Below are 143047 nucleotides of genomic sequence, written 5' to 3'. Positions count from 1 at the left end.
ATGAGAGGAAGCTGAAGGAGCGACCGGCAGACCAGGTGGCGTACGTAGACGCGGCGTGCGGACAGCACGGGGCGGCTGTATCCGCTGTGGTCGACGGGGCAGGAGTACCAACGGTAGCGGCTTCGAGCCGCACAAGAGATGCCAATGCGGCGGAAGAGTTGGCGATAGCGCTCGCTTGCGTCGGTACCAAGGCCACGACGATTTTAAGTGACAGCAAAACTGCAGTAAGAAACTTCGCGAAAGGAAGAATCTCGGAAGAGGCCAAACACGTCCTCGAGGCGAGGCCGATAGAACGTAACATAGAGATAATATGGATCCCAGCGCATGAGTCTATTGCAGGAAATGAGGCTGCACACGAGCTTGCCCGAGCTCTCTATCACCGGGCGGCCGCAGAGCAGCCCTCTCGCATAGACATGAAAGATGGCCTAATTTCATACCACGAGATCACTGAACATTATAAGCTGAGCAGGAGGGTCTATCCGCCGCCCGACCGTTCCCTCGGAACAGAGGAGGCAATTGCGTGGAGAAGATTGCAAGGGGGGAATCATATAAGCCCCTTCTGGGTATACATCACAATCTCCAAAGAGGAGAACGACCAATATTGTATAACGTGCGGGGAGAGGGGCACTCTCGACCATGTCATATGGGAATGTGCTGGAAGCCCGGGCGCCGAGCAAAAGATAGAAGATAGAGAAGCCTGGGAGACCTTGCTGCGGAGCGAGGACCCCGCTAAGCAGCGACAAGCCATCCGCCTGGCGGCTGAGGCCGTGAAGCGACAATGTGTCTTCACCAGACCTTAGTTTGCGAGGCTCCTAAGTAGGGCTCCCTTAGGCCTGCGTGCTGGGGGGTCCGAAAAGGAGTTTCATTTCGGTGGAAATAAACGTTTTGATGATGATGATGAAGCGACTGGTACACCAATGGCGGAAGTGCGCCACCGCTGGTGGTGGTTACATGAATATTTGGTGTGCATACTTCGAAAATATATTCTAATATGGCATGTTTGAATTTCATTACTTAGTAACAAAGTAACAGGCTTGGCGACAAACACCCCTCGTGTTTGCGGGGATAAACTTGAGGCCTTAATGCCACTGTTGCGTATATGTCGCTCTACTTGAGGCGCACACCTGGTCAATAAGTCGGACACCTAGCTACTCGTCGATGGCTATTCGGGCAATAGAACAACACATTCTGCACTGTTGCATCGAAAACTTTGTCAGTCATGATGTCCTGTAGTGGTTAGGAAGACCTATGTCAGGAATCAAGGAGCGCATCCACCGCAGAAGTGTAATATTTTAATGTCAGCGCTATCACCTCATACCTAACCGCTTTCGCAGTTTCGGGATTACCTGGCGTCAATGCTAGGCGATTAAACTATTTCCAAGGGTAGGAAGACGTTATTTAGAACTTTTTTGTTGGGCTCGATGGTGCGTCTAAATTGTGCTAGATGCCAGTCCTGCAAAAAGTGCCAGCCACGGTTTCATGAGAGAAATATTTTAGGTAAAAGCAAAGATACTAGGGCAAGGGAACTACTGGAGGCATTTCATATAAGAGAGGTGTTTATTGTGTTAGCGACGGTGAGTCTATAGAAATCGGAGATGGTATATCTTGAACGATTCTGTTGATAGTGGTGTGTGTGAACTGGTATCTGCACGTGCTCTGGTTTTTTCCTTATATTTGCTGCGCTGCCAGTGAATAAAGTTAGATTAAGTTTAGCGCTATTCCTGCGTGCCCCTTTCTTGTGTTCGTCTTGGTTGCGCTACAGTTCTTTGATCGCATGGCAGACGTTAGCATACGTGAATTTTTCCCTGTCTTAGCAAAGGTGACCGTGTGGTCATTGGCCTGTTAGCTCTATGGTATTAATATGACCGCATACTAAGCTTGCCAAGAGTTACAAAGCCGCCGTTGCAAAACTAGGGCCTTTAATTGAAAAGCCTTCCCGCCTTCGCAATGCATCTTATACTCGGTCAAACGCTCCATCCACAGTGTGGCTTTCATGGTTTGTCCTTCCACGATGTTTTTGTTTTTACTGTGGCAAGAATAAGCATTGTGCCAGGAATGAAGCTAGCGACTAAGTACAAAAAAATGCGCGTGCGGGGCTTTCCGTAATAACCAGCACAAGCTTGATTTCATTTTGTCCCGTTTATTTCAAACAATGGTCCTTGAGGCAAGAAAGGGCGTCTGCCTCCCGGAGATGGATAAGAAAACGCTCCTTTGTTCTCGCGGGGCCCCGCGACAAGGTCTACGCACCGAGGAGCTCGTTGCGAGGCGCTGTGCGTAGCGCGATCCACGGAGAAGACTTCGTTCGTCGCAGCCACTTCCACTGCACAAAAAATCACGGCCGGCTTTCTTGTCCTTTACTGCGCAGTCACGAGACATTGCGCACTGCTGCTGAAGCTAGCAGCAGGTTACCCAGACACGCTGCAAAAATAGTGTTTGGTCACATGTGTTTAGCGTAGAGGCAGAGAAAAGTGTGCTGTGGCTACCCGTTTTTACACCTGTTCCTGAGAGTAAACATCTTCGGACATGCACATTCCTCTCAGGGGGAACACATGAGCGGTGGCCGTGCTATTTCGGAGCTAGCCATGCGTTCGGCACGGTCGAAAATCAAGGAAGAGCTCGTGATTTTAAACGCATTGTAACTCTATGGTTAGGCTGCAGACGTATATACTCGTGAGGCGCTTTCCAATAAACTGTTGAAAGTCAGCGCTTGTGCCGTCATACTCTTTCTTTGTCCGTGTCTTTGCAGCGCTGTTCTTCAAAGATGTGTTACCAACAAGCCCGCTCTTCACAGGCTCGTGATAAAGCATCTCGTAAAGATTGGCTCAATCAGCACAACTCACAGTGTCATGAACGCTCATCATTTCTAAAATTAAAACGTAAGATGTGTTCTGCTGACTGGCATCAACTTTCCGGCAGCTCGTTCCCAACCCAAACTATAAAAAAACAAATAAAGGCTAGAAAAGAGTGGATGACAGGCGCGCTTTTGAAACAAATAAAGCAAAAGAATAAAATGTTCTCTCATTTTTTCAAACACGACGCCCGGATGATTTAATTAAGTTTAAGAAGTTTCGTAACAAATTAAATTCTGATTTAAAGAAGGCTAAATCTCTTTTCTATATTAATAAGTTCTCGTCTATTTTGCACAACCCTAAATTACTTTGGCAAGGTATTAACGCCATCATAGGGAGCAAGAAAAATGATCTTCCATGTGAGCTAAAAATCAATGGGGTGAATTATGCCGGTATGTCACTTGCAAATAAACTCAACGAACAATTTTTAGCTGCCGGAGCATACCAGCCTTCAGTTATCTGCCATTTAACTCGGACTGTAGACACTTATTTGCCCTCCTGCAGCACTGATTCTATATTTCTGTCCCCCACTTCAGCGGATGAAGTTGTTTCTATTATAAATGCCTTTAGAAACGCGTGCTCACCTGGAGACGATGAAGTAGCTGTTTTTCCTATCAAATGTGCGTTAATATTATCGCTGGTCCCCTTACGCATATTTGTAATAGAATGCTGCTCTCTGGTGTATTCCCTAGCAAATTAAAAGTCGCACGTGTTGCCGTGATATTCAAAGGTGGCAACAAAAATGTCCCGAACAATTATCGTCCCATTTCGGTATTGCCTCTTTTTTCAAAATTAGCTGAGCGTGTTCTCTTCAGGCGAATAAATAAGTTCTTACAAACTAAGCATCTAATCTGTCCCCAACAGTACGGTTTTCAGGCCGGTAAATCAACTCAATCAGCTCTGTTAGATATTAAAAACTCTATAATTAACAATTTTGAGAATAGGCTTTTTTCTGTTGGAATTTTTCTTGATTTGTGCAAAGCCTTCGATTCTGTGAAGCATTCAATACTACTTCATAAATTAGAGACTTATGGGATCCGTGGAGTTGCAAATGCACTTTTGGAGAGTTATTTAACTGCACGTATCCTGTACATTCAGATTCATGATGCAAAATCTACTTTTGGCACGATAGATGTCGGTGTCCCTCAGGGTTCAATTTTAGGACCACTTTTATTTATTTTATACATTAATGACATTGTCAACATTCCAATAACTCCTAATATTATTATATATGCCGATGATACTAATGTCTTTTTTTCTGGCTACAATCTTCAAGTACTTGTACGGCAATCTAATGCCTGGCTTAACGAGTTAGCGGTTTGGCTCTCTGTTAATCAACTTCACTTAAACGTCAGCAAAACAAAATTTATGCTCTTTCATCCTAAAAACAAACATTTAGATTATCGCGTCAAACTAGCTTTAATGACTTGAACATCGAGCAAGTTTATAGTTGCCGCTTTCTAGGTGTGTATTTTCGCAGTGATATGGGGTGGACAGATCATGTAAACTGCATTAGTCTAAAAATGGCCAGGTCTATTTGTGTTATCTATCGTATTAGGCATCTACTTCCACTACAGGTTAGAAGACAATTATACTTTGCCCTTGTTAATTCCCATCTTGTATACTGCAACCTGGTGAGGGGAACTGGCAACAAAACCGATTCGTATAAATTACTTTCTCTTCAGAAAAGAGCTCTACGCTCATTATGTTCAAGCCCAGTTGTCGATAATAATCTCTTCGAAACATTTAATGTTCGCAATTTCTTTCATTCCTACAATTTGAGTTTGGCTGTTCACATTTTTTATAAAGTAAAACATAATTTAAGGTCTTTCCAAAATGCTTATAATTCAAGAAATGTTACGTATGGTTTACGTGCGGTCGCCTTATCCACTGAAAGACCTAGAACAAACTATGGAAAACAAACTATAGATAACCAAATTGTAACATTGTGTAATGCTTATCAGTCTCTAATAAAAATCGCCGTAGAAAGTCATAGTGTATCTGCTTTTAAGAAAAAACTGAAGATTCTTTTTCCTGTTTAAATTCAGCTAACTTTGTATATTTTGTCTTTTGCGTTGCTTCCTTTACTGCCGAGTGTGCATATCGTGTTTTCTGCCAATTGCTGTTTATTATCTTTGCATCGTTTTCTCAGTGTTTGCTATTTCTATCGTATAACTTTTGTCGCTTGTTTTGAAAGTGTCTTTTTTTTTGTCATGCGGCCACTGTTCGATGTATTATTCGGGGTGTAGGGCTCGTCAGGAGGTTTGCCTCGTCTTCCTCCTTTTGCCTCACCTCGAGGGCGTATTCTATTATATGGCCAAATAAAAATACTACTACTACTACTACAAACCATTTGCGACAACATGAGAAGGTAATTTGCGTTCTCGCCTCAGGCGACATAATGACAATAAACACTGCGTTCATTTAGGAGTAAAGGGCAATTTTATCGCATTCTGCTATGCGGTGAAGCACTGTTGAGGATGCAGGTGAGGTGATTTATTTCCATAACCCTTGCTATTCCAATTCACAATAGAAAATTGCAACGGATTCAGTGCTGACAAAATTTTCTTATCCGGCAGTCCTAACTTCGTACGCTTTGAAAAGTATTCAGTTTATCCCTGCTTAAGGTAACACGATGGAGTCATCATCCTTTTTATTCAAATAAAATTTAAATTATAGTGCTTGTCTGGACTTGCCTAGAATATCATCTAAAAGCATCCTAAGCCTAAACGTATGTTAGGTGGAAAAGAAATGCAGTTGTTGAAAATAAATTGAGTTCATCTTACTTTGAAGAGTCCCGGCTTCATTGCAATCCGGAAGTGGGTTTCGCAGCACTGCTATAGAAAACAAGCTTTTCATCGATGCTACTAAAGGTAGCTTTGCCACACTCACCGCCACAAACTTGGACAGCTGGAAAAACCGGACTTGCCCAGGACCGCAGTGGTACTCTGAATCGCTTCTGATGAAGGACCTTAGTGTTGAACTTGACGCTGGTTAGAGCGTACGAGCTTTGAGTCGAACTCTTCACTTGGGAGTGAAACACGTACCACTTTTGCAGGCTGAGTGTTCGAAACTGGGTTTGCCCCCGAAAGGGCCCAGCGGGGTTTGCGGAGCCTCCTCCAAGCACACAGCCCTGAAGAAGCCGGGCGCCGGGCCGAGGGAAGTCTCGTACCCATCTGAAAACCGGTGGGTACCAGGCGGCACTGGGGATCGAACCCGGTACCTCCCGAAGGCCGCGCTTGCAGCTTTCTTTGTGATCTACCCGTAGCGCCGTATGACACAGGTGCATAGGTCGTTCCTTCCTCGAGCAAGTCAAGGAAGAGCCACGAGGAGGCAGAAAGAACCTCAAACCGATGACAGAAATGGAGGACACACATAAGCGCGCTTGCCCAGGACGCGCGCATGAACGGCGATCAGGTTATTTGGAGCAGGGGGAAGAATTATGCAGAGTGCGTAACTAGACGACGCGCCCTTTACTTCAGCCATCATTTAACCCAACGATGCCCGACGCCACAAACCGGCCAGAAGGAACTACGTCACTTATCGACATTCGGTCTTCGCCACACACGTTTCGCGTTTAAATTTCGTCCAGTCGTCCTGTACCCTCACTGTATTCTAGGTACCCGCACGAGTTCCCTAACGTCACACTTCGCCTTGAAATGGCCAGCTGGCTGTACTGCTTCTTTCCAAACATCAAATAAAAAAATACACATAAGCTCCGCCTTAAGGGTATGACGCCATAGCGTAGTGGGTTAGGTTTCCCATTATGAGCAGTTTGACTCCTCTGAACGCATTTTTTTTCACCTGTTTCAATTAATTGATCAGTTACACATTCCTCATTTTCTTAATTAGCATCATCAAGCATTGGCTTTTCATTCTGTGCATTGGACACCTTGAATCACCTCTTTCTAAGTTTTTCATTTTTTTTCATTTAATTAATTACAATGATTTCATTAACTCGCCATCGCCTATCACACACCAATCAATCACCAATAACTAGAGCACCAAATTTTCATTATACGATTTTTTTTTACGCAGCCTTCGATTATTTCCGACACGCGGTGCCGACTACTACTACGCCGACGGATTTTCGACCGAACGCGCAAAAACTTAGCTGCCTAATATCCTCAGCAGCGTTGTTAAATGAATTATGCGTTTTGCGAGCGACCGCTAACAGTTTCTTTTAAAGATAAAATCATTTCACCTTTAGCTCAACTATAATCTCTGTCTCAAGGCTTCTAGCATAAAACACTTGTCCACACAAAAATTATATTTCGTTAATCTAGAGCCCTCATCAAACGTATATGTAATCAATACATTCAAATCCCTTCAATACAAAGCTATAGGATTTAACAAAGCCTTTTCGAAATTCCGAGATTAGTTGAATAAAAAGTGCTATCAGTTTTCCCTGTCTGAAAAAAAAAAATGGGTCGCTTTCATTCACCTCGCCGTTCATATTTTCAGTTTTGTCGCAATTTATGATCACTCTCTGCCTCTGAAGATTGCATTTTTACGCACTTGGATCAAGACCTAAAAGTTCCGCCCATATTCACTCAATATAGCTTACTTCGTCATTAAGATTTTTTTCCTTGCCTATCTGTGTTTATTTATTTATTTATTGATACTGTCAGCCGTAAGGCCGTTACAGGGTGGATGCATATAACTCAAGGAGTACACACAGCCACAAGTACCAATTTTATACCAACTTATATGAAATCATCTTGCCAGCAGATAAAGCCACAAGTGCGTCAGATAGGTAAGTGTTCATAATAATACGCTCGGTTTCAGAGCACCGAGGATCGGACCCTCGGGTAAAGAACATAATGAATGACAGCAATGGCAAATGGTTTCTATAGGCTTAAATAACGGGACAGATAAGTTTCAAACTGGTGTAGATTGTCCGCTTGTAAAATGTCCTGAGGCAAGGAATTTCATTCAGCTATGGTTCTGGGAAGAAGGAGTACACAAAGGAATTGATTCGGGCCGTCAAGGGTGTAACCTCATCTTTGTGAGAAAATATGCGTTTGGCTGCTACGTCCTTATTTAGGCTAGACAATACTTTCCTCGCAGCATATTACGCAGCTTGTACTTTTCATTTCATCATTGTCACCTGAGTTATTGCAGCGAATCATGGGGGCACACATACTCAACTCATCTCATACCTCTGCTACGCTTACAGAAACGAGCACTAAGGATTATAACATTTTATTCATTGCATCATCCAAGCAACAATCTGAAGAAATTCGAGTACTAAAATTTTCCGCTCTACGCGACTACAAAATCTTTCTTCTGGTAAATTGCATGTTAACAACTCACTCTCCACTCCCGATTAGCTTATTCCCTTTGCCTGTTCGCAACACAAGACACGCTGCCAACGGTAATTTTAATCTTCCGATCCATCACAACACATACGGTGAGAGATTGAGTTAATTGGGACGAAAGTCTGGAATACATTGCCACTGGAAATAAAGCTTGCCAGAAATTTTAAACTGTCTTCGAAATTATATTTCTTGCATAATCAAGTAATGACGTGATTTCTCTTTTGTGTTTCTGTGTTTGCATTTTGTCTGAATTCACCCGTATAGTTTGCTGAAATGCTGGTTTGCAGCTTCCTTATACCTTTGCCCAAATGCCTTGTTTTGCGTCCGATCGGACACTGGATGCTTTTGCTGTCTTATTTCTCTGTTTTAATTTTTCTTTTTTTACTTTACATATTTATGCGGTTGCCTAAATGTCTTGTTTTGTATTGGACCGGACACAAGCCATGTAGGCTATCGGTCCAAGTATTTTGTACAGATTTTCCTTGAATTATGAAATACAGCTTCTTTTGATCTGATTTGATCTCACAGCTCTAGAAGAACGCTGTTTCAAGTAGACGCTTGTGCTCAAATTGAAGTGGTTATTATATAACAGATAAAACATTTTTAGCTGGCAACCTTCCTTCGCTTTGAAAGTTGAGGCAAGTTTAGTTCACGAAGCATGTCAGTCACTGAATCTGTAAATCTGTATTTTGACAAAATGAACCTAGCCGCCCTTCTCTGAACTTTTTCGAGCCTTTCAATTTGGTTTTTCTGATGCGGATCCCATATGACGCTCGCATATTCCAGTGTCGGTCGTACCAGTCCGAGATAGGCTGTTAGTTTTGCTTTTGTGGAAGCAAGGTTCAGTTTTCTTCTTATTAACCACAGTTTTGTTTCGGGCGAGCATCATTGTTCGAACGAGCTGCCCCATCCCACTACATCGGTTCGAAACCCAAATGAGCCTGTTCACGAATTGACGTCCTTTTTTATTATAAATATCACAGCCTTGCAGCATTAGCTTCCTGTTATGGTTAGTAAACAATTTGTACGATGTGAATTGTTCAAAGTGCTGTAGTCTGCGCTCTAAAATTTGAACTATAGTGATTCACCTTTACTATGTTGATAATAACAGTTTACGGTGACTGTTGGTATATGATACATTTCCTGGATCTTCGACGTTGGCGCTGGCGTGACACAGCGCCAGGCTGGTTGGTCAACATGCAGTCACGTCACACATGACGTCACAGCAACGCGCAACGCCAAGTGGTCCGAATGCAATGATGTGACGAGTGACAGCACAGTGACGTAACGCGCGCGCAAACCGAGAAGAAAATGAATAATAATCAATAAACAATATTGTATTCCCCACCGCAAACAGCTGCTGTTGAATCTCGTGTTACACAGTGGCAGCCGTACTGCAGGTTTTATTACTCAACTGTTCTTCACCACTATAACTCCTGATAAGGGCGTTGAGGGGATGTTAATAAAGGAATAAAGAATTAACAAAATAAGCAAGCACTAATGATACCTGCAGACAAATTTGCACTGGACACTAGCATTTATCATTGCTCCCCAAAACAGCTGTGCTATAGTTTAGAACACATTATTCAGTTTCTTCACGAACTGCACATCAATGCGTCGAAAGAGGCCATCTTTCTGACTTGACAGAGTAATTTGCATGCAGGACGCCTTAGCACCCCATTTCAATTACTATAGCGCAGAAATGCAGGGCGGTCGAATGCGGCGGCACAATTTCTTGGGCGGCAATCTCTTCTACGAGCGGTGGAATAGCGCTGTGCAAGCTATCAGTTAAATGTGACGACTGTAGCCGGCAGCCGTGCTTTCTTAGCCATTACTGCGCGCCTCTTGGGGTTTGTTCGAAAATGTGCCCGTGACCACACAACGCGTAAGGATTACGCACGGGCCGTGGCCGTGCGTATAACGCAGAACGCTTCCATCCATCTTCGTTTGAGAGTTTAATTTTCTGCCCTGCCGCAGGACACGATCCGGAGACAAACAGTCACGACCCTCGGACAGCCGGGCCTATCGACCACGCGTTTGTTATAATAAGGGCTAATGGATCGCCCATAACCGCAACAAGGCGCGATCACCAAACGCCTGGTTTTTGACGACAAAGACCCTGCGCGATAAGCTGCTCGCGATGTTGTATGCAGCGCATGCCGCGGCTGCGCAAGTAGGCCGGCGTTCGGTGCGAACAATTAATTAGGGGCGGTGCGTTTTGCGCGTCTGGCTGTTAATCAGGACGGGTTTGTTGCGTGCAGCCAACAGAAGAGGCCCGCGTAGGCGAGACTCGTAGTCACCGTGTGAAGGTGTCGTTCGCTCAGGCGGCCGTCCCGTGGTTCGCCGGCCGTTTAAAAGCCGCGGAACTAAAAATGCCACAACTGGCGAATTCTGCGACACGCCACCGAAAGAAAGCACACAAACAGGAAATAAGAAAACAAGAAACGAGCGGGAGCTCTGAAAGAAGAAATAAGAACTCACAGGGCAGTTACAATATCCGGTAATGCGTTGTGCAGCTGTCGTGGGCAAAAGGCAATCACTGCTCGAGATAGTGACTAGGTCACAATTTCTAAGTTGCTTGTGATGCTAGTGATAAAGTTCTTGTTCTCTCGGATATCAACGTTGAAATCCCCAACTAGTAGTATGGGGGAACTATACCCTTGGAGATGACGACCCGAATTCTGAGAACCAAATGGAGGCGTCAAAGAAGTCATATGAGCTATGACTAATCACCAATTAGACGTGCTGTACGAGTCACGTGAGCGGTTCGTGGTCATGTGATCTACGAATGGTCGCGATATGTATTACCCAACGACGCCGCTCACGCCTAGAGTCAAGCAAAGTCAAAGCTAAAGCATTCTTTATTTTCGAAAGTACAAGGCGTTAGATATAGAAATAAACTTTATGCAGAGTATATTAAAACTCTGCATATTAATTCTGTATATTACACAATATACAGAGTTTGATGAGTTCTGAGGAATTTGATCCCGAACGGTGTAACATGATGTGTCTTGAAGATGCAGTTGTAAAACTGCATTCAGTGCATATGAAATCAATGGCAATAACCGTTAATTTAACCAAGGCGAAAATGTCTGATTGTCTAACGTTGCATGTGCGACGTCACAAAGCGCTATCACTCGGGGTCATTTGGAGCACACTCGGAGGTACTCGTAGCCCTTCGGAACCAACGAGCACACAGAGCACGCACTCTTGTCAGTCTCTCTCTGACATTCGGTGCGTCCGACGAGAGTCAACTACGTCGCGGGATCTGACACCAGCGGCGAAGAAGCGTGCCGCGACGTTCTCGTCCGAATCCTACGGCTCGTGAACGTGACGTAGCAGCAAAGCGCCAAGCTCGACAGAGTGATACCACTGCGAACGCGAAGGACGCTGAGCGTACGCGACGGAAGCGTCAGGTAGACCCCGAGCTGCGACAGCGCAAGGCTGAAGCCAAACGCACGAATCGCGAGGCCGCAGCGGAGGCGAGACGAGCGAATGTTTTCGCAATGTTCCTTACGCTACCGCTAAATGCACACACAGGTGTTGCCTGAGCGCTGCTGTGAGTATACAGGTGAGGTGCCCTTCCGCGGACGGACTGAAAAAGTGTACGGGCACGGGAAACCAATCATGGGAAAGTGAACATGTAGACGAACAAAGCATTCCAAGCACTGTCTCGTGTACGAAACGCCGTCTATGCTGCGATTTTGTATAACATCCGCGGCTTGATTTACACGAATAGATGCCGTCGACGTGCGATGCCATAACGGGATTTTTTTCTCTCTTCTACCAGCTGGCCACGCAGAGCATCCAAAGCGACTTGCCCGCATCGGTCGCTTACTGCTCATAACTTTCGGCAGCCACGCCCAAGGGCGTGCGATCGAATCCCGGCCGCAGCGGCTGCAATTCGATAGATGAGAAATGCAGAGACTCCTGTGCGATGGCAGTGTCCGTTAGAGAACTCCAGGCGGTGGAAATTAATCCGGAGCTTTCCACTACGCGCCGGCTTTCACAGTCTGTGTGCAGTCAGCAATGAGCTTTGGACAATGACTCAAATAATTGGGCATAAATGTGCTTATTTGAATAATATGGCTGCAATTCCATGAGCGCTAAAGTGCACAGTGCGAGTGAATTTCTAACGTTTTTGAGCCACTCAAGTTATTTTAGCTATACGAGTATAGGACGCTAAGACCCACATATCACACGATGTCATGCCATACCGTACTCCATACAATAAATTCGCGTAAGCAGTTAGAAACTCGCGATGGAGGAAAGCGGGAACACTAGTATAGTCCCCAGTTATCGCTCTCTGTGTGTTAACTGTTTCGCTTCTTCGCCAATAGCGAAGAACTTTTCCATCTATAGGTAACTATCTGGTTTCATTTATTTGGTAAGTACTACCGGCCTGTATTACAGCCCTCAGGCAGGAGTGGGGTACGGAGAATAGTCAAGTACAGAAAAAAAATACATTCCAGCCGAAAAAGTGAGCAAACAGAGTAAAAAAAGAGTTCCCCAGTGCAAAACCGAGTACAAAAGCAACAAAATCGTGAAAATAGCGAAAAGCTTCGCGTGGAATAAGCTGCACATGAGCGCTATGCTTTGCTCAGTGCTTGTAGAAACAAGTTCACTGTCTTACAGTTCACAACGTTTGCAGGCAGACTCCATTCAGCACTCCATTCAGCGATGGTGAGATGCGAAAAGGAGGACATGAAAACATTCGCTTTACACGAAAATCTTGCAACTTTTTTTTTACTGATAGGAACGCCTAGGCTGACGAGTAATGGGCTCAACTAAAATACATGTAGAGCCCTTAAAAAACTGTCAAGATGACGTAGCACACCTTGCTTTTCGAGTTTTGCAGTTTGCAAAAACTGGGGATATGTTCGAGCTGTAATTTTAAAAAACATTTTCTAGTTTCAGTTTGTTATTTTTGGTCCATAGATCCCATACAGCCGCAGAAGATTCCAATATCGGCCGCAAAAAGGTTTTATAACCTAAAATCTTTTCTTCTTGTGTAGGCTGCACTAGAGGCTAAGTAACGCGGTTGTCTTACGGTTTTTTTTTTAGTATACTAGATATGCTTGTTTAACCGAAGAGCACTCACGAGGCGTGCACGCCACACCTGCCAGACGAGAATCACGGTAACAACGCATGATTCAGCATGCGCAAATGCCGGTTCACAAGACCGCGTGGGTTTCGTCTTCTAGCTGGAAGCTCCATGTCGGCTTAATAGGCTGCAAACAGGGTGTTTGTGGTGCTACAAAATTTATTAGAGCGCACTTTTTTGGCGCCCGTTCCTGCATTCCGCCTCGTCGGTGTATTTGGTGATACCGGTCTAACACGTCACGTGACAACCATGGCAGGCAAACCAAAACGCCACCTGCTTCGGCGAAGGCGTAAGGTGGCTGTCACGGGAAGATCCCTTTACCTCGGGATATCGCAAAACTAGAATACGCGCAGAGCTGCGCTCAAATTTCGCATTAGCGACTATCGCATCCGTCTGGAAGTTTTATTGAAACCATGTGAAATCCTTTTGTTTTCTATTGTCCGAGTTTCAGCGCAGGCAGCCTCTCATGTGCAAAGAATCGCCCACTTCCATGTGTGAGGGATGATGTGCACAATAATGTTCCAACTGCACATTCGCACACATCCAGAGAGCGCTTCACTCTGACAAGCGTAAATAAGAAAACCATTTTATCGCCACTAAGATAGTACCAAACTTCCAGTCTATACCACTTTATATGTCGATAAGTGACTCGAGCTGAGGGTTTACTTAGGAATTTGAATGAGAAGGTTCGAGAGCAAGTACACGTCTGTTTATTTTTATTAATTACTCGGCCATCGTCTTGCCACAGGTTTCACTCTTTAAGAGCGTTCGCTTTTACTACTTACGTTTTTCAAGGAAGCACCTGTCTGCAATGAAAGTCAAATTGACCAAAGAAGTCACCACTATATCACATAGCAAGAGTGGGCGCATAGCGCCTCAATTGATACCTTCGATCTGTTTTATATGTGCCAGTATAGCGACCATCGAAATAGGACCCCCCCCCCCGCCCCCGCTTCCCCCGGGACCACCATTTGCATAAAATTTGGGACCACCCGTTTGACGCAGAATGTTCGAAGTGGTGTAAATGACTTGGCATGTTCCTGAGGATAAGATTACTAGCTGAGATGAAGCAAAAAATATGTGGGATTCGCACCTACGACCTTTCCTCCCCCAAACCGTGCATTCCGAGCACCTTCAGACGGCCATTACGGCCGAACCTTTTGTCACAGGGGGTTCCTGATGGTGTCAAACGATTCGTCTTGTCGTGATACACACGTTTATAAAATTTATTAACTGATATATAGAGGAAATATACCGGATATAGCGAAAGCGGTTGTAAATTGCAATAGTAGCGTAAAGTCCATGGGGTAGATGGCGCTGTTTGTGGCTTAGACGGGATGTTTCCGGATAAAAAACATCCGCGGATGTTTGGATTTGGTCTTCTCCACGTTTGTTGATCACACCGACGTAAACACTTCAAGCTCCCGTAGCTAACGCACTGAGGCAGTGTTGGCTGAGATTTTTTCTTCTTTACTACGCGCCCCTTGTTGGATGGTTAAGCACTAAAACACCACAGGGAGACTGCTTACAAAACACGCACGTTTAGTACACTAACGGAGAAGTTCCTTTTGCAGCCTTGCCTGTCACCGCCCATACACAATCAGAAGCAAAGAACCGGACAGACTGTCGGACAACTGAAGCGGAGTGAAGCAGATAGGTGACCACTGCGCTTAGGGTTTCCGCCAGGAAATGCTTATAAAGATGCAATGGAGCCTCAGCCCGTGTTCCGACGATTATCATTCTGCTGTGACAGAGGCATGACCAGAAGCCCACAAGGAAAAAGTAGATACGCTGCTGCTGGCTCGGGCCGTGCCGAACAGCCTTATAAACCACGCCCTTCAAGAGCGAAATTATTTCCTCCGTGGAATGTTTTTCAAAACGCGAAGCTGTTATGTGAGCGCCCGCAGGGGTGAGAGAGAGGGAGAAAACACAAAATGGAACGTTCTCGTTTCGGGCTTGGAACTGAGTAGTCAGATTGGGGCTGTAGTTTGGGGCTGTAGGGTGACCTCCCAACAATTAAGTAGTCCACTTCTGGTTTCCCACTGTTTATTTCTTTCTGAGTGTTTATGGTTCAAAGTAGGTCTTTTATTACGTAAGTATTGTTGGCACTTGTGTATTCATAACTACTGTGTTCCGTACATTTTTGTTTGCTTTTATTCCATACTGCGTACATTGTTTACCCTCCTTAGGGGGTGGTATACTTCTCTATATATGAGGCTTTGACGTCAAAAGTACTACTGTAAATCGATTGTATATATATTGAAGCTGTAGTTAGGGATTTCAGCACAGGTGAACATTTTAGAACGGTGTATTCGTGTGAAAAAAAAAAGAAATCGACTTTGAATTAAACCAAATTGAAGTTCCAAACCGCGACATGTGGAGCGGCGAAGTTCTCCTCGGTGTGGTGTGTGAGGAGGTTGTGACGGAGGCAGGGCGCTGACAAGTAGGTAGCATCAAATCGACATATCAAGCGACACATTAATCTGCTAGCGGGGATAGTCTGGGCGGTTGAGTGTATGCTAGTCGGCTATAGGCTATAATTGACCGATCAGGCTAGTCGGACAATTCACTGCAACTCTCAGTCGGCTTCTGTCAAGATGTGGTTATGCGAAGCGCTGTTGCCCACGCCGCCGATGTTTTTGTAATGATCGGACGAGAGCAGTAATGATAGAACCACTTCCTATTTATACACATATGCTTGCATTAATTAACAGCCTTTCCCTGAGATTGTTGTTAATTATCCGCTTGGAAGCGCTTCCTTTCAAAACTGCTTTGCGGCGAGTGAATTTCCGATGCCGGTCGCAACACCTGATGGAGCTAGTATCGTCAATTTAGGCTTCAGCGGAAAATTATCGGTGCGCTTCGACTGCCCGAATCGGGAAGACGGTCACTGCCCGAATTGGGAAGACACGACAGTCAGCTTCAGCGGTCAAGCTTCAGGCCTTCAGCCTGTCCTGTCGTCTCTCTTGTTTCTTCCTGTGTTGGTCATTTCAGCGCGCGTTATTTATTCGAAGATCGTGTATCAACTAAGCAGTGATTAAGTTTACATCAGCCCCAGCAGACGCGCTGGTAAGAAGGCAACATGCTGCTGACGGAGCCGTGGCGCCATCTTGTGATGCGCGAGAGAAAATAAAAGCCTAAATGCACGGCCTCCGAGATCACCGTATAGCGCAGGTTTATGAGGCTCGAGAAACAGAAGAAGGGTAAAAAGTGTAATGGCGCTACAATACGAACTCATACTGTTCTCGTCGGTTTTATCGCAAGAGGCAACGAGAAATTATTAAGAGATAATTACAAAAGGTAGTCAAGAACCGCGTGCTCTGAGCGACGGATTTACTCGTGGATAACGATGGAAAAAGGCAATCACGGCAGATGACGATGAGGACAGAGGCTAGCGGTATGGTAAGTCATGGTATGGTATGGTATGGTATGGTATGGTATGGTATGGTACGGTATGGTATGGTATGGTATGGTATGGTATGGTATGGTATGGTATGATATGTTCGCTTGTTACCAGACGCTTCGGTTTCACGAAGGCTTATAGCGACATGGTGTACGAGGGGTCTATCGTAATCTGAATTAAAAAAAAGAAACGCCGAGACTTTTCACCCTCTCCTGTCGAGAACTAGTGATTGGGTAGCTGCACCACATCTCTTTTAACTGCAAAACTGGCCATGCTGGATACGGGCCCCCATCTGTAATCAGAGCACTGGCTAACCATCATGCTGCGACAGAAGACCATGGAGTTTTTTCTGCTATTTTACACAGCCGAAGGTCTGGCAAGAATTCTGTTATCGCGACTATACATTTATGTGCGCCGTAAACTTTTCGAGCAGAGGATAAAAGCTTCAGAGTGTCGATGACACAAGTTATCAGTGCCTCCTCGGTAACGGAAAATGGACAATAACTATATTTGACAGTGGTGTCAGCGTAATAGTGGTCATCGCTAATGCCCGATGTTTTCATTTCTTATTTTATTTTAGTTCACAGAATAGCCAAATTATATGGAGTAGGTACGATGCATCTTCAACTTTAGATAGCGCATACCATTCGCAACAAACCAGAACAGACGATTGCAAGGACATCGTGCAGTGGGTCCATGAAGCAATCTGTCATTTTTAAAGTATGGACGTAACAGACTCTTATAGCTCAGCTTTCGTGAAAGTGCACCGAACACAGTATTACATCACTCGATGCTAAAGCTGGGACGTTTACGCTCTGCAGCGTGTGCGTAGGCCAAGGAAGGTCGGAATGCGCGAGAAATGAACACGCGAAGTGCTCCGTAACGACGGCGGTACTTGAAAAGTTTCAGGTTAGGTCAGCGGCTAGTCTCACTTTCTCTCTCTCTCTCGCTCAGAAACACGCACAAGCACACGCACATGCACACGCCCGCGCGTGTAAGGTTTTGTATGAGTATAGACTTTTAATGTTATGAACAGCGGGTGGAATGCGAGACCTATGAGGCCGCCTATTTCCGCGCGCTGTGTTCTCGGAGCACTCCACCACGCTTTCTAGCCTCAGGTTTTCTTTTTCAGTGGATGGAAACCATGCAATTAATGCAATGCCACTTTGATACCACTAATTTCATTCAATTGTATTCGATTCTTGTCATCCGCCCGTCTGTCAGGCTGATCCAAGCGACAGCGGATAGAATGCGCAATTAAGTGAAAAAGTGATCGCAATATACGTAAATGATGTGGAATCCGAATGTTATCATTACACCACTCCCCTCCGTGGATAAGGAAGCATGATGTCAACATGCAGGCATGCTGTAATAAGACCTGCAGTACACAGGCAGCCTGACATAAAACTCCTCGCGCTTAAAATGTGCCCGTTACTCGAGTGTGTTCGGCGACGTTTTTTTTTAATATATATGTAGCGCCTCGTATTTGCCTCACCCTTTCTAATCTTAACAAATAATCTTTTCGACTTCGTGCCTGATAACTGCTGTGCTGACATGGTCCTGCGAGCGTTTCACTGCAGCGAGGAAATCTCCTGTTCGCATGTATTTTCTGTATGGCTGGCACCAAAAAGTCACCCATTGACCTCAGCAGCTCTTCTACCTCGTTGGCTTGCGCACATCCATGTTACAGCGTTCCCAAGAAAGGTTTTTGCAGCAAAACCCTGGCCACGTCTGAATGTGCCAGCGAAGCACTCGGGCAACGTAGCAAAGCACGTGGTTCCGCGCGCCGACTGCTCTAAGAATAGTTAGCGGAGCCGCCGCAGCTTGGCGCCGATCAGTCGTCCATAGGGCCTAAAAAATCTCGTCTGTTAATCCGCTGGAATTACTGGTCGCGGTGAGCGATATCAGCGATGTGTGTGAAGGTCGGATTAGAACCCGGGAATTTCTCGTGGGAAGCGACTACGGAACCTCATAGCTACGACGAGTGCTTTTTTTTCTTTACTGCCTGTTGCGGCAAATACAGAAACACCCCAACTGTGTCGGTTGGTTTGACGTCAAAATTTATGAACTTTCATTTTTACAAGAATATTCATCTCTTCAATGACTTCATCACAGAAGCCTTGGTTCCTGAGGACGTCACACAGCTTGCATACATTTTCAACAAAACAACTGCACACCGGGCAGACGTCAGGGTCGCAATTTCCCACTGCCATTCGAGTACGCCAGAGCGCATGCAGGCCAAGAAGAAAAAAAATACACGTCATGAGGATTCAACTCCTTCTTGACTGCGAGAAACCGAATAAATCTGGGTGTGAGTGGGAGGCTTTTTTTTTCTTTTTAGGGTACGTTGCAAGACTTCCCAGATATAGCCCAACAGATTTATCCAGATTAATGACACAACCTGCCACATCACAACACCTATGGGCCAGTGTAATTGTATTTCTAACCCTGTCCTCATGGACACAAAAAACAGCCGTCATCAGCACAGCCTAAAATTTTGAATTCGCGCGACTTCAAGGCAAAACCTCATATGTTATCGCTCGCATTTTTTTTCGCACAGAACCGTTCCAACTACAGCGCAAAAAAAAAAAAAAATGGTGAGAGTGGGCCTCCCTGCCTCACTGACTGGGATGGACAGGTGTGAACGTAGTCATTGCTGCAAGACAGCAGCAGTGGCAGCGGAAAATTTCCATGAACCACACCTATAGGTGGCGCGAACAAACAGAAGGTGGATGATGTGACGATTCCGTGACGCTTCGCACGAGCCTTACGGTAGCTCGGGAAGACCAACTTGGGACTTACAAGCCCCCGGTGGATGTGTTTGAAACAGCTGTGTTTGAAACAGCCACCTGCCAGCGCAGTAGCAAGCACATCACTTAACCAATGCACCACTGCGCCAGTAGGGGTACAAGGACTTCCGTGATCTATGAATGCGATTGAGAGGGTCATGACGTCATCAGCACCACGTGACCTCCAGTGGACCAACTGATAATATGATGACCCCGAAAATTTGGAAGATGGCCAACTGCCAAGAATTCCCAAGGACCCCCAAAACTTTGGAAGAAGGCCCACTCGAGAAAATTGATGAATTAAGATGGATTAGTGGGTCGGATTAGTATAATATCATACAACATTATAATACCCATACTACCCAGTATAACGAGTACCCAGTATAATGCCCATACGTGCAGATATAGGTGCGGTGCCGTCTGTCTTTCCGGAGGCGCAGCAGACGACGCGCGAGACGTGTAGAACAGAAGCCTGAATTGCTGGGCGAGTTGGTACATGTTCAAGAGCAAAAAAAAAAAAACAGCGAAACAAGACGGAGGACCAGGAGAAGACACACACGCAGACTGTCGCCGGACACAATCTGTGTGTGTCTTCTCCTGGTCTTGATACATGTAGAAAAGCGCGACTGCAGAGCGGTTAGTTCCCTGCAGCGACGTCCACGGTAGCTGCGCTAGCTAGCGGCCGGGTATGGGCAGCAGCGAAACTGATTGGTCTAAGAACTTTGCCTATGAAATAAATGACCAACATGGCGGCGCGCTCCAAAGCGGAGCCTCTCGCTTCTGAGTGAACTTGTCGATGCTACTGCGTTTTTCTGCACGACAACTGGCTGTACACTGGGTGCAGGGCTTTCGCTTTGTCTTATCTTACCTATAACAAAATAGATGGATGATAAATGTTGCCTGGTTTTTGTGTCGTTGGCCGATTCTCCTACAGCTAACGAGAAGCACCGGTTTGTTGCAGAAATAGTTCACTTTATGAAAACCAGATGGCTCCCGTATCACCAGAGTTGTCGCGTCTGCGTACGTTGAACGACGTGAGAAAAAGAACATTTCCCCACAAAATGCTCCTGTTTACTGTGCGCAAATGTGCATTCGCTATTCTAGAACTCTCTATTAGCTCTCGGAGGGTCCCACATGATGATCGCGTGCAGTGTCTAGCAGCATGAACTCGCTCCTCATGTGCATGGTCAGTCGCCAGGGACGCGTAACTACACCGGCGCGTTTGGCATGCCAGGGGTGGTTTTTCGGAGTCACAGTTCTGAATAGCCGTGGTGCTGTGGCTATGCGCTGAGCGCGCGAGTAGGCTTGCAAGCTAGTTTTCAGGCACCAGTGGGCATAGTGTGCTTTGCGCCATGGTGAACCTCGGAAACTTCGTCTGCGAAGTCTCCCAACGCATGCGTGAAGCGAAACACAGAAGATTTTAGCTCATCCCTTTTATTTATTTAATGAAGAAAAAAAGCAATGCCTTACAGCGGCATATCGCGGTTTTTGCATTCAAGGAAGGAAAAACCAAAATTAGAGTCTGCACAGAGGTCCGATCACAGCAGCAACTTATGTTTAGCGATACTGTGAACGGCAATTCGTCACGCCGAATTACTGGTTCAGCCCGACAGCCAGCGTGCATTGTCTACTGAATGAGTGCAGGCCAGAAATTTTTCCTCTCCTTTTTTTCCTTCGAGATAAACGTAAAACGCCGAGTGGCGATCACCGGCTGCAGCGGCCGCCATCTCTCACTGAAAAATAAGTACACTTCCGGCCTTTACGTGCAGAAAAAAGTGCCTGAAATATTGTTCTTATTTATTGAAGCCCACTGAGTGAATGAAGCTGCTTTATCTTAAATGTTAACTGCGGCATTTGATGCACATTTAAAAATACGGCTGATTTTTTTTCTTTTCTCGCGTTCCGTTCGTCGACAGAGAGCAATAGTGCTGCTGGACGTTTTACTGCGGCACCTGGAGCCCAGTGACATTCTGTCGCCGTTCAAAGCGGAATCCGCAATCACATCCGCTTCTGGCGTTCAGGCCAGTCGGGTGGGGCTGAAAGCGACGAAACTGGGAATGCGCGTGGTTGTGAACTGAGCGGTCGGTAACAAGAAGAGCGTGTTTGGGCCCGTTTTATGGCCTGTATAAAGGCGCTTTGACGTATTATAAAGCGATAACTTCAGTTTGTTCACACCTGGGAGGTTACAGCTCATATTGAGCGGTATACTACACCCAGCAACCCATTTGACGACCTCCGCCGCACGTGTGTCGGATCGCATACCACATGCGCCGTAAGAACGTTTGCGCCCTTCATGCGTACACAGTGCGCCCGTACCCTTGCTAGCTCCGCTACTGTCGCTGGCGCCTATCTCTCCCCATCCTGTTTTTTTCGCGTTGTGAGGCCAACTATAAAGCGAAAGCATATTGCATGGCAGGCGGGCGTCCATGCCATTCGGAGCAGCTCAACCTCGTAGTGCTGGAGGTGACGTGCGCCGCAGGTCTGACTCGGAACCTCCGGAGACGTCAGGGTACAGCTCATCGACTTCGGCGCAGGTGAATCTCTTGTGACCTTGGAGAGGTTTGTTTGGCAGGGACTTCCCCTAAGGTGAACGGCGTCGCCGTCGGCGTAATATGTCGCACCCAGATACTCCAGGCTGGCAATATGTCTAAGCCCTTACAAAAAAAGCCTATATACAGTATATAGACTTCTCATGAACTCTATTGCCTCCCAATAGATATTTATTTTTGCCTATTCATAGTATATAGACTGTCTACAGACAAAAGTCTACTAAAAGTGTATGGCCATATATCGATAGATTGTCTACAGACTGTCTATTGAATTGTATTGCCTATATTTTTGTCTATTCATAGTCTATAGACTGCCTACAGACAAAAGTCTACTAAAAGTGTATGGCCATATATCAATAGATTGTCTATAGACTGTCTATTGAATTGTATTGCCATAGACTGTTCTCTACGGTTTGTCTATAGAGAGCATATAGACTTTACAGTATATAGACTATGGAAAGTCTATAGACTGCATAAAGAAACTGTTGTAAGAGAAGAATATGCCATCTCTAGTCCTCGTCATTAAAGTGGGTCCGGGAACCGGAGTTGCGGATACATTGTAGAAGTTTTGACATTTGTTTTTCAGTGTTGACTTAAGTTCGGCACAATGGCAAGGTGGGCAAGTTGCTGGCGCATTTTCACCAACGATATGTGGCCGGCTGTCATGTACTGAGCCTGTTCTTCGAAATTTAGTTGCGAGGCCCTCCGCCAGTCTCGAGGCCCTCCGCTCGGCCTACGTCGTCCCCTTTTGATTGGCATCAAATGACAGCAGTCGTGTGCTACATGCTCGCCACTGTGAACGTGCCTGCACTACCCGTACAGTAGCTTCGTAGGGAGCGAGCGGAGGAACAGGTGAGGGGCGAAACGACTGGTGTGACCGAGCGGGTCGGAGCTAACCGCTACGGGGCAAAAGGTTCCGAGTTCGATCCCTGACATCGGTGACCGCACTTCGCAAAAAATAAAATAAATCACAGGTTCCTAGCTCTCCTTCGGGACAAAGAAGTGACAGCGGCAGATGTACAGAACCCCCTCTGCATCGAAAGTGTGCCTCCTCCAAGGACCAGTTCAAGCGGTACAATTCCACTTCCATTCCCTTCTATTTCTTTTCTTGCTCTTCGTCATTGGCTCAAGTGACGCCACGCCCCAGACATCGCTGACCTTGAGCCAATGATGAAGAGGAACGGACAAAGTGTGGAATCGAAAGGAAATAATTATATTGCACCGGCCCTAGACTGCGTTCAGGCTTGGGCTCGCCTGGGCTGACCTGGGCAACCTGATGGTTGCGACATACGATGCCGGCGCCTTTTAATATCGCGGCAATCTTTAAATAAGCTATGCTGTGGGAAAACTCTCAAGCACCAAGGCGTCGGTAAACGTTAAAAATCCAAGGTAGTCCTAATCAGTCCCGACTACCCCTCGCCTCTGTGTCTGTGGCAAGCGGAAACAGTTAATTATAACATTGGGACGGCCGTCAAAGCAATTTTAAGTTCTTTCGCCCCGGTATGGGCGGTAAAATCCTCCTCATCCGGCGTTTCCCTCTAGTTCCGGGCACAGGAGGGCCTGCCCCGCTGGAAGCATGTTTACGGCTGTTCGTACAATTCAGCGCGTAAAAACTGGCGCATATGTTGTGCATAAGTCAATGCACGGGATGGTAGCAATGACCCGTTATATGATGCGCGGGCACAGAGGGAAGCGGCCAGCGGAGGCACCTATTTTGCGCACATGAAAACGAGTCCTCAGTGTCTGTTAAGTGACCGTGTAGTAGTAGTAGTAGTAGTAGTAGTAGTAGCAGCAGTAGTAGTAGTAGTAGTAGTAGTAGTAACAGTAGTAATAGCAGTAGTATTAGTGGTAGTGGTAGTAGTAAGTAGTATTAGTGGTAGTAGTAGTAGTAGTAATAGTAGCAGTGGTAGTAGTAACAGCAGCAGCAGCAGTAGTGGTAGTAGTAATAGTAGTAGTGGTAATAATAGTAGTAGTAGTAGTAGTAGTAGTAGTAGTAGTAGCAGTGGTAGTAGTAACAGCAGCAGCAGCAGTAGTGGTAGTAGTAATAGTAGTAGTGGTAATAGTAGTAGTAGTAATAGTAATAGTAAAAGTAATAGTAGCAGTAGTAGTAGTAGTAATACTAAAAGTAATAGTAGTAGTAGTAGTAGTAGTAGTAGTAGTAGTAGTAGTAGTAGTAGTAGTTGGTGTAACCAGTCATAGGAGCCACTCGACGAGTGGTTACCGTTGAAGGAGGGGGAGGTGTGTATGAGGAGAGTGGAGGAATGCGTAACCAGTGAGTGGTCACCGCTGGAAACTATCGGAGTATAGCTATCATCGAAGAAGGATGATATGGCGGGAGACAGAGAGGTATGACAACAGCGTAGGAATACATATACAGAAGTGCATGATTACCGCGGAAAGAGGAGGGTATGGCGAGAGCAATGAACGAGAAACCGGGGGTGGCTTAAATTAAACCGCCCTGCGGGTGGTAGCAGTGGTATGGCGAGAGCTCAAGATTGCGGAAACTGAGGGAAACTGCCATGGCAACCAGCCGGAGGATAGCCACAGTGGGAGGAGGAGGAAATGGCGAGATCGAGGGTGGCTGCCACGGAAACCACCCTAAGTACGGGTACCATGGAAGAAGGAGGCATAGTAGGGCGAGAACAGAGAAGTGGAGCAGTGTCCGGCGACTGCTGCGACACGTACCGCCCAAGGCACTGCGGCGGTGGCACCGCGCGCCTATAGCGGTGGGCAGAGAGCAGCGCTACTCGAAGAGGGCACATGTGTGGCAAACTAAAAATAGGCATGTGTAACTGCACACATATTAAGTCGATCTCATAATCTCTACATCAGTATACTGACGCGTGCTCATGGGCGAGTAGACGACAAGGGCAAAATGGGTGCGCGGCGAGTCGGTCATCTTGTCTAAGCGCAGTCTTATGTGCTGCTGTGCTGTCACAGTGTCACTGTGGCAAGTGTTCGTTGCACTTTCTGGTAGAGTGCTGTTGCTCCCCCCCGCCCGTAGAGGGCAGTGTATGAAAGCGGACTTGACTCCAGTCGCAGTGCGAGCCGCCAACTGCAAAGACAGTCACTCGAGTTTGGGCCCCTTGTCGCCTACGAACAGAGCTGCAGGCAGAGGGCGGATGCGGCAACTGCGGCCAGCGGCGGAAGCGAACACGCACACTTCGTGGTCCTCCAGCTGCAAACGCCACCGACCTTCCATGGCGAGGTGTTGGAGGATTGGCTTGAACAATTCGAACCCGTCGCAAGGTACAACTGCTGGGATGCGGAGCGGAAGCTCCTCAATGTTTACTTCACTCTCGACGACTCGGCGCGAACGTGGTATGAGAATGGCAAGGAAACGCTAGCTTCTTGGGACCAGTTTCGTAGCCAGCTTCTGGCGACCTGTGCCAACACCGAAGTCGCCCACACCTGGGGGCCACACCAAGCTCACCTGCCCTAAACCGCGACAGGCTATGGCAGAAAATTTGTTTCTCTCTCTCTCTTTCTCTCCGACCGACAGGAACGAGCAGAGTCTGCGCTGCATTCCAGGAACCAGCGACCCAAGGACAACGTCACAGTTTACTATGGTGACACGAACCGCCTGTTCAAAAGGGAGGACCCGAACTTGACCAAGGGCAAAGAAGTGCGCCAACTGATGCGTGGCGTCAGGCAAGAACTATTTGCTGGGCTTGTGCGTAACCCACCTGGCACCATTTCGGAATTTCTAGAGGAGGCCCCCACCGTCGAAAACACCCTGCATCAACGCTCTCGCTACTACAACCACGACGTAAACACCGTGTCGCCAGCCGTCTTTGCGTCAGGTTCTAGCGGCCCCGCCGACGCCTTGAGAGGGCTCGTCTGTTCTGCTGTGAAAAAAGCTGCGCAAAGTGCATCTCTCTGCACTGCCACCGTTGCCGCAGTTTCTGTTGTTAGCGGCAGTTATTCGAGATGCAGGCGGTACCTGAACCGGTTGCGGATGCTGTCCTGCCTCCGGCGCCCATCCGGCAGACGCAGACGCAAGCGAGTAAGCAAAGCTCCTGCGCTTACTCGGCACCACCGGAAGCAGCCATACTGTACCGGGGATCTACAACTTGTCATCGCACAACTTGGACCCTGCGGAACATGCCCTCCTGAGCCTTGGCCTCAGTTTCAACACCGGCGCCGCACCCAGGGTAGGCCAAATGACTTGTGCCGTTGAGCAGGCAGTTCGCCTAGTAGACCCGAAGTTTCAAGCAGAAGCACGCTCACGTGCCATTGGGGCGCTTGCAAAACGTTCAACTTTGTCCAGCATTTTACTTACCTGTGAGAAGCATGCCCTCAAGAGATTTAAGAACAATGAAAAGATAGCAATCCTACCGGCCGACAAAGGAAATGTAACCGTGATATTAGACCGCACTCAGTACATTTCAAAGATGTCCGACCTGCTGCAGGATATTCTAACGTACGCCAAGCTGAAGCGGGACCCCACGAAAAAAGTCGAATCAGAGCTTGAAAAACTGCTGACTGATGTGTTCAAGTTTGTGCCTCCTTCAAAGAAGTACCTTTATTACAAGTTGTTATGCCACAACGGCTCAGCACCTGCTATTTACGGCTTACCCAAGATTCATAAACCGGACGTGCCTCTAAGGCCAGTTGTTGATTTCACGCGTTCGCCATTGCATAACCTGTCCAAGTATCTGCATCAAGTCCTTGGTCCCCTCGTTGGACGAACACCGAATTACGTGAAAGATTTGGCTGATTTTGTTACTAAGCTGAAGGATGTGGCGGTTGACGAGGATGACATCATGGTCTCCTTCGATGTAAAACCCATGTTCACATGCGTTCCTGTTGAATTCGCTGTTGAATGCTGCGAGAGAGTACTGGAAGAAGACGCATCACTGCCTTTCCGAATGCCTTTTGAAACAGCTGATCTGTGCCGCCTTCTGAAATCCTGTCTGCAGAACACATATTTCATTTTCAAGAACGAATACTACAAACAAGTCTTTGGTACGGCTATGGGTGCGTCGATATCCGTGACCTGTGCCAACCTCGCGCTCGAACCTATTGAAAGTTTGGCCCTTCAATCGTTCCATACTCGTCCGAAGCTCTTCTTGCGTTATGTGGGCGATTGTTTCTCTGTGATTCATCGCAGGGACGCCAAACCATTTCTGGACCATCTAAATTCTTTTCAACCTACAGTTCAATTCACAATGGAAGAAGAAGTCTCCGGAAGGATTGCTTTTCTTGATGTCCTTGTTCTCCGCACTCCCGATGGTCTAGCCACTACCGTTTTCCGAAAACCTACACACACTGGGAAGTACTTAGATTTTCAATCTGCCCACCCCATTGGCCACAAACTTTCCGTCGCGTCCGTTCTATATAAACGTGCAGCTCGTCTTTGCTCCAGTCCCGGTCTGCGCTATTCGGAGCATACAAAAGTCCGCATCGACCTCGAGCAGAATGGTTATCCCCGACAACTGCTGCAAAACGAACCACGCCGCTCTCTGCAACCCGCCGAGCCCCGACTCATCGGACAACAGAATCGCGCGAGCATACCTTACGCCCGGCGGACAAGTGAGGCTCTGGCACGGATATTTGCAAAATACGATGTTCGCATTGCACACGTGCCATCCAGTAAGCTGAAACAACAGCTCTGTCATGTTAAAGATCGCCTGGAGCGCCCACGTTACCCCGGAGTTGTGTACAAAATCCCCTGCAAAAACTGTGATGCATCATACATTGCCGAGTCTGGCGATGTTAGAGAAGATTAAGAGACCACAAGAACGACGTCAGCAAATGTCGCACGTCATCGAACGCACTAGCAGAGCATGTTCAAGAAATGAAGTACACCACTGACTGGGAAAACGCCACAATCTTAGATACAATGAAAACTTTATCGTCCCGACTGCTTTTAGAATTATTTTATGTTCAGACTACGGATAACGTTATTAACCGGACGAAGGGTAATCTCCCGGAAAACTACGCCCATTCACTGCGCTGTCAAGTGTGCTTATAAGAAGCGGCCCATTTCGTCCATCTTCATTGTGAACAAGGGACCCGTAATGGTCCCGAAACGTCATATTTTAAAACCCAATTTTGGCGAGTGTTCGTTTTATTCATCCACTATGTTTCCCTTTCGCCAGACAGGATTCTGTCGAACCCTTGACTACATTGCTAAAGGAACGGTCATCGCATATGTCACCGATTTTGTTGAGCCCGCTGAAATATGTCCTCTGGAGTCGCCGTCGCCAGCAGGACGCGATTGAGATAACGTTCCGTCTACCGTGGACATCCATCCCGGCTTGTCGGCTGGTCAGAGGCAGCGCCTGTTAGAGCTCCTTCAGGATTTCGCCGGGTGCCTTGCCACGTCATCAAAGGTAGGACGAACGCCATTAGCCAAGCGCCGCATCATCGTCGACGAGGAGATCCCAGCACCCATACTGAGTGTCGCCGATGGAAAGAGAGGCTATTCGAAGTCAAGTGCAAGAAAGGCTTACCGACGACGTAGTCCAACCGACCACCAGCCCCTGGGCTTCGCCTGTAGTGCTGGTGAAGAAAAAAACAGCACTTTGTGATTCTGCGTCGATTATCAGAAATTAAACCGCGTGAAGAAAAGCGACGAAAGCCCACTTCCATGTATCGGTGACGCCTTGGATCGAATGCGTAATGCTTAATATTTCTCCGCATTCAATTTGACATAGAGAAGACAGCGATCGTGACCCCGGACTGCCTACATGAATACAAAGTGCTGCCTTTCGGATTCTGTTCAGCGCTAGCTAACTTCCAACGCATGATGGACACTGTCCCGTCTTCTGGACTGAAATGGCAGGCCATTTCATTTTTCCTGCTAGCTTCGAGGAACATCTAAACCGGCTGTGAATGGTGCCGCAGGCATTCCGTACCACACAGTTGACGATAAAATCCCAGAAATGCTAATTCGGTTTCCAGGAGCTCCGTTTTCTTCGTCACGTGATCAGAGCTGAGGGCGTTCGTCCAGACCCCGAGATGACTACTGCGGTGCAAAAGTGCTGCTGTGGTCACCGTTCCGACGGAGGCAAAATATTAAAAAAATGGCTGGTGGTATAGCATTGCTAAGCACAAAATATTGTGCGATAGCACGGTTTTTTTCTGGTGGACACCATCGCCACGTACCTAAAAGCGCGACTGAGGTGTCCACTGACCCAGGGAGGGAGTTATGCTGGAGTTCCCGGGTTCGAACTCGGCCGCGGCGGCCGTGTTTCGGTGGATGCGAAACGCAAAAGGAGCCTGTATGCTGTGCAATGTCAGTGAACGTTAAAGATACCCAGATGATCGAAATTATTCTGGAGTCCTTCACTACGCACCTCTTTCTCTAAGTTCGACAGCATTTTGCGGACCTTAAATTTCTTTGACAAGTCATAAAGCAGCTGTTGGGATCAATCATCTAGCTTGGATTTCAACTTAATCGGGCAAATGAGAGACCGCCGTTCGATACCCGGGGCATAGAGCACTGCAGAAGGCTTACAAAGTTTTGAGTTGAGGTGGCATGTGTTGCTATTTTCAAGGCGGAAATACAAACACTTCGGCCGGTCTCAAACGACCGGGAGCTCAGCTGAATCAAGCTAAGTTGATGACCCCACGGTCATGAGCTTCTTTAAAGAGCAGCAGACGCCCAAGGGGCAGAAAATACTTTTCCTGGCCCTGCATCAGTGAACGCAGTTCCCGGGTTCGAACCCGGCCACAGTGGCCGCGTTTTGATGGAGGCAAGCAATAAGGCGCCTGTGTGCTGTGCGATGTCGGTGTACGGTAAGGGTCCCCAAGTGGTCTAATATTCCGGAGTCCTCCACTACGGCACCTCTTTCTCTTATTCTTCTTTCACTCCTGCGTTCCTCCCTTCCATTAGGGCACGGTTCGGGTCTTCTTCTTCTGTTGTTGCAGGAAAAATGAAAAGGAAAGTGCACAGGCCTGCCCACTGGCTCAAGCCGAGCCACAATCGCTACCACGTGCAGAAAGTAGGAGAGTGTAAAGATAGGATAGGCTATAGAAAGGCAGGATAGAAAAGACGCGCGCTATAATGTCCCAGGCCGATCCCGGAGGCAGTGCAATACCGGGCCAACCGGTGGCGGAAGTGAAGCAACCTTCAAGCACTCCGCCACATTTCCAAAAATATGTTGGGTTCAAATGGGACTCGGTTCGGGTGTCCACCGAGATGTGAGATAGTTACTGCGCCATCAGTTCACGCTACGGGAACTAAACGAGTTCAATATTTATTTTTTCGCCTTTTTAGAAATTACGCCAGTAGCTTATCTAGGCAAAATTCTGTTCACTTGGGTTGTACTGTAAGCGTTTTAATTTATTACGCATGCAGTGTCTATGAGGGTGAACCAAAAGAAACACACGGAGTGAAAAATTGTCTCTTTTAGCATCTAAACACAAACCTGGCGCGGAAAAAAGTAAACGGAGCACCCTATTTCCATCTAGCATTTTCCACACGCTACCTAACTGAAATTGCAAGCCCTGGCGCGTGCATACTGGTAGGGGGCGCCAGTGCGCGTTCTCATGACCAAACAATGTCTCTTCATTTCCGATACGGAAGGCGTTATTGCACTTGGAACGAAATCGCGTGCTCCCTTTACATATGTCCACACTTGTACTAGTATAGCTTGCGACCGTGTGCGGTTGCCATTCCAAAGCTTTTACTGAGCCTTGCAATGCTTATGCTTTCAGGAATAAAAGCAGACGTCAGTTCAGCAGGCGCATCTTATCATGCACTTCCGAGGCTTGCTTTCGGGGAACTGCAAGCATGACGCTGCTGCCGTAATAAATGGCGGTGATAAGCCTTTGTGCCCCGAAAAGACTCAGGCGTGGGTGAATACAGTGACCATCTGTAGCAGGCTGATCGTTCTCAGAGCATGCTCTCCATCTCTTTAGAAGCCAAAGTTATCCATTCTTGAAAAGTTGTGCTATTCAGTGTCATTCAGCAAAATAGTGATTCAGTACAAGTTAGAAAAAAGCAGATTGCTTTGAACGATCTGCTCGGATAGTTGTTCTAATCACTGTCGTTGAAGAAAATATTGATTCAGCACGAATTATATAAAAAAGAAGTTTCTTTAAATAATTTACAGGGCTAGGCGAAATTTGCGGTCGGTATTACTTTAAAGCCGAGACGCATAGTGACTGCTTTGACATGCCTACCCCAGCCCCTTCAGTGCGCCGGATGCAGGCAAAAATCAGCATGCAGAATATCGCTGACAAAAAAAAAAAGAAAGAGACGCGCTGATGCAGCCGTTAACGGCATGCATACCTTAAAGAAGCGAAGTGACATCTAGAAGCACAGCCTATAGCAACACATTTGAATACAGCAAAATTGCTTGGCCTTATGTAAAGAGAACAAAGCTAAGAATCACTAGAGATCAGTATGTATCCTGAAACAAAAATGTTGCATGAAGGTTTTCGGGATGCGTACACAAGCATCAAGACTGAGGTAACTTAACAGAAGTGCTCTTAGTGCCTTCCAAGCAATTTTATTCGCTGCAACCAGTGAGAAACTCCCAGTCGGTGCAATCACGACTGCACAGTGAATAAACGTCTTACTTTACATATGCTACGAGTACCCAAGCTGCACTGTGTTAATCAAATTAAGGCTTGCACGGCAAAGCAACGAACAAATGAGCCGCAAGCGGATTTTCCGCCCTCACCCATGGCCTGAATTTAGCTCTGCAGACGCTCTTTTACGTGCAGTCACGGCGGAGACAAGCAGAAAACACTTCTGTCGTGGCTTTCTGTAATTTGGCGAGAGCAAGCGCCGCGGTATGCGGACAGTTTCGTCGTTTTTTCGGTCGCCCTTCTGCACTACCAGCCGCGGTAGCAAACTTCGCACACAGTAAGTGCGCCCTTTCTCAGCTTATGCCTCATGACACACTTATCGAATAAATAAAAAATTGGCAGTGACTTAACTTGGCTAACAATGGAATTCAGCCAAAAGCAAGCACGCTTGCTAAGCGTCTGAGGCTCGTCCGTGGCAGCTTCGCTACACGCTCGCGACAGCCGTTCTATATATACCCACACGACCACGTGGCTATGACGTGGTATGGTCTTACTACACCCCCATCGGATGTCATCACGTGGCTCCACATCACCCTATCGAATGTTCTTAATGTCAAAGGTCAACCCGAAGGTCACCCAATGCCAAAGGTCAACTAAGGATCGTGGGTCAAGATCATGGGTCAACGGTTCGACACCAAAACTGTACCACATATGGTCATACACGGCTAACGTGGTTGTGCTGAAGGTCGTTCCAGGTCATTCTCCGGCCTACGCGACGACTGCTTTACCTAGCGTAGCGAAGCTTTTCGCTTCATAAAAAGTGCGCCGATGGCCGCCAGGTGGCGCTAGCGGTCAGCGGGGGAAACTTAAGCACAGGTTTCCCGTAAAACTCCAATAAATTGTTCCGCAGTGAACATATGCTCCCTTCGTAGAATGAGAAGGCAAAACTTTGGAGTCACTTGCACCGATGTCCAAACAATGATGACGATAGCGACTGTATGTATAGCGCACGCCACTAATCAATTGTCAGCAATACCGGCCGGGTTATCAGAGGGACAGAAGCGATTTCTCGAAGATACACACACTGGAGTAGGAAACAACGTCACAACCAATTCTTGTTCTTTCTTTTCGGTCTCTGCCGATAAGGGTGCAGGTGCAGCAGTACACGTCGGAAGCATGCCTATTCTATTCCGACGAGAGCAAGCGTGCTGAGCTGAACCGGTTTCAGGGGCGGCAGGACGTGTTCTGCAGAAACGCCTCCATCGGTAAGCGTGGCCCGACAACGAATCAATGGCGCATTTAGATCGGCGATCCGGAGCAGCTCTCAGAATCCGCGAAAGAGCAAGATGCCTAGGGAGCTTCGGGACCATACCGTCGCGGTCCAATCAGATCTCAGCATATGAATCCGATTCGCCCTTTGAAACACGCTCTTCGGTTTCGTAGAGCAAGAAGACTGGCTCCGGATCGCCGATTGCAGTACACCGTAAGAACGGCGTGTAGTTGGGCTAGTCGATGCTCATTCGAGAACATGACAAGAGAGCAGTGCGTTAGAAATACGAGCCATGACGCAGTGTCTCCTGTTTTGTGGCTTCTTCCTGTGTCCGCGTAAGCACAACCCGCGGTTTCTTATCACGTTTTTGTATTACGAAACTACACTGCCGAACTTCGCTTGTTGTGTTCCTAGCTTCCACATGAGCCTAATAGTACTGGCACTGTATTAGAAGGCGGCGCAATCCCTTCTATGTTGCGATGCACTTTTCGGAACTAAGAATATGTGCTACTATTGTATAGTCCAGGGTTCGACAAAAGTTTGTCTGGTCAGGCATTGTGTTGAAGTTGAACGTCACTGATCATGTCGAGGTTATGATTGGCGTTTCGGAACACGTACGGCCATGTTCCGTGTTCACTGAGGTGGCCAAGATTCGGTCGTCCTTTAAGTATGTAGTATGTGACGTAATGAGCGTAAGTAAACTGCCGGAAGATTTCTATTGGTCCTATTCATAGTGTTGGTGGTTGCCTGAATGATCAATGATTCGAGTAGCAGCCTTGATGACACATTCTTCTCTTTAGCTATGGCGGTGGCATTGTCCCAGTCAATATTATGATGATGTGTTTCAGCGTGTTCAGCAACAGCGTTCGATGCTTGAGTGCCATTCGCCACGTCATATTAGTACTCTTGCAGGCGTCGTGTAAACTTGCCGGTTTCGCCGATGTAAACATCGTTGCACTCAGCGCATGGAATTCTGTACACCACTCCAGGATACATATCGTCACGCAAGCGAGCATTCACGTTAATCAACTTGTTTCAAAGTTTGCTTGAAGGAATATGTGCGACACGCAGATTCTGAGTGCGACTATTGTACCTCAGTTCCTCGACATGCGATTATAGCCGCAATGTTCAGCAGCATTTGCAAGCGGTTTTAAGTAATTCAGCCGTACAGTATCACACGAAACAACAGATGTCTGGCTAACTGGTGCCCTTTTTGAAAAGCTGTGAAAATTTGCGCCAACTGTACAACATACACAAACACGAGACGAGCTGCCGAAGGTGAGAGCACCCAAACAAACCGGAACGCTGCGTCGTGCTGTGTTGCGTTTGATGGCACATATGTGACTAAGGCCGTCATACGCAAAACACAAGGTTCAACTGGGATGCTGCGTTGCTCATATCCGCACCTGACATGCCGTTCTAAAATGAGCTGCCACTCCAGACCAGCAGCGTTGTTTGCCTTTCTAATCAAAATTTCGAAAACAGTACACACGTCACTTTATTGTACTACAGCGAACACTGTTGCCTGCCTCATTCATATAAATGGCATTGTGTAATACTCTGCCCATCGTCATTAAATATTTAAGTGCATCATGCCATTAAAAAAAAAGCTAAAACTTGACCGGGTCTACTCAAAATAACCACGTAGTTTTTTTTTCTTCTGCTGTTTACATGCACTCGGCAGGGTTCTGGCCTTGGTTGCTGTAGATGTTTGCTTTTGCATTGTTCTTTCGTTCTTAGTATTCCCGTAGTTATGTTCGAACACTGTTCGTTGGTCATAAATTTACGTACAAAAAGACTGTGCTAACAATGTAAGATGGACGGAATGCCTTCTAACGCACAGTCAGCAATTTGTTACTACTCAACGTTGAATCCTCGATGCATCCTGTAATTTCTCGCGTTCCCCAAGGCTCCGCCCTCGGGTAGGCCCTTGCTGTGGCCCAAAAAATCTTGGATATTTCGACAAGTCACGTGCACTGGAGGGGTTGCTCTGCCTCCAAGTTTTTCAAAGCGCATGCATTTTGGCGCGATGCAGGTAACATTTGTTGGACCAGAGCACCAAGGTAACTGCGTTTGCGAAATTCTGAAAACAGATATAGATATCACTTATGACCCGGAGTTTCCGGGTTCGAACCTGACCGTGGCGGCAGCGCTTCGTTGCAGGCGAAACGCAAAGGCATCCGTATATATATATACATATATATATATATAAAATTGGTTTTTGAGGAAAGTAAATGGCGCGGTATCTGTCTCAAATATCGTTGGACACTTGAACCGCGCCGTAAGGGAAGGGATAAAGGAGGGAGTGAAAGAAGGGAAAAAGAGGTGCCGTAGTGGAGGGCTCCGGAATAATTTCGACCACCTGGTGATCTTTAACGTGCACTGACATCGCACAGCACACGGGCGCCTTAGCGTTTTGCCTCCATAAAAACGCAGCCGGCGCGGTCGGGTTCGAACCCGGGAACTCCGGAGCAGTAGCCGAGCGCTCTAACCACTGAGCCACCGTGGCGGGTAAAAAGAAAGTAAAAAATGCACGCATGTGCTGTGCGATTTCAGTGCACGTTAAAGATCTCCAGGTGGTCGAAATTATTCCGGAGCCCTCCACTACAGCATCTTTTTTTTACTTTCAGTTCTCCTTTGCCCCTTCCCTTACGGCTCGGTTCAGGTGTCCGCCGATATGTGAGAGAGACGCTGCGCCATTTCCTTTCCCTAAAAATTAATTTTCATTCTATTTTCATATTATGGAGGCAAAACGCTAAGGCGTCCGTGTGCTTTGCGATGTCAGTGCACGTTAAAGATAATAATAATAATTGGTTTTGGGGGAAAGGAAATGGCGCAGTATCTGTCTCATATCGTTGGACACCCGAACCGCGCCGTAAGGGAAGGGATAAAGGAGGAGTGAAAGAAGAAAGGAAGAGGAGGTGCCGTAGTGGAGGGCTCCGTAATAATTTCGACCACCTGGGGATCTTTAACGTGCATTGACATCGCACAGCACACGGGCGCCTTAGCATTTTTCCTCCATAAAATCCCCAGGAGGTCGAAATTATTCCGGAGGCCTCCACTATACACCTCTCCCCTTCTTTCACGCCCTTCTTTATTCCTTCCCTTACGACGCGGTTCAGGTGTCCAACGATATATGAGACATATACTGCGCATTTCCTTTCCCCAAAAACCTATTATTATTATTATTACTGCCGACGGCCGCGGTGTTGGATTTTGGATTGGAATACGTTTATTATCGGCTTGGGTTATAAATGGGTTTGTTGATCTTGTTAGGTGGCCGTCAGTGGAGACTGGCGACGACCTCTTGGGCTCTCGTCGGTCTTCACGGCAGGCGCCGCATGGATCACACCTACCGTTCCGCTGAACGCATCAAAGTGCACTGGCGTGATAAAGGAGGGACTGATTGAAGAAAGGAAGATGTGCCGTAGTGGAGGGCTCCGGAATAATTTTGACCACCCGGGATCTTTAACGTGCACTGACATCGCACAGCGCATGGGTGCCTCAGCGTTTCGCCTCCTTCGAAACGCAGCCGCCGCGGTCGGGTTCGAACTTGGGTACTCCGGATCCTGGACTGCAAGCATTGACCTTGTGTATCTGAGAGAAAGCAACCAGTATAAATACTGTGTAGGTAGCATTGAGACAACTGCGTGTTACTTTACCGATCATCGGGCAGTGTTTACCTCTGTCAAAACAAGTGAATAAATAATGTGTCTCACCGAATACTTCTTCAATGCTTAACATTTTCGTCACGAGAGCCGTCGCGGTGGCTGAGTGGCTATGGCGCTCGGCTGCTGGCCCGAAAGACGCGGGTTCGAGGAAAAACGCTAAGGCGCCCGTGTGCTGCGCGATGTCAGTGCACGTTAAAGATCCCCAGGTGGTCGAAATTATTCCGCAGCCCTCCACTACGGCACCTCCTCTTCCTTTCTTCTTTCACTCCCTCCTTTATCCCTTCCCTTACGGCGCGGTTCAGGTGTCCAAAGATATATGAGACAGATACTGCGCCATTTCCTTTCCCCCCCCAAAAAAACCAATTATCGATCCCGGCCGCGGCGGTAGAATTTCGATGGAGGCGAAATTCTAGAGGCCCGTGTGCTGTGCGATGTCAGTGCACGTTAAAGAACTCCAGGTGGTCGAAATTTCCGGAGCCCTTCAGTACGGCGTCTGTCATAACCTGAGTCGCTTTGGGACGTTAAGCCCCCATAAACCATAAACCATTTTAGTCACAAAAACTCGACATGCTTAACCAGCGGGGAACTACAGCTCTCGCTACGTATATCCTCGCATAGCTGAGCTAAACACTGTCATTTTCTTCTCTCTTCTTTCACTCCTACCTTCACCATTCCTTACGGCGCGGTTGAGGTGTCCACGAAGAAGTGAGATAGTCACTGCGCCATTTCTTTTCCTCAAAAAACAATTTGAATTTCTAAAGCGACAGCTTTACTGGCCGCGAACTTGCGATTTCGCCGTGGCGGTGCTCCGAGGAGGCACATGACGTCGCAACGAGCGCCTCGCCGCGGAATTATTATTATTATTATTTCGCTCCCTGGTCATTACTGCGCATGCGCCACTAGTAGCACCAAGCCACAGGTGTTCCGCCGTAAAGCCCCTCCATGACGTTTTTTTCCGACCAGTTTAAGTACCGCCAACTTCCCCTCCCCCACGGCTCTTCCTTCTCACACAGCCTTCCGACTTCCGGTCTAGAACGGAAGCGCTGCCATTTTGTTTTTCGGTTCTCGGTGCGTGTTGTGCTTGGAGGCTGTGGCTGCGTTGCATCGCTGCTGTTTTCATCCATCGTCGTATTGCTGTTTTGGTGCTATTTTTTTAAACAGTGTCGGAAAAAGAGGCACATCGCGCTAGTGGTTTGTGTCCGCATACGATGATTACACTGTGGGAAGAGCGTCGAAATTTCTGAGCGTTCAAGCCACGAAGTTGACCGACGCTGAGGGACAGGGATCGGAGCCGCTGCTTGTTGATGCCGTGGGACGCTTTCGCACCTCGCAAACACCGGTGCTCTCGAATTATGTGCTTGCATCACAGATTTATATTCACTAGATCAACGTCTCGGAAAAACGATGTGCGCGATGTCCGAACGTTGAAGTACGAACCGCCATTTGTTTTTCCTCCGCGCGAGCAGATACAAAATGGACGCCAACTTCCGGCAAAAAAACGGAAACCGGAACCGGAAAAGCCTTATGCGGATACGGAAAAAAGGCGGCGGCACACTTCAAAGCTTGGCGGTACTTAAAAAAGCGGTAGCGTCATGGAGGGGCTTTATTCCGCCGCTGCGCAGCGCCGCGCCTTTCCTCAAAATCCAACATTCAATTTTCAGTTTTCCTCCTTCTTTCCCTCCCTCCTATATACCGTCCTTTACAGCAAGTTTCAGGGTCTACCGAGATATGCGAGACGGTTACTGTGTCATTTCCTTTCCTCAAAAACCAAACAAAACCAGTGAGCCGACAGCGTTCATAGAGTTAATAGGAGATGACAACTTTGCAAAGGCCGTTCATTTTCACGAAAGGAAAGGCGAACAACCGGGTCCGTGGGTCAGTGGATAGATGGATGGATAAATGGAAACAACTTTTATTAGAAAAAAAGGAAAGAAAAAATCTTCCAGGGTTGTCTTCTACTGGTTCAGGAGTCCACGGGCTTGTGCCTCACATAGGGCCCGATCCACCAGTCATTTCTGGCCGGAGGGCTTAGCGGTCCGTAAAGCAGCCTCCCAGGAAGAATGAGTAGGATTGGGGATGCGGGGTACTGCCTATGGGGAAGGACATTCCCAAAGGTAGTGGAAAAGTGTGGATCTGGGAACGCCACAGGTGTTACAATGGGAAGGAAAGGTGGGGTGAAAACATGAGAGACGGTACGGTGAAATAAAGCAGCCCGTCTGTAATTGTCGCCATGTGGCGCTGGATAAGGGCGACAAAGTACTGTGGGGTGGTGGTAATGTCATGCGTCTGAGTTTGTAGAATGCGGTGATTTTATGATATGTATAAAGGACCGATGGGGCCTCTAGCGCAGGGGTGGGTGCCTGATTGTCCGGGGTCCGGGAGGAGAGTTCTCAGGCCAGCGCATGAACGCGCTCATTACTGGGGATCGAGGCATGCCCAGGGATCCACGAAAGAGTAACCGTTCGGTCGAGAGAGGTGGCTGTGGCAAGGGTCAGTGGAGACATCAGTCTCGCTTTCATGTACGTGGCGCGTTGGTGTCCAAATGAAAAAGCCTGCTTTGATTGCGTTCCGCACACTGTATAGGCAGCACGCCCTCCCTGCCACCTTGAGAGGTGACATGCAGTTAATGGCTTCTCGCGAGAGATCGATCACCAAATGAACGCGGTGGCCTAGCTATTGCTGCAGTGCCGCATGTCAGGCACAACGCTGTCAGCGCTCATTCAGGCCACACTCTCTCTCAATACCGTCACATGCATCAAAGCACGAATGAGGCGTCCGCATATCCAGGGAGCTAGTTGTGCGCCCTTCCTTTCCTCAAAGCCATCACCGTCTAGAACCTTGCTAACGCCAACACCTTTCGCTTCGTATATCCTGTATTAGCTGAGCTAATCCATATTAATTTTTTTTCATTTCCAAACCAAAATAGAAATGGTTGCAGACAATAATTAGAAATAAGCAAAGGAAATCCGCGAGCAAGATGACTCAGAGTGGTTCTGATGTGTCATCACTTCTGATTTAAAACAGAAAAAAAATGTCCCGTGTGTTCCATAAAATTTCGTGCTTTGTAGATCTCCGTGGGGTACAGAAGAAGGCTTTTACCTCCCTGTCCTTTTCCTGTTATTCTACGCGTTGGTCTCAACCGGATATCACATGTGCGCAACACATGCGCCGGCTGTTTACCCCGAAAAACGGTGCTGCTTACCCAGGCAGGTGTTTAATCCGGCACACGAGAACGTTCCACGTTGAGCAAAAGCAAAATAGCACGCACATCGGCAGTTAATTCACGAGTTCAAGGAGGAGAGGCTTATAAATTGAAGCACAAAATACCGACGCGTAGCAGCCGTCGTACGTTCGTGGAAAAGTAGTTCGCTGACAATGTCGACAACCCGGGGATCTTTAACGTGCACTGACATCACAGCACACGGGCGCCTTCGCGTTTTGCCTCCATCGAAACAGCCGCCGCGGCCGGGTTCGCACGTTAAAGATCCCCAGGTGGTCGAAATTATTCCGGAGGCCTCCACTACGGCACCTCTTTCTTCCTTTCTTCTTTCACTCCCTCCTTTACCCCTTCCCTTACGGCGCGGTTCAGGTGTCCGCCGATATACGAGACAGATACTGCACCATTTTACTTTCCCAAACAGTCAATTCTGACAATGTCGACGAAGCAAGGCTAACCCCGCGGCATTCAACCGGTGCCCAAGCGTGTGCCTTTTGTCCATTTAGACTTGATGGTCACAGCATATTACGTTCAATTCAACTTGCACACACGCTGGCGAAAGCCTTCCGCAGCGATCATCTGGTTTTGATCCTATTTACTTTCGTTTAGATCTTCTCGCCTACGACTACAGTCCTAAACCTACCTCGTAGCACTAGCACAGCCAAACTCCTTGCACTAGACATGCATAACACCATTCAGGAACAAGTTGACGCGCACCTTCAGACACAGTACCTTAGATTTGCCGCGAGCGCCACTGGCCGCCATATACTCTCCTCCCTTCTTATCAACATTCCCTCCAACCAGTCAATCCTTATAGTAATCCCTCCACACATCCATACACCTCTCGTTGTGAAACCCCTTCGTCCAAATGTCCCTCCGCAATATCATATCCCTCGCCGCGTAGCTCGCGCTAATGCCCTCCATAAGTATTACGGGCAAGCCCACGATGCCGTTTTGGTAGACGCCGCATGTGCAGCGCATGAAGCGGTAGCAGTTGCTTACAATCAAACCCTACCCCACCGCCTAACTCACCGTCGTTCCCTCGGGCTGTACGCCCGCGGAGGCAGAGGAGACCGCCATCGCCCTAGCCCTTGCACATTCGGACACCCAATACATCTTCAGCGACTCCAAAACTGCTCTGTCCAACTTTGCCAGGGGCAGGATTCACACCCCTGCCTGGCAGTTATTGAACAACCCTACCCAAAATTTACCGCGCAGGGTAGAACTCCAGAGGGTGCCGGCTCACTCTGGGAACCCTGGAAACGAGGCTGCCGATAAATTGGCCCGAGGTTTGATTTGCCGGGCTCAGGACAGTCTCGATTGAGGATTCTCGAGGGAGCGGGCGCTGTTGGGATTCAGGTAGCGTGACTGGGCCGGAGAAGAGACGAGGACGATCGGAGGAAGCAAACTTGGAAAACTTTATACAAAGACTGTTTACATAGTGTACAAGTAAGGGCAACTGAGAGTGCCTCTCAGTAAAGGGAGCTTCTTAGCAGTCGGGAGTCTCTCCCAGCAAAGGGTATCTCTCAAGGGGGGGTCCCTCCTCTGGTATTGTCTGTCTGTCTGTTGCTGCTAGGAAAAAAAACGGAAAGTGCACAGGCCTGCTCACTGGCTCAAGCCGAGCCACAATCGCTACCACGTGCAGATAGTAGAAGAATTGAAAGATGGGATAGAAAGACAGGATAGTAAAGACGCGCTAAAGACAAGGCCGATCCTGGAGGTAGTGCAATACCGGGCCAACCGGTGGCGGGAGTGAAGCATCCTTCAAACTCTCCGCCACATTTCCAAAAAAAAAAAGAGTCCAATTTGGACCCGTAACAGATACTCTACGGGGTCCGGACCTCTGGTACCAAACCAGCAGCTCGTTAAATACTCTTCGTATTCCCCAGATCCCTAGCTGGGGAATACAGTTCGAAGAATGATGTCCAATCATACAATGGCATTGGTGGTACCACCCACGGCAGGGCGGTCCTGATGTTCTCTCACAGCTCGGTCGAGGGAAAGGAAACAGGACTTGGTCATGTTGTCGTCCACGCGGCCTCCAGGTGGGCGCGCACGTGGGTCCGGACTGCGCCCATGTGGAACAGGAAGGTGCCTGCGTGACACAGGAATGCGGGCTGTCTCCCAGCATGGGTTGCAAGATCTTGTACTGATGACCGGAACGCGGAACGTCTGTCGAAGGCGCAGCTCTCGGGCAATTGTTCAACCCCAGCGTGACTGAAGGGGACAACACTGATCTTGTGCTTCGTCGTCTGATGACCGGAACGTGGAACATCTGTCGAAGGCGCAGCTCTCGGGCAATTGTTCAACCCCAGCGTGACTGAAGAGAACACTGATCTTGTCCTTCGTCGACCCGATGGCATGTTCGAACACGTGGGGACGCTATTATCGTCGCTGTTTCCAACATTCCTGCAGTCACGTTTCTTCTAGAGGGGTCATTCACCTTCGCGGTGGTTTTCAGGGAATCCTCCCCATGTCCAAATTCGCCGAACCCAACAGCAGGAAGGGAGCGCGAGCACAACAGCGCACACCTTTGCAGAGCTCACACAAATACCCCGTTTGGACCGTCAGACTTACTCCCAACAAATCCTCGTCAGACGCCGCCACGCCCGCTCTCTGCCATCCCCTCCGCTGTTGTCCCACTACTGTGGCACGTCCCCTGCATGCTCCCTATGCGGTGACCCCCTCACGCCACACTCTCCCGCATCCTTTCCGGCTGCCCTGCTGACCCTCCCCCGCAGGGACAGCACGCCATCTCGAGCTGCTAGGACTGGGAGGTCCTGCTCACGTCTGCTGACCCGACATCGCAGCTTGCTGCGGTGACTCAGGCTGCCGACGTCATGTCCCGACATCACCTACATGACGCAGTGCGGGACCGCGCAGTGGCCCCGGTACCCAGCAGGGCCTAAAACTCACTTGCAGAAATAGTTTTTCTGTCTGTCTGTCTACAAGCGCACGCAAATATAATAATCTGCCAAATCCACACTAACATTTCCAGATTATTACGCGGCAGCGTATACAGCTCGTTCGCTCGAAAAGCCGTCGGCGTAGTAATTGGTTTGGTTTATGGGAGTTTAACGTCCCAAAGCGACTCAGGCTATGAGAGACGCCGTAGTGAGGGGCTCCGGAAATTTCGACAATCTGGGGTTCTTTAACGTGCACTGACATCGCACAGCACACGGGCCTCTAGAATTTCACCTCCATCGAAATTCAACCGCCGCAACCGGGTTCGAACCCACGTCTTTCGGGCCAGCAGCCGAGCGCCATAACCACTCAGCCACCGCGGCGGGCTGGCGTAGTAGTAGTCGGCACCGCGTGTCGGAAGTAATTGGGGCTGCGTAAAAAAATGTATCATGGTAATTCTTCGTTCTAGTGATTGATTATTGATTGGTATGTGATAGGAGACGACTAGTTGATCGAATTATTGTAATTAATTGATGAATTAAATGAAACACTGAAAAACATTGGAAAAAGGGGGTTCAAAGGTGTCAAAATGCTCAATGAAAAATCCAGTACTTGATTATGGTAATTAAAAAAATTTAGAGTGTGCAATTGACCAATTAATAAATTGAAACAACTGAAAAATTTTAAAATGCGTTTAAAGATGTTTCCAACGGGCAGGGAAAAAAGGAAAATTGGTTGTTTGGGAAAGGAAATGACGCGGTATCTGTCTCACATTTCGGCGGACACCTGAACCGCGCCGCAAGGGAAGGGATAAAGAAGGGAGTGAAAGAATAAAAGAGGTGCCGCAGTGGTGGGCTCCGGAATTATTTCGACCACCTGGGGATCTTCAACGAGCCCTGACATCGCGCAGCACACGGGCGCTTTTGCGTTTCGCCTCCATCGAAACGCTGCCGCCGTGGCCGGGTTCGAACCCGGGAACTCCGGATCATTAGCCGAGCGCCCTAACCACTGAGCCCCCACGGCGGGACAGGGCGTCGTGCCGAACGGGCGATGGCGTTCCGTGGCCTCCCTGGCAGCGCCGCTACACGCTGTCGCGTTCCACTCTTAAAAGCGAAGCTTTAAAAAATTGAAAATTGGTTTCTGGGGGAAGGAAATGGCGCAGTGTCTGTCATATATCGGCGGACACCGTAAGTGAAGGGATAAAAGAGGGAGTGGAAGAAGAAAGGAAGAAAGAGGTGCCGTAGTGGAGGACTCCAGAATAATTTCGCTCCGGAATCTCCAGGTGGTCAAAATTATTCCGGAGCCCCCCCCCCCCTACGGCACCGCTTTCTATCTCGCTCTTTTCACTCTCGCCATCCTCCCTTCCCTTACGGCGCAGTTCATCGAATAATGGCGCAGTAATTGTCCACCGAGATGTGAGACAATTACTGCGCCATTTCCTTTCTTATACCGTATGCCGAGGACGCGGTCCCATGTTGATGCAGTGAACAATACATTCACGATTAGTACTCCGGAGGATACCAGACCATGCAAGTATGTCGCCATGAAGAGCCTGCAACTCGAAGATCAGACCTTCGAGATGAGTGCCTGCTTCCCACACCCTGACGACTGCGTCCGAGGAATCATCTACAAACTCACAGCGGTGAGAACTACACGATCATAGGTGGCGTGATCCACTTCAATCCTACCCTTCCGATCGTAGACGCCCGGAATCTTGGAGAGAGCACCTCGATCGTCCCCTTCACGGGAACCACGGTACCCCGGTCTTTGTGCTTCCGAGGAGGCATCTATACCTCCTACTCATTCTACAGCAAGGTTGAGTCGTGTTTCAACTGTCATAACACCAGACATCGCACCGACGTCTGTACGAAAGCGATGACGAGCCTCTCTCACTGATGCGGGAGACGCACACGCCGAAAGAATTCCGGGCTGCATGCCGATATGCATCGTCTGCAGTGGCACCCACCTCCCAGGGAACAAGAAATGCAAGTGCCGCTTCATACGTCCTCAGCCCAGCAAGATAAAACATTCAAGACCGGGACGAGCTGTTCCGTAAGGGCGGCCGAGGATCCTCGCAGAGAAGACACATCTGCTGTAGAAGACCAAGATCCAACTACAAGCAGCGGGCCGAGACTCCGGACCACGGCTGCCGGAGAAGCGGGAGCCGATCTGCGTCCTTCCTGCCACTTCAAGGAAGAAGAGAGGGATGGGGAGGACCAGCAGCCGGCAGGTCGAGAGGCAAGCATTTGAGCTGGGCATACGCTGCCTCTCACTGTAACCAAGGTACATCTTTGGTTTCGTAGCTGCAGAGATGAGATAGGCAGCTTAAGGCTACTTAAGACGCAGTATACGCTGAGCTCCACATGATTAGGGAGAACTCTTGAGTAATCCCTTGGATGTGGGGCCCTCGAGCGCAGTTTCTATACCAAGAGGGACATCCTCTTCAGCCTTTGAAGCATCGTCTTCGCTTGCAGCATCTTCCCACTGCCGCCCTGCTGCAAGAAGACAGCAATATTCGCAGTTAGGAAAATGAACTAGACTTTTTTGAGGAGAGACCAACTCCCCTCTTTCAAGCCTTCGGTAACAAGACCGAGGAACGCCTCACTGTGTTCATGGGTCAAGTGAATGCTCACGTGGACGAGCGTCTTAACGCTTTTCCGGGCCAGATTAACGGCCGCATGGATGATGTAGGAACGCGTATCAGTAATACTGAGGCCACACAAGCCACCTCTTTAATTAATGCGGTAAAAACCCTGAAGAATAGAGTGGATGCCCTCTCTGCTTCGGGACCATTCGCTCCTCCGCCGACTGGCGGTCCCCAGTTCTAGAGGGCCAATCCTATTAACCACGTTAAACTTAAACTTCACTATGGCGACAAACTATAAGTAATAAGAGTACGTATGGCAGTGGAATTGCAGGGGGTTTCGCGCTAAGCAGGCAAATCTGCAATTTTGTATCAAGAACCTTGGAACAGAAGCTCCGGACGTGATATCTCTGAAGGAAGTCCATTGCGAGGTGAAGTTGTCAGGTTATATTATGCCCCCCCCCCCCCCCCCCCCCAGATATAGTTAGATCATACAAGGCTGTCCTCGTTCAGAGGAATCTGACCGCAGTCATACACCCGCTCGACAGCATCGACTTGGACTGCCTCCGGACTGAGTTCCTCCCGCGAAAGAGAGGCGTTCTTCCTCTATACGTCCTTAACGTATACCGTAATCCGGAATCTGACCACATCCGCAATCATCACTGCCCTAAATTAGCCAGTCAATCGGCCAGCTAGGTCCTCTCCACTGATGGTGGTGGGGATTTCAACGCGCGTGACAGAACTTGGGGTTGCAAGAGGAACAAGAAGACGGGCGCACATTTATGGAACTACATACAAGGCAAGGGTGTCACCCTCTACACGGACCCCGCGGCGCCTACACGGATAAGAAACAGTATAGGTGCGAACACTTGTCCGTATCTCACTCTGGGAGAGAATATCTTGAACGTATAGTGGATCAACACGCTGGAAAATTTTGTGAGTGACCACTACATCATCATGTCCATCATTACGCAGGGTTCACTGAAAGGAAAGAACAGGAGACCGGCCTCCATCGCGGACCAGCTGGGATCGGTTCAGAACTTTAAAGGAGCAAACTGCTTCTGACATATCGACCGCTTGGAGGATTGTGCCTCGAGTATGAGACAGAGTATGGAGATTGCCACCGAGGAGATTTCCTCTCCGGAGGAGACCTCATTGGTGGAAAGTTGTCTCCTTCATATATGTGACAAGCATATGTGAGCCTTCAGAAAAGATGGCTCACTAAAAACACAAATCGCAAGCTACGCCTTAGAATATATTGCGCGACTAGCTAAGGAGATCGAGAGCCATGCACAGATTGGGCCCAATTGAGTATGTGTTAAATTTAGCGGTAAACTGGAGCTGAAGGACACGTGCATTTGCTGCGCTATCTTTTAATTCTAAAGAACTGCAAGTCAGCCCATATACGAAGGACATATAATACGCATCCTTCACGAGAACCCCCTTCCTAAAGACGATCTGCTGAATTAGCTGAAAAACAGGCACTTAGACATATCGCTTCAGGACCCCTCCCGAACTATGAGGGTGGCGCCAATATCATGGACTGGGCGAAGGAAGTCGGAAGTGCGAGCAGTCCTTCACAGACTTCGTACTTCCTCCGCTCCTGCATGGCCAGGATAGCGCCATGAACCTCACTCAGCGCCGCCTCGACAAGAAATTAGAGAGTGCGCTCACCAACTTCATGAAGAGGTGCTGGCGGGAAGAGGAACTCCCTCAATCCTGAAAGCGCGCGAAGGTTGCCTTCTTTCCGAAACCCGGCAAGGAGCTAGCGTTAGAGAATCTGAGATCCATCTCGCTTACATCGTGCGCGGTGTTGTAGCGCAGGGGCTCACTGGAACACGGGCTCCTTCGGGTAGCGTGTCCGAGCCTTCGGGCTGAGGAAAGATGGAACTTGGAGGTTAATAATAATAATAATAATAATAATAATAATAATAATAATAATAATAATAATAATAATAATAATAATAATAATAATAATAATAATAATAATAATAATAATAATAATAATAATAATAATAATAATAAATAATAATAATGATAATAATAATAATAATAGTATTGGTTTTTGGTTTTTGGGGAAAGGAAATGGCGCAGTATCTGTCTCATATATCGTTGGACACCTGAACCGCGCCGTAGTGGAGGCCTCCGGAATAATTTCGACCACCTGGGGATCTTTAACGTGCACTGACATCGCACAGCCCATGGGCGCCTTAGCGTTTTTGCTCCATAAAAACGCAGGTTGGGAAAACGAAAAACAAGCACGTTTACCGGCACATTGAAGAAACTTATTTACATAATTTATAACAGAGCAAACAGTCACAAATTAAAAGTTCATAGCGTCGAGCGACTGAACGAGCCTTGTCGTCAGGGTCCAGAGCGATCGTCCCCACTCAGGTCGCCTGTTAAATACACTTAGGCTCCACCCTTGCACCACGTGGTGGCCAATTCCACACGAGGCACACACACATCGGAAGAGTGACACAAAACACAGCCCGCGCGGCACCGTGGAAATGGGCGAGGAGGATTCGGAGGTCCGCTGCAACTTCGCCCCAAGCCGCACGTGTCCATCCAAACACAGGTACGGCGTCGTGGCTACGACCTCGGCGCGTTCTCTCCCGTCGCGAAGGCTCTGGTCAGACACGCATAATTAAAGGCAGACACCGTTCTCCTCTTCCTTCCGTCGTCTTGTCCATCGTCGGTCGCGACACGCGGTGAACCAGACAAAGGGAAGGCCATCTCCACCCCTCCTGAAGAGCGTGGGAAAGATTCCGCAGGTAGGTTCCCAGACACATCCTTTTTTTATGGGGTCAACGAGGGGCAAACGACGTGTCCCCAGCAGGGTTGTAGCAGTGGGCAAACCGATGGAGCGACCCAGGACACTATGATTCGAATTTCGGAAGAAGTGCCTAGCCCGATCCATACGAAGAGAACAGAGGCCATTCCGGTTCTTGATATCATCAAGGCTTTTACAATGTCGACCACGAGGCAGTCCTAACCTACCTCTCCGAACCTCATAGTGGGTGAACGAGTCCATAGCTATATCAAAGCCTTCCTGTCTGAGGACGGCAAAGATACAGACAGGGTCTCTGCAATCTGACACCTCTCCTTAGGTAGTATAGGAACAATGCAAGGGTCGGTACTTTCACCTTTCCTTTTTAACATCATCCTAGTCTCAATTGTCAGTGCTCTCTCGTCCAACCCCTATCTCTCACACTCTTTCTACGCCGACGATGTCACCCTATGTGTCACGACGGGTAGAGATGGAGAAATGGAGGAGACGTTGCAAGCAGCGGCTGCCACCATCGTCCGCTTTGCTGCAGCGTTGGCTTTTCATGTTCACCTGGAAATCAGAGCTCTTGGTGATCAAAGAGCTCCCTCCTTTATACCTTCCCTCACGGCTCGGTTGAGGTGTCCACCGAAGTATGTGAGACAGTTACTGCGTCATTTCCTTTCCTCAAAACCAATTTTCAATTGTATGTACAGGACTGGTGCAACCAATGGCTCATGGAACTTAACCCCAATAAGTGCAAACTCGTGTCTTGTACCCGCAAACGTAATCCTCTTATGTTCCCATACGTAACCTCACACGTCACGGTTGAATTAACTCAGTCTTACAAACACCTCGGCGTAACCATAGCGGTGATCTAACCTGGAACACGCATGTCACTAAAGTCATGTCATCTGCTATGAGAAGTCTTGGATTCATCAAACGTCATCTACTTCACGACCCCCAAAACCTAAAATTGCCAGCATAAAAACTACTTGCATGATCTAAGCTGGAATATGTATCTGCCATCTGGAACCCTAATCAAATACATCTAACAAATTCCTTAGAACCTGTGCAGAATAAATTCATTCACTCATGTTATTCGTACAACGTAAGCAAACCATGATTAAAAGCAGAATCTGGCCCTACAACTCTGGCCTGTCGCCGTCGAATCGCAAGTATGTATGTGTTTATATTACAAGATTTTTACAGCTCCCTTCATCTAGTGCCCTCCATCTCACCTCCAGCACGCATTTCGCTCCGCATAGGTCATCCCCTTCACGTTGCCCGGCCACCTATGTGCACATTTGCCACATCATTCTTTCCCGGATCGGACTGGAACGGCCTTCCACACGACATCGTCGCAATCACTTCCCCGTTCACATTTTTTTAAGTGCATATATATCCCATATTTAACAGCGAACATATGTGTATTTGGCGTACTTTACTTGTGCACATAATTTGTTCTACTACATGAAACCCAATCCTTATGTAACATCCTGGGGGCCATTCAGGTAATGGAGTGAAGTGAAATGTGGGGGGAGAATTGGCGAAACGCACACTGTACAACGCGCTGCGGCCGGTAACCCGTTCATCGGTCATACGCGATAACCTTCCAAGGCCCGCGCGCAGAGCTCCGGTGCGCCAAGCTGCGTGCCATACGGTCCGCAAAGTTCGCTTCATGTTCGCCCTTACGTTTACCGTGGCTCCCGGACGAGGTTCAACTGTTTACCGAGAAGGGAAGAAGAACGCATTTCCTGCTTAAAATAGTACCGGAAATTGCAGCAGCTCATCAAGCGCGCTGTTATACAGCTACACTCGTTTCGGCCTACGAACGCAGCTGTAAGCAGATTTGCTACAACGCAGCAAGCAGAATTTTGAGAGCAGGCGCTCATGACTCAACCTGCGCGTATCGCACTGGGTGCATTAATCACGCTGTCAGTGAAGCATGCCGTAAAAGAAATGGTGTCGTTGTAGATTTGTTTTGGAGTTCTACAGCAATCCAATTTAAGCCTATCAAGTCTGTCTCGACTGAAAGCTTAATTTACTGATGGATTTTTACTTACTTTAGGTAAGTAAACAGTCAGTGAAACCAAGAAAAGCATAGGGTAATATTTCTGTCTTCTTGGTTTGGTTTATACGGGTTTAGTCCCAAAGCGGCTCAGGCTATGAGGGACGCCGCAGTGAAGGGCTCCGGAAATTTCGAAAACCTGGGGTTCTTTAACGTGCACTGACATCGCACAGTACACGGGCTTCTAGAATTTCACCCCCATCGAAATTCGACCGCCGCGGATGGGATCGAACCCGCGTCTTTCGGGCCAGCAGCCAAGCGCCGTAACCACTCAGCCACCACGGCGGCTCTTTCTGTCTTCTATTCGAATTTTTTTTATTCGTGGTGTTGATCAATGGGAAATGCAATGACAGTGACTGCTGGCTTCCATAATGTGTGTGTCATAACCAGCCACTCATTTCCCACTGTTGTCTGCTCAGTAGCCAAACGAGGGTCTCGGTTTTGGCAGTCTTGATGCCACACAAAGCTGGGCACGATACTTGAAACAAGTATCCTCGATGCGATGCCTGATACCTTCTAAATCATATTTCTGATACTGATGCAAGATACCGAACCAAAGTTGATTTTTGATACAGGTACTCGATGCTGTATCGTCGATACTTCAATATACCACTGGAATCACCAATATTAATATAGCCGGTAATATGATGAGCTAAACTAAGAAATTTATCGGTTGTTCATGGAATTTTTAGTATGATTTGGTATAGCGCACGTATCTGAAACGGTTGAAACGTATCCAGCCGCACAGATTTCTCGTTTCTTTAAGCTTTACTGTAGGCGCAGCTGGTTCCGTTAAAACTTCAGCGTTGGGATGGTGACGCTGGAACGATCATTTCCATGAGCAGCCCAGCAAAATATTTTGTTAAAGGTAATTTTCTTCACGCGGACCGGTCTCTGAGCTCTTGACTACCTACGAATAAACTTGAAACTTTTCGGCTGGTCTCAGTTTGTTACAGTAGTATTTACCAGTTGCCTTTGCCCTGTGCTAAAAGGTGCAAGCTCCGTGGGCTTTGGAAAGCCGAACATTTCCCCGGTACTACCTTTTACAGGTGTTCGAAGATTAACATTCTTTAAAAGCTAGAAGAAAAATTGACAGACGATTACGATAGTCGGTAATGAGAAATTTGAGTGCAACTCTTCCCACGCCATGCGCCTGCCACCGCTGGCAGGGTTACGCTGCTAGCCGCCTTCCGGGGTCTTCCCGTGGCAGCCACCTTCCGGTTGTCCATTCCTCCGCTCTCGCCGTGGCAGGTGTCCTTTCGCTCTGCTACCACCTGCCACGGTTGTCAGGGGCCGCGTTACGCCGAAAACGCCGACGACTATGACGCGGAATCCACGGAAGAGCTAGCTGCGCTCTAAAACAACAAAGAACAAAATGGCTCCCAACAAAAGAACAAAATAATAGTAAAAGCGTATCTTGCTGATCTCTGTGTTTAGCCGTTTGTTTTACTTAACTGTAGTAAAAAAGCAGCATTTCCTCACACCGTCGGTCCGAAAGAGCCTCGCTATGCGGCCGTGCTTTCAGTGATAATAAATAATAATAATTGGTTCTGGGGGAAAGGAAATGGCGCAGTATCTGTCTCATATAGTTGGACACCTGAACCGCGCCGTAAGGGAAGGGATAAAGGAGGGAGTGAAAGAGGAAAGAAAGAGGTACCGTAGTGGAGGGCTCCGGAATAATTTTTATCACCTGGGGATCTTTAACGTGCACTGACATCGCACAGCACACGGGTAAGGAATCGATTCCCGACTGCGGCGGCCACGTTTCGACGGAAGCGAAATTAAATCATACCCATGTGCTGTGGCGAATTCAGTGCACTGTAAAGAGCCCCAGGTAGTCCAAAATAATCCGTAAAGGCTCCATTACGCCACTTATTCCTTTCTTCCTTTTTTCACTACTTTATTCTTTCCCTCACGATGCGTTTTAAATGTGCTCTGAGAAGAGAATCTTTCCTTTCATCAAAAACATTTTTTTTTCTCCTGGCAGTCTTCGCAAGCATTCGCGGCGCAGAAGGAACGCATGGAAGATGATGAGGACGATGATATTCAAAGCACTCAGCTAAAGGCTGCTAACCTGTGCATATACAGCTGCGGTGAGGTTTCGCAGCTACACAATATTTCAGGAATTTGCTGCCTCGGCTCTCGCATCATCTCCCGAATATCAGCATCTTCTGCATCCTTGGAGTAGCAAAGACTGGTGCTCGCGCAGACTAGAGGCCTCTTTCACGCGTTCGCATTGCCGAGTTCCCCTTCTAAATTTCTAATTTCACAGACCTGGCCTGGCGATTTCCCCATTGTGCCTTTTTTTGTGCCGAACCTGAGACAATAGATCACTTCCTGCTGTTCTGCCGCGGCTTTTCTCATTTGAGGAAGCGTCTTTTGCAAATTCCATTTCATCAACTGGGTTTGCCTGTGTCCTCCGCAGTTGTTCTTTCCATTGGCGCTTCTTTTCTTGGACGAAGCGACAGGAGTGTGCGCTCTGCTGTGCAAAATTTCCTTCAAGAAACGCAGCGACTCCCATTCTAATTTCTTTTTCCCGCTCTCAGTCAGTACGAAATTTAAACATTACAGTCATTGTATACTATTATGCACATTAAGCCATTGTGCCGTCTTCGATCTCCAAGTTAACAGAACCCCTGTCCTTGCTACTTCCAATCTGTCAGCCTACATTATATTACCACTCCTTTTCCCGTCGAAACGTTCCTGTATCCAGCCAGTAACCGCCTTTGTCTTGGCCACTCCCCCGCAGTGCCAGCATAGTTTGAGGCCAACCAACGAAAGGCTACCGATTAAACATGCTGGAGCGAAAGGTTGCGGCGACGGCCGAGTTGCCAAATGGCCCAGCAAAATACTTTTACGCTCTAAAACAGCGACAAGCGAAGCTGGTATGCTAGCGCTTCCGCACATCACATATCAGCTATTAGTTTGTTTTTTTCTATTGGTTACGATTCGGACGGAGTTCGGAATATTTCGGATAAGTTTGCCCACAAGGACCATGGTCGTTTTAATTTGCCGAGAATGGGAGTTACACGTATTTCAAGCTTGAAAACACTGTGTGAGTCAGGCGGCGCCCAGTAGCACCAGTTCTCTCTCTCCCTTTCCTTTTTTTGGTTCTGTCAAAAAAAAAAGAAAAGGAACGTCATGTGCACGGCGTCAGTTGTGTCTCGTGCCGGCTGCTCTTACTTCCGACGCCACATTCCTCGGCGCGCCCGCCTCGATCGTCGACGCCGCCGTCATAGACCCCCGAAAGAGGCGCTCGCAATCAGAACAGACACGGCAGGAACGCGGCGGCGAAGGCGGCCAGCCGCTCAGATCGAGCCGACGCCAGGTGTACGAAAGCGACGCGGCCTCCTCTCCTTGCGTAGTGGTGTCACGTCCGCACGGGGACGTCGGTTGCTCGTATACACGACTCGGCCCGCGTTGCGGTGCCTCTAGAAAATAAAAAGCTGGCACGCGACGGCCTTCTTCCCGCGGTTGCGCTTACAAGCTCCGTCGTTGGTCCACACGAGTGGCGCCTCCATCCATCCGCGTGGTTTGTGTGTCGTCGCCCCGCGCGAGATCTTCCATCTTGCTACGAATGAAGTGACCGACGCACAGGCACGGTGTCCCCTCACCCCCTTCTTCCTCCTACGAGCTGTCTCCGGTTCCTGGCGTCTCACACGGCAGGTTAGTCCAGCGGAATCGAGCGTTGAGTTACGCGACCGCATGTGTTCAGCTTAGCTATTTGGACAGCAGCGCGCGGGTGGGGAGTGAGGTGTATACGCTCGAGTCGCAAAACACATCGTGAGAACGGGGCTGCATAAGATGAGAGCTGACGACCAACGCCCGCTGACTGGCTGCAGGTGGACGACAGCATGCATGCTCTGTCGCGTCGTGAGAGGGAGCTGCAGACCAGGCCTGTCTGTACCTGCCGCATGCGATAAGACTACATGGGTCAAAACATCGCTACTTCCGTGTATCACGCTGACCGCCAGTGCGCGATCGAAACCTGCTAAAGAGCGCCTGCGCCTGGCCGTGTGCGACTGGAGCTAAGCCAAGAAAATAAACCGCTTAAGAAAGACGGTAAGAAAATTTGGGACGAAACTAATTCATTCATCTTTTTTCCTTTTCGCAGCGCAGCCCAAACAATTAAGAGAGACGGGTCGGTCAGAAACAGCGTTAAAGAAGACAGAGGGACTGCGTTTTTTTTTTCTTCCTTGCTGTGGTCCTCGTCTCCGTTGCACTGATTTCGAATTGTACCGACCAAATTGAATGTCCGTCCAAAGCTCGAACAAAAATTATGCTTAGCCTATAGCAGCGAAAGCGCGGTCGGCAGCACGAACTGGAGCAAGTCAGTTTGATCACATTTCCCTTTAAAGCGCGGCTGCCGCAGCCGTTAAGGGAAGTGCATTGCGCGTTAAGGGAAGTGCAATGCGGGGCAAAAAGACGCTGTGCTTTCCTCCTCTCCACAGAGTAACGCGTGACGCTGCGTGGTGTGACACTGACTCCGCCGTTGGCATGCTGTTTGGCTCTTTGACTAAGCTGTTACAGCTTTCGCTGTAAAACACGCCTTGTGCCCAACGTTATCTGAGACAGATACTGCGCCATTTCCTTTCCCCCAAATCCTTTTTATTATTATTATTATTATTATTATTATTATTATTATTATTATTATTATTATTATTATTATTATTATTATGTAGGGTGACGTCACCTCTTACATGCAGTCAGTTGTGCGAGAATCCCAATGGAAAATAGTGATTCCGGCTGGAGATTGGTGAAAACAAATTTCCGAATCGCGTGCCCTTGGCTATGCCAACGCTTTTATATCAAACCAAAGCGGCTATAACTAGGTTCATCAAAACCGCGCAGGTCTCTTCTATAAGGTGCGCAGCGAAGGGGAAAATTTGACCGAAAAATTTTCTGCGAGACGGTAAACGTGTTCCAATACTCCACTTGCTTCCTTATGCCCCTCCTCACGCACATGCGAAAGGCCACAAGCATGGAGAAACATCGAAGCCATTCTGAACCACGATTGAAGTTACTCCTTCGCGAGATCAGCGTGTCTATTCGTCAGTATGGAGACAAAATTAGGAAGAAAAAGAAACCCCTTCAGCGTATTTCGCCATCCATTGCTCAAAACTGACATCGATCATCAGATAAACAACTTATTTTGTCGATTTATTTAATGGTATATGGTACAGAGGGCAAAACGCTTGTCCAGAACGCCCGACCTGCGTGCTACGAACTGCGAAAGCGGCTGCCAAAAGCCGCAAGTTAGCCGCGCACGCTGTTTCTCTCAATATTGCCTAGAGGCTAGGTGGAAAAGCGGCGCTGCGAGAGTTTATCCACCATGACGAGGAGCAGCTACGCCGGGAAGATAAGGTTTCATGTCTGGCTTGTCTTTTGTTGGACATAAAACGTGGATCAGCTGGTTATATAGGGCACTCGGCTTCTGATCCGGAGTTCCCGGGTTCGAACCCGACCGCGGCGGCTGCGTTTTTATGAAGGCAGAACGCTAAGGCGCCCGTGTACTGTGCGATGTCAGTGCACGTTAAAGATCCCCAGGTGATCGAAATTATTCCGGAGCCCTCCACTGCGGCACATCTAATTCTTCCTTTCTTCTTTCACTCCCTCCTTTATTCCTTCCCTTACAGCACGGTTCAGGTGTCCGCCGATATATGAGACAAATACTGCTCCATTTCCTTTCCCCAAAAACCAATTATTATTATTATTATTATTATTATTATTATTATTATTATTATTATTATTATTATTATTATTATTATTATTATTATTATTATTATTATTATTATTATTATTATTATTATTATTATGTATCAGTAAGTCTCATCTCGAGGCAAAACTCGAGGAAAGGCTGTGAAAGTTTTTCCATAGCAGATAGCCTTGATTGCACACCGCCTATTATGGCGAATCGGTGGGTATGCAATGGTGCGACAGTTGTGCTCAGCGTTCCGCATCGATAGCTGCAATTTAAAGCATGCGTGCGAGTCAGTAGGGAGTTATAGAATAGCGGGACACTCGATTAGGGGGACTGAGTAATAGAGGGACGCCAGTGCGCAAGCGCTCGAAAATAACGCATCCCATATTCTAAAGCTCACTGATATGTGATTCATGCAAGTATACAGGCAGACAACGATGAGTTAAACATGCGCCGGCACACACGCTGAGGCTTGCGCATGTGGACTGTCAACTTTTTCCGCGCGCTTGATTGCCAAGTTGAGGAAAATATGAATACCCTTGAAGTACCCTAAAATCGACGTTACCTCAATGAAACGCTAGGACACAAGTAGAGCACAGCAATTATCTTGTTCATTCTGCCTCACCTTTTTTTTTTTTTTAATGAGTACTAGACTAGCACCGATTGAACTCTCGGTGCTTCGTGTCGCACACGATAAAGTACATAGCTGCCGCTTATGCTGTCTATAAATGTTATTTATGCGACGCCAATAGCACAGCGCGACTATGCAGGCAACGATGGCACGCAACAAGATGGCGGTCGCATCGCGTCGCCACACAAGCTAGACAGTCCCGCTGTTCGACAAATCCTATAATGAACCCTACCCCAATTGACCCGCCGCGGTAGCTCAGTGGTTAGGGCGCTCGACTACTGATCCGGAGTTCCCGGGTTCGAACCCGACCGCGGCGGCTGCGTTTTTATGGAGGAAAAACGCTAAGGCGCCCGTGTGCTGTGCGATGTCAGTGCACGTTAAAGATCCCCAGGTGGTCGAAATTATTCCGGAGCCCTCCACTACGGCACCTCTTCTTCCTTTCTTCTTTCACTCCCTCCTTTATCCCTTCCCTTACGGCGCGGTTCAGGTGTCCAACGATATATGAGACAGATACTGCGCCATTTCCTTTCCCCCCAAAACCAATTATTATTATTATTATTATTATTACTCCTTTATCCCTTCTCTTACGGCGAGGTTCAGGTGTCCGCCGATATGTGAGACAGATACTGCCCCATTTCCTTTCCCCAAAAACCATTACTATTAACCCTACCACAAGGAGTGGCGAAGAGATTTTGTTTGCGCACTTCGTGGTGCCCCTCCCCACATTCCTTTGTTCAGCGTCTTTCGGGCTGACTATTTTGTGCCCGCGAGCACCCCTCATTTGGAGCTTTCAGTTTTTAACCTCGCAACAGCATGGCGGATTGAGGGTTGGGGGGGGGGGGGGGGGGGGTATTGCCACACAGGAGCCTCCTGCAACCCGATATATCTGATAGTGAATAGTGTCTATAGCCTTGTTTACATAAGTGCAACAAATGCTGCATTTCATTTATGTAAACGGAGGTAATGCGTTAGAGAAGCGCGTAGCATTGATGCGGCAGACGGTGGTGACTTGAGACGAGTAGGTCGACTTTCGCAGTGCACGCAAACTCGATCGGATAGCATTAGGAACTATGGGAAAGGAATATGCTGCGCTCCTGGTTTGATAACCGAGCTGCAGGACAGTGGTAGAACCACGGTGTACGAATATATTTAGGTGCTGACACTGCGCAAGGCGGCGCGACCAGATCTTGTTCGCTGCTCATGCATGCAGGTTACAGTGCTCTAGAGCACTGTAAGCAGGTTTCGTTCTCGTGGGGGAGGGCTGCTCGCTTCTCGCTTGCCGCGGGCGCTTAAAATAAGAAAAATGAGGAGTATTGCGGTGCGCATCTGTTTTACATGAGAATAGAATACTAAATTTTGTTGGAGAGAATTCTGCTTTTAAAAACGGGACAAGCAGCCAACATCAAGGCGTCGACGGTAACAAGGAAAACGGGCATGCAAGATATGCGCAAAATCATGTCAGTGAAGCTTCTCTCGAATCTATCGCGAAAGTTCGAAACCTATCTAGAATTATGCGCTGACACCATTGGTGCGTCTAAACAGCACTCAACCCCAACATAAATTTGCGTCGTCAGCTACAAGCTACCATCCTCCTAGAGAAGGAGAGGAAAAAAATTCCTGAAAACGTTTATTTGCCGAGTTTTGCGATAGGTTAGGATGAAGGGAACCGTTACTAAGCAGAGGAGCATGCAATGAAAAGTTTTGAGCCGCTTTTAAGATGAGTTAAATCTCGATGACGGTTATGTCAAGGCACGTCCTGCATACCACCGCGGGTATTGGCAGACCCATTGGTGCTTTCCTTCCTACGCATGTTTAATCTCCGGGCGAACAGAACGCTCGAAAAATGACACAAACCACTGCGTGGAGGGGGGGAGTTTGAAAATTTATTTTACAGCATACCTCCCTCAATTGAAATTATTTAATCCTGTTAACTTCTTTCGTAGTTAATATCAAACTAACAAGTTTAATAGATTGCTGAAACGCAACGGGTGATTTCTATCCAAGCTTGTTTGGTGTTCTTTTTTTTAAATTTAAGCTATAAATGTCGCAATACAAATGAGTGCAATGGATGGGTAAGAAACTGAGCAGACGCGGTCAATGACACAGCGTCTTGGTTTCGCACGTTTTGAAGAAATAACGATTATCAGCAACGGTAATAAAATATAGGCACTTGCCTGTTCATCTCGGTATACCTAGATGAACATAAACTGTTACCCAAGCAAACATGAAATCATTTATTCAGTGGTTATGGAAACACAATAAAGTTACCAATATATCTGTTAATGGGAACGTGAACATTACTGGCCTTTTTCAAAGTAGACATCTGTGTTAAATAGATGACTGTAATTGACAAAACAGTTGTGCCTGCATATATACATAGATGCAGAATTAAGGCTTCGAAGCTAAACTTTCGCGGAACTTCATATTCTGGCTCGGTTACACAGGGCTGACTCCAGCACAAGTTTTGCTTCCGTGGCCACTAGAATAAGGGCTCGGAATTTGGCGAAGATGAATTCGGAGCCTCACTCTGACATACGCAGCAGTCAACATTTTTCTTATTCGCTCTTTGTGAGCCATGCAAGTCTTCACACAGGGCTCGTCTATCTTTTCGAAATATGCGACCAAAGAACGAAGTGGCGACTTCTTGGTGAAAAATGTGCCGGTACACCATGAATTGACGGTTGTAAAATGCTCTTCATAGTTTTTCAGTGTTTTCATTACATCCCTGCTGGGATATATGAGGTTTTTTGACGTATTCCTTGAGTGCAGTGAGGGAAGCATACTCATCGTCAAGGTTGCCAAGAAGAGCAGCCTTGCACTGCGCACAAGTTATGAATTTTAGAATTCCTTTCAAAATAAAACCGCCAAGTTAAAACAAGATACGGCACTCGCTTGACGTGAGCTCTTCAATGAACAGGATTTCCGAACAATTGATTTCATCGACTTCGTTTTCTGTACCTTCCTTCTTGGCGTGTGCAAGCAGATCGACAAGGTATTCATGGTCATCAAGTTCGTAACTTGTCGACCTGGGAGTATGAAGAAAGTGGCTGACGCTGATGAGTCGAAGTGCACACTTCAAGTCGTACGCAGTGGGCACTGGCTTCATGAGCCGCACCACAGAAAAAAAAAGGTTTTCTAGGCAGTCTTGCAACAGCCTGCTCGTCAGAAGGAATTTATACTTTTCACTGCCAAGAAGCACTTCTTGAAGGAGAAGGACAGCCCTTGTTGCAATTAGGACCCCTGCATGCGATGGCTTCCACTGAGATCCAGTGCCCATTTTCAGTTATCTGATCGTGTTTATTGCCATACGCAGCGTGTCCAAGGCGGCACGATATTTAGTCATGTTTCTGCGGCTTAGCTCCATGGTGGAATGACGCGATGACATAAGGGCGTACCACCTAGAAACGAGGTCCATAAACCATGCTGTTGTTTCGGTCTCTGGTTCAATCACTCCTTTTATTAGGAACCGAATAGCTGGCGGGGCTTCGCGGAAGAGCTGGACAGCGACTCCGACTTTCATCTTGGTGAAGTGTCCACCACTAACGTGGATTTGTGATAAATTTGGTGCTACCTTAAGTTCATTGGCAGCGTCATAGTCCAAGGCGGCCTGTACATGCTCTAGTTTCACCTTCGAGGAAGTCAACCCGTTCTTGCTTAGTGTATCATCACTGAGCGTGAGAACTTCAAGAGCTTAGAAACTGTCCTTTCAGGTTCTTAAGGACATGTGCTGGGTCAGATCTGAAAAAAAGTTCCTTCCCGTCTAAGGTTTGGTGGGGTATAGAGCACGAAGTTGTCGAATAGCGGTGACTCGAAAAGCCAAATTCTCTCCACATAGCGCGGTTTGCTGCACCCACGTCACAGGTGACTACCCGTACTCTTAGAGGAATCCGGTTGCATATCTGGACTATTTCCAGGACATATGTCTTCAGTACAGAGCCGTCCACGTGCCTACCAGTAAATTCATAGGCTATCACTTGCTTCCATCTTTGGTTTGTCCCACATAGCATAAACACCAAAGCATGGTTGGCTGCATCTTCAGGCTTCGATGGCAAGGTCGTTCCTCCCAAAAGCACGTCTTCTCCACGGTAGAGTTCAAATCCGGGTGCTATCTCCATTTCATCTAGAAAGAGAACGCAGTCTTTTTCCGCGTCCTCCATTCCCTCTGCTTTCGACCTCATTACGTCGATCACTTCATGCAGGATACCTGACAGAAACTTCAGGCTTTGAATTCTTCTTGCTAACGTTCTGCTTGATGGGAGGGGGTAGCCAATCTTTCTTAGCGTTTCATACCCAGTGGTTCCACAAGCAAATTTAATTTTTAGGCCTTACTTTACTGTTTGCGCTGACCATAAATTGCCGCGATTGTTGTTCCGAGAAATGGCACGAATTTGGTCTTAATTTAAAAACTTCGTATTTCGTGAGAAATTAGCTGCCTCTTTCTGCAGCTTGCGATTCTGCTTCTGTAGTTTTTTACACTGTTCTTAGATTCCTTGTGGTGTTCTTTCAGCTTATTATTGGCTGCTGTGAGATCTACTATCTTCTTCCTCCGCTCTGCTACCTCAGAATCAAAGGGTTAGGTCGCACGAACCACTGCAGTTTCTTGCGGCCGTACATCCGTGGTGGCCGAAGCAAGTTGCTCACTAGAATTGCTGCTTGCTGTACCCACCAATATCTCATTTATCACTTCGTCAGACGATGAATCTGCTGGAAGATATTCTTGCGTGCTTAAGGGAAGGACGTTTCTCACTTCTGGTGAAGAACCTTGAGCGGCAGCGTTATCACTGAGTAATGCAGGCACATGCACACTTCGGTCCCTTGGTGGCCTTCGCTCTTTAGCAAGTTCTGGAAGCAGATAAATAAGCGAAAATAGAACATTACGTATTTAAAATAGTTGTCCTTTTGCAAAACACCGAAAGTAAGCTTTTCTGCATTGCAAAGGACCCTTCCCCATGGCGGCCCATCCTAAAGTCACGTGCAGCTGTTTTTCACCCCTTCAACAAAAGGAGTGGATAGGCAAAGCTGGTGCTAATCCATTTATTCCGATGTGTCGAGTAAAGGAAAGAAACGCGGCATTGTTCAGGCTATATATGTCTGCAGCATTGCACCTTTTTTTTTTACCCCAAAGCTTGTCTGGCGGCCAGGGTGAAGGAATTTTGTTGTGCCAAGAAGCTGACCTCCAAAGTTTTGAATAGGGTCCATAGAAGACGCGCCAGAAAATTTAATATACATGCACACCAACCGCTTCCTCACTCAACATTTTCAAATGTAGACGACGAGGCGATAAGCAACATGGCAACAAACACCAAGGTTAACAGGTATCTGACCTCTGAATGGGAACACCTTTGGGACAGCATTGGGCGTGAGCTTCTTCCATCCGTCCGCGCGGTTTTGTTCGGAGCTCTTGTCTTCGAAGTGTGCCCGCAGATGAATTTTTTATTGGAATTAGCCCCACATTTCTTGCTCGAAAATGAAAACAATGAACAAAGCACGCTAGAAATTAAAGTAGTCCAAATATATAAGTCGAATTACTGTAATGAGCGCCTCAATCTGCACGTAACATATTCTGTTAATCTCATTGACTGACCTAATGCGGCGTCGTTGGACGAAGCATCGGGCTAACAGTCAGCGCACGCTACCCAACGCAGCATACGTGTCAAAAATTAAAAAGCCGTAAGTAAATGAATCATTATTGGCTCTTAGACGACCCAGGTGCACAGTAATTGCAACAGCGTATGTGCCCTCGCTTGTTCTCTTCCTCTGTGCCTTGATTCGTGCCGGCCGCGGTTCGCTGACAAGCGCCTCGTAAAGGCAACTAATTTCTAATGAACAGAAGCGGCGAAAGCACGTTTAGTACGCAGTCATGAGCGAAAACATTGTGGCGTGCAATTTCGGATGCAAACAGGCAAGCGACAGGCAATGGCCGGTTCGGCGCTGAAGCGTGCCTTTTTTTTACGCCGAGCCAAACGAATAGTGCGGAAATGACATCTGACCAATAAGAATGTTGCACTACACTTAGCTGGCTAAACGCGAAAGCGGTAAATCGCAACAAAAACAGCACTGAACCAGCATGCGGCACTTTCACTATATAGACACATGAGGAGTTCGTCGGTTGCCACTTGTCACGCTTGATCCGGACTAGCCACAGAAGCCTCCTTTTTGGGTCTCTTGGAAAGTGGAACATCCTCCAACCATTCCTCGGTTGGAGCACTGAGGAACACAACATTCAGGCAATGCACGGCGATGAAAGGCGCGCGAACGCAGGCGCGCAGCAGTGACGCCCGCACGACATTAGAGCGGCGAGGTCAACGCGGGGAACGCAATGGCGGAGGGAGCGCGCGAAAACCGGTTTAGGCGGCGTCGAGTGGATCAAAGGGTGACTTCACCCTAAGCGGGGGCGCGCGCATCGAGGCACCCTAGGGCCGTGTCTGGACAGCAGTAGGGGGGAAAATCCGCAATTATCGGTTAAGAAAAAGGTTAAAGAAACAGAGAGCTCTGTGGAAAACAGGGACGCTGACGAAATCAGCACTGGGAACATACAGGACTTTTAAGCAGGAAATTGCCAAAGAAAATATCCATGTTAATTGTAGGGGAAGCTCTTTGTTGTTTGAGGCCAGGACGGGAGTTTTGCGAACTAAGGCATATAGAGTCAGGTACCACGAGATAGACACGTTGTGCGTTGCGTGCGGAGAGGAGGAGGAAACGGCTGAACACTTGATACTTTTCTGTAAAGGGCTTCACCCTACAGTGGAAAGCAGCGGAGCTGATTTATCCAAGGTATTTGTGTTGAAGGACAGTGAAGGGAAAATAGATTTTAAGCGGGTAGAACAAACCAAGCGAAGGTTACCTGATTATTGTCTAAAATCAAGACAAGAGTAAAATTTCATAAATCATAGCTAGGTGGCTTGAGCCACCGCCCGATTTAAAGGGTTCAGCCGTATCCATCTATCCATACATCCATGTCTAGTCGCCGAGCTGCGGCGGCCGTAATGCAGGTCTTGCGGGATGATTCGGTGCCGCGGCGTGTACGTGCGTTTTGTTAGGTGCGGCAAGGCACAGAAGGATTGAAACTGCTGCCGACACCGAATAATTGTGGCTGACTTCGTTTTTTACTTGCTGGGACTGCATGAATGGGTGGAACAGCAGCGGGGACGATCCTTCCCTGCGATCCTTCCGAGCTCGTTATCGAAATGCGTTCACTGCAAAGTTTTTTGCATTCATTCGCACGATTGCGGAGAGCATAATACCGACTCTTAAATATGAAAGGTCGGCCGCAACGCGCTTGCTCCTAGCTTGGGGCCAAAGAGCCTACGCGTACATTCAGACATTGCTTGAGCAGTGTAATGCGGCGACGCTGTGAGATGATGACCGCCGTGTAGAGGACATATTAACTCCGGCCAACTGGGGTTCTTTAATGTGCATCAGAAACCTCAAGGGCGTTTCCGCGTTTCGCCTGCATCCGACGTATTGCCTCCGCAGCCAGGAATAGAACCCTCGCTCTTGCGCTGCGTTGCGGGAAGCCTCCAGCGCTACACGAACGAGCACAGGGACCGAAATGAAACCAAGTGTACATTTGCGACGTTTTGATGGCTAGTGCCGAGCACTTTTAGCTACGCGACGCGAAAATGGTTAGCGGAAATTTCGCCGGCATTCCTCCTGCCGAGCTCATCTTTTACGCCGACAGCGACGGTGCTAAGCTGCTGTCTCCCTCAAGGAAACACTGGCGTGCACGCGCAGAGGTAAAGTACTCACGCGACTCTAAACTGGGATTGGCAGATGTCAGTTGAGAATAACTGCAGTTAGCATGGTAAAACACCTTGGTGACCTCAATAATTTTGCGCCACGAAATCCTCCATCCAGCGTTCTAGGGTCCGGCAAATTATGCAGCTGCATATTTGTTATAAATGTTACCGGCACGTCTTCTGCCTTTCATACATACCACCATGTTTTGTGGGGCCAAAATGTACAGCGGGTGGAAACTGGCCACGAGATCGCCGACCGAAGTTAATTGCTCCGCGGCCATGGCATGTACAGGGACCGCTGTGCAACTGTAATGTTAAGTACTCGGACAAGTACACACAAGAGAATAAACCTTAGCACCATGAATGCCGACAAAGACGGAGCTTGCACTTAAGTGAGGAGGCGCCTCCAAGTTTCACGGTGGAAGAAGGGCACGTTCCTTGATCAACTGACACGCATGATGTACTCCACCCACCTGTGCGCAGTTTCTTTTGAGGGCTCCATGATGGATCGGAGTCTCCTTTTTTTTTTCACAGGCCGTCTCCGACGGCAGTGCGGCAGAGGCGGGTGCGGACCGCTTTCTTGCCTGCTTGGCACACGTGGCTGCAGACTCGTTTCCTAGCGGGCTTTCTTGAACTTGCCTGTCTTGTCAGATATTTGGGACACCCGGGAAAAATACTGGGCACAGAATTCGCCAACAGCACCGGCTTCTTGAGTGCTTTTAAAAGTGCCTTGCCATTGAACTAGAGGGCGAACATGATCTGTGCGCGCTCTCCGCCGCGGCAGGCGGTCAGTGTCAACACCTATAAAATATTCTTACACCGTGGGTAGGGCCAACAAACGCCACGTTGCATTTAAAAACGAGTTCTACAGAATCGGGACTACGACACCTCAATCGACGAGCCATGCTGCTTGGCCTCATTTGACCCCGTTTGCCGCAGTATAGCGCGACGCGCATGCACACTGGAAATTTGATCTGTGGCATTCATGTGTCGCCGGGGCCATCGCACCAGAGAATGCGCTACATGTAGACTCTGGCGCATCGCATTACCCGTGATGATCTAGGAAATGCGATGCGCTCCTGTCGCATTCATGACGATGCGCTTATGATAGCAACAACAACTTCACCCTCTTTCAAAGAGCACAGCTGCCACGAACTGATAAAGTTAAATACGCGAGGCACCTCCAAGTCTGCCATAAACATGAGATGATGACGCGTTATCATTCGAAAGCAGTGAACGATGACATTGTCGAACCTCGACCCTTAATTCGCAAGCGCTACGCTTTGCTTCGGCTGCAAGCGACGGCAAGGACATGCAGAAAAGACAGGCGAGCAGCAAATGTGCTGCGGCGATGCTGACGTAGTGTTCCTTCTTTATTTCTGCATCCCTTCCTCTCGCAAGATCCGGGGAACGTGTGGGAGAAATGCTTTTGCGACTAGCGTGAATATCTTTAGAAAGCAACGTACGCAGTTATGCGTCGTGCACATCGGTGAAACTCAAGTCAGCAGGATGGCTGCAGAGTGTGAATTAGACGAACTTCAACAAGGAAAAAAAAAAGATTCGCGCAAGCCATGAATCGTGAAAACACACGTTCACTCACCTAGGTCACAACACCGGCCATTTTGTGGTGGTGACACTGTTGGTGGGTTCCAATATGCGTTACCTGGACGTCGCCAAATTTCTCGCCGGACTGTTGTGGGCACATGGCTCCAATGCGGTGGAAGGGGCAGCAGAAACGATTTGCAACAGCCCAGAGAGGAGGTGTTGCCCCTTCTTAGAGCAACGACTCCTACAACTTCATCCACATCACTGTGTCTATAGGGCAGCTTCTGTCCCTACATCAAACTTCCGTGGAAGCTTCGTGACCAATAAAAAGAATCCACCAATGTGAATTTTAAAATTGATTGATTGATCGATCAAATTTCACCTTGGTTTACAGACACACCATGAAAAGCGCTGCGAAACATGCTGCGAAAGTCAGCGCTATAGCTAAATGTGCAACCCCAAGTGCCTACAAAACCGCCTACCCAATGCATTCGCTACCGCGCACCTATTTGTTTATCATTAACTTTCTTCGCCGCGTCGCGTACACGTTTTCGTGCGCTTTCGCTGGCGCGAACTGCGGTGGCTGGTCTCCACCCCATCGCGGTTGCGAACTGCGCTGTTCTGGCGGGTTGCACGTTTCTGCGGGAAGGCACGCTGAGCCCAGCCGTCCCGTGCGTTTGTGAACCGCGATCGTCTTGTGGCGCTCCTTCTTGTAGTTGGACTGCGCGTTTCCAATCTCAGGCTTCTCGCTTTCGGACCAAGTCGCGGGCATGCCCTACTGCACAGCGCCGTTCCTTCTCCTCTACGCACGTGGCAGATCCAACTATACTGTCACACTGCTTTACTAAGAGAGCTTGAATGACCGCCGGATTTGGTACTCTCTGCTCTCCGCTGGGCGCTGATTCCCCGGCGGCACATGTGACGTGTATAGTAATGGTGCTCCGCCTCTCCTGTACCGCGCTTGTGCTAGCTCTGCTCCTTACAATCTCCTGATGTTCGAGACCTGTGATGATGGTCACGTGTTCGTGGACGCGGATGACGACAACGACGCGAAAATTGGCGATCCTGCATGCACCTAACAATCAGCGCTGTAAACTGAATTGAACCACTCCGGTATGGTATCGCCCCGCTAGACCATGGCCGTGCTGGCAGCGAGCACCATGAGCTGTACCGACACTCATGTAGTCTTGTGTCTTGCGTACGCGGGTCCACTAGCCCGTTTCTGAATGCTGGGACAGGGCAACGGGTTTTGCAAAAGTCTAAGATGTATGTGCATCATTTTTAATGCAGCTTTCTGTTTAATATATACTTGCGCTCTCTGCTGAACGCCTTCCTGGCATGAATGAGAGCACCAGCGCGTGGTAAAGGGTAGCGGAATCTCCAGCTTCGCTGGCCCGAACGCTCACTGTGAGCAACTCTCACACACGCTACCGTTAACCGTCCCGGTGATGCCCCACAAACCAGTACAGAAGTATGCTGACCGCAAATGTCTGAAACCCACAACAGCTCGTGGAGTGGCGTTCTGGCAATCCTCGTTTCAGTTTGCCAGAAGAAATGCGACAAGTGCAGGCTTTGATTCTCGTGCGAAGCAATGCAGCTGCGGCTTGCGTGTGTGCACATGTCTGCCAGCACAAGGTAGCAAGCGTCGGACTTTTCGATTAAGTTTTACCAGCAAGCAATGCAGTGAAGCTTTCTATCAAAACTTTGTCAGGTCTGAAATACACAGCAGCACAATGGTACAGCGCCGACAGCAAACGACTCTGTGGTTTATTCTTTTAACCTTGTTGCCTTGCCATTCTTTTTGTACGCAGCACATTTTCCTACAAAGCATCGTCAGCCCTGGAGCTTGGCAAGTTCGACATACGTCGGTGCCGTCGAGACATCGCCGTAACACAAAGCCTTGTCTGTTGAAATATATCCGGAAGACAACGGCCGCGACGGAAGATCAGGGTATTTTCGATCCAGCATCTGGGGGTCTTTGGAGCCGCAGAAGAATACAGAAAAGCGCGAGACCACATCGCGTCTCTCTGGAAGCCTCGAGACAGCTGGCGCATGCGATAAAATGGTTACTGCGCCTCCTTGCCAGTGTTCCTGTTGACGAAAACGTATCTCCCTGAGCTTCTAGCAAGGAGGCAAGTCCATCCCCACAATCTCGCAGACATCCGTGATAGCGCAGCCCGCCCAAAACCGAACAACAAACTCTCACGAGGTGCGCCACAGCCCAACCGAGGCTCCTCGGAGGCCCGGCAGAAACAACTTAATTGTCACCGCACCGGCCCGACGCGTATCTTTGCGCTGCCAGCCTGAGGCCATAATGATAGCGACGGCCACCATAAACGGGCCGTTCGTGCCCCAGCGGCAGCACGAGCCGACGCCGTTGAGGACACCGGGTCCGTCGCCCAGACGAGGTACGGCCACATCGGCGAAGCCGCAGCAGAAGCATCGCCGGTCGCCGCCAGCACAGAAAGCGCGGGGGTGCATCGTCGACGCCAAGAGCCTACTTCGAGTGAAGAAACACAGAGCGTCGCCCGTTGCAGACCCCATGGGGGCCATCAAGTACAACGTAGACCAATGGGTTGAGGCCAACAAGACCTACTTCCTGCCGCCCATCTGCAACAAGATGATGCACAGCGACGGCCAGCTCAAGGTCAGTGGGAACTCTTGGGGGGACACACCGCGCGCGGAAATTATTGTCTTGAAGGCCCACTCCGTGCACTGCATATCTCGACGGTCATCCAGAGACCCTAGTGGAAACTATCAAGAAATACTGTCTGCCGCGTTTCTTTTCACGTCAAGGAAAAACAAAAGCCGAAAAAAAACGCCTCCAGTTTTGTGTCCAAACACATGCGTGACGTTTCTAATCGCCTTATAAAACAAGCATAATAAAAAACGTCGACGCTCTGGGGAAGAAAACAAACCTGGCTAATAACAACACGGCACTGTCATAGAAAAGTCAGTTTCCGTAAGCAGGAGAATTTCAAAAGGCAGTTGAAGTGCGTTTGTCGCTACCATCTGTTCTACCCCGACTGAGCCGACATAACCGCATATCGAAGATGTTAGAAACACCTTGGCGCCTGGCGCGGACACGCAAACGCCATAAATAGAGAACGAAGAGCCGGCCCGACTGTAGTCAGTGAACTGCATCCACTGTCGTGTCGATTTGACGGATGCGCGACACCGCGTGCAACAAGGCCTTTGTCTTGCGGCGCAGGTGTTCTACGTGGGCGGACCCAACGTGCGTCCCGACTACCACCTGGAAGAAGGCGAGGAGCTCTTCTACATGCTCCGCGGGGACATGCTGCTGAAGGTGGTGGAGCACGGCCGCGCCAAGGACGTGGTGATCCGCGAAGGGGAGGTCTTCCTGCTGCCTGGCAGGATACCGCACTCGCCCCAGCGGAAGGCCGACACTGTGGGACTCGTCATCGAGCGTGAGCGGACACCCCAGGAGCTGGACTGCATGAGGTATGACCGACGTCACGCTGTGCTTCTTTTGTCCCACGTAAGTGGTGGCGCACATTTGTAACCAGGGTCATGTCATGTCAAGGGCACAGCATTCATTATGCACGCCTTTTCTATTCAAACACACGAAGAACGCTTCAATTTGGATTAACTTTTTCGTACACAAAAGGAAATTCATGATGTAGCCATTGTTAGCTGGACACGCCGGATTTGCGTTCTCTACCGCAATTGACTTAATGCATATGTGCTTGTTAACACTACGATGTTTGTGCATGTTATGAAGAAACAACGATGCACCAGGCCAGACTGCTCCAACCTTTCCTCTTCCCGGTAATGAACGCACTGACGATCATGATGCACGGTAACTGATCATGATTATGGGGCGAGGCATGAAACGACAGGGACCAACAAATATGCGGACAGGACTGGCGCTGAAGGGCTGTTCTGCCTGCGTGTGTGTTTGTCCTGCACCATTTAACCACAACTCTGGTAACTGATCAGCCTGCTGCTCAGTTACTTGTTGGGCCTTTCGAGTAAACGAGACATACAGACCGAGCAGCAGCCAAAGCGCGCTTGGAGACGCTAGCTTCGTTTAATTCGCATTCGAACACCTGACCTCACTGTCCTCGTTGCAGAACGCTTCATGGTATTAGCTCTCTGGTATTAGTGTGCCTAGACGACAGCGCCGCCGTTGACGCTGGGCTTCGAGACACCCTAATTAACATTCACAACATCACAGAGCATGAAATTGTATTGTTCTATGAGTTTGAGCATGATAAACGCAGACGTCTATTTGGTGTTTTGTTGGAGAGGAGGCGGGGGTTCAGTAAACGTGGAGGTGCGTTACAGAAGCGTGGCAGAGGATAGCAGGTGGTTCGGACAGCAGGTTGTTTAACTAGTAAGTTAAATGAAGAAGGGGAGCGGGGTTGGGCCGAGTACAAGAAAAAATTAGGAAGGGTCGGCATTCTGCAGGCAGAATTCTAGAAGTGGTGAACGGATTGCCTATCACCATACAAATGCCAGCTCTGCAAAACTGAAGGGCCCCGGGTCCTGAAAACAGCCCGACGAAAATTGCCTATTCGAAACGCATTGTCCTGGAAAAGTCACTGAGAAATCTAAAGCAGCAAGAGCGTTTTAAAGTCGGCAGCAGGCGCGATTTATTTAGTACGGAAGCCGTCTAGCAAGTATTATTCACCGACATCGACTCATAAAACCTGTAATTGAATACGGGAAAATTGTTTGGGATCCGTACACCGCGTCTAACGAAATAAAATTTGAAAAAGTTGAGAAACCTGCTTCCCGTTTCATCTACAATATCACCGAACCGTTTTCACCGACCAGATTCTGTAAAATAGCAAACCTTAAAAGTCTAGAACACTGCAAAAAGGTAGAAAGCTTGAAGTTTCTTTACCTTTTAATTCATGGCCACTTTATTATCAACACGTAACCCTATTTTGCAATACACCCTAATGAGACATCAAGACATCACCATAGCATGTATATTCCTGTGTCGCGTTCTCATAATGATTGTTTTAAGTACAGCTTTTTTCCTCGTGTTATTAAAGAATGGAACATGCTGCCTGATTCCATTGTAAATAATAATTCCCTCGATGCCTTTCTGGAACGCCTGAAATCATACCTGGACCGTAATACACCAATATAATAGTTCTGCCTCAGCACGTGCGTTTTCTAATTTGCTGTTTCATTTTTCTTTGTCCTGTGCACTCTAGCGTTTTGTGTCGATGTCGTAGTTGTGAAATGCACCTTGTTTTGAACGTGTATTTATTAGATTTTCCACTCCTGTAATAGCCTGCGAAAGGCTCACAGTATGAATGAATGAATGACAGTGGCCGCCATTTTATTGCACATGCAGCACGGCGAAAGGCCGCGCGCATGTCTAATGGGCTTATATCGCCACCTCCTCCGTCCTGCACCGCTGAAGATACGCGCTGGACAACAAAATGGCGCCCGAAGCAAAGAATTGCGGAAGAAAACAGATCGTTTAACCACATTCCGGGTCCCAGATACAAAGGCCTTATGATTTGGACGTGGCGCGCGACATCTGTAGGTTCTACCTGGACGACAAATGCCAAGAAGTGCTGTACGAACGTTGGCTGCACTGCGACGACCTGACCCAGGGACTGGCCGACCTGCTTCACGAGTTCATGGGTTCTGAGGAGCGGCGCACCGGCAAGCCCGGCCCGAACTCCTTCCTGAGGAAGCCCGTCTGCGAGCCGGACAGCCGGGTGACCCTGCACGCGCCCTTCAGCCTCGACCGGTGGCTGGAGGAGCACAGGGACGAGCTGGACCGAGACGGAGGGAAGAGGTGAGCGATACCGTGGGACGGTAGCACGCTGATAGGGGTTCGTAAGCGGACTTAGCTGACAGCGGGTTTAGAGCTAGAGAGCAGAACAACTAAAAGAATTACCCTGCCAGCACTCGCACAGGGGGCTCTGAAGCTGACGAAAAGGCTTGAAATTAAACTGGGGTCAACGCAGCCAGATGAGGAAAGAGAGCAGAATGGGTAAGTGTAGAAACAGGAGGTTAATGAGCTGAAATCAAGAGGAGCTAGTTGTTGACATGGGCATGGCCTGTCATGAGGAGAACAGACAACCTATACTCACGGTTACATGGATACGACAGATGTCGACTAATAATAATATTTGGTTTTTGGTGGAATGGAAATGGCGCAGTATCTGTCTCATATATCGTTGGACACCTGAACCGCGCCGTAAAGGAAGGGATAAAGGAGGGAGTGAAAGAAGATAGGAACGAATAGGTCCGTAGTGGAGGGCTCCGGAATAATTTCGACCACCTGGGGATCTTTAACGTGCACTGACATCGCACAGCACACGGGCGCCTTAGCGTTTTTCCTCCATAAAAACGCAGCCGCCGCGGTCGGGTTCGAACCCGGGAACTCCGGATCAGTAGTCGAGCGCCCTAACCACTGAGCCACAGCGGCGGGGCAGATGTCGACTCCAGTCCACTTTTTTGAGGGAAAGCGCAAAAACGTCGAGGGAGAGAGTAGAAGACGAGTCATGCCTTTCTTCCTCAAAATCTGCTCTTTCTTTTGAAAAGTCAAGTCAGGACGCATTCGTGTAAAAGCGGCCTACGATTCATTTCGGTAACGGAGCGGATTCCAAGGGAAGCAGTGAGGGAACAAAATCATGTGGGCTGATGTGCGCGCATAGCGTGGTCGCAGCTGGTGCAATTGGAAATCAACGGCGGATGCCTTCGTCCTGAAGCATAATCGTGATAATGACGAAGTTCATGGGCTGCATATCGTAGAAGCTGCATGAGACAGTAACAATTAAAATCATCGGGCCGTGCTCCAGGTGTTCCCGCAGAATTGACAAACCCGCGCTCGCAACTTCGTCGGTGCTTGTGTGCGCTCTGCACAACGTAACAGCATAAAACACATTCCATCGTCGTCAGTCGTCGCAGCACAGTGAGCCTATGGAAACAGGAATCTCGGTGACGTCACCACTTCGCGATCATGCGAACTCCTGACCAAGGACAATGAAGCATTGCTTTGTTAGCCTGCATCCACGCGCGGGCTTGGGCAGGAAGTCCAGAAGCTTTTTTTTTTTTTTTGAGGGGAAAGCAGGACTTCAAGTTTCAGTTGTGTGTTTATTTATACCTTGTTTTATTTAAATATTTATTTAGTTTTGTTTACTTTTTGCTTATATTGTTATAATTCACGGTTGAAAAGTGCGTTTGTTACGGAATAAAAAGTAAATTGAATGGCAAGTTTATAAAAATCTATACACGATGAGTAATCGACTGCATGAAAAAAGTCTGCGCATATGGTATGCCCTGCCTTGTTGTGTATTGGGCTCTGGGCCTTGTCAAGCTGACATGACATCTTTTAGCCCAAGTGACCCATCAGACGTTTCTGGAAAAAAAAGGAATAACTAGCCCAGCCCCAGTGCTTTACATTAACGTCCTAAAAGAAGCGTTTGTCAGAAACCTGATATGAATGCAAGCAGTTAAAGATTGGAGGGGGGGGGGGGGGTGGCGACTGCCTCTTTCTCCCCTCTGTCTGGAGTCTCTGGGTTTGGGCAATGGCGGCCCTCTCAAGCAAAGCCGCTGTCAAAGGCAGGAAAGCAGTACAGCGACCACGGTCATTTCTTCGTGCCGGGGGTGAGAGCGAGAAAGTTGCAGCGATAGCTGGATGCCCCCAGCCGTTTCTCAGGGTTTACGGCGTCGTCGGCGTGTTATGTTTGCAGCGCAGACAAGAACGTGAGCAAGAAAAGAGAAATGCAAGGCACTGAACTTGCTACAGGCGATGGCCGCGGGACGATCAGTTGATCTTTTGGTTTGATTATCATCACCATCAGCTGGCTTATTGCGTACAGTCGTCCACTCACTTAAGCAAAGTGTGCGCTCTGTTGTGCACTTATGACAATCGCCGCTGCCCACCAGGCCCGATGCAGATTTAAGGGCATGAGGTGTTACACACGATCCATGGGAATGCGCATGCACGATAAGGTCGGGTTTCAAGCCCTAGGCCCCTCGTAAATGACACAAGTGTACTCGCCGGTGCGGCGTTCGAGCGCTCTAGAAAAGTGTGTGGACGACTGTACAATGAAAGACATTTGCTCTACATGTACCCCAGCAATGGCAACCCTAAAGAATAAAAAATACCATCCCAGTGCAACCAAGTCATCACCGAGCTTCATGAGTGGTGAGAAAGATGAAAAAAAGAACGACTTTATTAGCGGTCAACACCTGCTGTACCGCTGTCGGAATAATGCGTGAAATGAATGGCTGTGTCGGGCAAGCGAAAACGAGATGTCAAACGTTCGCGTAGGGGCAGGGTGGTAAGCTGAGGGTGTGGTGGAGGTAATATCTGCAGTGAGTGCTGGAAGTGTGTGCACTTAATATCATGGTCCTTTTGTGGAAGTGGGCTATGTCCGCTATGGATGTTTTCATTGTGCGTTCACGAGGCGTTAGTTGGACGCAACAGCATGGTTTCATCTGAAAGGTCTTAAACCACTAATGAGTACATCTACGACGTTTTAGGGCTGCTCGAAACGGCGTGCGCTGGAAGTTCCTTGCCATGGTTGAACGGAGAGCAGGAGGGAAAAAGAGTGAATGAGTAGGCTAGCTAGCAGTTCATTTCTGAATTTAAACGGTAAAAACAGCGCAGTAAGACACAGGAGGGACGCACCATCCCGCTGTTTTTTTACACAGATGCAATATACCACAGTGCGCGTGCGGCAAACGGCAGCATATATCTAGCGAGATGTGAAGCGTCAAAAACCATAAAAGGTTGCGAAGAACTACGAATACAGCTTGCAAGAGTGACTGACTGGGTTAGTTGACAAGTATTTGTATAGTTTAAGTGACAAAAATTGGCGGGCACACTTAAGCTTCGCTTCAGGGTATGACGAGAGAGCGTTGCTGGGTTAATTCGGAATTAGTCATTCTCTATTTTACATTCATAGATCCCTGGGAGTCGTCATACCACTCCTAGCGCAGTGGTGCAGAGGTGAAGCGATGCCAGGGAGAAGAAAGTGCGAGCAACTTCCATCCCGGCTAATTGAAGAAACCTCCGCTGAAGCCGTAGTTGGTCCGCTATATATATCCACATATATCGACGTAACTGAAGGTGGAATTGACACTATAGCGATTGTAATAAAGAGCACATCTAACCGCAAGGAGTTTCTGAAAGGTGAAAAGATCTGTCTTTCTCTATCCCTTTTTAATTTCTGAATCGCGCGGCCATTGTAACCGCCGTTCATCCATTCCGTGTTTCGCGAACTCCGTCAATCGCGTTACATCGGGCGCTGTCGCCTGGTTTGCGGCGCCGGCCACAGGCACTTTGGCGTCGTTTTCCGTCATGTGTAAGTGATGTTGGTGCTGCGACCGCTTCGGTGGTGTTTGGTTTTGTGCTTGTGACCTTCGGAAATTGTGAAAGTACAGAGAGACCCGCAAGATACGACGGGAACCTCTACCTGCTCTTGCTTTCGCTAGAGCCACCGCTCATTTCAGCGCCATGGATCATGAACTATGATCTAGTCACTGCTACTGACGAAGCAGTCATCGTGTTTAGTCCGCAGAAGAGTCGGCACATCATGGAATTAACGATTATGCAACTGTGTACGTTAACTGAATTTTATTGGTGTCATATATATTAGCATGGAACGTGAAGGCCATTGCGTGATACTGGTTTGCTTTTACGTGCTTACATAAACACCAAAACAATTTTTCGCAGTCATCCACGATTGTAAGGTACACCGCGCGTGCATAAATTGCATGCGCTCACTGCAACATATATAGCCATGTAGTAAATTTTAAAATATCTTTTTTAGACTGAAAGCAACGGAAAGGATATATGTGTCAATGAAACCATGGAAAATATGGCCTCTGTCCTCCCTACATTGGCTCAGCGCTGCGGCTACCATTATTGACCAGCAGCGCAACCAATTTTAAGCAAAGAAATGGTGCATGAAAACAAAAGTAAAGCGCGGCGCACGGCCGCGCTCAGAGCAGGTGGACAACGATACATCCTCCCACCTCCCTTAGCGGGCCCGACTTTTGACCAGTCCGCGCGTGAAGCAGATGCCATGCGAACTAGAAAAATATCCAGCGACTCTAATGCGAACACGCCCCGCGACCGCGTTTCGGTTGTACGTTGTCATGGAGATTAATACATTGTTATTCGTCCGCCAACCGCTATGAGCGTAAGTGATGGAGGAATCGGCGCTAGCGTCTGTAATTCGTGACCGCTAGGAGGTATAGGAAGTTTCACCACCCCAGGCGATGCACCACTGCCCTGCGATGGCAGGTGCTTGCCACCAGTAGGGCTTGTGCGACCTAGGTTACTCTTCCGATGTGGCCAATCATTAATTTGTCACCTGCCATTGTGGTCAGTTTGTCACAATCCAGTAGGCAGGTTATGATGCTGCCACAAGGCCACGTGACCTAGGTGGCCCACCTGGTTGCTCTCCGTGGATTTTGAAGCGAGAAGCTTCACTACGCTACGTAAAGCAGTCGTCGTCTGGGGCGGAGAATGACCCTGAACGACCTTCAGCCCAACCACGTTTATCCCTTCATTAAGGCGCGGTTCGGGTGTCCACCGATATATGTGAGACAGTTCCATTTCCTTTCCTCAAAACCAATCTTCACTTTTCTTCGAAAGCAATTAGGACCCCTGCAACAGTGGACACCTCAGTCGCGCTTTAACCACGTGGGTGGCGGTAGTGACAGATGTGCGCTGCACGCGTTGGCATTGACAAGGTAGTGACAGAAACGCGGCACTGAAGCTATAAGCCGTCAGCGTTCCTTGGCGTTGGCAGCGTTCTAGATTCGGATTTTAAGGAATGGAAGGCGCATGGTTCCCTGGGACAGTGGACGCCTCAAACGCGCTTTGAGGTACGTGGTGGTTGGGAGAGATGTGGCCTGCATGCATTAGCGCTGACAACGTTGTGGCAGACACGCGGCACTGCAGCAATAGGCCGCAGAGTTCCGGTAACCAACCAACCTCTCGCGATTAACCATTAATTTAACTGCCACCTGCCAGGGTGGCAGGATGAGCGCGCTGCCTATCCAGAGTACGGAATGCATTCAACGTTACAGACGCCAAGCCGCGTCTACTTGCCCAATACACCACAGCTTTCGCTCTCTAACCAGGTTTAGCAGCAGTTGAACCACAGCTAATCTTTTTGCTCACAACGTAGACGATGACGACGTCGGAATTTCTGCAGAACGGGAGCCTTAACGCTCTCGCGTTAAAAAAATCTCTATGAGAGTTAAAAAATTTCTGCGATTATGCTTTCGAGCAGCGCAATTGTTGCGCCATCCTGGCGTCCGCTGAAACCATCAAAACTCTTTTCACCTATTCTGACCGCCTCCTCTTTCATCAACACGGCCAACTAGTTCAACCATAGTCGACTTTGCCGAGTAGTCACATCATCTACGAGCGGCCGGGGAGTGCGCTCGGACGCGCCCAATGAACCGTGCGTATCTTTTGCCTATTCCGATTTCCCCATTCCGCTTCTTCGGAGCGCCTTCACTCTCTCCATGTTCACATCCTCTTATACACGAACCTCATCCTTATCTAACTTCCTCCTCCACCATCTTCTTTGGAGCGCTTTCTCTTCCACGGCCTCCTCGACTTCCCTTCTGCGACAAGTTCGCGCATTCAGTCGGTCACCTCTTCGTCCACTCGCCTACCTGTCATCTGTTGGAGGTGCGAGGTCTGGAACATTGTAGAGGCAGGTTGACGTTGGGTCTAGCGTTCATTCATGCATGCGACGCACAGGCACCGTGGTCGAAACGAGAGCCTAGCTGGTACCCTGATAGGCGTGGTCTCGTTTCGAACGTACGCAGGGACCTGTTCGGAAAAGGCCATCAGTCGACAATCGTGGTCCTCGGTCGAGGCGTCCACGAGACGCAGTGCTCCGGCACCGAGACTTTCCTCTGGCAGATTGCGGGGTCGGCCAGCGTCAGCGTAGCCGGCGCCACGTTCACCCTGGCCGCCAACGACACGCTGCTCGTTCCCGCTCCCGGATACTACACGCTGGCCAATCAGCTCGGCGGACGCACCCTCGCTACCAGCATGGCGCCCAAGAGCGGCTGATCAACGCTGCCCCCTCCACGCATATGTTCCTACACTTCAGTGGGCCAGTCTCGAACTTTAGTGACCAGAGCAGAGAATTTTTTTTTTGTGCTAAGTAGGCTGGGATAGAGGCAGAGCTCATCGCTGTCAGACATTCTGGACATTGCAACAGAGTGGCCACAGCAAAAGGAGTTGCAAACGAGGTTCATTCACACGTGAACCATCGAATTCTGAAGCATATCAGTGAGAAACTAGCCTTAGAGCATACACCTACCCAAAATGCAACATTTACCTGCGAGCTGCTCAAACTTTAGAGGCGAAAGAAAAAAAAGGAGCCTGTGCTATCTTGGAGCATGTCATGTGCATGACGCCAACACAAATGGCCGTGAGAAAACGAGAGCTGTGCACAAAATGCCTGCCTTAGGAATATAGGGCCTTGCAACCATATGTGATTATAGCAGATTGGAGCAAAAAGTTCAGACAAGCTGTACCGTAGCGGCTACGTTTAAGCTAAATGAGCTTGTCCACACGCTCTTCAAGAACACAAACAGAAGAAAAAAGTTTGAATCCGGTGAGAGTTCTTATAGACGAATAAATCAGTTTTTACCCTTGCGGTATCCCAACTTTTTTTCTGATCACTATTGCATACTGTTTTTTTGCCCATAGATAACCTTTTAATGTTTCCAAACAGTGCTGACAACCTTGTGCTAGTGAGAGGCAGTGAGCATTGATAAAAAAAATTGGCAATCATTCCCACTGATGTGGTGAGGTGTGCGTTAGCAGTGCGATTATAGTTCTGTGACAGAGACGAGCATCAGTCAGCAGTCACCATCGCGAATCCCATGCATCTGGCGGCTGTCACTGCCCTCCTCTCCACTTGCCCCTCTGCCCTTCCTCCAAGAACAATAAGAACACTAGGACTTTTCGAAATGACAGGATCGACCACTGTTAGTGCAATAAAAAATTGACCCGCCACTGCTGGCGCACCCACCCTTCGGGCTCTTCCCATGGCAGCCACCTTCCAGGTGACATTTCACTCTACTTGGACGACTGGTTACGCCAACAACGCCAACGCGGAATGCAGGAACGGGCACCCTAGCACTGCGCTCTAAAAGACAGCACGCTGTTGCTATGCTGAAGTCTACACTAATGCAAAAATGTAATGTGGCAAGATTGTGTGACATTCTGCAAAATGTGCATGCACTTTACATGAATATTCCACGAATTTGTGCTACTTTCGTTCACTGCACCTAACACTTTGAGACAGTTTATACAACGCTTTACATGCTTTTAAAGGCAGCATTTTGGGCCGACACCACCTGCACAGATCCACCAGTGCGAAATTCCATTATAAGATCACTGCTACAGAAATTTTTTATTCACTTGACATTTTATCCTCTTTGCTGCAGTTCAAGTTCCAGCAGGTAAGACAACCAGCCAAAGGGTTTGTATGTTTGAACTAGCTAGCAGTAGTAGTACTGGAACCACTTGAAAGTCATGACTCGCGCATCCATGTCATTCTGTGAAATGCAGAAATGAGCCCGAAGCTAACACCTCACTGCTTCAAAAATGGTTTTTCTATTTTCATAAAAACAATAGAGTTTTTCCACAAAGAGCAGTGGAGGGCATCCTTCAGGCAGATTCTTCAACTGAAACCTTGCAACTCACGCAAGTTAAAAGCCAGAGAAGTAGCAAGGAATTTTTTTCGGGAGGGGCCCAAGGTAATTGTGCTGGCGGAGGGGCAGTGCTGGCTGAGCGCTGCCAAGAGAACAGGTGGGAAGAGGGGGGAAAGGCCTCTTAGACCGCCCCCCCCCCCCTTGGATACCTGCCTGTTAAAAGCACTGGGTGAACATATATACATGCTTAGCATTTGTCAACATATGTCACCACTGTTGTCCAATCCCTCCTTACTAAAGGTTCAATTCTTATGTATAGGTCACACAATAATGATTACTGCATCATTTGCTGCAATAGTGATTCAAGGTACTCTGCTTAGTTGCACAGTGCAACCAAAACAACGTCCGATTTCAAAGTAGATGACCTATACTACATGCTATGCTTTCATCTGTTGAGCATATGGCAAATGTTCAATGGGAAATTTCGGTACTTATGCGGAACATAAATTGCCAGACATACTCTGCACGTGCAATGTGAAAGCCAAGAAATGTATTTCTGTATTAAACAGTGCAAAGTAAAAAAAGAAAAAGTAAACACGAAGAGGAAAACAATGGCGTTCCAACTTTGCTATATTCATTACCCTCTGAATATTGAGCATGGTTGATAGGGTAACCACTACTTATTATACTTTTCAGGCAGGATTAGACACATGAGCATATTCGATGGATGTCTGTCTGGTTGAGTTTGTGATGTAGACAGACACTAGCATCAACAAAGGGCACAACAAAGGAGTGAGTTGGTCCTCGAAACTTCGCGATTATCTTTTTAATTCTTGGCTGGTGCTAGTCTAGGCACACATTGGACCAAATGAAGAAAATAGTCTAAAATCACAAAATACTGGCAAATATTTGCAAGCAACCTTTCAGAAATTAGTTTGTTATCAGTAATTCTTTTCTCAACAAAACTTGCAGGTGTGTTCGGTGATGCAACATAAGTAAACATTTGTTCTCTTGTTGACTGGCATAAGTGCTTGCCAAGACAATGAAAAAAAATTTGCGTTTTTGTTTTTTGAGCATGATTTTAAAAGAATTTCCTATAGTGCTTGCAAACATGTACAATTAAAAAAATGCATTTATTTAGTTCTCAGTGTTGTCTTATTCACAATCCAGACTTTCTGTTGGTTTTGAGGAACAGAAAGGTGCACAAATGGCTCACTGGGTCAGTGGATACCTCATTCGTGCTTTGAGGCACGTGGCGGTGATGTCTACCTAACGTGTTACACAGAACGTATTACACGGCTGCCGTCGTGCCTACTAGATTGCTTCTCCTAAATGACTTGTACAAAACTATTTCAGCTTTCGCTGTAAAACAGTCTGTGTTGCATTGGAAATAAAACTTGCACTGTTTAGTGCACATCAAAAAGCTTATAAGAACATTTTCCCTCACACAATGTGAAAGTCTTCAAAGTTATTGAAGTAATTCTGGTCTAAAATATATAGGTATTGAGTTCTCCAGATGCTGTTTTCACTTCAACTTGGTGGCAGGTGCTAGAAGCCACACGAGTTTAGCTGGACAACTGAATGCTTTCCAGAGAGAACAACCATCATACAAGGGAGGTGCTTTCTTATGCTTGCAAAAGTTCCTTTTTACATCACACTTCTCCAATTTGTAGATGCAATGTGCACTGCTGCTGCACAGGACTCCACAAAACCTATATTCTAGTCTCTCCCCTTGTGCAAGGAAACTCTACAAAATGAATGAGATCAATACACCAGCAGTATGTTATTAGAATCAGTACTTGCAGATATTGTCTGCAAGGCATTAAAGTAAACTTTCTTCGCAAATGCATTTCACCTCCAATGCTTACTGCAATAAAAACCTTGCAAGTGCACTTAACCGTGCAAACCTTTTATGCTTGGTGTGCAGAAAAGGCCACTACTAATGGTTCCGTGCCATTTTAAATCCCTAATAATTTAAAAACTGGCTTACTAACCATTTAAATGTGGTTGGCAAACTGAAAAAAAAGTGATGCAATGGAATGCAACATAAAGAGCTTCCAGACTTTTTGTTACTCCTCTGGGGGAGAAAATTATGGAGCAGAAAATGCCTCCACGATTAGGCTTTCTCATTAATTTGTTTGACCAGCACAGATGTTTGTGCATTTGCTATTTGTAATGCAATTAAGAGACATCATGAACACTGGTGCAGAGCGTGCTTTGACCGCTACTTGCTCTGGTGCCATCACTGATCAAGTAATGCGTTATACCGATGATGACGACACTCATGCCACAAGTGAGCCCCTAGCAGCTTCACTGTAAAATAGCACTAGCTGTACTAAGCACCACACGACATAACACCGCTCCCTCCTCCATCCTACTCCAAGGCCCACAAGGTCACATGATCTTGACCCCATAGAACACAGTCTAGAGAACACCCACAACTCTGGCCTACCTGAGTAACATTCTCATTTGGCCATCAGCTGACTGTAGGAGTTTTCAGTCACCACGACACATTATGGTAACACCATTTACCCTGCAGGAAGTGCACTGCACAGTTATTGCAGTAACAGAAGCATGACTGATGAAACACCAAGCAATGAAGGATACCTGAAAACAACGTGAAGGAAATCAGACATGAATAGAAGCTGGATGGATGAAGTAACCTAAAAGACGTCACTAGCAACTTCAGATGCAGTTAGAGAGAAAAGGAACTCCACACCTTGGATGATGACAACACTCACGCCACAAGTGAGCCCCTGGCAGCTTCACTGTAAAATAGCACCAGCTGCACTAAGCACCACACGACAGAACACCGCTCCCTCCTCCATCCTACTCCAAGGCCCACATGGTCACACGGTCTTGACCCCACGACACCCCACGAGGTATTATATAGTGTGGCTACCTCGCCACACAGCGGGCAGGCAGCCCTAAAGGCTGTTGGGTGACTATTGCAGAGAATGTGTAAATTAGTGTTTGTCTGTAGCAGCTTCCAAGCGGTTGCCTGTTCTTTTGTCGGCTAGCTGTGAGGTGGGGGTAGGGCCATCCTCCGCCCTCAGTGTTGTTCCAAGATACCATAATGCATTGAAACTGCTGGCCTGGGTTCTAATGGGTCCTCCGCAGCTTGGTTAGTGTATCCTTGAGCTATGGTATCTGCTGCACAGTTCCCAGCCAGGCTGGCGAGTTTACAGCAGTGTCACAAAAATGGCAGTCCCAGCCATAATAAAGGATGGAGTAAAGAAGGAATTTCAAGCAATGAAGATGGCAGAAGGCGCAGTCACAGGTATACATTAACATTACAGGAAGGGTTTCGTTAACTTTCCTTTACTTGTGATTTATTTTCACACCCACACTACCTCAACAAAGGTCTGCTAAAAAACTTCTCAGAAGGCTTCACGACTCCTCACGACTTCAAGAGTACCATAGACATTAACTTATTCACTGCTGCGCATAGCGCGCATGACCGGGCCTCCTATACCACCCGTTTTCAGCCTTCCAGAGGTACACTTCATCGTGCTATTGCTTCTGTTGGAAGCCATTGCAGCAAAAATTAAAGTTGAGATTCTGAAAAAAAGAAAAACAACTTTATTTGAACCTAGAATCCCACAGTTCTGTTTTGGAACTCTTTTGAGATTTACAGGTTTTTCGTAGAGTGAAAATGCTTAAAGGGACACTGAGGAGAAATTGAAGTTTGCTTGTATCGATAGAATAGCAGCTCCTGATCACAAAAACGCCACTCTTACTGAAAACAAAGCTCTTGTAATGTAGAAAATAGCAAGAACCAAAATACAGGTGTTGCCGCCACAGGCCAATCTCGCAAGTACAAGCGTGATGACTTCCTATGACAAGAGGCGCCACCTTGGAGGAATTTTCCTTACTTCATGGAAGCCACGAATCTCTGAGGCTGGCAAAGGAAGGTTGCGCACTGCACCGCTAGCCGTCAGAAATCACGGAGTCTGCGTTTACGTCACGTATCATGTCACTCCGTTCTGTGACGTCATAAGAGTTCTCCGAGTCGTCATAAGAGTTCTCGAGTTTGAATCAGAGCGGCGGGAAAAACTTTCTCAACTTCGAATCCAAATTTCTTTGAAATACATGCATCTTTCGCACCCGGACAAGCGGCAACAAAGCCATGAAATGCCGAAGTATCAGATTTTGCTAACAAAAAAAAAAAAATGATAGAGTTGTCCTCAGTGTCCCTTTAAAGCATTCGGGCATGTGTAGTGCGACTTCACACTTCTCGCACTCCCACCGCCTCTCCCTTTTTTTCCCTTTCACCTAGCACACTTAGCATTGCCTTGAGAGATTTTGTTTCACGGGATTCGGCGGAATCTGGCGTGGAAAAAAAGAGCCCATTCTGTAGCCTCCAAGAACATGGGAGATGGTCTGGCAGACTGCACTCCTCGTCTGCAGCAGCAGAGAGCTGCTGTTTCCGTGATGATTTGCTCAGCAAGGCAGATTTTCCAATCCATATAGAGTCCTTTTTCCCCCATTTCTTTGCTTGCAGTACGTAGCATTATACAGTGCTATGTCAAGGATATAAAAAAAATACTTTCTTATATCCTCTGGTGTACCGCAGCATAATGTGAAATGATGCCAACTGCTGATCTTGGCAATCAACGTCTCCCATGACCTCGTTATATTCCATTATAACCTGAGGTTTTGCGGCTGGCTCATTATCCTTGTGCCACTTTTTTCCGGTGTCAGTGATTTCCACTGCATTGTTGCAAGATGACATCGCAGTGACAGGCTTTCAGTCCTGCTACTGAATTGCCATGACCATGTGAGGACAAAGTCTCACATTGACCCTTCCTTAGGCGCAGTCCTCAGAACTCTTTCTGTTGACTTGCACTGTTCCCATAGCATTGGAGCCACCATTTTCGATAGCCAAGAACAATTGGGGTGAAGAATACCAACTGTCCAAGCAAATGGTGCGGCCATCATCAAGCCCATCGCCGATGAGGTCAATGATGACGGCTTCTCTACATAGCATTGAAAAGGTCGCATCTGACTTTGTGCTTTGGTCTGTGCACATTAAAAAATTCAGGCAGTAGCTACACTCACAGAGCTTGTAAAATTTGGCACCGAAACATGCATGCTTCGATGGATTGAACTGCACGTATGGCAAGCATCCACGGAATTTCACCAAGCTCTCATCCACAGCAAGGCACTCCTTAGGAGAGTATGCAGTTTTAAATGCTTTCAGCATATAGCATATACGAGGGCTGTCTTTTCATAGTTATAGCTCGGAACAGTTGTCCGAGCTGCTATCATCCTCGGATGATGGCTCACAAGAATCACTCATGCCATCAAACTTGTCCTCACTATCGGTACCAAACAGAATGTCCCAAATTTCAGCATCGGAAAGACCATGTCCACCTCTGCAGACTGCCATTTTTTTGGACATGACAGCGATGAATAAAACAACAAAAAAGTTTCCTAACACGGTGAAGTGCTGCCACCTGTTGACAGAATATACAAATATTTTTTAACAACTATACATGCAACGCCATCTAATAGCTTTATGAACCACAAAAAAACAAACACCCGTTGTTTCGCCGACTTTGGCAATACTGCCACCGTGCTCGCTCCTAACGATTCACTGGCTTTGGCAGCAAATGGGTTAAAACTGCCACCGTAACACCAATCCATAAGAAAGATAATGTCTGATTCGATCAATAATATCAGAATTAAATAATTGGCTGTCAAGTTCCAAAAATTCACTAACCATACACAAAATCAAGGAATCGTTAGAATTGATCACTGCGATGAAAAGACACCCCACTCTATTATATTTAATAATGATTCAGAGGTAATTAGTACAAAAAAAAAAGCAACACTGCCTTTCAAGTAGTGGCAGGTAGTACACATTAATACTTATGACCAAAGTTGGCGAATACCACGCTTTTATTTCTGAAAGTGATAAATCAGTGAAAGTCTCTTTAATAAAATAACGAATCAGTGAGCCTTGTTTTCTCAAAAACTGACCAGACAATCAAGGGAGCAATTGCTGACTGTCTTAGCACAGCCACATGGCTACAAAGGAAGGCTATGTAGCTATCTCGAAATCTTTGCGATAGAAGAAAAATTTGTCCTGATCCAGGGCTGTATGGCTGCACTCAGGTGGATGCAAATGAGTAAATTACTCCTTGAGTAAAATCTACTTCACCTAGGGCGATTCTCCCAAACACATAACAAGCAAATTGGTTTTGGTTTACTGTATGTTCCTGAATGAGCCAAAAATATTCATAACTCATCTTGGTGTCACTTTCAATTTTTGTCAGGCTCGCCCATGTCTATGATGTGAATAAAGAACTTGGTACTGAAACTAGCAAGGTAAACCACGCTATATGTATTACAAGACCAGTTGTATCTCATTATAAATTACCTTTGCAACCGAACTAGGATGGTAGTACTGGGTAAAACTCAAAGAGGTGCCCTTCCAATTCAATATGGAGTGTCTCAAGATTCTATCTTAGCACCAGTTCTATTTAGTTTTGTGTTAATGACTTACAAAGCACACTTCCTCACTGTAGAGTGCTTCAGTATGCTGATGACTCGCTTTTGATATATCAACATGCTAATTTTGATCAGGCAATTCTTAACCTTTGAGAGAAAGAGGAATAACTATCTATTTATAAAAAAAAAATAGCTCTTGCACCACAACAGTAGTTGCCTTTAACCATTGAGACGACTCACAACAATTAATGGACTGGTAAATAGACGCATGATTAAGGTCAAAAGTTCGAAGACTAAGCTTTTTTGCTTCTGCAATGCATAGAAATCCATTCCTGCTGTTCGGCCATTTTTTTCTACACTCATCTACCTTCTTTACATGCAAGTGTTCAGGTATTCAATACGCACCTACTGTAAAATATTTCAGAATATTTTGGATGCCGAACTGTCATAAAATATCCATTTGGCACGTTTTTGTGCCGAACTATGCAAACTCACTCGTTCATTGCACTCAAAATTTCTGTGTTTTTTTCAAATTTGCAAGCAAATTGATCATGCCATAGCTTACAGTATGGTGCAGTTTCACATATATTGCTTCTATTTTTGTGGTAGCATTTGACACACAAAAGTCAATTCAATTTTAGAGTATTTTTAAATCTGTGCCATATGGCACACCTAGAGACTGCTCTACATGTGTGCTCAAGTAGTATCTGCAAATGCCAGATTCTTCTCGTGCGCACTATACTCAGTTTCATACATCACGCACAATGCTGTCAAAGCTAGTGCTCTTGTTTGCGCTCCCAACATTATGCAATCAGAAAGTAGTGTGTTCCTTATGGTGAACGAAAACTAGTAAATGCTTTGCCTGCAGACTTATCATACAATTATCACAAGCTTGATTAAATGCGCTCTTACTGTTGACGACACGCTCTCGGTGTCTCGTGCCTTAGACCACTTGGCGACAAAACAAGCGCGGAGCAATATGCCTCCCTTCATTATTTCCATGCGGACTACTCCGGTACCCTTCACAGCGTTGCACCTGATGTATGAAACGGAGCCTAGGTATCAAGACCACATTCATGAATATTACGTTCCTTTGGTTTTGCACACCTTGCCTAGAGCCTTAATAGCTGAAAACATGTAAAAAAAAGTTTTTCTCATCTGTCTTGACGATGTTGTGCATTGTTTCAAACCACACTTTCAGTAACTGTGCATGTGTGCCAAGCTCTGCCCTTCAAGCTCTTGTTTCGCTTCGGGAGATCTGGATACACATAAACAATTATTATTACTATAGGTGAAAGTTGTTCAAGAACACAGGACAATGCCAGGACATGGATTTCCATAGACTGATAGAATTCCTTTGATGTTGTGCTAGCAAATTACACTTTGTATGGGTCATATCACCTGCATTTAAATAGAAGTCTATTCCCTGCCTGTTTAACTGCAAGGAAGGAACCCATTTGGACTCCAAAAAGCCAATTCGATCACCTTCGACTCAGTCAGTGATCACAATTATTCATTTCCATTACGACACTTAACCAGATGAAACCTCACTGAACTCCTAACTACAGCATTTCTGCTTAACTCTTTCGCTACCATGCCACAGGTCATCGGTCGTATATGACCGACATTTTAACCGTGCCGTCAAAAATTCGAGTCTGTGCTCTTGGACAAGCTGCATCATCTAGTTTGCTTCTATAATGCCAACTCTTTGATTTCAGTTTTGTTTTTATCATTTTCAATGCAAGGAGGCGATGTGAAATATGAAATTTTGACCGGACATAGTCCGCCGGTCAGCGATCATGGCATCCAGTTCGTTGTATGCTCCTGAAAGGTGAAAGGCTAGACCGAGCACTTTAGTTGGCTCTGATGCAGTCTTATTTTTTTTTAGAGCAGAAGTAGTGACTTCGACAACGATGTGGAATGATCGGATTTCAGTTCTGATAGTGAGACTGATAGCGAGAGGCCGGGGATATCAGCGTGTGCTTTTGAGCATTTCATTTTACCATTCACGCTGAATTTAAAGCAATGCATCTGATTTGTAAATGATGAGAGTGATTTTGTTTGGTGCTTTAGAGTCTTCGTAACACATCGCTAAGGTATTTTACCAAATGCGTCAGCAGAATCTTGATTATGATGATATCAACGAAGGCCATGCCCCCTTTTAACTGATAGAACCCATTCACTGCCAACTGAAAAAAAAAATGGAGAAAAGAAGGAACTGCAAGCTCTGCTATAAAAAACAAGAGCAGCGCTCGGAACAAGCGCAGTGTGCAGCACATCCCAGATCTATCTCCACTTGACATCCTCATGCGACTGCTTTCTCTAGTGGCACAGCAGTCGCATTCCCCACCCTGAAAGGCCATAGAAAGTGCGGTGTTATGTATGCAGCTGAAAATGACAATAACGGTAGCTAAGAACAAGAGCAACATTTTGTAATTTCAATTTTTTTTGCAATCAATGCCTGGCTCAGTGCAGGGGCTTCCTTTTGTTTTGCTTGTATTGTTTTTTTGTGCTATCAGCATATTTAACCAATAATTTTCTAAAATTTTTGCACCCACACAACTGGCGTTTTTTTCGTTCCAAAGTATAACTAATAAAATATAGTTTAATGCCTTACAATGCACAGTGCATTTGGCACTTCCTAAAGAAATAATGTTTATTTTAAAACACTCAAAATCGGTCTTTTCGCAGTAAGGAGAGTTAAGAAAGCTCATGGACTTTTCACTGCCCTCAGGGGAGGAAAGGGTGGCAGCAAGAGCTGCACACCTCCTCTTTCTTCTCTCTGCAAAATCAATGAGGGGGCCAGGCCCAATCAGAGCACATGTCCCCACAGCACCACTGTCGAGCATGCTAACCCTCATCCCACCCAGATAATGGTCACTGACCAACAACAGAACAAAGCAGCTTCTCGTCATGACAAAGTAAACTTACGGTTGAGGCACCATTTTTACGAGAAAGAAGCGTGCAGCTTCCACTCCGAAATGCGCATTAAAACTTCTACGGTGTATTTTCCACACTGTTCATTTCATTTGGTCACTTCAAATAGTGCGGTTCAAACATATTTAACGTTCCTACTGTAAGATCTTCTCTGGAATGCATAAGAATTTTGTGCTTTGTGCTTATAAAACCCGCTCACCAAAACAGTTCTTCAAAAAACATTTTTCTCAGAAACTTCATTTTGTAGTACTTAAATGTACAGGCAGGCATAAAGCATAAGCATAATTCCAACCAAGCATTTTGGTTGCAGTACATTTCAGCAGTACTCGATTTATGCTTCACTGATCCCAACTAACCTTGGATTCCCCCTTGGTTTCTTGTTGCAATGGCACTAGCTAATCAAGTCACAGCATTCACATTATCAAAGCATTTTTTCAACTGCCGAAGTCATATCACAGTAAGTTTATATTTGAATTGGTAAATAAACTCACATCTGCCACCAGTTTTTCTTCTTTGTTATCACAGTAAACATCGAAATAAGACACGTGCTACAAGGACTTCAACTGCAAAACATTTCTTCATGTTGAATTCAATTCTGTAGTACCATTATTCAGTTTGGATTTAATCTTGTTGCTAAAAGCACAATCTGCACAGCCTTACAGCAATACTGCATGCTTTTACTGCCATTTCTGGTACCTCCTTTTTATATTCATATTGCAACTATTCTTTAATGATTTCTAATTAAGACACAGACATATTTCTCCAGAAGCGGCAGAGGGCATGTCCACATGACAACACGCATCCGTGTACTGATGCGATACATGCATGACTTGAGCCGAAGAAGGCTGGCCAAAGTGCAGGTCTCAAATAAACTATTGGCAGTGCGTCTTTCTAGGCATTTGAATTCAGTTTCAATAACGACAGTGCATGGCACGCATGCAACCTTCTTTATAAATATGCATGCTAACACCAAACACTAACCCCATGTGCTATACAACCTGCATCCTGTTTCTATATATGTTCCGTTGGATACACTCAAGACTCCCATAGAGACTGCGATATGCTGCCCTTGGTATTAATGCTCTCATGATCAGTCCAGTATGAACAGATGAATTTTGCTGCTAACTTCAGTCACTATAAAGTTAACCAGCTAGCTAAGTGCACCAATGTCCCCATTTGTGAGGAAAGAATGACACAACAGTTATAAAACAAAGACTAGTAGGGCTGCTCACTCTATCCTAGAAGATGACAGCAGCAGTTTGAATAACAACATGATTTTTCCTCGCCTCTGTTTGTAAACAACTGCCATTTTCAATTTCTATCTGAAGAATCAAGCAGGTGTCAATGCTAAGTGCCCTGTTAAGCAAAACAGGCCACAAAATGAACTAGAAAGAAAGTGCAATGCCCTTATATGTGACCAGCATTTTATAATTAAGTAGAAATCATGGTGTAGAGCACCAATGTTTCACCATAACACACAGTGAACACACCATAACACACAGTGAATTTCACTTTCACCATAACACACAGTGAATTTCACTTTCACCATAACGCACAGTGAACGCACAGGGCTGCCAGCTTAGTTGCTCAGAGCTTGAAGCCAGAGTGAATTGCTGCAACTCCATTCATTAGATTTTCATAGGTGACCTCCTTGAAGCCTGCTGCCTGGATCATGTCCTTGAAGAGCTCCTGCATCCATACAAAGGAAGAAAACAATCATGGCAATCACCTGTAACAAAGAGCTACCTCAATTTTGCTACCTATGGTACAATAAATGATGCCAGGTTGGTACTGGTCACACTTAAATGCACAGTGAAACCTGGAGCTGACACAGATGCAGGCATGCAAGCACATGTGATCATGGCATGAATATGGCCGTATGAATCAGTAATGCTGAATAACCCGCAAGCCTGGAACCCACTGAGCACTGCATAACTTTCCAAATCAGACAGCACACTACTGCGCAGGGGCATGTGCTTGGGTGTCCACTCATAGTATTTATGCAGATTGTGGAACATACTTGCTGACCGTGAACTCTGTTCAACGTTTTTCATACCACTTTTTTAAGTAGGCATGTCCGAGCGGGGCGTTCAGTGGGAAGCGAGCGGACGCGCTTCACATGGGCTCCGCTAATTTTGGCCTTTTCCGGCAGTCTTTCAATCTTGCTTTCCTGGCTTTTGTGCGCAATCGACGGCGGAATATCAGAGGACCACGAGGATACCGTTTTTCCGGCAAGTGGGACTTTATTTTCGCAATTTTTGTACTTTGTGTGTTCGACGCAGCACGTAGGTGAGTTGAGCTTAACGGCACTAAGCCTACCACAACCGACCAGGCCCACGTCCCCGCGGTGTCCCCACCGGCAAAAGCTGTGAATCATGGATATTGTGGAAGGAACCACGATTACGTCCAAAGAACTCTCAGCACCAGGACAGTGGTTCGCAAGCGAAGGAGGAAGATACGTGCTGCTAGAGAAGAGCGGGCTGAAAACTGCGAAACAGCGAGCACAAGAGAGGCAAGCAGGTAGGAAATTGGTGGCCAAGTCAATCGAGCGTCAGCAGACGCATATTCCAGACGGCGCCAAGAAAATTGTTCTCCGACCACGTGGCGGCCTACTTAAGCTTACCAAATATGCAACGGCACATCTCACAGACATCATCAAAATGTTGGCGGGGATCAAACCACGCGAAGAGAAGGAGGATATAATAACTCAAAATATGAAGCAGCACTCGATTCTCGTCATCATTATGAGTGCAGAGAGGAAGCTCAAGTATGCGAGTTTAAAACACCTCCAGTTCGACGGCAAAAAAGTGGAGACTTCCGCCTACGTGGCCACCCCCAAGTACTGTGGCACGGGAGTCATCCACGGGGTTCCGCTCGAATACTCGATCGAAGAAATTTTGTACCACCTAGACCACAAGGATAACCCCGAGATTCAAGGTGTCCGCAGGCTGGGCAAAGTCTCCAATTCGATCTTCATTCTCTTCCAGGAGAAAGAAGTGCCAAGATGGATTTATCTCAACGGGGCGCCGCACAGGTGCCAGCTGTACCGCGAAAAATACGAAGTTTGCGTTGCCTGTGGCCGTCTCATGCATCGGGAAGACGTGTGCCCGGATCCCGAGAACATCAAGTGCCGTGGCTGCGGCCTCGAGAACCCGTCACGTGAACACAAATGCGAGCTCAAATGCCAGCTGTGTGGCAAAGGCCACGCACTCGGAGACCCCAAGTGTTGTGAACTTTTCTGCACTCCCTACGAAGTCAAGAAGTGCCAGTGGGAGAAGATGAAGCAAGCAGCGACGACTGATGGGGGACATCAGAGTCAACAACGCGAACCCGGAGGGAGAGAAGACTTCAAATTCCACGACGAGGACTCTTTCCTGAAACTGGAAACGAATCAAGGCAGACCACCGCCGCCGCCCATACGACGCTCCGATTCCCGTGCCAGGAGCCAGTCCAGGGGGTGCTAGAGCTCAAGGGATCCTGCCAACCCACGGAGACAAGGTAGGAGCGAGGAGTGTAAGGGTGTGGGTTTTGCGGGGAAGGTCTCCCAGGAAAGTAATCACTGAGATAAACGGGGCGAGGAAATTGAGAAATTAAAGCAAACGGTCGAAAAATTAACAGGGATAGTCGAATCGCAACGGTCCGAAACCTAAAACCTAAAGAAACTACAGACGCAGGCAACCCCTCCTCCGCAACAACCCATCAGAAAAACGACCTCCCCAGCGGCACGTCAACAGCCGCAGGGAGACGACAAGATGGTCACAGAGACGTCCCTCCCGCTACCGGTGAAACGCAAAATTCAAGACAACGACCCTATTCAGGCTATGGAGAAAAGGATTGAAAATTTGGAAAGGTTAGATGCCAAGATGAATTAATTTATGAACCATATCAACATCCAAATTCAAGCTGTCCTCGAGGCTGTTCAGAAACAGGCCGAGGAATGCCAAAGGTTAAGGAATGAGATGGCCGCCATAAACGGGTGGCAACAGAGTATGGCACAGATCGTCTCGCAACTGCAAAATGGCTAGGCACACAAATGAAAATCAAATCTGGCAGTGGAACTGTCGCGGCTTCCAGTGCAAGCAGCCGATTCTGCAACAGTACCGTCCACTATTATACGACACTCCATTGGCAATTGCTCTCCAGGAAACTGGGGGCCCCACAAAATTGTCAGGCTATCAGGCATTTCATAGTGGCAGGCGGGAAAAATCCTTGGTCACAGCGCTCGTGAAAAGAAATAACGCGGCTATTGAACACGATCTAGAGTCGAGAGAGATCGAGAACGTGTTTGTCGAAATTTTAACCGGAAAACAGGACTGTAGTCTATTCCTTTGAAATTTATACAGCTCACCCAGGCAAAGGAAGTTGAGGTTCAGGGCTCTGTTTCCCAAGCCTCTCAAAATTTCAAGCACCCCGCCACTGTTGATAGTGGGGGACTTTAATGCACATCGCCAGGAATGGGGGTACACGCAGTAATGCCCAAAAGGCAGACAGCTGTGGGAGGATACGCATGACCTAGGACTCACCCTGACAACGGACCCCGCAAGTCCAACGAGGGTGGGCAATAGCGTTAGTAAGGATACATTTCCAGATCTGACATTCTCGAAACATGTAAAAGGTTTAGAATGGCATAATTCGGATCAAAATTTCGGCAGCGACCACTACATAATTGTTTCCATACTGAAAGGAGGCCTTATAACGCGCAGGGCTCGCGCGCCGGCCGTCGTTGAGTGGGATCAATTTAGAGATATCAGAAGGGCTCAGGAACTGAAGCTTATCGGAAACATCGAGGAATGGGCGAGGACACTCAAATCGGACATTAGAGAGGCTACAAAAACGCTAGAAGGGGATAACACCCCGGAGATTGCAGACAGCAGTCTTCTGCATATGTGGGAAGCTAAGCAAAGCATGGAGCGTCGTCTCAAAAAGCAGAAATGGAGCGTGGGGGAAACTTCGCGAACTCCACTTCCCAACTATGGTGGAGCACCTAACGAGGCACTGGGTGCCCCCATCACAGAAGCGGAAGTAAGGGCAGAGATTGTAAGACTTAAAACGAGGTCGGCTCCTGGCCCTGACAGGGTAACGAACAAAATGCTCAGAAACCTAGACGATGACTCCATTAGGTATCTAACGGAGTACATGCAGGGATGTTGAGAAAAAGGCGAGCTCCCACAACAGTGGAAGACGGCAAGCATTATTTTCATACCGAAACCAGGGAAGCCTCCTCAATTGGCAAATTTGCGACCGATTTCCTTAACTTCATGCACTGGGAAATTGATGGAGCACGTTGTCCAGACCAGACTGATTAGCTACATGGAGCAGGGCGATCTGTGGCCACATGAGATGGTCGGGTACCGACCTCACTTGGTACGCAAAACGTCATGATCCAAATCAAACATGACATAATAGACTCAAGGTCTAATAATACGAAAGCCCTTTTGGGGCTGGACCTCACGAAGGCTTTCGACAACGTGAAGCATGAGGCGGTCCTGGAAGGGCTGAACAAGGTTAATGTAGGTACCAGGACATATTGGTACATCAAGGACTTCCTGACGGGCAGAACTGCCTACATGAAGTTCCACACACTGAAATCCCTTACAATTGAGCTAGGGAGTAAGGGTACGCCCTAGGGATTGGTCTTGTCTCCCCTACTCTTCAACGTGGCTATGAGAGAGCTCCCCGAGCAATCGGCAGAACTTGAGGGATTAAAATTTAGTATATATGCGGATGATATCACCCTTTGGGTCAACCGAGGAAGTGATTCGGCCGTCGAAAACCTGCTCCAGGCCGCCACCGACATCATAGTCGAGTACGCGGCTGAGAGAGGCCTAGCGTGCTCGCCGCGGAAATCAGAATTATTTATATATAATCCGAAGCACCTAAGGTGCAAGCCACCGTCGGAGATCAAAATTAAAGTGGCAGGTAAGGAGGTACCAGAAGTCAAGCAAATCAGAATCTTGGGCCTGATTCTCCAGTCACACGGGCATAATGACGAGACTATCAGAAGGCCGGAGAATCACGCGATGCAGACCCTGAGCCTAATTAGGCAGGTGGCCAGCAGGGGACGAGGGTGGAAGGAAAGAAATTTGAGTAAACCGGTACAGGCGTACATCTTCAGCCGGGTGAGCTACGCAACACCGTATCTAGATTTGAAAGCGGTGGAAAAAGAGAAGATTGAGTCTCTAATGAGAAAATGCGTAAAAAGAGCACTGGGTCTGCCTGTGTGCACATCCACAGAGAGACTAATGGCTTTAGGGGTACAACACATGGGCAGAATTGGTGGAGGTGGTGCGAACCTCTCAAATTGAGAGACTTAGCACCACGAGGACAGGAAGAGCCATTCTGGCCAAAGTTGGAATAAAACTGGATACAGGTCCCATGCAAAAGGTGGAGGTAGATAGGGAAGTCAGACAAAATCTGATGATTCCCCCCCTGCCAAAAAGCATGCACCCGGAATATAACAAACACAGGAGGCAAAAACGAGCCGAGGTATTAGAAATTAGATTCGGCAAAATTTCAGAACATGAGGTGGCCTATGTAGACGCGGCGGGAGGTGGTGGCGGTTTTACGGTGGCAACGGTTGTCAGCGGCCAGGGCAACCCCATGACAGCTGCCACTTTGCACAAACGGAGCATAGAAGTTGCCGAGGAAACTGCGATTGCGCTAGCTTGCGTTGGAACAAAAGCGAAGTTTGTCATCAGTGACAGCAAAACTGCCATACAAAATTTTAGCAAGGGAAGGATCTCACCCTTAGCGGCCAGAATCCTCAGCCAGAGAAAGTTGGATAGGAAAATTCAAATAATTTGCACTCCGGCGCACGAAGCCGTCCCCGGCAACAAGGCGGCCTACGAGCTGGCTCGAGATCTCTATTGCCGAGTCGCTACAGGGCCCCTCAATGACCGAGGGAGCGGAGAGCGCATGCTAAAATATGCGGAGATCACGCAGCATTATAGATTGGAGTGTAGACTGGTACCCCTGCCAGATCCGAAATTAGACAACAGACAAGCAGTTGCGTGGAGGCGACTGCAAACTTATACATACCCGCACCCGGTTATGGTGAACCACATATTCCCCGAGGTCAGGAGCAATAAATGCAATATTTTTGGCGCGAGAGGGACCCTCGACCACACAATATGGGAATGCCCGTCCTCTCCCGGGGGGACGCACAATATAGACAGTAGAGACACCTGGGAGACCTTGCTGCGCAGCTCGGACCCTGAGCTCCAGCTCCTGCTCGTACAACTGGCTGAAAAGGCTGCTGGGACCCAAGACCTCCCAGCCTGCATCTGACCTGACCTGTGTGTCGGGGGTGGGTAGATCACCTTATCCGTTGGAAAATACAGTTTAATCTCTCTCTCTCTAGGTATGTCCAACCACTGCACTCATACAACATCCCAACACTGCTGCCTTAGGTGAAAATGAAATCAATGACAGAGAAAGAATTGAGACAGGGAGCAGCACCAGCTATAACAAGTCAAGTGGCGCTGCTAAAGCAAAATCTGATTAATTAGGGTGTCAGTATGCTATTGCTAGAGGTAGGACAATTTAAACCAAGAAACATCAATAAAAGTATGCTAAATTCATTTTCTGGAATTTGATTTCAATCGAAAAAGGCCAGGATCGTTGACATGCATGCCACAATCAGCTGGCTATTCAGTACCAGTTATAGTCTGTCACAGGAGAAAATTCTAGGGCTAGAACTAGGAGTACAGTGACACAATGATATTGCTGGATTAAGTACCATGATGATGTGTTTTCAGGTAGTGCTCCACCAATTCAGATGCACCATTGCAAATATGGAGGGTACAGCTCCTTGTCAAGCACTATCTGCTCACACTGTTTAACCTCCCCAAAGCTCTCCACTGGTTGATTAGATTTTAAAACTGCATGTAAGGACAGTGGCAACTTTTGTAACCGTAACACACTCCCATCAACGTAAAACCATGCATACACCGAAAAAAGTGCCATTTTCCGACTTCCTCAATGCTTCAGCAGGAATTACATTGCTGCCATCAGCACATCAACCACTTTATGTGTGGCCACCTCATTCAACGCAGAGTGCAACCAGAACAAACTAAGTGTTTAGAACTAAACTACCTTTTACATTTTTGTCTGCTGGATTTTTAATTTTTGTTTTGAAGACAGCATTACCTCCTGCAAGGCCACCGCACATTGCTGTTCTTTGTGCTGATAACAAACCGTTGTTCTTTATTCATTAAGTGCACATGCTACCACGGTCTTTTTGTGCTGTCAAGCCCACATGCAGCATTTACCATTGCTTGCGACTGTGTATGTGCTATACAGGCATTTTAGAGCTAAACCCAGGGCCTAACACTTGTGCCTCTGGCAGTGACGGCCTTGGAAGAACGAAAACCGGACAGACGACATTACTGGACGAAGTTAGCAATAGTCATGAAAAGCAGACTGAAGACGATAAAATGCTGCAGGATATAAAAAAAAGAAATAGTCATAAAAGCTGACTGAAAATGATAAAATAGGATACAAAAGAAAGACTAACCATAATGGGAGAGAAATACCAATCTCTGAGAATTAAAGCAGATATAATAGTGTTCATACGCTTGCAGAGGCAAAACAAATTGGTGTTCTATAAGGTGGACGATGAGTACAAAAATGTTGAGAAAATTCTGTGGAAAAGGTGAACACCTTTTCAAAAGAACACCTTAAATTGCCCGTTCAAGCGAGGGGCATACAGCGTGCCCACAGGCTTGGTTCCTTCGTGCCAAACAAAATGAGACAAACTCTAGTGAAGTTTGCCCATTTTAAAGAAAAACTACTCACCACTAGTAGGGATAATAAACATCTAAAATTAATGTTGCTCAAGACCTTTCACCAGCCACCCCGCTTAGCCCGGAAAAACCTGATCAAATTTTAAAAGGAACAAAGCTTCCGCACCACTCTTCGCTACAGCAAACTAGCAGCAGCAGGGAAGGACATATACATTTATGACCTTGTCAGAAAACAAGTTGTTCAGTGTACCCCATAGCAACAGGTGCATACCAGCCATGAAGATGCAAAGGCATCCCTCTCCTACCTATTCACTAACAAAAGAAGCATGTTACCAAAACCCAATATCCTGGCTAACCTAATTGACTCATCAGATCCTAATGTGAAAGAATGCAAAAGCATTACTGTCCGTGGGCACCTATGACACTACCTGGAATGCTGTATGACGAATGGTGGCATCACAATTTTGATACGAAAGTCTGGGAAGGCATACAATTGAAGGTGCTTATGTCCTTGGTTCGAATCCCTGTCACAAGCTAGCCTCCAATTTGACTAGCACATGTAAGCTATATGCAATGAGAAATTATATGACACCACTCGATTCTAACACGCACCCAATTTACATGACAAAAAAAAAAAAAACTTGTACCCTACTACACCACAAGCCAGTTTGTACCTCAATCTAACGCGCATGCGATTACAAGACCTATTTTCCCTGAGAAAAGGTGCGCGTTAAATTGGGTAAATACCGTACTTACACGATTGTAAGTCGACCCTTTTTTTTATATTTAAAATTCCGAAGTGGGGAGGTCGACTTACAATCGAAACGAAACCTTCAACTGCCAATAAAAGCAAGAAAAACAATCTATCAGGGACGCTACTACGATGTTAGAAGTTTTTGTTTGCTCTACGGCTCCAAGCGTAGCATTCAGGTATTCCGCGGGCTTTTTGGCCAGGATTTTTTATTTTTTGTTTTTACTGCGCACACCGTTACCCACCGCGATGGTTCAGTGCAACTGAACAGGATACCCGGGTTAGAATAAAAGCAAGAAAAACAATCTATCAGGGACGCTACTACGATGTTAGAAGTTTTTGTTTGCTCTACGGCTCCAAGCGTAGCATTCAGTTATTCCGCGGGCTTTTTGGCCAGGATTTTTTATTTTTTGTTTTTACTGCGCACACCGTTACCCACCGCGATGGTTCAGTGCAACTGAACAGGATACCCGGGTTAGAACCCGACCGCGGCGGCAGCGTTTCGATGGAAGCGAAACGCAAAGGTGCCCGTGTGCTGTGTGATGTCAGTACAGCAGGTTAAAGATCCCCAGGTGGTCGAAATTATTCCGGAGCCCTTCACTACGGCACCTCATTCTTCCTTTCTTCTTTCACTCCCTCCTTTATCTCTTCCCTTACAACTGGGTTTCCATCGATATTTGAGACAAATACTGTGCCACTTCTTTTCCCCCAAAACCAATTTCATTTCATTTCACTCGCGGGAAGGGCCGCTGTCCCGCTGTTCCAATTGTGGAGTCTGCGCCAGAGCCCGGGAGTGTCGCTAGCTGATGGAAGAGCCGCTATTTCAGTTGGTTGCGCAATACGTAACAGCGGCGCTTCTGGGGAATGCCGATGTTTGCTGGAAGAGCCGACGCCCCGACACCGATCACTCTTTGTTTGGTGGTGCTTTTGACTCGACTGCCGGCCGCGTGCTTCGCCATGAGCTCTCCAGGTTCGAAAAGCATTCGGCGCTCATTCACTGCAGCGTTCAAGAGGGAGGCCATCATTTACGCCAAAGAAACCAACAACTGCGCGGCGGGCCGCAAGTTCGACGTTTCTGAACGGTTGGTGCGGGAGTGGTGGAAGCAGCGAGACAAAATTTTCGATTGCGACTCCAAGCGAAGAGGTTTCCGCGGGCCGAAGTCTGGACGCTTTCTGGAGCTGGAGGTCAAGCTTGCAGCGTATGTCACCGAAATACGTGATCGGTCCCTTCCAGTGACATGCGAAATGATCACGCAACAAGCCCGGGTCTTTGCTGCGGAAGCTGGAATACTCCGAACAGACTTCAAAGCCAGCAGGGCTTCGGCTTCAAAATTTATGAAGAGGGCTGGCTTCTCTCTTTGTCGGCGTACTAGTGTATGCCAGAAGCTGCCTGTTGCTTACGAGGAGAAAGTTCTCGCCTTCCATAGGGACTACCTCAAGCTCCGCGACTCGCGGCGATACCTGCTCGGCCAAATCGGCAATGCGGACCAGACTCCCATCTACTTCGACATGACGAGCAACACAACAGTGAGCGTGAGGGGAGCTCGCGAGGTTAAGCTTCTCACGACAGGAAACGAGAAACTTCGGTTCACTGTTATGCTATCATGCTTGGCAGATGGCACAAAGCTCTGACCGTACATCGTCTTCAAAAGAAAAACTATGCCAAAGGAAATGTTTCCGAAAGGTGTGATTGTGCGAGTGAACGAAAAAGGCTTTATGAAGGACGACTTAGTCATTGATTGGTACCATCGAGTGTGGCATTTGAGCCAGGGGCATCCCTCAAAAATCGCAATACGAACCTCCTCGTGCTGGACTCATTTCGCGGCCACCTTACCGCGAAAGTGAAGGCAGAACTCCGAAAAGAAGATACAGATATGCTGGTGATTCCGGGCGGTCTGACGGGGCAGCTGCAGCCTCTAGACGTTGGCATTAACAAGCCATTCAAGGACTTGCTCCGGCGTGAGTACAACGAGTGGCTGGCGGCAGAAGGGCGGGAACTTGCGCCAATGGGGCGCGTGAAGAGAGCCTCCCTGGCGGCTGTGTGCGGGTGGGTGATTTCCGCTTGGGCAGCCGTTCCACGCGATGTCGTGGTGCGGTCATTTAGGAAGTGCGGGCTTTCCATGGAGGACGATGTGCTGTGGGATCGCAGCGGCGACGACGACGACGACGACAGCAGTACCACTGAAGATGACTCAAGTGAGGATGAATAGCCCACCTAAGCAATAAATTTTCGTTTTTGAAGTGCTCTACCGGTGTTTTTTTTTTGGGCATGCGATTGGGGGGGTCGACTTACATTCGCGCCAACTTTTTTTTTTTTTGGACATGCGATTTGGGGGGGTCGACTTATATTCGAGTCGACTTACAATCGCGTAAATACGGTACGGTAAATGCGGTTTGCAGATGACAAAGTTAAGGTTCTGTCATTCTGCTTCAGGAATTACTCAGTATACTGAGATTTTAGTGCTGGCGTTCTTTTACAGCCCCTAAATTTAAAGCAGCAAGGAAAAAAGTCACAAAAAAACAGCCAGTAATTTTTCTCCAGTGAAAACAATGCAACCATAGCAGACACCAAACCATTTCAAAAAATAAATAAATGGTGACTACTTTTTTTCTTAGTATCATGGGTCCTGTATGCTGCCAGAACGCCTGAAGTACTCCCCATCCGATAATATAGAATCAAAAGCCCAGCTGAGGCCCATCCCTGTTTGGGCACCAGCCCAGCCCAGGCCTGCAACTTCAACCCTGGACCTAGCCCAGGCCTGAGCCCATGCAGTGCTCTACTGCTGGTACCAGATGGTAGCATTCATTGGAGGTCCCGGTAGCCACGGCTGGTGAACCGGCGGAGTCAGCTGTCGATGTTGCTGGCCTGGCCGGTTGCCGAAAGTGTTCTCTACTGCACGTGCCAGTTCGCGCTCCCAACTTCATCTTCGTCATCAGCGCCACTGGCGATACCAGCGCCGCTACAGTTGCTCCCCCACATAGCGCGGCGCGTGATAAAGAAAAAGAAAACGAACAGAGTTATGTACAAGTGTCGTGGAGGACCTAGGAACTTGGTTGAGCAAAGAATGTCCAGGGAGAAGAGAAAGTCGGTGATTCGAGCGGGGGTGCCGGCGTTGCGTTCAGGCCTCAGGAGGGTGGACAAGGCTGAAATGCGGTGGACGAGGAATGGCCACAGGGCAGGACAAATCAGAAGGGGAGTGTCCCAGTATGGACGGGTGAAAAGAGCACTGCTCATGAAGAAAATGGTGCGCTAAGAAGTGATGCAGAAAGAATCGCAGCTGAAAACAGAAGTGTCTGGGTGGCAGGGGATTTTGGTAGACGGGCAGTAGACACTGTTGTGCGTGCAAGTTTCAGGTGGAAGGGGCGGCACTGAGCTGGACTGAGGTGGCACAGAGCACGTGTTATGGGAGGCACAGCTGGGAAGTGGAAACGGCTGGGCTTGCAGGAGGCCAGATTGCGGAACTGCGCGACTGCGGCCGCTGAGGTGTCCAAGTGGATGTGAGACCGAGGGCAAAAGCGGGCTGTGTTGAGTTCACAAGGGGACTGTGCAGAGCGTGTGTACCGTAATTCACAACACAGGTGGTGGGAGAGCTGTGGCATGATCAGCGCCCAGGTGTTCGGACGTGTCGTTTGAAACTGGAGAGTCGGAGACTACGGGGTTGTGCACTGGGCGTGTGGCTTCCCTAGATTTATTGGGAGAGGAGCACTGGAAGGGGCCGATGGAGAAAACTGGGGAGAAACGGCAGTCCAGGAGGAGACAGCCGGCTGAGACTGTCGGCAAGGGACCGACGCTTGCATGCGTTGCCCTTGCCGAACCATGGGTTGGGGCTCATTTGGTGGTGGCAACGGTGGAGAGACTGGTGTGGGGAGGGGCTCCGACGTAGAAGCAGGCGGAGAGAAAGCCGAAGCAGCTTGGTGAGGGAATGTGGCCAGGGGTGGTGAGTTGATTGGCGGCACAGCTTCCGAGTCAGGAACAAGAGCGCAGGAAGGCGGCAGAAGCTGTAAGCCAAAGTACGCCGTCAGGCCCTTCTTGAAGTCTGCGTAAATGTCTGGGCCAGGAGGCGGCAACTGCTGCTTTGCCAGGAGACTGAGTGGGATTCGCAGCTGGCGTGCTGATAGCGCAGCAGCTGGCTGGACACATGGTTGACATGAAAGTGCGAGTCCAGCAGCGCCAGCCAGAAAACAGGGTCCCTGGCATAAAAAGCGGGCAGGCCGGGCAGACAAGGAAGGAAGGAGCTCTGATACGGCTGAAGGAGCTCACCGGATGTGATCGTAAGTGCGCACATGGCGGCGAGAACAAGCTGCCGAAGACCGGGCGCGAACAGCGGGCGAGCAGCGGCAAGGCTAAGTGGAGGGACAGGATGGGCAGGAGCGCAGAGCCGGTGGGAGCGGCGTTGCATGCATCGAAGCTGTCGTTTGGGGTCACCAGATGTGGAAGGTGAACCACATTTATTGGAGGAACCCGGTAGCCGCTGCTGGTGAGCCGACGGAGCGGGCTGTCCAAGTTGCTGGCCTGGCCCGTTGCCGAAAGCGTACTCTATTGCGCGAGCCAGGTCGCGCTCCCAACTTCACCTTCGTCACCAGCGCTGCTGGCGATACCAGTGCCACTACAGATGCTTGGTGCGCATGCTGAAGGCTTCTGCAATGCATATCAGCGCCACACTAAAAGCCAATTATGACGTCCTTGATATACACAGTGGGAGGTAAGTCCGTCGGAATGTGACGGTTGCAACCATAGTCTCATGCCGCAGTAAGAAAGCAATGGCTATAACGAAGAAATCGTGGGGCCCCTCAACTTAGTTATAACGAGGTTCAACTGTTATGAATCGCTTGTGCTAACAAAGGGGCCAAAAGAAACTCTTTGTCACTTTGACTGCTCAGGGACGGACACCACATATTCAGCTGAAGAAAAAATTAATCCATAGGCAATAATAGGGTGAAAATAACAGGGGTGGAAGCAGGCTGAAGCATTTTGGAGCAGTTCACGGAGCAGTAATACTAATGCCATTCTGGAACAACTTTGGAGAACTAAAACATGTTTTGGAGCATGATTCTGGGGTAGAATACCTGTAATAATTGCAATTTTATATTCCTGACTGAAAAAAATGCAACGAAAATCCTCTTTATTCAACATTCAATTTGCTTGTTGGAATTACTTGTTAGATTCCAGCATGGAATCTATCGTTCTGAAGCGCTCAAGCACTGCTGACAATTTGGAATTCACGTCAACAAGGAGCACATTTCCATTTTCCACTTTGTCCATGTCCTTCAATTTTACTCCTGTGCTGATGAGTTCCTTGGCACTGGTTAATAATGCGTTCAGGGAGGATAGGTGGCACTACTGGTTGGCCTTTTCCTCTTCCAGCTTTTTTTTCTTCCCTGGTTTCTGCCAGTGGCTCCACACATTTTCGTTTGCGTGGTGCTGATCCTTCTTCCATTTCAACACGTTCGCAATAAGCCCTGTATGACTTTCTAACACACTTGAGATGATCTCTAGTGATTGGCACATTCGTGACGTCAGCCCCATAACGCTTCAAGTATGCTTTTGTTTGACAAAGGCTTGACACGCTTGCTATAGACAAAGAGGCTCGATGGTGAAGCGCCTGCGTGTTTTCACTGAGTCCTCTCTCGCAGTCTGCATTGCCATGCGGTAAGGAAAGAATGCGGCCTTTGCAAGCCTTCCTAGTCTTGGATATTTGGGTTCAACAGTGGGCATTTTCAGTGCAAACAGATTCACCCAGTGTGCACCATTTTTTTAAATATCCCAATCAGGAATTTCACACGCAAGGCGCAACCACTCATCAGTTAGTAATGATACTTCGTTGGGAGGCATGACTTGTGGTAGGGCATTCCCAATGTAGCGCAGCGATGTTGTGCAGTGGTCTCCTACTGCACCAGGCTTCAAAAATCTAATGTGCAGGATATATAAAAAGCTCTAGCCTTGACGTGGAAAGCTTTTTTCTGAGTTGGTGTCCAAAGCTCCACTTCTTCCTCAATATCTGAGGCGAGCTCAGGTTCCACTTTCCAGTTAGCTTGCAATAAGGGAGTAATTACTCACTGAGGTTTCCACAGTGCAGAAAAAAAAACCATAGGCTTTGGTAAATTTGATGGTAAAACATCGAGGTGGCCGGCGCGGTGCAGTTATGGTGCAATATTGCGTTTTGGAGCAGGATGGTGCAGGGAAAGCAGTTTGGAGCAGGATGGTGCAGGGAAAGCAGTTTGGAGCAGGATGGCGCAAATGGCACACCACTTCCACCCCCGCATTAACGAAAAAAAAACCTAGATAAATCTGTTGTCAAATAAATGCTACAAAAACCTACGAAATTTTTAAGAAATAATAACCGAAAAGTCCAACTGCTGGTTATCACTTCAGTGCATATCTCCCAAGGCATCAAGGAAAAATGAGTGAGAACAAACTCGCGATAGATACGTGCCCTCAGAACAGAAGAACCCTCTCCCCTTGGTTATTAAGGGGACATTGAGGACGAATTGAAGTTGGCCTGTATCGATAGATCACCACATAGTAACGAAAAAGACAACACTCTTACTAAAACGGAGCTTTTACAAGCTAAAAAAAGACAAAAAATGAAATATACCATATATACTTGTGTATAAGCTGCCCTCATGTATAGCCTGCACCCCCCATTTTCAGCCACAATAAATAAATGAAATGTGCCAAAAACACACCTAGTCCCACAAACTACCACAAGAACGTTCCAAATAGTTTTTCCCATACCACATCCATTATCATCATCATTGCACAACACGATGTCTCCGCGGCTTTCTGTTCCCAGCTTTCACAGTGCCTTGCCCAGCACCATTTGGCCGTAGTTATCCGGTGCTTCGTTCGGAAGTGTGTGGACTGTTTGCGGAATCTGTTATCTGTTGTGTAACAGGTTGTGCGCTTTTGAACATGAACAAAAAGCAATGGGCAAGCGCAGATGGTACGACTGTAGGCTTCAAACTTCAAGTGGCGAAATACGCTTAGGAACAGAGTAAATGGGAGGCCGGGAACAAGTTTGACATCGATGAAAAGTGTGTTGCGGCAGGTGTTTGCAAATTCAAGACCTCGCCGAGACTAGCCAAACCCAGAATGTTTTCCGTGGAAAACAGTGCAAGTTCCCAACACTCGAAGAGGACCTCGTTGAGTATATTCACACTACTAGGAGCAACAGCTTCGTGGTGTCTACAGAAATGATCCGCATGAAAGCAATCGCTACAGCTCAGGATATGGAGATTCGACCTGGGGACTTCAAAGCCAGCTGAGGGTCGCTTCGAAGTTTTATGAAACAGCACCAACTCTCCATCCTCCGTCGAACGACGAATACGAGGACCAAATAATGAAGTTTCATCACTTTGTCAACGCACTTTGGAGGGAGCATGAGTATGCCCTGTCACAGATAGGCAATGCCAATCAGGCCCCTGTCTGGTTTGACGGCCCTGAAAATTGCCCAGTGGAAGCCAAAGGGGTAAAAAGTGTTTCTGTGCGCACTACTGGAGCCAAATGGCAAACGTGCACAGTGATGTTTAGCATCACCGCTGATGGAGGGAAGCTTCCACCTTACATTGTCTTTAAGAGAAAGACTCTGCCAAGAGAGTTCCCCCAGGGTACCGTAGTCCAGGTGCAAGAAAAAGGTTGGATGACCGACAAAACAGTGCAGCAGAAGCCACCAGGAGGTCTATTACGCCGCAAAGCCCCTCTTGTGCTCGACAGCTTCAGAGGGCACCCAAAAGACCGAGTGAAGACTCTGCTGGCAGACTGCCAAACGGACTTGGCTGTAATTCCTCATGGCCTTACAAGCATGCTGCAGCCACTCGATGTTTGCGTTAACCCGCCATTCAAGGCAGAATTTCGGTGGTGTTACATTGAGTGGATGGCTGCCGGCAACCATGGAAAAACTCCAACAGGGCGGCTGAAGCAAGCGTCTCTCCAGCAAGTGTGCACTTGCATTCTGCACGCGTGGCGTTGATTGTCAGCGGACATGATCTCGAAGAGTTTTAGAGTCATAGAGCTGTCAAACGCCATGAACGGCACAGAGGATGACCAGCTTTGGGAGCACGCCAATGAGGCGAGCTCATCCGGCAGCGATGAGAGCCGATGAGCTGAGCTTGTGCAACAGCGATTAGCACAAAGGCACTGATGAATGGTGAAATAAAATGTTCGTATCTGTAGCCAGCTTTTAATTATCTGACACAGTAGTTGCAGTGGCACTACAGTGTATTAATGAGTAGCTATAGGCCTGATTCATGTATAACCCGCACCTGAGAAGATTTGATGAAAAAAGTGCGGCTTATACACGAGTATGTATGGTAGTTGGTACAAACTTTGGGCGATGTTGCAAGTGAACTAAAGGCACTGACCGTTTTTCACAAGGATTCCTGACACTGCCATTCACTTCAAAATGGTGATAATGAAGCCCTTTTTTTTTTGGTGTAGAAGTCAAGTTTAAATGAGCGGCGGGAAAATTTAAAATGCTATTTTTTCTGCAATGAATGTGTCTTTTGCTGTCGACCAAGCTGCAAAACTACCAGAAGCAACCACAGAACAAATTTTTACTGAAAATAAATATAGGATGGAGTAGCCCTCAGTGTCCGTTTAAGGACATCATAGGTCAACGTAACCAGTACACTGCAGGTGCACTTCAACCTTTCACATATTGCAAATCATATGCAGTATGTGGAGTAGAGTGCAACAGAGTTCACAAAAGTTTATGTGTAGCTATGCATATGGATGATTATATCAAGAAGCATTTCCTGCCCACATCTGCTTTGGTGTACTACACAGGAGCTAAATGTCATGCTGCAATGTTTCTAATTGTACCTTCGACTGGTCATTTCAAAGCGCTCTGGAGCACTCCCAAGAGGCAGCAGCACATTCGGCTCGTCGAAATCAGGCGCTCTGACTACATTCAGCTGGCTCGTCCTGAGCGCTCACCTCCCGGTCAAAGCGCCTCGAGGCTGGGCACTCTGGGCCACGTGGGTGTTTCCCACCAATCGCAGCACAGTGCCAGCATGGCACAGCAGCGATATGCGATATAGCGGGGGCAGTTGACGGCCGACGAAATGGTTCTGTGACAGTGTTTTGATGTTCCTGAACTCAAGTACTGCACAAGCTTCAATCCAACGATGTAAATCAGTATCTGCCACAGTTTTGGAGTGTTTCTTCACTGTGCATAGCAGCAGAGACCGCCCTGCTAACGTTTGTGATTGCATCAACGGCATTTGAAAGTATGGAAAAGGCCTAGTACGAGGAGCCTTCTGCAGTGTTTTTGCATGAGCCCTTTTGGAAGAGACAACTTTGTGGCTCCGCTCTTGTACCTGTGCAGTGTGGGGACCTGCCCTGCAGTCCCCTGTGTTTGCTTTACCGCGAGGTACCGTGCAGCACCAGCCTCACCTCGAGGAGGAACGCATTCCCTTGTCAGTTACATTAACTGTAAAGAGAGGGTGCCAGCGTCACTGCGCGAGAGACTGCTTGAAGCCCGCGCGCGGGAGAGGGCATGACGCTCTTCGGCTGGCATCATCAGGGCGAGCGGACGTGTTGCTCGCGGCTCTGCTCTTCACCGGTGGGGTGTGGAAGCGGGGCGAAGACTGGTTCCCGTACGTATCTTGTCTCGTCCAGGCCTTGGAGTATCTCTTGCCCTAGCGTGAGCGAACATTCGCTCCTAACCTTGCTGGTAAGTGGGACGACCTTGATTCATTAGCGTACCTTGTTGCTAGCTGGTGTTATTGTTGCTGTAGCAATAAATGCCTGTTTGTGTCAGCCAATGCGTCGTTCCTTTGTTCCCTCAGAGCCAGGCCCGCCGTGGTTGGCGTGCGCTCGGTACCGTACGCGATCACGGGGTGGGGTCTGGCGGCTTTGAACCGTGTCAGCCACGATTAAGTGGGGAGAACATATTTATCTCCCCAATTCAACCTCAAATCTGGTGCCCAACGTGGGGCCCGCTCTTGGAACATTGGACGACTGTCGGTTCGGTTCGAGGAACGTTCTTTGTCCGAACTTGACAAGTGCTAGGCCTAGAGTGAATTTTGATCGCTAGGACCTGCGGCATGCTTTCTTGAGTGCGAGGTGTATTGCGCTGCAACATGTTTGAACTTTTTGACAGGCTCAGCACATTTTTCCCTGGAGTTTCTTCTCGAGAATCACTTGGTCCGCATCGAGGGAGCACGAGGCCTAGTGCCCGCAGAGTTGCCGAGCCCGAAGCGAGCGAGTACGGAAGCTGCATGGGTGGTCTGAGTTTCTGTATATATTTTCTCTACTGCCTCTTTTTCGACTCAGAGAGTCCGCGGCTCCGGGAGCCGGGTGGCCTGGGGCCACGGGTGCTGCTATGAGCTCGCTGGTATTGCAGCTCGGCATCGGGCACTCTGACACCGTCCTATACGGTGGGCGCCGACCGCTCAGAAGCTGCTTTGTACAGTGAGCGGGGTAGGATCACCCCACAAAGCTGATGTCTCCTCGAGGCTGAGCGCACATAACCTGTTTTGGGTCTTTGTTGTGGTCACGGTCATGGTCAGTGGTAGTCAGGCCTGAGGCTTTTCCGAGCTGCCTGCACCACGCCAGAAGAGACACGACCACCAGACCGTGTTGTTGACAGGGGGTGCACTTTGCTGCCTGCCTGTTTTTTTTTGTAACTTCGCACGAACTGAGCAGTCTCGTTCAACTCAAGAAAGGGCTTTGTTCACTCAAACTTTGCGTTTGCACAGCCGCCCGACACGTTTTGCTAGCGAGGTAAGCATTGAGCCACGAGGCCCTTGCGGATGCCGTTTCCCCTCCCATGACCTACGTTAAAGGCACGCCGAGAGCGTTTCGGCAATTTTGCAGATCCGGTGGAGTTACCCAGGCTTGCTGTCCGGTGCACATCGTCTCGCTGCCACCTGCTGCGACGGAGCAGCCTGTATCCTGTTCGCCGCATCCATCCGCGGCAGGTGTGGCGAGACCAGTCAGCAGTCACCTCTGGCTGCTGTTGCCCTGGCGACTACTGCAGAATCCTGGCCTGCAGTTTTCCCATCGGCCTTCTATTCGCGTACCTGCGGACACGGTAGTCTGTGGGCCATGCGAGTCGTCCCAGCGGAGACCTTCACATTGCCTTCGGAACACCGCGGAAGTCTGCGTGGATGCTGTCGGCGTGACCTCCGCTGCAAGATGTGCCTCAAGGACATGAAGACCAGGAGACTCCTCCATAGCATGTACTCTCAGGTGCGTGGGTCTATTTAAGGTTGGGGGAATGTGGAAACCTGCCCTGCAGGCCCCTGTGTTTGCTTTCCCGCGAGGCACCGTGCAGCAGAAGCCTCACCTCGAGGAGGAACGCATTCCCTTGTCAGTTACATTAACTGGCAAGAGAGGGCGCCAGCGTGGCTGCGCAAGAGACTGCTTGAAACCCACGCGCGGGAGAGGGCATGAGGCTCTTCGGCTGGGATCGTCGGGGCAAGCGGACGTGTCGCTCGTGGCTCCGCTCTTCGCCGGCGGGTCAAGGAAGCGGCGGGAAGACTGGCTCCCGTACGTATCTCATCCCATCCAGGCCTTGGAGCATCCCTTGCCCTAGTGTGGGCGCACATTTGCTCCTAACCTTGCTGGTGAGTCGGATGACCTTGATTCATTAGCATACCTTGTTGCTGCAGCAATAAATGCCTGTTTGGGTCAGCCAACGTGTCGTTCCTTTGTTCCCTCAGAGCAAGGCCCGCTGTGGTTGGCGTGCGCTCGGTAGCGTACGCGATCATGGGGTGGGGTCTGGCGGCTTTGAACCGTGTCAGCCGCGATTAAGTGGGGAGAACGTATTTATCTCCCCAGTTCAATCCAATGTTCATTTGACTGTATACTGAAAAAAATTTGTGTGTGCACAGTGATTGCAATTTCTTGTAGCTTACAGCTGGTGAGCTTATCTGGTGATAAAAACGCTGAACAAGCTGGAAAGGCATGTTTAGGTGCCAATGAAACAGCTCTTAGTAAGCGAGTGCTCTGCGGATGGAATAGGGTGTGCTTTGACAGAAACATACAGTGCAAAATAAATCAAATCTGCTGAATGTCACTACCAGTCAGTGGCAAGGAAAATTATGGCGTTTTCTTTGTCATGTCACCACTGTCAGAACGTTTCGTATATACAGCTTGATGGCACCTCCTCCAACTTGGATTCAGAGCTCGCCACGAACTACACGCTCTGGGTCAGAGAATAACAGCGACAATCGAAGATGCCATAAATGTGCCACCCTGGTTTGGGCCCATAGTTTTCAGCTGCTGAAAATTAGAAAGGGAAGTGCAACATTCCACTCAAACTGCAAGAATAGGCAACACAAACAACATATTAGCGCAACTTGGAAGGCAAGCACAGGAGGTATTAACACCACACTGTGTAGTACAAAACCATACCTGGCATGGGAACTTGCGGATACTTTCGACGAGATACTGATAAGATTTCCAGTCCCGTGCCAGCAGCAAGCCCATCACAGGTATCACTTGGAAGGAGTAGCTGTCATAAAAGCTGCAAAAAAATAAGAAGAAAGAAAATGGATGGAAGGAAGGCAATATAATTAACAATGCACAAAAGAAAGCTACCACTAAATGCATACTGCAAATATTCAAACAAGGATTGCAGAAACTCAAGTGATCATGCAGAGGATGGTCCTTAAGACTAAACTCCACAGGACACATCGACCCCAGACACACTGCACAATGGCTTCTGGCTTGCAGCCGCTGCCATAGTGACATCAAGCCATCAAAACTAGAGGCGTTACTGCAGTTGTATTTGTGACCCCCTTTTTCACTTTTTGCAGTGTGTGTGCTGCCTAGTTCTTCGTTCAGAGAATTCAACAGCTGTAGTCAAAGTTTGTCAGTTCTAACCTTTAAAAAATCATTTTAACTTCCAGTACACCCTCTAGATATAGTTCACCGAAAGACAGTGCAAAGTGAATAAGTTTTGTTTTGTGTGAACAACAGTGAGAACCTAGCTGCATCGGGCACCCTGACTGAACCAAGGCTTGTGCTTTCCTGTAAAACTCAGTAAGGCATATTGTCGAGCTAGTTGGTTTAGCATCTTGAAACTTGTCTCCTCCTCTATTTTGTGTATGTGAATTTATTGGCGCCAAGGTGTTTTTTCCAAGTTCCTGTAAAGAGGGCTCAGAGCCTGAAGAGTTGTCAGGGCAGTGCCAAAGATAGCAAAGAAAATTGACTCTTGCAATGAATGAATAGGTGGTATAGAATTTACAACACAAGACAGCTATAATTATGTTGACCAAAAGCCATATGCAGCTGTTAACCCTCAGAGAACTTTTGAACTGCTCCACTTTGCTCCCGCCTGGTGCTATACAGCTTATTGTATCTGCGACTTCACTTGCAAGCATAAGACGTAACTCGTACTAAGCGGCAATATAGCAATGAGTATCACATGGTTATTGTGACAATTTATTGTATAACTCGCGTTTTTTTTAAATTTGGGTGTAAATTTTGAAGGTGCGGCCCATAGATGGGTGCGGCCTTTACAGGAAATTATACAGTATTTTTATATTTTCAAATGTCATGGATACCCAGGTGACAGAGCCAGCAGCTGATTTCCTTTTTATTTTTTGGAGAGCTACCTCTCTAAATTGATGATAGAGAAATGGGAGCTCAAACGGCTCAAGCTAGAAACACGCAATGCTCAGTTTGCCTCTGACTGACCACTGCTCAGAACGCACACAGCACGACTTCAACCAAATCAGTTCTAACTGAAATCAGGTCAAGGAAGGACATTGGGCAAGAAATGAGCAATCACCACTTGACCTTCAAATGGTCCTAGGTAAGACCTGTTATCTTCAGTCTGTGCCCAACTGGGAACTTTTGTTCCAGTTCTTGCCACTACAGCTTCATTGAACCTCCAGCAGATCTGCAGTGCAAATCAGCTCACCTGGAGCAGTTCCAGAAATGGGACTGCCTACAATTCAAATGAGACTTCCATGCACAGTTACTAATTGGTACCACCGGGTTTTCAGTTGGTACCAGATGATCCCAGCTGATAGCAACTGAAACTAACTGAATTCTCAGCTGACGATTCTTCCATGGGCATAAAGAAAACTACCAGCAAGATGCAATATACAATATCCATCGCGAGATGTGCACACCTGGTAGATACAAGAGCCACAGCCGAACACAGGGATATTTTAAGAGATAAATAGGAGAGAGAAACAGAAGAACGAAAGGAAGTTGAAACATTAAAGGAATACTCCGGTCACGTAGTAAATGCAGTAAGTTCCCAACTGTATCACATTCTCCTACATAAAAGCAACAAATTTTTACGAATCAGCAGGAGCCAACTGGCTGATAAAAGTTTTCCAGCAATACTAAATATCATCCGACATACTGCTGCTGAGGACAGATCTCAAAGTGGGACATAACAGGTGAGTCTCCGTGTGGAGCTGCTACGGGGAATCGCTGATGGATTACTACACAATCACAGCACGTCTAAGGAATTGATTTCACATGGGATGCAAAAATACAAAAGACAAGACAACAGCACTTGCATAAAGCACTACAGAATTATTAAGACTCATAATATCAAAGATTAAGCTCTACACAGGCTTTTTAAAAAGAAAAGACACCAGCATTCAAATGTGTAGAAAATAATGCTTTTTTTACAGCTCTTGCTTTTAAATGTTGTGTGTAATTCAAAGTTCAATGCTGAACAGAAGTAAAACTTTTTATTTACTTTAAAATGTAAAACAAAGCCAAATGTCAATTAAAATAATCTTTAGAAGAGAAATGCAAATCAATGGCTTTACAGGAACCTAGAGTGACAATCTCAATAAAATATTTTGAGAAAGAACTATTTATCAACCAAAGAGACTTAAGCTGTGTATAGGTGCATGAGGAAATAACGGAATCTACATTCTTAATAACAAAAGTTTGAAGAAAGAGATAAGATTAAAGTCCTCTGTAAATAAAACAAATTCAGCTTGATAGCTTACATAGGGAATGTAGAATCTCAAAAAATACAAATAAGGCAAACTGAATAATGCAAACCACTCCGAGTGAAAACTGGTCGAAAAAGCATGAACGACACACTTAACGGCAGCAAACATTGCCTGAAAGCACCCAAGACAGAAAGAGAGCACAAGCAATTAGGTCAGGCTTTAACAAAAAGTAAAATATCTTACCTACGCAGTAGTGGATTCTCCACTCGGCTGAACTCTAAGCACAGGAACCTTCCTCCAGGTTTGAGAACACGATATGCTTCACTAAGGGCCTGTTTTTGTGAACAGAAGGCAGGTAACAAAGACATGAACAATGTCATGCAGTTTGAAATGCCCTAAAGCCTGAAAAGCCCGCTTCTCTTTCACCGAAATTGCATGAATCATACAGCCAGTGTGGCATGCAAATGAAAAAACTTTGCACTAACATATCCAGCAGCTCTTCCCTGCAGCTTCTCTAAATTGTGAGTTCGTAGACTAGAACAGATGCCAAAGAATGACCTGCTCAACCTTTTCAAAAAATAATTGTGCAAGTCTCTGCTGCCTCACATTAAAGGAGGCTGCCAAGAGCATAAACGAAAAAAGCTAAAAGTTAATTCAACTTACAATTTAAACCACTCTACCCGGCACATCATTTTCGCGGTCCTTGTCATCACTGCTATTAATTTGTGGTTAGATTCTCTAATTTCTTAAGATCCACTCCTTTTCTAGCAGTGAAAATCAAAAGAAGTTTGTTTGTAATTAATGCCTGTGCACTTGCAATGACTGTGCAAGTTGTTTGTGCTAGCAGTGTGAATTTTTTAATCAGTTTTTTAGCCAGAAAATGCTTCTGCATCACAGTGTGAAAGTTGCAGCCTCAACACCATTTTCTCTCTCCACTGAGGTCGTATTTAGCCAAAACAAATACTTAGCACATGCAATACTGTTCATCAAATGAAACAGTGTTATAAAGCTGCTGGTCTGAGAAGACTGTGATGTAATGCTGCTAGTAGTACTGTTAGAAAGCGCAACTCATAACGACTTCAATCAGACATACAACACACAGCCAGGAACACAAAGTAATGCAGTCAAATAAGGCATTTGTCAACCTCTGGAACAATGCAGAGCTTACTTCAACAAAAGTGTAAAAGCTTACCATGTCAATATGCGTGACATTACGAATTCCAAATGCAATTGTGTATGCATCAAACTGATTATCCCCAAACGGCAGCTCTTCTGCATCCCCTTGTGTCCAAGATATATCTGAAATTTTTTTTATATATATAGTGAGATGAGGGGCTTACATGCATGCTGCTTTTTATTTAGCACAGCAAGCCTTCTGAAGGTACGCAGTGTAGTTGACATGTGACCCACAAACAACAGCTATGAAGACACATGAAATATATATGGACCAAATTTCCAACCAACATTGAACCAGCATGCGAGCCAACATTGTGAACCAAATTTCGGCCAACCGCACATTAAACAACCACTCACCTGGATACAGAAGATTATTCCGCCGTTTCCCAGCTTCAAGCATTTCTCTGTTGATGTCTACAACATGGGCCCGTGCACGCTCGACAGACATGCTATCTGCAATATCCATACCATTCACTTGAAGCTCCTGGTATCTCACAGCTTGGATGAACCTCGTAGAAATGTCTCCTGTAGAGTGAGCAGAAGGTACTCCGTATGAGCAGCTTCAACAAGAAGGCACAAAGAAATAAACAGAGAAATGAAACCACAATGAACCAATACCAATTTTTCAGTGCTGCTTACTGTCAACATTCAAAAACATGGGCAATGGAAACAGAGAACACGGTAGGTGGCGCTGCATTTTATTGACACTTGCAATGAAAAGTCTCAGGCAAACATTTGAAGGATGCATCGGCAGCACACCGCTACAGCCCCCCTCTTCTGTCTACCCAAGGATTACAGTCCATTACGCTGCCATTGCCCATGCGTGGATTAGATCTTAAAGCACAGTTTCCCACCGGACTGCGTAATAAAAGTTTTGCAGCGACTCACTGCCGCTAAGGCGGCCGGAAAACATTGCACTCTCGGTGCTTGTTTGCGTGTTCGTTCCAGCTGCCTAAACGTACCTTGTTTGGGTGTGGGCTGCAATTGCACTCATTGAATGCTTTTCGCGACAGCTGCTGGTACAACTTTTCAACGTGCTTTACAACGGACCTACCAGTGCCTCCAGCAACGTCGATGAGCTGCATGCCTGGCAGCGGGCCCAGAACAGAGATCAGTCTGTCTTTCCAAAGTCGATGTATTCCCGCGCTCATGGCATCGTTCATCAAGTCATATTTTTCGGCCACTCGACTGAATACTTGACGAACTGCGCAAGGAAGGCGCAGTTAAGAAACTCGTACAAGGAAGTCAGCGTTAAGCTGCTGACAGCCAACTGATGCTTAAAACGCAGTGCAATACAGCTCTCACCCTTTTCGGCCTTCTCGTCCTCCGAAACTTTCTCATAGCCAAAGCTTGTGTTGTGCTCACGCAAGACATCTTCGGTGTGCGGAAAACTCTGCGGGCCTCCACTTACTGACCTCACACACGCGCCAACTCGACTTCTTGCTGCAAACCGCAGCCAACAGGAAGCGGCCATCTTGGCAAGTGCCCAATGTTAACTGACCAAAGCGCGAGCCCACCAAAGAACGCAATGAATCTACCGGCGTCTTGCTTTGGCTCGCACTGTGCTCTACGTTGTTGCTCAAATACCTTGTTCGCAGGCCTAACTCGCGCCGGGCGCTTTTCTCGCGTTCACGGAATATTTTCCGGCAGCTCAATACCACCACTGGTGAATCGAACAGTGGTTTCAGCAGAGGCAAATTCACCGTTACTTCCAGCCTGGTTAATTTTTTCCTCACACCGGCTTAACAGCTCACCGTGCCCTCACCGCATCAGCATAAAATTTTACGTTTTTTAATACCCTTAGTACAAGCTATTCTTGTGGACTTAACACATATTGTGTGGTTCGCAACCAAAATTCGAGGCATCACACCGCAATTTAGAACAAAACCTCGCGAAGTAAATTTATTATGCCATATACACACACACTCACGCACACTCAACTTCATGTAAGCTGCTATACAAGGGTACGAGAGAGAGAGAAGGAAGTGATGGACGCTCGACCACAGCAGTACATGTTCTCTGCATGTTTAACAACCAACAAAATGAAACTCTGCATGAACTGTTCTCGCTTTCTAAGCAAAGAACACATGAAAAAAAAAGACCTTGGTGGCTAGCACAGGCCTGAATGTCAGAATGGAGGGAAAGGAAAAAAAGGTGAGCTGTTGAGCGCAGCCATTGTGTGGTAGCAAAGTGTACAAGGCAGGCAAAAGAGACAGCAAAGCAGTCTACAGGGACATTAGACTGGGTCAGGGACAGGACAATTTCATTTCCTTTGTGCGGCACAGAAGACCATAATAGCTGTGTTACATTATGAGAGAAAAGAGTCAAGTTGCTGTAGTGACAATAGCCAACTGCCAGTGACAACCCCTCCCCAGGAAAGACCGGTTAACATCTCTTGCTCCCATGACAAAAGCACCAGCTTCGGTAGCACGCGACAAGGCCACAGGCAGCAAGGCTGCCTTCAAGTCCCTGATGCATCCAGTCCTGTCATCCCTTCTTGAGCCTCCCTTCCCTGCCGGCTTCCACTTCCACCCGTTGCTGACTCAGCCAGACTTGAAGAGCAGAATGGCCACCTGGCCCAGGTAGAAGTAAATGAAGTGCTTCGTCTCATGGGTCACATATGAGCCGAAGTTGCGCCCAACGATGCAGTGCCAAGTGGGGTTGTACTTCTTGTCAAACTCCTTCTTAATGTAGGCAGCAATGTCCTTCTCAATGTTGTACTTCTCCAGGGCCTGCGTGGCCACATCCACGGCATCCTGCTGCATCTCCTCGGACATGTCAGCATTCTTGATCACTGCCTTTTTCTCAGTCATCCTGCGCCGTTGGGAAAAAAATATATATTAACATGGTGTTGTAAATGACAAGTTTGAGAAAAGAAGACAAGCACATCCCAAGTCAACGCTTCAGGCTTTCAGTTGAGCGAAAACTAACGCCAACCAATATTTTTAACTTTACCCAACATTTCGGGACCAACTCGCTCCCTTTTTCAGGGGTGACTAAAGTGTGCCAGCAGCAGCAGCAGGTTGCTTTTAGAAGAGAAGTCACTCAAGCCACCACCAGACCACGAGGTGGAAATCTGGCATAGTTCCCAAGATTTATGCTGAAGAGCAACAGAGCAGTCACATCTCCAGGGCAGAACAATGGTGTTCCAGAGCTACCACAGGGACACACTACCACATGGTTCGGTAACAACGGAAACAAGACAAACCAGACACTCAAACCAATACTACTCTCCAAGACATACTCTGAATGGCAGGTACCAAATGACCCATTAAAACCAAAGGTGTTCAAAACAGAGGTTGTCACTTTATATCAATGCCAAGCTCCACATCACAAATTAAGTGGCTACAGTTACATAAAACATTGAATGCTGCATTTTTTTTTCAGACCTCTTTTACTCTCCAATTAGCATACCTAATATTGTCATGGTGTGGTGACAAGAAATAGACGGGACAGCTTGGCAGTACATGTTTCAGGAGCGGAGCCGGCGAAAGCCAACATTGTTAGTATATGCAAAACCACCAGTGCTCAGTCAATCACGAGTGAGTGCAATATTCCATTTCTGCCATCTTTAACAATTACCTTTGCTTAGTTGTAGCAAAAAATATGCAATCGCAGACACAAATGCATAAACAGCCAAGAGATGTTCCAGGGCTGCAATAATGAACAGAAGCAATTTGCACCAGTGTGAGGCCACCAGAAGCCCCTTGGGCACTGAGCCCACATTCGTGAATGTGACTATCACTACTGAATCCTCATTACACAAGGTGCAATATGTAGAGAAATGTAAACAGTATGATGTGCTGATATCTGAAAAATATGCAGCAGCATATGAAGGCAGACTAGAAAAAACGCAAAAATTTTTTAGAATAGATGCTTCAAATACAATGTTTTACGGCAGCTCTGGTATGGCTCCAGTGAATCTGTGTCAGCGTTTTTGCAAATACTTTAGTGCCTCAAACAGGCTTATTTGTTTGCATAACTGCATATGAAAATAAAAAATTGTGTGATGAAACCTTGAAAGCAGCATTTAGTCACGATGCGGCCAACTCGTATGGGACCGAACAAAGGCTGCACAACTGAAGGTGGAACTTTTTTCAGTGGATTTTTGCGTGCACCTTATAAAAATCAACTGCACCGCACTAGATAATTCTGAAGGGAATAAATCAGCTCCGCGAAAAAATCAATAAACTAAAACACTGGAAATTTGGCTGAAGCCTAGTTTTGCGACACTTCGCGGCAGCAAAATAAAAACAAATTAGAATAATTTGAGTATCTGAATTACTCTGGGAGCAGTTAAACCATAAAAAATTACTGGCCGCTGCATTAAACACAAGGATGCAGGCAACACTACCCGTCACGTGGCTCGGAGTCTCGGGACAAAGAAAAAAAAAGATCATCCGAACAGTGGCCGACGGCCCTTTTGCCGCGTAAGCGCCATCGCATAAGCGAAGTGGTGTCTCGATTCGTTAGTTGACGCCGCTGAAGACGTTAGTCGGAGCGTAGAAATAGGCCTGCCAAGCGTATTGGTGGGACCACGTTGTGTTAGAACAGGCACTGCCAGGTAGTGTAGTGAAATATCTCCGCGAGCAAGAGTAGATCTCCATCGACAACCACCGGCGCCAGTTACAGCTCGGCGCACAGCACGCCCTCTCCTTACATGGAAAGACACCACCACAATACCTACGCAACACCCGCGTTAGCGCTTCGTGCCTGCATCTGCGGCGAATCAACCGCAACCATTAACAAAAACGCAAGGCAATAGGCAGCGACTTCATTTTCTAACAAAGGCAGCTAGCACGCCAGCAACTAAGGTTTGTCAACGAGAACGCCGGCTAAGCGCGCGACGTCAGTACGGTCAGGAATAACGCGTAACTGCACGAAAGGCCTATAAATGACTCAAACCACGAAACAACTAGATATCGGAGGTACTTCTTTCCGGAATTGAGTCATATGATCACCGCACAGTAATGAGAACATGCTGAAGTTCAGGGTCGGACGACCTCACGCTGTATTAGGCACACGTCGACGCAAGGAAGCGAACGCGCTGCCAGACTTCTTCCTTTGCTAGTCAGTGAATCGAGCTGAACAAACCGCAACATCAACTCACCTGGCGTCGTTTTTCTTTCACGTAGGCGTGAAGATAGGCTTTTCGAATCTGAAGCGTCTAGCAAAGAACTTGCACAGCTTCCGTCCGCCGGTCCACGCCGAGCTCCTTCGAACACCGAGTCCTACAGCAATGTGCACGTCCTATTTCTTACGGGGATCCCTGATTGGGCTACAGAATGAGAGAGCGGCCTTCTGATTGGTTTGCAGCTAGACTTCTGCCCAGACTTCTATCAACCCAGAAGGCCTTGCGGCTATGGAGTCCTTCATCCTCAGTTCTTGTTTCGTGTTTGATGTTTCACCGCTTATCAAGAAAAGAAATATCTTTTTCGGCGTCAGAAAAAAACAAAAAGCATTATTAACTTCTGCTAGTAAACGCAAAATGTGATATTTTATTTATTCGCGTGGTTTTGAATAAATTTTGCAGCAGTTTCATTACAGTTGGAGTAAGTGAAACGGTAAAACCACTGATCTCCACTAGGTGGCTAGATGCCCCATTCCTGCTTTCCGAAGTGGGCGCTAGTAGGCGCTAGTGAAGCCACCAGAAGTAGGGTGGCATTGACACCAGAAGTTGGGCGGCATGTCCCCGAAGTTTGTTTGTCTGTTCACGGCAGGTCTCTAGTGGGGCGCGCGCGCTCTTTCATACGGCCTTCGCATTCGCCGCGGAAGCAATGCGAGTTTTTTCTCCGAGAGTTACGCCGCCCGCCGCCGCTAGAGGCGCGACGGCCCTACCGCTGGCTCCACGCCTGCATCTGCGGCGGCGAATGGTTTTTGCCTGGTTTCGCGCTGTAGCCCGTTGGTTCATGGTGGGCGCAGCACCGAAATCAAAGAAAGCAAAATGCAGGTGCTTAAGCTGCGTATCTTCAACACAGTCCACTTGTGCACAGATTCTTCGTCACAAACTTCGCTCGATGAAAATATTTAAAATAAGGAATCAATCTCACAATTCCCAGAACTATGTCGAGCATTTGTAGTTTTATACCCCTGTCACACGGGCACTTGTAAGGCCTTAGAAATTAAGGTCCTTTGCCCCAAAGGCGCGTGACGCGCATCTACACGGCAAAGCGTCGAGACCTTTGCAATAAAGTTCCGTAGCAATAAAGGCGGCCGTCAGCGGCCTTAAAGTTGCTTAAAGGAGCAACCCAGACGGCAGCGCCAGCTAGCGAGCTCAAAGAATAAAAAATTGACGCAATTTTTAGTTTTGAAACCGTAAAAAATATCTAATTTATCTTATTCAATGGTTAATTTTGCGTAACAGTGCACTTAACCGTAGAGGAGGCTATGACTAAAGACATCCACACTGCTAAGAAAGGACTTGAACGCTTTTCAGCAGCCGCATCGACACACACGTGCTTGCGCATCTCGCTTTGCTGTTTTTTCTTCGTTTGCTCTTTGTTGAGTGCGTGTTTTGAGTTTGCTTGTGTGCACAAAGACACAAGCAACAAAGCACGCTTCTCGAACACAACGAGGAGCCGAACGGAAAAGTGCGCCTACCGTGGTCGGACCAAGAACGATGAAAAAAAAAAGAAACTTTGTTTCAAAATATCCGTTTCTCACCGTCAGAACGCTCGTTATAGCTACTTTTTCCAACATAAACGAATGCACTCTTAGCTGAAGTGCTACCGTCTGCTTTAATTTCATAATGTTGCTAGCGCCGCTTCACACACAGCGGTGACTTTTGGCATTCACGGAGGCCGCGTTCTAGCTCCTTTGGATTTGCCGTGTAGCAGCGTCGGTGCTCCTTTTTGGTTTTCCTCCTTTAGTGCAATAAGACAACTTTACGGCAAAGGCCGAGAAGAAGTCCCGTGTGACAGGGGTATTAAATACAGAAGGAAATACTCTGATCACATCCTCGCGTATGCCTCATGGTCCGTGATTAAATGACAAGTTAATGCTAAGGGGAAAAGAATGAAATCTTGGAGAAGGGAAGTGTTTTGCTCGTCCCATAAAAATGTACTATATCGAGGAAAATATTCTCTACGACGCGTGAGCCGTAAATCCGAGAGCGCCGTACCTGGTGGCTTGAGACGATACTTATAAAGTTGAAGGTCAGACTCGTGTACACCAACGTTGAGCTGTCAAATAAACTGATTGCTGGAGACGTATATAGTAGCCGATTTCGCCGATATCGCTTTTCGCACGTCCTAAATGTACTTATTTTCACCCTCATATACATCACAACTTCCTTTAACGAGAGGCCTGTATCGATAGCTCAAAAGAATGCTAATTACTAATGTGCGAGCAAGTCTCAAGAAGAACTGTAATGCACTGTTCCGTGCTCGAAGCCAATGGCACACGGCCTTTCGGCTTTTGTTGTAAAACGAGAGGCCACCAGATTTCTTTGGAATGACTGTAGCCGCGCACAAGTCTCTCTTCATGTTCAAAATTGTAAGCGCATTAGGCGTCTAATGTTTCAAGTTCCTTGTCACCTTTAAATTTTGTTTTATCGCAGCGCCGCCTGTTTGAGGACCCGAGTTCGCCCAATAAACAATTTTCGACTTGGACGCAGGCTTCCTTGTCGACATTCTGGCCTGACTAACGCTACCAGAACGTAGCAGAAGCAACCAGTACAAGCTGCGTATGCTGCCACAGATTTTGACGCGTACTGAGTATTGCAATTCCAGAGAGTATGTATGTCCAGTGATTGACTTCAGCTACCATAAAGAGCGCCATTTTTTGTTGCCCACGTATATTCAACCTGCGCCGTGTCCTGAAGCTGCCTAAAAAAATTGGTTTAAATATCTTTGCGAAAGATCTCAAATTATGCAGTTGAATGCCCAGTGCCCTTTATTCTCTTAAATTCGGGGACTTTTATTAAGATGTAAGCATCGCAAATGTTAATTTTTATTTCCTTACATTGTAAGCTCTTAAATTCAGGAACTTTTATTAAGATGTAAGCATCGCAAATGTTAATTTTTATTTCCTTACATTGTAAGCTAAGTCAGCTGGTATAACGCGCATTGCTGTGAGTTTTAGTGGAGCTCCGTTAGGTTGCTGAAAACTTCTTTTTGGGGTGCTACTTTGTTTCCTGAATGTCGTGAGGAAAGTTCGTGCACTCGGGAGTTTTTATCGAAAGCGATGACGAGGCTACAGAAATGCAGGAGAATATGCAAATCTTTTATAGTCATCGCCTCTCAGATAAGTCTGTTCGCTCGTAAAGGCCGATTTTATTGACAAAACGCAGTTCCGAACTAATTTTGCTTTGGTGGCAGTTAGTTCATGCTTGCAGTTACTGTCAACTACTGACTTAATTATTGCGCCAAACTTCAAAATGCTGTTCCAAGAGGAGATCTTGGACGTCGCGTGCGTGCAACGTGCTCTGCTCCAGCGGCCAGGGTTGGGTTCCGTCTATACCCAGTTCCTTTCGCAAATGACATGATGCGTTTTTCTAGGGAGCCCCATGAATTCTTGCTAACGCCGCTTTTGTGCAAAATTAAAGCAGCTGCACTTGAAATTTCAGGAGCTATATGTACGCTGCAGAATCTTTTACTCTTAGAAACTTGCCATCCAAGTATTACATGCCGCATATCATTCTACACGCTCATAAAGAACCTGCAGGAAGACGAACTATGTAAGCTGATAGCCTTGCTTTTTAGCCAAATATAAGGGTAGAACGTGTTGACGTCCGTGCTCGAAGCAATACGTTCGACCATACACAGTCGGGCTCAAGGAGTGAGCGCGCAAACGTTAATCCGTTGTTTCAGATTTCTCCCATGGCAAAGGGGCAGACTATACACGGTCTTTGCTTAAAGAGGTAAAATATAAAGGCTTGACGGTTACCACTGACGCAGGCCGAACTGGGAGCGAGCGCGCGTTATTCTCCTTCCGCGCGAACGGCAGTCGCAGCGGCGGAGCGGTGGGGCAGTGGCGACCCCACCGAGGTGCGGCGGAAGGCGGAAACAGACCCCATTGCGAAGGCCGTAAGAATAGAAGCGCGCGCTCCCCTCGAGACCAGCCGTGGTCTGCTGTGCATTTCAATGAAAAAAGTCGCGTCTTTCGCCTTTCCGTCCTCAGTTTTTCGCGTTGTTTTCGTGTAACGTCTACTGTAATATCAAAGAAATAAGCAAGCTCAACGCGAGAAATGTGAGCATAGCCATGCAGGTCTCACCCCGCCGCGTCAAAGGTGTACGTGCACTAAACACTACGTTCTTATCTTTCTTATCTGGTTCTTGTTCTCCGAGAGTAATTAGGATAAGTGCAGGAATGACGATGAGGGTTGGTCATCTTAAAACCGAATTTTAGTGTAGCAAAGAAAAGGCGAACGATGGCGCGGAAATCCTGACACTCGAAGAGCCCAGTTTCGGCGTCGAGTTGGTGGCGGACGATGTCTCTTCTCGTCGATGACACGTGATGTTCATCGCTTTAGGGCATCACCTAGCTTCCAGACGTTCTTTTAACCTAACTCCAAAGCACAGCCACGTTTCAGCTGCACAGCGCGAGAGAAACGACTGACGAGAAAGACGAATGCTGCAGCGCATGTGACAAGCGCTGTTAGATGTCAACTGCATCAAGCATTCCGAATAAAAGCCCATTCAGGCATAATTTGCTACAGTGTGAAACAGTGCGTGACACACTACGTCGAAAAAGCGGTACCATACCTTTTGTAGGCGCTAATGTGAACCAGCAGAACGCCGTTGGCTCCTCACCAGATAGTAACCTCGTCCTCGCTCCGGTTCGGGCTAAATTTACATAATTCGGCAAAATGGTCACTGCAAAATCGGCTGTCTGGTGAAGGTTCCCACCTATTCTTCCTTAAATTTATCTCTAATTGATGGCATAACTTGGGCTTAGAGAGCTACGAGGCGCATCACAACAAAGAGCAGAGTTTGCGGCGCTATAGCGCAACGGGACGACACAGAGCTGAGCAAATGAGGCTGCGTACGTGCTGTGGTGCAGCGACATCCTGTCGTCTGCTAGCGTCGCCCCATTGCGATGCATTGAACCCTTATTTTTGAAACGCCTTTTCCGAAGACTTTGCTGGTTTCCTCATAAGTTGCCAGCGCAACAGGTAGACATTGTCGTGGAAAAAGAAGAAAACGGTAAAAAGACTAAATGAGAAGTGGTAAACGAAATATGAAACTGAAAAACCGTGCTGAAGTCCGATTTCGTGCACTGCCAAAGGCTGACTTCCGGGACAAGACCACTTACTTCCGGTGGTTTCAATTTCGGTACAGCTACAGTGAAGTAGAAGCTTCTAGTTCACTTCACTGTACTTTCGGGTAGGGTGCCTCGTTGCGCGCATCGAGGCACGCATCGAGGGATAGCATCGAGGTACTCTAGGCACCCTACCAGAAAAAGAAATTGAGCGCCCCCTTGAATGCGCTCAATTTCTGCTGTGCTTCCTGGATGCAGTTATTTATGTAAAAAAAAAGTCAAGTCTTTCAATTCTCAAGTTCGCCACGGCCTGGTTGTTCCACGATTTTTTCGAACGAGTTGTTGTTTAACCGCCGTTTTCCCCCTTCTTGACGGGGTCATTTAAGCGACATGGACCAAGCCCACTCCGCACTGCCTCTCGCATCCCAGCTATGCAGCGCAATCTTCACAATTCGGTGGCCTCCGTCGTACGTTTGGCCGCACTGGTCTCCAGTCATTGAGCTTTGCTGACCCTGGTTTTGCAGCTCTGGAGGCCCCTCCCTACCTCAACCACCCGACCTACACCAGCAGACTCCGACTTCGTACGCCTTCTGGCAAAAGTGTGCGAAGTTACATATGCGCAATTTACAAATCTAGGACTGACGACCGCAACTCAAAGGAAACATAAACAAGACAGTTGAAATGAGAGCAACAAAGCAAGATTTTACTTGATGCAGGCGGTCTACATTAGTGCATCTGAGTGTCACTTTTGTAGCGAGAAGACCGCTGTGTCAGTGTTATTAGGCCTTGCATGTGTTTCTTCTCCAGCGGGTAATATATTTGTGTTCTTGTTTGGCGGTTACATATTCTTATTGGTACGCCGTTATGTGTGCGCATTTCCTTACGCACTTCGGCATTTTCCCTACCTAACTTTTCCCCTTTATTTAGGGGTGCTGCAGGGACTTTCTACCCGCCGCGGAGGCTCAGTAGTTAGGTGCGCTCGTCCACCTGAGCCGGAGGACCCGGGCTCGAACCTGGCCGCGTCTCTATGGAGGCTAAGCACAAAATGCGCCCGTGTGCTATGCGATGTTAGCGCACGTTGAAGGTCTCCGGGTGGTAGAAATTATTCCAGAGCCTTCTTCTTCTTCTTCTTCTTCTTCTTCTTCTTCTTCTTCTTCTTCTTCTTCTTCTTCTTCTTCTTCTTCTTCTTCTTCTTCTTCTTCTTCTTCTTCTTCTTCTTCTTCTTCTTCTTCTTCTTCTTCTTCTTCTTCTTCTTCTTCTTCTTCTTCTCCTCCTCAAGTAATATGGCACATACCCACGTGGGGGGGATTGGCCAAGGTATAGAGTAGAATGCCAATGAAGCATTTGCGCGGGGAAGGAAACGTCAGAAGACTGAATCAAGATTAAAAAAAATTGGAAAAATAAAATGAAATCAATAGGTATGAGTCATCCGGAATAGAATCAATCTAGCCTTTTTTGGACATGCGAAAGAATTTTGTATATAGCTAACAAGATAATCGATTAGTTGCACTTATGTAATCGTGAAGGTAGCCGCATACACTGCTTAACGGGAATCCCTTGGCGCTCGCACCGAACGATAGAAGAACTGTAAGAGACAGAGGCAGTCCTAGTCTCGAAAGAGGAACCTCCAGATATTGCTTTCTCTGAACCGCGAACCGCCGGCAAGAGAGGAGAAAATGATCGATTGATTCAACTTGCCCACATGATACACAAAGGTTTGTCGCAGCGAACCCGCACCTGCATAAGTACAAGTTTAAGTGAGGGATTCTACATCGCAGGAGCGTCATGGACATTTCACAAAGCCTTGACTTACACCACCGGATATTCCATGGGTACTTTAGGTGTTGAAAGTCCACGGTATTGAGCAACGGATCACTCAAAGTGGCTGAAATATGTTGGAACCGCTGGAAACGTGAAGCTGCTAACAGAATGAGGTGAGGGACGGGATATATTACAGGTGCGCTGAGAGCTGACCTTGCCAATAAATCAGCCACCTCGTTAAAATAGACGCCTGAATGCCCAGGTACCCAGACCAAACGGATCTCGCGCACTGTGCTTGGAACAAAAAACCTAAGTGAACGAGTCAAGAAAGATTTTTCCGAATTTTGGAGAGAGACAATAACTGAAAGGCAGTCTGTAAGAATAAGAACCCCCCCTAAGGCACCTCTTTCTCTATTCTTTTTTTTTCGCTCTCACCTTCCGCACTTCCCTCACGATGTGGTTGAGGTGGCCAACTAGAAGCGAGATATTACCGGGCCCTTTCGTTCACTCAATACCAACCAACCAGTTTTGGTGCAAAGCCTTAATTACCGCAGCCGCCTTACTCTCAGGAGTTAAACACTAATAAACCAATAAATGAATGAACGAATGAACAGGTTTATCCAGTATGAAAGGGAACAACAGTTTGCATAAAGAGACGAATTTTTGATTATTTCTCTATAGAGTTGAAAATAAAATTAGAATATCTAAGCCTAGTGAAAAACTGCTTAGAAAACAAGAAAAAGTGCGCTCGATCGTCATACATAATTGAGAATTAGTAATTTATTAAATGTTCAAACTTTGTTGTTTTTCATATTGCAGGAACCTGCACATACATGTATCCACCTTCCGGTCACGTTGATGCACGAGAGCCAAAATCTGGACCACATAAACCAGGGCGGAAGATTTCGGACTCCTTGACCCGTGCTTCCCTATCTCTGAGGTACACCTCGCCAATAACACTAGTCTCGGAAGCAGGCAAAGACGGACATTTTCAATTACGACATACAATATGATGGCGGAAGCGAAACAGTAACTACCCCGGAAAAAGACGTCCCTCGTCATGCAGCCGTTGTTGTAGAATGACGTGCTAACAATGTGGGTGGCGGACAGTGCCGCATGGCGGCGACAGTAAGCATATAGGCAAAGAAGTAGAAAAGGCGGTCACGCGAAGCTCTGTCTCGTGGCTTTGCCGAGCAGCGTACCACGTAGCCGTGCCTCGGAGTTCCTTCGCCCTCCTCCTGACGACCAGACGCAACGTCGGCCATGGCCTCGGAGGCCGCCCCGCCGACGATGTCTCCGAGCTGCGAGCAGTACAATCCAGGTGCGATGTCTTATTTGCCACCGGCTGGTTCCAAACGTGATGCACTGTTTCAGAATCATTTCTTCGCGCTCGTCCCAGGGTCTGCGCATTGCAGATGGGCGAACCAAGCGGTCGTCTGTATAGTTTCTTTTAGTAACTGTATAAGCAAGGTTGTACGGGGATAACGGCGTTTTTATCGCCTGAACGACATCAGCGCTACGTTGTCAGGAGATCAACTTCTGAGCATATGAATTGAGCATTGCTGTGTTGACCTGCAGGCCAGTAACAAGCCGTCGGTAACGTCATGGAGGTGAACCTCCGTGCCGTTTTTTAGGAGAAAATGATGTCAAGTGTGGTGAGCCGCTTTCTTAAACTGGTCTTGGGTCCACACTGGGCATGAGGAGATGGAAGCACAGACTCGAGAAATGAATTTTAGATAGATTCAGTCAAGCAAGTTGACTACCAGTTGAAGCGGCGGGTGCGCTACCAGGTCGAGGAGCAACAGCGCGATGCCTGCGCATGTTAAGCGTGTTTTAATACAGGAACGCCTTTGCCGTTAAGGCTCTTCGTTTGCAAAATATATGATTGGTCCTGAGGAAGGAGAGGTACATTAACTGACTCACTCTCGGTGGACGCCTCAGCAGCGCCTTAGGGCAAGTACTGAAGGAGCAGGGACGTATCCAGGGGGGAGGGGAACGGGGGCGAGGAGGCCCAGCCTTCCTTCCCCAGAAATCGCGATCAACACCCCCCGCCCCCCCAACCGTGTTCTTGTTAAGCATAGGCTCCCCCCCCCCCCCCAAAGGAGGGAGAGTAAAATGAAAGAGAGAAAGAGGAGTCGTATACAGTGACTCTGCATGCAAACATTTGTAGCGTTAGATTGATTATAATCTGAATGTGACAATTGCAACGCATAAAAATGCCACGACACTGTACAGCTGAATACCCAACGGCGTTAAAGTATATGTGTTTGCCATTTGGCTACAGTTGCTGTTGAGCTAACAGAGCCGGTAGACTCCAGGTGGCCCTTTGGGTCCTTGCGGGCGCAGGCGACGGTATCAAGAGAGGCTCGACGACTCAGGAAACGGAGATGCAGCGGAAGGATCGCAGTTTCCAGGACTGCATCGAGTTGCTCATGCCTGTCTACCTGCTGCCTTTCGTCTTCGGAGACAAGGTACCATCGCGGGAACAAGAATGGGTGACAGAAGCATATACGTACGATGTTAACTTTTTTAGGGATTCAATCTGAGTGTGCATGTAGTACCGAGACCCTTGGTTATTGGGGAATTCGGAATTCACATTTGGGGGCGCTGCGCGGAGCACAAGACTGCAGGGAAAGGGGGAAAGGATGGACGGCGCAGATGAACTATTTTGAGTCGAGCAAATTTGTACTGTTTGGTGAGCGAAATACGCAAGGACTGAAAAAAGAAAAACACGACAAGCATAAAAATGAAAACTGCACGGAACGAAAGTAAGCCTCGTCTTGGTTTTTATACATATAGGATAAAGGGAAACTCGCATGGCGGATATTGCAGCACGTACACCAGCACAAAATATGTACATAGTCCAAGTCTCTTTGCAAGAAAAGCCACCGGTAATAACTGACGGTCTGGTTGCGACATGAAGAGACAAAACACATCACGAAGCTAATATTGAAGTCGCGGAAAAATTGCGCACACAGTGAGACCGTTTCTATGAAGCATGTACCCAACAGTACCGGACAAAAGCATTTTCGAATGGGAAAGAGTTTATCAGCGCATTTTTTCTTCATATATTGTAAGATTTCGCAAAAACAATCAATGTATCCCAAGATCTCCTGTCGGCATTCTTGATTTTTTTTTTTGCTATGAACGCTTTTGCTACCGTCAAAAGCGTTTCCCATTGGTTTTCTATGGCAGTCTTAACTGCTTTGTGCGAGCAATGAAAACACTACAAAAGAATGATTTTGCTGCACAACCATCAACCTCAACATTTCTGTATTAGTACCTTCCTTGTTCTCCAGTATCCAAAATTTTTGTTCGAGAATTCAGCCAAAGTTGGCTAAAGGGATTTGTTACACCTGGGAGTTGGCAGGTTACTGTATCTTCTCGTGTGTGAAAACCTGAGTGAATGGTGCCGATGGTAAGATGACCAGCTCTAGCCCTAACCCTCCTCGGTTATTGAACAGAACGGGAAAAAAGAGGCTCTTTCATTAGATATTCTTTTCAGAATTTCTCGCGAATGCGAAGCATTCGATGGTTCAATCGCGGCAAGAGTATTCGCTTCTGCTCCAGTCGCCCATACCTTGCTTGCAGAATCTATTCGGTACGGGAACGGAAAATAGGCATTCATGGGCAAAATAAGTGAGGGTGAGGTGGCTCAATGAAGGGCTCAATTGAGGGAGTTTACTTTATATTAGCTGCACTTGTGAAAACGAAGCTTGCGTTTCCCTTAGAATATAGTGCATTAGCGCATTTTAGGGGTGTATTTTAAAGCTGCGGTGCCTAATTCACTATCTAACAGAGGGAAATAAAACTTTGTAGCCCACGGGATTGCTCACTGCGAACTTGAAGCGCTTGTATGCCTGTATGGAGCACTCAAGACGACGAATAAAGGATTAGAAGGACGCTAAGAAATATATGCACCGCGTAATGAAATATGCGACAGCTTGCGCAAGGCAGCCGTCCCAAGCTGGCCACATTACAAAGCATGTGGTCGCATATGTTCCGGGCACGCAGGCGGGCACCTGCATCTACTGCGTCCTGCTGACAGTGGTGGGCCTCATGGGGCGCGTGCTGCCGTCGACCGTCGCTGCCATGCTGCCCATCGTCGTCCTGCCCTTGGGCGACGTCTGCGGCGTCGACCAGCTGGCAGCGGCCCTACCTGGGCGTCAGTATATCAAGCTCTGCATGGTTGCACCACCGCTTGCAATTTTATTACAGCAATAATTCTGTGGCAGCGCGTTCAGGGTTTCGCGTCGGACACGTGAACGCAAGACCGCCGTCCCCTTAACTGGTCTCTTCCCGCAGGCCATCGAGTGAGCACGGATGGAGAGGAGGAGGGGACGAGCGCGAAACGACGCGCAGCGAGGCAGGTCGAGGGCTTCGATCGCAGCTCCACTAGTATTCGTTAAACAAACGAACCATCGAGTGAAAAAATCCGGAGGTCACCCAGCGAACGGCTTCTGCGTCGTTTACCGCGTCTTTTCTTCAACCTCCTCGTCCTCGCAGCTATAAGCGCACATCAGCACGAGTGCCCGAGTGCGCATCTGAGTGATAGTATGGTGCAGGTACGATTCACACCGTTGTAGGAGGCCACGTAAGGCATGAAACCCGTCGAACAGGCCTTCAAAGGAACTCGCCGAGCTGTGCGTCTAGAGCGTCCTTAGTATCACGTAAGATGTTCCGAACATTTATTACTCCTCTTTTAGTGCAAGCCGCCGTTCACGTAACTGAAGCTGCGGCGGCGCCATGCGTTGAAAACCTCCTGTATGTAGCAAGCACCAATAATTATTGGGTGGGGGCAAACGATTGCGAAGGAAAAGTCCCCACATCACCCCCATTCAACGATCAGAGCATTATATAGCGCCACAAGTGAATATAATTGGCACAGCACGAAATGACGTAAGCTGCGCCCCCATTGGGGTCGTTGCCGGTAAAATGTACTACCGAGATACAACTAAGCGAAAGCGGTTGTGTGTGTCTTCGTGGTTATTCAGCGGTGATGAAGGAAGAGACGATCGATGATGCAGATAATGAAACACGGAAATATATTTACAGAAATATACAAGGGCAAGACAGTTACAGAACCAAAATCACAAAGACGAATTGAGCAAACTAACCTAAACGGCTGATCTCACACAGAGAAACAGCGCTCGAACACCTTACTTATCGACCGAAGGTCTCGATAAAAGCCTTTTAAGTACGTGCTAAGAACAGAGCCTCTCGCTAGACTTTAGACAATGTCTACTGCTTTTTCTTGCATTTCTATACGTTTCACAAATAAACAAGTTTGGGCGGTCATGTTCCGAGGCCCACCCTAGACTTCACCAACCAATGAAGTTTTAATACAAGGTAGCCACGGCCCCTGAAGGTTGGGCACAACCTCGAACCGATGGCTTAACTACAAAAAAAAAAAGACGCACCAAGAAAACATTCCGAAAACACTCTCCCAGCGGGAGTACTAGCCCTTACCGCATGATGCTCCTTCCCTTTCCCTTTTCACCGCAGCACCTGCGTGTCGCTTCTCGAAGGATGATGAGTTCTCGCTAATTGACAGGACGAGTTATTTGCTGGCTTATGGTCGAAGTGTCAGATGACGGAGGCAGGAAACAAGCCCCGCGACGCTTCGGTGCAGGCATGAATGCCTGCAAATGAAAGGGGCTCCTCGCGAAACTCTTCGCAGGCCCGCGTGTTTCCGCAAAAGTGGTACGCAAATCCGCTGGCGCTTAATAGGCGTCATCGGCTGTAGTAGCGAAGCTGTTAAGGCGACAATGACTTCCGCGCTTTTGTGTATGTTTGCGGGGGACGCTCGAGCGGGGAGCTCCGAGAACTCTCCGCGTAGGCCGAAGGGGTCCAGTGGCCTCAAGCCGAAGTAAATAAATACTCGCAGGACGGTTACGACTATGCAACGCGAGATTCAGCGATAGCTGTTTAGGCGTTCAGTATTGGGGATATTTTGAGGTAGAAAAGATAGGCGGTGACCTCATACCGCACTTGTGTAGTGGTCACGTGATGCACCCCTGCACTAGGCGGCTGTTCCAAGCAGAGTCAACCGTAGACTTATGCTACCCAGGTTTACAGTGATATAATGTGACTGCGTTATTGACCGGTGGGTGCGTCAATGACATCCACCCACCGGGGGATGTTATTAACGCACCCACCGGTTACGCCGACGGTGACGGACGACTACGGCGCGCAAGCCAGGGACGGGTGCCTAACAGCTATCGCTGTAAAACATAACGAGGTATTAATGAAGCACGGCTTTACACCTGGGTTCGAATCCTGCCGCGGCTGGGGCGTTTCGATGGAGGCGAAACACAAAGGCGCTCATTTGCTGTGCGATGTCAGTGCACGTTAAAGATCCCCACGTTAAAGATCCCCAGGTGGTCGAAATTATTCCGGAGCCCACCACTACGGCACCTCTTTTTCTCTTCTGCATGGTTAGCCGCACGTATAGCTACATAGATAGCCCCGGTGAAGTGCAAACACCGATATGGCACAATGTGGCATATCCGAGCACTCATCTCACTGAGGCGAATTCATGTGAGGGCATAGCGTAAGTTCGGCATTTTCTTCGGTTGCGCAGTTTTGCGACTGACAGAACAGCTCAGCGCTAACACATATGCAGTCACGGACAAAAGATTACGGATGCGGATCTACGAAAAAAAAAAAATCTGTGTGACATTGCTAACCAGCCAGCCTGTGATCGTTCCAATAGACAAAACACGCATTCTTCTTTATGTGTCTGTGCTTTTCATCGACTTGGTTTTCCTGATCGCGTAAAATAATTTTTCCGCGAACCTCATCTAGCAATCTTTTTTCCATGACTGCACGTAGATAATATTCAACAAAGACATTCGGTGGTAAACCCTCTCTCTTGCAAGAAGAGCCTACACTGCGATGTATGATACGAACTAGGCATCACCATCGTGGTTGTTATTCTTTAAGTGCAGATAAATGCTTACTTCACTGCAACTGCGGGTACGCATCCTATCTGTTACTATCTGTTCGCGGGAATTTTAGCGCTGAAATTTAGCTGCCTCTTAGCATGCGTTCCATTCAAGAGCGAATGTGCATACGCGAATGTTGAAAACCGAAAAAATCTCACCCAACAAACCATTCACGCCGTGCTTCGACGACTTCACCCGTCATGAACCACATCGAGACGACGTACGCGCCGTCCTTAATCGACGGTCGGTATACGCAGGCTGCTCTCAAAAGAATGGCGTCGGGGTCACCGCTACTGTTGGTGACCATCGTTTTCTCAATGTAGCGTTCTCTGAAAGCGCACCCGTGACGGGCTTACTTCGTTTGAATTCGTGCAGCCCCGCGTCCTGTCCGTTTCCCTGCTGTTCGCCGTTGCCATCATTGGCGACGAGACGACCATCTTCTTCCGCCTGTGCCTGTACGCGCTGGAGCGCTACGCCCTGCGGATGCAGCCGCTCTTCGTGTGCATGCACCTGCTCGTCTTCGCGCTCAGCCTGATCCTGCCCAGCACGCTCATCGTGGTCTTCAGCACAGTGTTCATCGAGCGCTTCGTCACCACCATCCACGACGAGATCGTGGGGCCCCCCGACCAGCGGGGCGGAGTGCGCATCCGGGCAAGCTCGAACGGCGCCGACGCATCCCGGCGACTGCGTGGCGGCCGCGCTGCGGGGAGGAGGGTCCGGAGTGTCTCCGTCGTCAGCGAGGCCAGCGAGGCGTCCGGCAGCAGTTCGGTCGTCAGGCAGTTCAAGATGCACCCAGACTTGCGGAGACTCCAAGCACAGGACGCTCCGCGGCTTAAAGTAAGTACACACACACACACACACACACACACACACACACACACACACACACACACACACACACACACACACACACACACACACACACACACACACACACACACACACACACACACACACACACACACACACACACACACACACACACACACACACACACACACACACACACACACACACACACACACACACACACACACACACACACACACACACACACACACACACACACACACACACACACACACACACACCCACCCACCCACACACACACACACACACACACACACACACACACACACACACACACACACACACACACACACACACACACACACACACACACACACACACACACACACACACACACACACACACACACACACACACGCACGCACGCACGCACGCACACACACACACACACACACACACACACACACACACACACACACACACACACACACACACACACACACACACACATATAAAATTACCAAAAATTGAAGAAACATTACAAGATTTAATTTGTTTCGGCTGGAGGACCAGCCTTTTTCGAATATATATATATATATATATATATATATATATATATATATATATATATATATATATATATATATATATATATATATATATATGCATGCAAATCAGGCTGGAAATGGCGGACGTTGGGGGGAAGAACTCAAACTTGTCAGAGCCGTTTGCTGCTGTGCACTGTGAGTATTCATTAACTTGATGTAATGGTATATTAGAAATTAAAAAAAACAGAAATGGGCACAGATAGGGCATGTAATGCGAAGACAACTGACGGTCATTGACGGTAACAGACTGGTTTCCAAGAGAAGGCAAGTGTAGGCAGGAAATGGCAGAGCCGGGCGAGCTGATGAAATTGGAAGTTTTTAGCGATAAGGAAAAAATTAAATTTGGTATTTGAGGAAAGAAAATGGTGCAGTAATTTTGTCACATCTCCGTGGACATCCGAACTGCGCCGTAAGGGGAATGAGGAAGGTGGGAGTGAAAGAAGAGATAAAGAGGTGCCGTAGTGGACGTCTCCAACCACCTCGGGACCTTTAACGTGCATTAACATCGCACAGCACACGGGCGCCTTTGCTTTTCGCTTCCATCGAAAAGCGGCCGGGTTCGAACACGGATAGGCCTCAGCTGGCACGTACAGGGTTAATTGGAGAGTATGGGAGATGCCTTTGATGATGCTGTTGAAAACTTTATTGTTTACAAATTCAGTGCTAAGGGTGATGGCGGACAGGAGACCCCTGACGGTTGGCTCTGAGCTGCGCATAAATACCTCCCACTGCTCCATATTTTCGATATTGCTATGTCTGTTTGGGAGACTTGAGCAACCCCTCATCATATGGGTGAGGTTGGCTGGCTCAGGGAAGAATTTCTAGATGCTCGTGTATCTATGTGGATAAATATGTGTGAATATATTTTGGGGTGAGGGTATGTGTTTGTCGGCAACCGGCGCTAGGTATGTTCCTGGACCCTGATTAGGGATTTGCTACCGGCGCGTGCTGTTTGCTTGCGTAATTTCTTGATACGTGGCCAATACACCCTTGTGAAAGGGCAAAATCGCTTTTTTTGTCTCCTACTGCCCGGTAAGCCAATTCTCGGGTGGTGTTATGCGCGGAATCGTTGCCCGGGAGAGAGCAGTGGGCGGGTGCCCAAACAATGCTGACTGTTTGAGTGGGGATGAAGTCTCTGAGGGAGAGGCCGTTGTGCTACAGTGGACGTAGTTAGGCTAATGATGATAGCTACGAGTATTAAAAGGCGACAGCTCTTGCGATGACACGAAAAGACATGCTAACGCGATGTGAAACTAACGCTCGTGGTTTGCTCAATAAATATTCTTTTGGTCGCTTATCCACCCGCTTGAATATGACAGGACGTGTTAGCGCACCCTGTTATCACCGTTTCACGGGTAATGAAACTTAGTGCGTGTCTATTTCAAAAGCTAATCCTCACTTGTGCAGAAAGAGCCTCGCAAGACTTCGTTCGGCGTGCCGGAGCGCCCTCAGCGTGGCGGTGACGGTCGGCCGATTTTTCTACCCGTGCGGCGCATCCGCTCACTCAGCATGCAACCCAAGCGGCCGTCCTCCATCCTCAAGCGCAATAGCTCTGCAACGCCGCCGCCTCCGACGCCTCAATCGTTACCGCCGACTCCCCCGTGTCCGCTACCGTCGCCATCCACAGTAGCCAAAGACACAGAAGAGAGGAAGAGCTCCTTTCCGACGACAGGCTTCCAGCTGACGTCGCCGTTAGGTGCGAGCCACGAAGCTCGCGACCAGGCGCACATGACGCGCTCAACGCAGTCATCGCCGGCCGTCGCGTCGCCGTCCGCGCCATCCCCGTTCACGGCGCTTCAGGTTGCTTCTGTGATGAGCCCCGAGGCGAGCCGTAGTGTCGTGAGGGGTGGTTCACTCGCAGCGTTGACTTCACCAGTAGCCGACCGTCCCAGCACAGCCAAGGCGGGAATATCCTCGCCGTCAGTCAGACGCAAGGGCGGCAGGCGTAGCTCCCCTTCTCCGAGGAGGTCCAAGGGCAGCTCAAGCCAAGCCGCGACCATGAGGCCGATGCTTCGGCGAGGACACGCGATGAGAACGCGCAGGTACTGCATCCTGTTCCTGGGCCTTTGCCTCGCATCTGATGGAAGGTAAAAGGTGTGCGCTTGATACAATGGCTTGCGATCAGAAGGCGAAGCATAATTGTCGTGGAGCAGCCCAGCGAACCACCCTTCTCAATGCTAAGCCAAAAAACGAGAAAATCGCGAGGTCCACCGTGGTTTCCCGTCGTACCTACTGCAGGATGAATATTTAGTTGTGCTACATTAATGAAAGTCGAGGAATCCAACTAGTAGCGAATGAGGCCCGCAGTTATATAATCTAATCGGGCAAAACATGTTCCATTTGATTATTTTTGTGCGTGTATTTCACGCCTGTATGTTATTGTCTGCATTTAATTCCCGAATTTTTTTTTTGCTGTTTTACAAATTTTATGCTGTACGTCTGTACTTCGCGCTTTCTCTTCACGTTACATAGTGCCCCAGTATTTTTTCAGCTATATAAATTCTACTCCTACGATTTTCCACTTTTTGTGCAACGATTTTTATGCTTTTATTTTACATATGCTTGCTGTACAACCGTTCTATTTTATGTTTCATGTATGCCCCTCCTGCTTGGGCTTCGGCCTGCAGTATTTCGTAAATAAATCAGTACATGGTATGTTGAAGGAGTCACCCGAAATGCATTCACGATGTGCGCATGCACACGACTAACTTCAAAATTAACGCAGATATAAACCACCCCACTGCAATACGTGACGTAAATCCGAACAGAAAGGAACTCTACAATTAATGTAAGCATGCATTACTGTCAAAGCAGCCATGAGTCTTTTTCCCAACTATAACCGCTTAGAATACCTGCGCACTTATTTCAGGCACTCAACCCGGTACAGAAGGATTCGGCGATTAACGCCCGGGTGCCTGGTCAAACCGTTCATCAGTCGCGTGGCTTGAAGGCAGCAGAGACTAAACGCGAAGCACCCTATACGTCCAAGTCAAAGGAAAAGACAGTGCCCGATCCGGAGGCGAACCTGACCCAACGCCGGCGCGAAAGCAGTCTGCGCTTCTGTCGAGCCGAGGCTGGAATCCGTTGCAGCGGAGAAGGAGCCAAGGCCGGAGGTCGCGGGGTCCTGAGAAGCGGTACCGTCCATTCAGCCCCAGCACGGTAGCCACAGTGGCAGTATGCTCAGCTGGAAGCGACTGACGCCGTTCAGTAATGACGTTGTTATCCCGACTCCAGGACCACACACGCGGTGAGCTGAGCACGAGGAGGTTGGCGTTTTTGTGAGCGAGCCGAAAGCGCTTACGGAATGCGGTTCAAGTTTGAGTTAGAGAATTGGTTTGCGCCACATTGTGTTCGTATTTTCATAATGTGTAACGGTCTTCCTTTGACATTCAGAGTAACTAAATGAATGCAGCGAAGGGACCAAAAATGCAACGATACTGTTGAAGACTTATAAAACTGCACATCTCCAACCAAAAACTAATTTTGATCCAACGTTTCAAAGCCGACTTAGCTCCTTCATCAGGGGTGACTGAAGGTCTAGTCTCTTATTGCCAGGAAGAAAGAAAAAGGAAAGTGCACAGGCCTGGCTCACTGGCTCAAGCCGAGCCACAATCGGTACCACGTGCAGATAGTAGGTGAGTTGAAAGATGGGATAGAAAAACAGGATAGTAAAGACGCGCTAAAGACAAGGCCGATCCCGGAGGTAGTGCAATACCGGGCCAACCGATGGCGGGAGTGAAGCATCCTTCAAACTCTCCCCCACATTTCCAAAAATAAGTCCAATTGGACCCGTAACAGATACTCTACGGGGTCCGGACATTCACGCAGTAGCTAGCGTCTTTAGGTATGGAGGGAGGAGGGGGTCAGAGGAACGAAAGCTGTGATGCGAAAGGCATGGGGGAGGGGAAGGGGGGGGGGGGTAAGGCTGTTAGTCACGTTGTGGGACTGCAGGGAGGCGGTCAATGGCGACTTTTTTTCGTTGGGTTGAAGAGCGAAGTCCCTGGAAATATACTGGGGGCAGGTTTCCTTTTGTGCGGTGTAAATGATGTGTGCCGCCTCCTGGAGCTGTGCTTGTCAAACAAATACTTCTCATCAAACGGGGAATTTTACCAAGTGAAAGGAACGCCAATGGGAGCATCCATCTCTGTCGTCATGGCCAATTTAACCATGGAACACATTGAACAACCAGCCCTCAGCTCATTCCATCCGAAACCAGAGATTTTCCTCAGGTATGTCGGCGACTGCTTCGCCGTCATCAAAAGATCTGAAATTCAAAATTTCCTTTCACATTCAAACTCCGTAGAACCTGATATTCAATTCCCGTAGAGGTGGCACAAGAAAAATCTCTGCCGTTTTTGGACGTCCTCGTGTCCCGAAACCACAGTACCCTTCAACTCACTCAAGCCGGTATCTTCCCTTCCCTTCGAACCACCCGACAGTCCATAAAGCATCAGTGGTGAAGACGTTGTTCAGAAGAGTTGAGACACACTGCAACACAGAACTTGACAGAAAAAAAAAGGACGATGCACGATATTCAAAGAACTCATCATGAACGGCTACCAAAAAAACTTTATTCAAAAAACCATTCGACATCAAAAACACGACCACATGCGCCAAAAAATCAACGCACAAAGACCAAAGCCGCCACCAAAATACATCACTTTACCTTATGTCGGAGGTGTCAGCGAAACCGTCGCCCGAATCCTGAAAAAAGGGGGTCTCCAGGTTGCGCACAAGCCCACAAACACTGTTGCGCTTTGCCTACGTGTTCCCAAAGACCGGCCGCGGAGAGAAAGAGCCCAAGGCATTGTCTACAAAATTCCTTGCGCCGACGGCGACGCAAGCTACATCGGCGAAACCAAAAATCTCAAAGAATTCGGCGCCATAAAAACGACCTTCGCAACTTCGAGAGAGAGCGCAATCCTGTAGTCGAACAACATTCCGAGGACTCAGACCATAGAATGAACTTCGAAGAAACCCGCATCCTCGGAACCGAAACATATCAGCACGAAAGGCTCCTTCTGGAATCCTGGGACATCCAAACCAGCTGGAACAACATCAACCGCACAAAAGGAAACGACTACGCTCTTCAACTCAACGAAAAAAAGTCGCCATTGACCGCCTCCTCTAAGTGCGACAGCCTTAACCCCCCCCCTTTTCCCTCCTCCTCCCCCATGCCTTTCGCATCATAGTTTTCGTTCCTTTGACCCCCTCCTCCCTACTGCCCTCAGTCACCCCTAATGGAGGAGCCGAGCTTCAAAACGTTGGGTTAAATTTATATTTTTGTTGGAAATATGTAGTTTATTATAATTGAATTCCTGTAACTTAATTGCCTTTCGCGGTAATTTGTAATGTAATGAATTAGATTCCTGCTGTAGTAATTTAGTAGTGTAACGAATTACTTTAGGGCAGTAATTTTTCAGCAGAGGCAGTTACTTCTTTTCGAAATTACTTTCATTGAAATGCACAAGTGCTCTTTATATACTGGAGAAAACTCTGGTCTCTCGTATGCCCGGTATAAAAGCAAGAACTACGCGGCAAGCTCGGTTTAACGTAAAGGATCGGCAAGTACAGACAGAACTGAGCAGGACTGTGTGTCCGAGACCGCCGATGTCGTATGCGACGAGCAGATGGCCCTCAACATCTCACACCCGTACGCCTTCGACTTGGTTTTCTTCTTTTGCTATTATGCAAGGGGTCCATCGCGCTGCCCCGGCTCTTTTAAAACACATTGGAAATGATGTACAGCGGGAACGGTGGTTAGCCGACAGCGAGGTGCCAAGACCATGTGAGGTTTTGCTGAAAAGCGGAGCCGACATGCGGGCCCCTCGGGTTTGGAAAGGCCCAGAGATTGGCAGAGACGAAAGACATGCGCCAGAGGTTGACACGAAGCAGGGGGAACGCGGTGCCACATCTGTGTGCGCAGCCCCATTAGCATTGTTGCTGTTTTCGATGGCCTTTTGTGTCTTGTGCTACATGTTGTAACCGTGACCTGAAATGCTTCACAGCTTCGTAGAATGGGAAGAAGCGAAAATGGGCGCATGGCACGAACGTTACCAAACGTAAGCTGCCGAGGTCGTTTCCTGGGACAACTTTCACATTTGTGCTGTGTAGATTTGGGCATACTATCATATAAGGCAGTATTGGCATACCATGGTCAGACACGATCTCTCCCAGATTGCACTACAGCGCCCCTTATTGCCTGATCCGCTTCACGATGTCAGAATCCAACAATAGATGAATGTATGGGAGTTGTGCATATCTGTATATAAGAGCATATGCTCCACTTTTATGTATCTGTCTTGTATGATCTCTTTCCAAATACGGATAGTAGACAATAGGGTATATGTGTACCTATCAGAATGACCACTTCCATTCCACATACTGGGTGTTTTTTTTAACTGTTTACAAATCATTATTTCAAACTCTACGAGAGATACGTCGGTGCGGTCTGTGCAAGTGGATTGTACAGCAGGGCGAACATTATGTACGCGACAGAGCTCAGTGATTAAACGAGTAATTAAGTAAGTTTAACAAATCAACCTATTATATTCATTACAAGGGTAAACATTATATTATGAAATTGCAGGTCGTCGACATTTTGCTAGGTCCAGTTTTTAAATTTTCTTTACCGGCAATGCATTTCAAAATATTTAACTTCAAAAGCAAGCAATTTTTAAAAGCAAGAAGCAAGTTGGCTTCCCGTAATGCAAAAATTTAAAATGGCGCCGTTCGCATTTCTAATACAGCAAATGCGGAAGCCGTTTGTCGATTTTACGCGGTGGGTAACCGCAGAAGCAGTTGACGTGATTTCCGCGATAACACCACGCCCAGCGACGCCATTCTAAAAATGCGATTTGCGGGAAGAGAATATTACGAGCTAATGATTGCGTTTTTCTGGCGTTAAATATTTCGAAACGCATTGCCGATAAAGAAAATCTAAAACTATACTCGGGTTCTATGTGGACAGCCTTGAATTTCTTAATATAATGTTGGCCCTTGAAATGAAAAGTAAAAAAGTCGAGTTGAGTGAAATAGTAAAAGAAAAAAGCCCACGGCGCTGATGGGTCGTTCGCCCCCCCCCCCCCCCCCTTCCCCACTCTTTTTTCTGGGAACGGTCGTCTCCGTGGAAACGGGAGGGGAGTTAACTGAGAGGCGCGACGACCGCGCTTGGGGTGCCTCGATGCCAGCTACCGAAGCTAATCCTTTCGGCTATGGCGCCCACTCGTCCCCTGCTGACGGGCCGTGCACGAGGGGTAGAACAGTGACAATGCATCGCGCGTTTCGGACGCTGACCAAAGCCGTGGACCCTGAACTGCCTTGTCAGAGCCGCAGGGGGCCGATGACCTTTCCGGCTGAAGGAAAGGACCATTTGCGGAAAAGCGAGCGCCGCCTGTCGTGCAAACAGAGAAGCTCCGCCGGACCTTTGGTTGGAAAGGGGCTCTCGAGCAAGCATGCGCAAGGCAGCGTTCAGCAGCTCACGTGCGCTTGTTTTGTTGTTTTAGTGTTGTTTATTCGCCGGAAACGTGTGTCAGCTAACGAAAGAATATGATGGAAGAGGAGAACATCCCATTTCCGTTTTTAGAAACGGTGTAGCGAATTATTTTCGCGTTGTAGCCTGAAAAACGACCATGTGTGGCAATACCTGCACTCTGCTACCTCAACGGAGCGCCGAATGACCAAGTGAAAATGTGCGTAAATGTGCGCCTATGCGCGGGCGAGTGTGACAGTATAATGGGATGCACTTTTCTAATGCACACAGACGTTTACGTTTGCGCTTCCTTGATAGGGCCGGAGTTTCTGCTAACTTAACACAATACCTTTTGCCTCAGGGCACACTTAGCTGATTATTAAAGGACCCGTTGTACTATCTCAATCCCGGCTCGTGCTGATACAGAAGAGCGTTGCTTTGCGTGCTAACGGGCCGCGGAAGCGTTAGAATGCGCGGATATACGCGAGGCTGCGCTCGGCCGTGCTCCCCCTGTTCAGGAAGCACATTGTAGCATTAATGATGAATGTTCATGGTGAATATCATTCGGTTTTCCTGCATCGGTGGCAAAACTCTTCTAGAACGAGCGAGCAGTGTGTACTCGGCAGTAAGCGCGAAATAAAGCAGCAACACCCGTTTCGAAACGTGCTGGACGTGCGCATTACTGGCCCCATCAACGGGTTCGTCTTTTGCGCCTTGTATGTCGTCGCGGCCTTCATTACTTACAAGTCTCGCTGTTGCAAAACACGTGGTTAGCTTAGATAAATCGCGTTGCAGTTACATGTCAGTTACGTGGAAGTTACAGCTCACATCAGTCGTCGCACTACAGCGCAGGAATGCACGGCTGGCTCATGTTTTCCAACCAAAAACCAACCGCCAGAGAGGGCGCTGCCTGCGCCTTCACCACGCATGCGCAGAAACTTCTCCGCAAATGGTCAATTCCTTTTGCTGTCGGCGGAGACCGCAAAGCCGACGCGTGAGCGCCTCGATGGCGCCTCGATAGGTCGCGCCTGCAGCGAGCTGCGTACGCGAAACTGTCGTGCCCTGCA

At 47.7% G+C, this 143047-nt stretch overlaps 3 protein-coding genes and 1 pseudogene across 7 annotated transcripts in view; 2 read left to right on the top strand and 2 right to left on the bottom strand.

Moving 5' to 3' along the window:
* Positions 1-21875: 21875 nt before the first annotated feature.
* On the top strand, positions 21876-78253 carry LOC144120477 (3-hydroxyanthranilate 3,4-dioxygenase-like). Its single transcript, XM_077652902.1, has 5 exons — positions 21876-22000; positions 67413-68248; positions 68813-69063; positions 71129-71386; positions 77398-78253. The coding sequence occupies exons 2-5, from the start codon at positions 67916-67918 to the stop codon at positions 77645-77647; spliced, it is 1092 nt and encodes a 363-aa protein (XP_077509028.1). The 5' UTR covers positions 21876-22000; positions 67413-67915; the 3' UTR covers positions 77648-78253.
* Coq5 (ubiquinone biosynthesis protein COQ3, mitochondrial) lies at positions 77871-115710 on the bottom strand. 4 transcript variants are annotated; one of them, XR_013312446.1, is made up of 8 exons: positions 115489-115709; positions 115238-115387; positions 114541-114708; positions 114200-114306; positions 113251-113339; positions 110492-110603; positions 88674-90324; positions 77871-79451 (listed from the first exon to the last, which is right to left on the bottom strand). XR_013312446.1 is itself a non-coding variant. In XM_077652905.1 (8 exons), exons 1-7 carry the CDS (start codon positions 115655-115657, stop codon positions 90223-90225), a joined length of 897 nt encoding a protein of 298 aa, XP_077509031.1. In that variant the 5' UTR covers positions 115658-115710; the 3' UTR covers positions 77871-82803; positions 90203-90222. The 4 variants fall into 4 exon arrangements, 3 of the variants coding, with proteins under 3 accessions (XP_077509031.1, XP_077509032.1, XP_077509030.1); XM_077652905.1 differs by having other exon boundaries at positions 77871-82803; positions 90203-90324; positions 115489-115710; XM_077652906.1 differs by lacking the exon at positions 77871-79451 and adding an exon at positions 82809-88049 and having other exon boundaries at positions 90203-90324; positions 115489-115710.
* Positions 115711-116058: 348 nt separating this feature from the next.
* Positions 116059-119464, bottom strand: LOC144120479 (dynein light chain 1, cytoplasmic). The gene is made up of 2 exons (XM_077652907.1): positions 119294-119464; positions 116059-116997 (listed from the first exon to the last, which is right to left on the bottom strand). Exon 2 carries the CDS (start codon positions 116994-116996, stop codon positions 116727-116729), a length of 270 nt encoding a protein of 89 aa, XP_077509033.1. The 5' UTR covers position 116997; positions 119294-119464; the 3' UTR covers positions 116059-116726.
* Positions 119465-128576: 9112 nt separating this feature from the next.
* The window catches only part of LOC144119511 (uncharacterized), a 29765-nt pseudogene continuing 15294 nt past the window's right edge, over positions 128577-143047 (top strand). The window contains exons 1-5 of the transcript XR_013312390.1: positions 128577-128615; positions 130159-130332; positions 133467-133928; positions 135917-136596; positions 137357-137643. The product of XR_013312390.1 is annotated as an uncharacterized LOC144119511 (transcript). The remainder of the gene's footprint in view (positions 128616-130158; positions 130333-133466; positions 133929-135916; positions 136597-137356; positions 137644-143047) is intronic.

The sequence above is a fragment of the Amblyomma americanum genome, chromosome 2 (assembly GCF_052857255.1).
Source record: "Amblyomma americanum isolate KBUSLIRL-KWMA chromosome 2, ASM5285725v1, whole genome shotgun sequence".
Lineage (NCBI taxonomy): Eukaryota > Metazoa > Arthropoda > Arachnida > Ixodida > Ixodidae > Amblyomma > Amblyomma americanum.
The sequence above is the reverse complement of the archived record's forward strand: the minus strand, read 5'-3'. Positions and strand labels throughout refer to the sequence as shown.

Coding starts and splice junctions, on each gene's coding strand:
- LOC144120477 (XM_077652902.1), top strand. CDS start 67,916: ATGATAGCGACGGCCACCATAAACGGGCCGTTCGTGCCCCAGCGGCAG. Junction 68,249..68,812: donor ACAGCGACGGCCAGCTCAAG/GTCAGTGGGAAC, acceptor CTTGCGGCGCAG/GTGTTCTACGTGGGCGGACC. Junction 69,064..71,128: donor CAGGAGCTGGACTGCATGAG/GTATGACCGACG, acceptor CGACATCTGTAG/GTTCTACCTGGACGACAAAT.
- Coq5 (XM_077652905.1), bottom strand. CDS start 115,657: ATGGCCGCTTCCTGTTGGCTGCGGTTTGCAGCAAGAAGTCGAGTTGGC. Junction 114,709..115,237: donor CGACGTTGCTGGAGGCACTG/GTAGGTCCGTTG, acceptor CTCACTCTACAG/GAGACATTTCTACGAGGTTC. Junction 110,604..113,250: donor GAGAATCCACTACTGCGTAG/GTAAGATATTTT, acceptor ATTTTTTTGCAG/CTTTTATGACAGCTACTCCT.
- LOC144120479 (XM_077652907.1), bottom strand. CDS start 116,996: ATGACTGAGAAAAAGGCAGTGATCAAGAATGCTGACATGTCCGAGGAG.